Below are 116,567 nucleotides of genomic sequence, written 5' to 3' on the forward strand. Positions count from 1 at the left end.
CATCTACTATGTACCAGATGCCACGGTGACTTTATTTCATTACTCTTCATGATAATAATGTAGGGCATTTGAAGGGTGGAAGAATATGCCACTTTGGCATAAGGATTATTTTGAGCTAAAGGCACTTGAAAAACAGCAGATGCAAGAAGGGCATTCTAATTCCCTTCCCCCCTCTGCCCCTGAAAACAGGAGATAAAACTCCCATATGAAAAGATGCCAATCTTGTACCAGGAGAAAAGAAACACTCTTCAAAGGAAAGTCAAAGCCCAGATAAATCTGAAGAAACAGAGTTTCTTAATACAATCCTCTTCTGTTAGCCTCCCCATATATTTTAGTTACTTTTACACAATTGTGTCTCTTTGGTCAACCGAGTATAATAATGTTTATGTCTTATCATTTCTTTGGGTCTTCATCTCCTTATGAGAGCTCCCATGTCATGTAAAACTTATATCGAATAAATTTGTATGCTTTTCTCCTGTTAATTTGTTTTCTGCTAATTAAATTCTCAAAGACCCCAAGAGAATAAAGGTAAAGTTTTGCCTCCCTGACATATTCTGGTGGCGTGCTGGTACACCAGCAGGGGTGGGGGAGCCTTGATTTATAGAACTGCTGATTAACATGGTGTAAATACTTCCACCATGGCTGATTTCAAGCTACCACTGGTTTTAACAACTGGCTTGCAAAATTCCTGAATATTTAACAGTAGGCTCTCCCAAGTAGGTAGGAGCCAGCTTCGGCACACCATTGAACGGGCTCATTTTAAAATGAGGAAACTGAGGCTCAGAAAGGATGAGTAACTTGGATTCACTGCAGGGGCTGCAAGTCTGGCTTGTCAACTGAGTCTGCGCCTCCACGACCATGTACATTCTGTCACACATCTGCCCCTTCCCTAAGCAGCTGGTCCATACTATTTGACCTTAGATTTATTTATTGACTTATGCTTCTGCCATAACAGTGTGAACAACAATGTTTACCTCCTTGATTGTAAACATCCTGGCAGCAGGGACCGTGTCCCACAACCCATATCATGAGGGCCTGGCTCCATGCATGGCACACTGTGGCACTTTGTAAACATTCACTAAATAAAAAGAATCAGCCCCAGTTTTAGGGAAAAACAGAGACAGAATCAACTCTAATGTCATTCTTTTAATGGCACCCATTTTGAGAGTCATAATTCAATTGCAAAAAAAAAGGAAGCTAATAATTTTAGAGCACTTTCTGCATCCCGCGTGTTATACATGGATTATGTCATTTCATCCTTAAAATAAAACCATTCTTTTGTGTATGAAGGAGGTAGGGAGTACAGGGTGAAACAATTTACTCTATGTTATACGACCAGAAGGCAATGGAGTTGAGAGGTGAACTGTACAGCTGGGCTCCAGAGACACTTCAAAGAAGCACAATTCCCTGTTTAGTTTAACCAGACATGGTGGCCTTCAGTCATTTATTACTGGTGGTGCTCCATGGCAAAGATTGTCACCTGGAAAAGGCCTTGCCTGTGCTTAGATTGGGTTTCGAGGAACCAGGTGTGTTTGGGGGTGGGGTCCTCCTATTAACTGCTCCCCACCTCACTTCTCAGCCAGCTCTATAAGAAGATTCAACTTCTGCATAGATCGGTTTCAAGGTAAGGCAAGTGGATCAGGAACTACCTTGCTTCAATTTCTCTTGCTCAAATTACATAGAGTTGTTACTACAAACAAAAATTTGCTCTCCTAAATTTTCCACACAGGCCTTCAAGGAGTTGAAAAACAAAAATCATTTTCCAGCTTTTCTGGCTTCAAGCCTGATTCCAGGACATGATCCAACACTAATCACGATTCAAATGCCTGTCAGCCAGATGGTTGCTATGTACTCTGACATATAGTACTGAGGCAGTCTTGTGCAATGTTGTTAAAGCATTATGTTATAATTATACCCGGCCTTGTTTCCTGCACAGCTCACAGATGCTTATCCACTGGCAGGGTTAGCTGACAATCACTCGAAATAAGCCTGGATAAAAGAAATAATAGCGGTAACCCTGAGGAACTTCTGAAAGAATATATAGCCAATGGCCCAGAGTATTCAGCTAGTTCAATATTCTCTGACAGGCCAGTCAAGTATTAGGCAACATTTCCACCTTTTCCTATTCTGCCTTTGACCTCTCTTTGTGCTCTATTGTCCAGAACAATGTCACTCAACTCCTCTGTACCTTAAAACATGCAAACTTAAAACACGAAACACTGGGGGAAATTCCTACGACCCCTCGGTCCCCAACCACCCCACTTCCCAGAGGAGCAGAAATGCTCAAGGAGCAGTGTTTATTAGAACTGTTAAAGTCTACAGCCATGTCACCCTGAACAAGCCCAATCCCATCTGATCTCAGAAGCTAAGCAGGGTTGGACCTGGTTAGTACTTGGATGGGAGACCACCTAGGAAGACCAGGTGCTGTAGGTGTAAAAAATAAATAAAATATAAAATAAAAAATTAAGGAGTGTAAGCTGACAAGGTCCTTGCAGTCCGAGAGGTCAACCAAGGGTTGCCTCGCCCCCCCCCAAAAAAAACTGCTAAAGAGAAGCTGCCTACCCACTGTCCTATTGCTCCTCCCCAGGGATCAGAGTGAAGAGGAGCAGAGTTTGCCACCCCAAAATATGCATCTTTTGGATGTTGATTATTTTAAGCTGGTTATTTTTAAGAAACAGACTCAGGAAGAAACTTCGAACATCTCTCTAACTGCCTAAACAAATATAGATAGAGGACCTGTTTCAGGAAGGGAGCTATCATCCTAAATAATGATAGTGTAATATGAACTAGGTGTGATAGAGAGGAACCCTGCAAGGACCATTTGATCAAAGTCCATGTGTCCCATTGTTAAGATGGCCCAGCAAACATTTGTTTACCAAACATTTGCTTTTCCATCTCCAAGTGACTTGCCTTCCTGCCCTTTGAGGTCCCAAACCACCACCACCACCTCCCACCCTTCTCCTTAGCTCAAGATGGCACATAAGCCTTACGTGCCCAAATTTATCCTAGGGCACCATATTCTTATGGAGTCCTATATGTACATATGTAATTAAATTCAAGTATTGTCTGCTGTTAATCTGTCTTATGTCATCTCAATTATTTGACTAGTCAGAAGAACTAATAAGGGAAAGGGAAAATTTTTTCTCCTTAACAGGAGGAAAAGGGTTATGCCATGGTTATGGACCTCCATAGTCATAGACACGGTGGTCTCAGGCCAGACCAGATGGAACTCCAGGGAAATGTTCCCACCAAAATCCAAGGAAGTGGTGAAGAGAAAGCTCCTGAGGGAAAAATCTATGTGGTTGTATGTGTGGGTTACATTCCAGTTTGTGTTTTAAGAGGTTTCCAAACAGGTTTTAATTAACTTCCAGCTTAAACTTGCTAAACAAGTTTTGCAACCCAGGTTACTGTGTTAGTATTTTTCCGGTGTATTGTCCTAGGTTTGAATTTCATTAAGTTTATTACAGCTCAGTGGGGAAAAGCAAAGTGAACATGTTAAAACCTAGGTATTTCTGGGTAATGACCTGTAGAAGAGAAGTGAGATTTAGATCAAGAAAGGAAGTGAAAATTTTAAGTTGACATTTATAAGTGATAAAGTAAAACCAAAAGTATCTTTAAAAAAAAAAACATTCCTGTCTTCCCATGAAATATATACAGTCTTTTAGTACAAATGACAATTATTTGAAGCTTAGTTTTTAAAACAAACCCTTAGGTTTCAAAGGCTCCAACCCGTAGGGGACAAATTCAGAATAGTTTTTGTGTCTTTTTTATCACGGTCTGAATTTCAGATTAAAGCACTCCATGATCTTTCTGCAGTAATAACCACTGAATAATAATCACTCTGTCCTTGAAGGAACACCACTGAGAAGAGTGGGCTTTGAGGAAACTCAAAAAGATGTAGGATGCTGCCCAAAGGGCCTCCATCCCAGATCCCTTAGAATAACCTCTTGACATGACTTCTGATAAGTCACTCTCTATGGTCATTTGTATAAGCCTCTGCCCCAAGCATATAGGAGTCATGTAGCTTAAGGCCTTCAAACTGCAAAACATTTCCCACTTGAGGTATATGAGAACATTCCAGGGGACTGAGTTTTAGGAACTTGATTTCCAAACCTTGAATTCCAGATATACATTCTGGAGATAAATAATCTGCCTGACAATGCTCCTGAGGTGAAGAGGTCAGTCTCGGTTCCCTTTGTCCATTTCCCCTTTCATGATGATCCTTCTTTCCCACTTGCCTTAAAAAAAAAAAAAACATGTATGCCTTGTCCACCCTGAATCGTACCAGAGTGTGCTACTTTTAAAGTGTAAAAGTCTCTGAGTATCAAACCAAAGAATAATTCAGGAATGTACAGCTCCTGAGGGGCAGTTCCCAGAGAGACAGTCAGCATCCCGGAGGAGAAGTAATTTTCCCTCTACTCCTCTAGGTTCTTGGGTGATAACCCCCTGTAATTAAAGACAGATGAACAAGAGGAAAACAAACAGAAGTTTAGTAAGGTGTACATGGGAGAGACCCAGGAAAACTAAGTAACTCCCTGAAATGTCCCAAGCCAGCACCTTAAATACCATCTGTAGCTAAAGACAAAGATGCTGGAGTGAGGGGAGCCAGTAATGGGAGGCGAACACCAAGAGCACAGTAAACAAGGGTAAGGTTGTTATGCAGATTGAAGTCTTTGCCTTCTCCACTGATAAGAGTTTCTAGAGATTTAGAGTCATCTATCTCTTCCTGCTACAGAGGCGGAGACGTCCTTGCATAAGGAGATTTCTCTTATAAATAGAAATGTCTCTTACAAAAGGGTAATGTCTACTGTGTTTTTAGAGCTCCTGTATCTGCTGTTTCGTAAAAATAACCAGCTCAAGATAAGCCTTATGCCAAACAAGCATATTTTGGGGTGACATATTCTGCTCCCCTTGACCAGCTTCTCAGATTGCTAAGGAGCAAAAACCAAGGCTTTATTTCGAACTCCACTAAGAAAGAGGCTCCTGAGGGAGCCAATTCAAAGATCCTCTTTTGATAGAGATACAAGTGGTATAATAAAGGAACTACTGGTTAAGGAGTGTCAGCAGTCAGTCAGCTGGGAAGTAAACATACTTTTCACAAAGAGATTGCTCAAGTATTTTATCAGGATTGTTGATTATCTCCCAGAAGAGACTGTAAATTACATCATACATAAAAGTTCTATCCCAGACTAGATTTTTCTCTCTCAAGACCTGAAAAAAGAGGGCTTTGGTAAAATGAAATCTATTGATCTATCTATCTATCTATCTATCTATCTATCTATCTATCTAGATTAGATAGATAAGTTGCCATTTCTATATCTATCTATCCATCTATCTATCATCTATCTATCTATCTAGATATAGATAGAAATGGCAACTTACTTTATCCAGGTTACAAACTGCTTCACCTGAGCTTTAAAAGTAGAAGCGATATAATATTTCACATTTATTTGAATTGAAAAATGAAGTCAGATTTTCTTTGAAAAATTTCATTTTCCTTCTTTCGGCTCTTGGCTTAAATGTCACTTCCTCAGGAAAGCCCTCCCAGACTACCCATCCACCTCCTATTATACATTCCACTAACACCTTCTTTATTGTATTCTTCCCAGTTGTGATTTACTGTTTATTTGTGAAACACTTTAAGATTTGTCTCTCCCGTTAGAGCACAAGTGCCATGAGGGCAAGAATCATGTCAGTTTTAGGTCCACCCTTGTTTGGCGAGCAAGGAGAGAGCTAACATCGTGCACGATTCTTTAAAAGTTTGATTTGGCTGACTGACTTGATACAGAGGACTGGCTTTGCCTTTAGGTTATAGATCAGTCACTTTCCATTAACTGAATGAGCTAAATGAGCTGTGCCAAGATTTTGAAGCAATAGAACAGATTTAAAGTATGTGCCTAATGTACACAGTACTCTAGAAATCACATTCTTTGCAGCTTTTTATACTACGATTTCACAAATATATCAGTTTGAAATTAAAGGAAAATTTAAAAATTAAAAAATTTAGAAGCCAAAATAAAATGTGCAAGGGGGTACACAGTTGTTCAAAATTCTTTTAGGGCATATTTGAGCAAAAATATTTGAATGAAACATGTACAATCCCTACATGAATGCAGGACCCCCACTTCCAGTCTTCCTGGGTGGGCACCAGTCAGCATCTGCTTGAACACATTTGGGGATGGGGAAATTCCTACCTATGTGGTAGTTCAAATCATTGTCGGAAAGCTCCATTTATGAAAAAGTTCAGCTAGCTTCGAGTCCAAAGCTATCTCTTTGTTGTTCCCGTTCACCCAATGGCCTTAATTCTACATAGAAAAAGGTGGAAGGCAGAAAATAAAATACACAGACTGTCCTCATACAGCTTGGCCTCTTTTTTTTTTTAATTCTGAAGAAAGCCATCTCCAAGCACTTCTACCTAGACTCCATTGGCTAGGAGGTGTCACATGGCAACCCTCAGTGGTAAAGGAAGCTGTAAATTTTAGTATTTTGCTTTCCAGTTACTCTCATCGAGGAAGTCATGGGTGTAAAGTGAGGAAACTGATAAAGCATATATTGCAAGATTTACAAGCTATAATTTAAAAAGTAATTTGGAAGGTTTTAAGGTAAACTAAACAATCAGCCAACAAAGTAATTACTTAAACAAAACAAAACAAACTTCGACACTGTGTAAAGCTATGTAACTTTCCAGCTGGGTTAAAGCAAAAATATAAACAGTTCACCAAAAAAATGCAGACTCTTGAAATAAAAAAGGAATATATATGGCCTGACATTGCTTTGTTCTTAAAATTTTACAGTGACTTCTTCCCCGTCCAACCCCAACTACCCTAACCCATAATGTTAAATGCTTGTGACTTGTGTTTTCTAATCAGCACAGAAGTCATAAATTCTTAAAATATATTTTAAATTGTGGATCGTACCATTACATGACTCTGTCTATAAAGCAATTTGATTTTTTAAGACAACATAATTTTAAGAACATTTACACTCAGATGTTTAGTTGATTATGCTTCAGACTGTTTTCTTCTGGTGAATCAGCATCAAATTAGGTACTTTGTCTGCTTTGTGGAACATTGGTAGTTTCACTTCCTGTTAGGGAAACGACAGTATCTTTAGAACTTAGATAAACCTTTGTTCGCCTTTACTATTTGAGTACTAAAAATAAACAAAGAGAAATATAAAACACACTTATGTAAATTTGAGGCATAGTATATGAAATACATTTTCAGGATTATTTAAAGGTTTAGAAGATTATTTGTTCTTACTGAAAAAAATTATCTTTTAATATGAATACTTACACGGAAGATCTATTTTTGAAGCTGTTCTGGTTCATGCTGTTGGAATCATGCCTAAATTCTTTATTTTTGAAAAAGAGTCACATCATCATTACGATCTATACCCTCCACTCTCAGAGTGAAGTCTGGGGTGGTTCCAGGGGTAACCGACCCAATTTTCCCAGTACACGCTGCATATAACATCCTAACAACTTTTAGGAAAGTTTTCATTATTAGTGTTTTATTTTCGAAAAAGTCCAAAAGAGGATATGGTAAAAAGTCTAAAGGATAAGGATGATGAGGACAAAAAGAAAACATTTAAAAATAGAATCACATGATTTGCAAGCATGGAAGGGGGAAAGAGGAATTGGGAAGGGGGTTGTAAGAAAATCATAGAGAAAATTTGGGCGTGGCCGGGCGGAGAGGCAAGCAACATATTGAACATTTTCTGAAGTGTCCGTACTGTATAGGGGTCAGTATGACAATGACCTTAACATAGCGGCCTGTAGACAGTGCCGGGGAACTACATACAGGGTTGTTAGGTTTCTGGTTTTTTAATGGAATAGTCCAGATTTTGAGTTTTCTGTCTGGAAAGCAGAAAATCAGAATTCCAAAGACTATGACCTGTAGTGGCTACAGTCTCTGTCCAGCCCGCTCCCCATTCCCCCCCCTTTTTTTTTTTTTTTTGCTCATTTGCAAAATTCCCCTTCCACCTACTTGGTGCTGATGTCCTGGTAAGATTATCACTCATAATTCCTGCCGCAGGAGCTGGCTCAGGGCTGGGTGCAGAGAGTTCACAGGCTGGAGGTGGTAGCCCGGGACCCTCGGCTGGTCAATTCTTTGTCTGCAAGGATTACCTGCTACAAAGTGCAGCCAAAGCCTGTAGAAATCAGAGCTGAACATTGAGGTAACACCACAGTAGTTCAAGATATTTCTCCTTCCTGGATTTCTACTCATTCTTCATCCTTGAACTCCCAGCTCAAGCTCCATTCCAGCCCATGGGGACCAGGACCCCCACTAGAGCTCAAACCGTAGCCCCTACTTATAGACTGCCTCATAATATAGACTCTGTCATATACAGATAGCTCTTCTCCCCACCTAGTTCCTAAATGGTCTTTTTTTTCTGCCTTCCATCATGTACAGCATGAGCCTAGCATGTAGTAGGGTCACAGGTAAGACTTGTCAAATTCAATCTTTTTCTTGTGACAGAAAGTATACTAAAATCAGAATGTGTTTCTAATTAGTAATCACACTAGGTGGCTACTTAAGAAGCATTTACTGTGCATAACTTACGTTATCTCCTTTAATCTGCACAGCTAACTTATGAGGTGGATATTCAAATTTATGACCTTGGAATTTTTAACTGAGTTATAAACTGTGATGAAGGCAAGTACCACTGACTCGAAATTCTGCATAAGAAAAGGAACTGCCCAGAATGCCTCCTCCTCACCTCCTCCTGCCAAAATAAAGACAAACAAATTATATCATATTATTATTCCCAGTATCTCAGGGGTAGAGGGCGTTTAAAGACAAGGCCTTACACACTGCATACATATACTGGAACAAATTATCCACTTCAGTTTCATAAAATATATTTCCCAAGCAACAAAATATGTGATTCAGCATAGAAAAAACTAACCGCTCACATAGATAACACATTTTCTGAGAGACTTTGGCCAACCTTGGTAACTGCCTCCGCAGGAGAGGCCTTCATTTAGGGGAATGGATGGAGGACAAGCCAGTTGTTGCAATAGGACCTTCCAGAATCACAGTTATGACCCTTAACAAGTTAGCTGACCTGAGCTTTTCACTTGCTTTGACTTCATTTATGTGTTTAATTCTGAAGTTGCAAATAACAGGAAATGAACCACAAAGTTAGCCCGTTAACATCAAAGGTTGAAGGAGTCCAGCAGGCCAACTGTGAAAAAGAATTAAAAGGGGAAACATTCCGGTGAGAGTGAGTCACAAGCATTCAATACTCACTAGAATCACAAGAAGCAAAATGTGTGGGAACCCTCCACAGTGGACACCCCAAGTGAGACCTAGAGCTCTCTGAAAAGTGTCAAGTGCCACACAAATCTGAGAAATAACACATAAGCCAAAGTTAGATCAAATATTCATGAGATAGAAAAATGACTTCTAATAGAAATTAATTTTGAGGCATACCAGTTCACAGTACATACACTTACCCATCTGTTCCTTCTTATAGAGAGAATAATCTTTGAGGGACACTTGCTCTTATATTTATCAGACCATAAATGTCCCAGATGAATGCGCTTTCATTTTGAAATGAAAGTCTGCTATTTTTTAAAAAAAAATGCCGAGTGAAATAAGTCAGACGGAAAAGTACAAGAACCACGATTTCACTCATATGTGGGATATAAAACTGAAAGCAACAAACAAACAAGCAAAAAGACTCATAGACACAGACAACACTATGGTGGTTACTGGAGAGGAAGAGGCTTGGGTGAAGAGGGTAAAGGGGATCACACACATGGTGACAGAGGGAGACTACACTTTGGGCGGTGAACACACAATTCAATACACAGATGATGTATTATAGAATCGTATACTCGAGACTTATATGATGTTACTAACCAATGTCGCCCAAAAAATTTAATATAAAAATTTATAAATCATGCTGCTGGGGGGAAAGCAGTAGTAATCTGCTCTTTCTCTTTGGCACAGTGGTTCCCAGCCTTGGGGCGCTTTATAAAAATACAGATGCCCGGGTCCCACTAGGACAGAAAAAATGTTCAAAATTAGATTGTTTAAGAGATAGAATCTTCTGTGGGTGTGCATACAACAATCAGAATCACCTAGTATAAAGGTGCAACACAGCACATGTAACTTTAGCCATTAAAATGTGTATGTAACGATGCACATACTAGAGTTTTGGTTTCTGTCTGGTTTTACTTTATCTATCTATCTATCTATCTATCTATCTATCTATCTATCTATCTAGATATTTATTTTTTAGGCAAGGCAGCCCTTGGTTGACCTCACAGATTGCAAGGACCTTGTCAGCTTACACTCCTTAATTTTTTATTTTATCTTTTATTTATTTTTTACACCTACAGCACCTGGTCTTCCTAGGTGGTCTCCTACCCAAGTACTAACCAGGCCCGACCCTGCTTAGCTTCCGAGATCAGAGGGGATCAGATGGGATCAGGCATGGCCATAGATGGTTTCTATCTGGTTTTAACTCACCTGCTTAACAATTAAAGAGAGCGAGGAGAGAAAAAAAAGTGATTTCTAACTCCTCTTCATCTTTGAGAACTCATTCGAGTAAAGGAAAATGAGGTTTAATGAGAAGAGGCCAAAAATAGTAGATACAAATTCTGCTTCAACCTTTTTTTTCTCATTGTTAGCCAAAAACATTGGTGTTTCCCTGATATACATGTCTGAATCTGCAGAAATTAAGATTATATATTTCTGCATTAAAACTGAAAGAGGAAAAGAGTGTGAAGGTTCCTCAAAAAGTTAAAAGTAGAACCAACACATGATCCAGCCATCCCATTTCTGGATATTTATCCAAAAGAAACAAAAGCAGAGTCTCAAAGAATTATCTATGTTCCCAATGGTCACTGCAGCATTATTCATAACAGCCAAGATGTAAAAGCAACTCAAATGTCCATCGATAGGTGAATGGCTAAACAAAATGTGGTATATACATACAATGGAATATTATTCAGCCTTGAAAAGGAAGGAAATCCTATCATATGCTACATATGTGGATGAACTTTGAGGATATTATGCTAAGTGAAATAAGCCAGTCACAAAAGATAGACACTATATGATTTCATTTATATGAGGTATATAAAGTAGTCCACTTCATAGAAACAGAAAATAGGATAGTGGTTTCCAGGGCCTAGGGGAGGGGGAAATATGGAGTGGTCATTTAAGGGGTGTAGAGTTTTAGTTTTGCAAGGTGAAAAAGTTCTGGAGATCTTTTTCACATCAATGTGAATATATTTAATATTACTGAACTATACACTTAAAAATGGTTAAGTTTGTAAATTTCATGTTATGTATTTTTTACCAAAAAACAATCTTGGCTTCAAACATCAGAAACATAATCTGGGACACTTAAAGAAAGAAAATTTTGCAAGACTATTTGACCACTCATGGACCCTCTGGGAAGGCTGAAGATCCAGACTTCGCCTGTAGGAACAAGAAAGCCTGGGAATCAGGAAATTAGGTATTTGTTCCCTTGAAGTTTGAGAGTTTTGCGTGTTCCTTTGACTGGGAAGCATCCAGTAATAAATCTTAGGTTTGTAAATACCATAAAAAAAGAAAAACAAAAAACTAAGGAAGTGTGAGCTAAAGGAAGTCAAAGGGTTTAGATAGCAGGTGCACTCCATTCTAAATTAGGATGGGAACAGTCCTGCGATTGCAGACTCGGGGAAACAATGAATGGCAGAGGACCTGACCTTACTCCTAAAAGAAATTCCATTGTGATGTAAGTATTTTGATCTAAGTCTGGATCTGTTCTCACTGTAGTAAAAAAAAAAAAAAGTTTCTCCAAACACCATATGATTTCACTTATATGTGGAATCTAAAGAATAAAATAAATGAACAAACAAAACAGAAATAGGTTCATAGATACAGAGAACAAACTGATGGTTACCAGATAGGAGGGGGCTTGGGAGACTGGGTGAGGAAGGGGAAGGGATTAAGTAGTAGAGATTGGTAGTTATAAAACAGTCACAGGGATGTAAAGTACAGCATAGGGAATATAGTCAACAATATTATAATAACTAGACTAATCAGGGGGATCACTTTATAAATTATATACATGTCTAACCACTGTGCTGTTCACCTGAAACTAATATAAAATAAGACTGAATGTCAACTGTAACTGAAAAATTAAAAATAATTAAATAAATGAAAAGAAAAAAAAATAACTGGAGAAAAAAGTCTCTCTTTGGTGGGAACTAAAAACAAAATGTGATTCATAGTGAATTTTTTCCCAAAAGTTACACAAAGGGAAGTAATAGTGCCAACTGTGAGAACTGAAGTGGAAATCGGATCTCAGCCCAACCAGAAACACCAATGGGGACAATAGACAATAACTGTGACTCTGATGAAATTCATTTCTCAGCTGAAGGCACTGGGCCGATGTTTCTCTTGCTCTATTCTTAGTACGAAATCTCACGTTTTCTCTTTCAGGGAAATAGCTCTCTTCAGTTTGAAACAATAGATATTCACACTGCATTCCTTTTTTTCTGGGTTCTCGGCGTTGCCTAAAATTCCATGACCTCCTCTCTTCCCCCCACAAGATAGGACTGAGATTTCCCGTTCTGCAGGGGGTCACAGCTGTTTTCAGAACATGGGTGTGCAGTGTCGCGATAAGTGGCACAAATCCATGCAGCAGGAGCAGTGGTGATAAAGTGAGGGAAGGCTCAAAAGCTGTGTCCTACTCATCTTTTCATCTTCAGTGCTATGCTTGCCACTGACTGGCATTCAGTAAAGGTTTGCTGAATGAACAGGACAAACAAATTGGGTATCTTCATACACAGCACATCAAAAGGAGCTGGAAGTTTTCAAGTAAAAGTGGTTGTTATATTAGGACTGCTCAACAAATGCTATGGGCATGTGCGGTGGAATGAACTGGATTTCCTAGTGACCATACCCACTATTGTCTTTCAAGCTGCCTACCAAATATCTACTCTCCGATTCTCTCTCAGTGTTTCACTTAGCATATTGTTTCTAGACTAAAAGATTATATTTGTCAGATTCCACCACAGCTAGGTAAGTTAGATTACTTCAATAAGTAAGTTGAAGTAATGGGTGGAAGTTTTGGGAAGCCTATTCTGCTTCTCAGAAGTACGATGTGATGACTGGAGCTCCAGCAGCCATTTGACACCATAAGGATGAGAACCATATCCTAGGGATGGCAGAGTGGAAAGCTGGAGAGAGTCTGGGTCTCTTATGACTATGGTGTTGTCGTACCAGCCTTCGACTGCTCTCTTCTAAACTTATTTGAGAAATAAACTTCTGTCCTTCTAGCCACTAGTTTTAGGGCCTCTATTACAGCTGAACCCAAATCTAAATGATACAGTTCTGGTCTCAAAAAGTACAGAGTTATGTGAGAGGTCTCAACCTATACCCTCTCTCCCCATCCTCTACTTCATAAGGCATCCTGGCTAAGACTGTGCTCATGATATATTCCTGGATAACTGCAAATGTAGTTTAACTTGACTGGCAATTTCCTGGCTCCTGACTCCTCTCCCCTGCTCCTAGAAGCCAGCACAGTGCCGCTGTGCTTAGCAAAGACTCCCTTTGGCCTATCTGCTTCCCTCACTCCTGACTTCTTCTAGGCCTGCCTTCTCTGTATAGCAAAATTATCCAGCACCCCTTTGCAATCTGATGAAACTGATTCAGAGTAAGAGAACAAATGGCTAATACAGTAGTCCCACCTTGTCTGTGGGGGAAATGTTCCAAGACCCCCAGTAGATGACAGAAATTATGGGTAGTACTGAACCCTATTATATATGCAGACCTATGATAAAGTTTAATTTATAAATTAGGTAAAGAGATTAACAATAAAATAGAACAATTTTAACAATAGACTGCAATAAAAGTTATGGTCTCTCTCTCAAAGTATTTTATTATACTGTACTAACCCTTCTTGTGAAGTGAAATGATACAATGCCTACATGATATGAGATGAAGTGAGGTGAATGGCGTAGACATTGTAACATAGCCATCAGGCTACTAATGACCTTCTGATGATACATCAGAAGGAGGATTATCTGATGATCCTTGATCATCAAGCCATAACAATGTTGATGGCTGGGTGTCAGGAACAGATGATATGGATGGAAAAGGATTCTCAAAAGGTCAAGGTTTTGTGTTTTTTTTGCCAAAACCTTTTGGAAGAACATTGTAATCAACGGTCATTGTCTTTTTAACTTATTAAAATGTTGCTGCAAAGGTTGTAACCCTTTGGTGATCATACAGCTGATGTTAACACTGCGTTCTGAGGGTTATATTCCATAATTTTTGTAAAGTAAGGGTTACTTAAACACAAGCACTGATATCACGACAGTCAGTCTGATACCCGAGATGGCTACTAAGTGACAAATGGGCGGGGGCATACGCAGCATGGACACACTGGACAAAGGGATGATTCACGTCCCGGGCTGGACAGAGCAGATGGTATGAAATTTCATCATGAGGCTCAGAATGGTGTGCGATTTAAAACTTTTTTCATTTAGTATTTTTGAACTGTGATCGACTGCGTATAACTGAAAGCACAGAAAGAGAAATGGCAGATAAGGAGGGACTCTAACAGTCTTAAACTGGAGAGAAGGGTAGGAGGACACACAGATTGTATAATTCAGAATGCATTTGTAACAGATAGAGTGAAATATGGCTGTGAAACAACTTGCCCAGGTTACACAGACAGCGAGGCACACACCTGAGACAAGAATCCAGGCCTTCTAGCTCCTGGTTCAGCATTCTTTCCTTCAAGCCACGGGATCAGGCATCCTGGGAAGTCCAAAGTCTGATATTCAGATATAACAGGTTATACAGAAATCTATTTTTCAATTAACCATTTTAAGCACACAATTCTGTGTAATTAAATACATTCATATTGTTATGCAATCATCACCATTATCCATCCACAAAACTTTTTATCTTCCTGAACTGAAAGTCTCTCCCTATTAAAAAAATTCGCCATGCCCACTCCCTCAGCTCCTGGCAACTACCCTTCTACTTTCTGTCTCTATGAACTTGACTACTCTAGGCATCTCATATAAGTGGAATCATATGGTATTTGTCCTTTTGTGTCTGGTTTCTTTCAATTAACATAATGTCTTTAAGGTTCATCCATGCTGTAGCATGCGTCAGAGTTTCATTGGTTTTTAAGACTGAATGATGTTTCATCGTGTGGATGTATACAGGAATTGTTTTTAAAGAGAAAATACATACATACACACCTATGTACATATATCTATATGAGTAAAGATACTGAAGGTATCTGACACTGTACAAGGGGTTTGAATTTTGAGTCTACGGTTTATGCAGTGTAGACATAAGGAGCTATTAGCTTTGCACATATCAGGTACCAGTGAAGAGAGAGGATACCATGTGGGCCCATCTTCTAAAAGCTCACAGTTGACCTGGGAGGCAGACAAAAGTAGCTTTAATACAATATGATGAACATTAGGTCAAAAGAGGCAAAACAGATGACTTTTCTCTAGGAGGCAACAGAATGATTTCACAAAGGTTGACCTTTGACTGGGCCTTCAAAATCAATGAAGATGGGGATATCTGGACTGGTGACCTCAATAGCAGGGTTAAAACTCTCATGGGGGGAAGGGGAGGGGAGTAGGTATTCCAGTTGCGATGGCTGCAAAACAAATTATCTCAAAACTTGGAGACATAAAAATAACTACCTATTATGTTCATGGATTCCGTGAGTCGTCAATTTTGTCATGGCACAGCAGAGACAGAGTGTTGCTACTCCTTTCTCAACTGGAAGACTTGAAGGCTGGCTCAGTCACATGTGGCAGTTGATGCCGGCTGTCTGCTAGATAGTAGCTAGCACTGTCAGTGGAACACTTACATGTGGCCTTTCCATGTGACCTGGGCTTCCTCACAGCATGGTATCTGGATTCTGGGGGCGAGCACAGCGAGACAACCAGATGCAAGCCATGTTACCTTTTATGACTCAACCTCGGAAGTCACGCAGTGCTGCTTCTGCTGCATCCAATTCGATAGGACGAAGTCACTAATGTCAGCCCATATTCAGAGAGGAGAATCAGTCCCCACCTTTTGGTGGCCAGGGTGGCCAGAATCTACAAGAACATGTAGAATGAGAAATATTGCTGGGACTGTACCTGATCATAGCAGGTTTGGCAGTACATGCCTGAAGCTGAAACTACCTTGGCAATGAGGACCCTCTTTGGGACAATGGCTGAATCTATGAGTATAATCAGCTCTAGCAGTATAAAAAGTGGTAACCTTGGACCACCACTCCAGCCCTCTCAATGACTAATTTCAGTAGTGACTAGGTGGTAATGATCACATGTGTGTCCTTCATTTAGGACCGACCAATTCGGACCTTGTATTCCGCTGAGGTTCTTGAGTACAATTTGGTGGGGGGCACAGAGAGAGAGAGAGAGAGAGAATATATGAGAATACTGGACTGTCTACTAATTTGGGTATGGGGGTGTTTGAGCAAATAGATTACAGGAAAGTGACACTTGCAACTCCAAGATGATGAAGAGGTCATACCTGCTACAAGTTCCATATGCTAATTTGTGGGCCTGCCCTCTCCTCATTAGAAGCTCTTTTGAGGACTAAACTCATCTGGTCTCCCCAAAGGATTTAACAAATTTGGCCTTTGGAATAACACAACCATTGATTTAAATCTCAACTCTAGACTACGGCCATGCCACCCTGAACAAGCCCAATCCTGTCTGATCTCAGAAGCTAAGCAGGGTCAGGCCTGGTGAGTACTTGGATGGGAGACCACCTAGGAAGACCAGGTGCTGTTGGCATAAAAAATAAAAAATAAGGGATTGCAAGCTGACAAGGTCCTTGCAATCTGTGAGGTCAACCAAGGGTTGCCTCACCTAAAAAACCAAACAAACAAAAAGTAAGTAAATACATAAATCTCAACTCTACAACTTCCTAGCTGTGGGCCTTAGATACATGATTGTGCCAGACTTAAATGTCCTCGTCTCGGAATTATTAAAAGGATCAAATAAGATGATTTTGCCCTGCACCTAAAAGACACTCACTAAATGTTAGCTCCTTTCTCACTCAAAAATGTCGAATGGCCAGGCACTCTCGGACTCCTCCACCCTGCCCTCTCTTCATTTAGCTTTTTTATTTCCCATGAGTCCTTTCTCCCAGTCCTCTAATGGCCTATGCTCCAGAAACTTCCCCTGTGCCCTGCAGGCCAGGGGAAGGCCCTAGAAGTTTTATTCCTCCCCTGTTCCCATCACGGTATGAGGAGGAGCTGGGGAGGCAGGAAGGGGCCTGGGTTTCAGGACTGAGAGAGAAAGAGGAGCTGGCAAGCTGTGGGGTATCTGGACTGGTGACTTCAATGGCAGGGCCGAAACTGAGGAGGGATGGGTAGAGGTTGAATTATTAGAGCAAATTAAGTTCTTTTTACTCATCGATGAAACGAATATTGATTGCATCTCACTAGGTCCCAAAGACTATGTAAGAAGTTGAGGGTAGATACAACAGTGAGGAGGAACAAAATCTCTAATCTTTGCAGAGTTTGGAATTTATATTAGTCGTTAGTATGGTCTACATGGAGGATAGCTAGAAGGAAGATGATATATGGACAAAAAATATATAATATAGTGATAGCACAACAAAGAAATAAAACTACTTTATGTTGGGTGATCAGAACCCATCCAACCAAAGATCAATTTAGGTCAAGACCTGGATGATAGGGAACTAGACTTGCAAAGGTCCGGGACAGGGTGGCTCACTCCCAGCACGACTGTCATTTGGGGTCGGATCATTCTCTGTTGGGAGGCTGCCCTGTGCACTGGAAGTTTGGCAGCAGCATCCCTGGCCTCTGCTCACCAGATGCCAGTAGCACTCGTCCTCCCAAGTTGGGACAATCAAAAATGTCTCTAGACCTTGTCAAGTGTCACCTGAGAGATCAAATCACCTGATTGAGAACCACTGGGCTGAGGCAAGGGCATTCCTGGCAGAAGGAACAAGGACCCCAGCCTGCCTGGCCTCACCAGTTCCAGCTGTCCCTCCTTCTGAATGAATCTTGTCAACCGCGACAAGTGGCAATAGATCTTAGTCAGGAAAGGGGTAAACCAGAAAGTGGGACTACTTCCTGGTTCAGCATTTCAGCTGTGAGCTGCTCTTCTCTACTCAGCCTGAAACTGGGGCCAGTCTCAGAATATGATAGGACACATAGTCAGGCAGGTACCATGGGTCTGGGCTCTGTATCACTTCTCTGAAGAAGACTCCCCTCCTCTCCATCGAACTCAGAAAAGGGTTAAGCAGCCACATGTCTATCACTGAAGACCAGATTTTTAGTTGCTTTTAGCAGTCGTCTTAATTAGAAAAAATGTAAACAATTCTAATTGTTAATCCTGCAAACTGACCATCTTTAAATATCATCAGCTTCTTAGAAATAGGTTAATGAAATGAAATACGCCACAGCAAAGAAAAACAATTGAACCAATATCACTTAAACTTCCTAAGTACATTTTGATTACATTTTGAGAAATTCCCTGTCTCATTTCAGAGACTATATACAACACCATATGAGACCAAACGGGGTCAGGGCAGAGTTGATAACAGGGCAATGCAGGACAGAGTCTTTTATTTTTCCATTTTTTAATTGTAATAAAAAATACATAACAAAATTTATCATTTTAACCATTTCCAAGTATACAGTTCAATAGCATTAAGTATGTTTACATTGTTATGCAACAGACCTCCAGAACTTTTTCATTGTGCAAATGTGAAACTACCCATTAAACAAGAACTCCCCATTTCCCCTTCTCCCAGATCCCGGCAATCACCATTCTTTGTTTCTATGAATTTTACTAATTAGATACCTCATATCAGTGGATTCGCTGTGACTGGCTTATTTCACTTAGCATAATGTCCTCAAGGTTCATCCATATTGTAGTATGTGACAGAACTTCTTTTTTTAATTTTTGTTTTGGATTTCCTTCCTTTTTAAGGCTGAGTAATACTCCATTGTATAGATATATCACATTTTGTTTATCTATTCACCCCTCGATGGACATTTGGGTTGCTTCTACCTCCTGGCTAATGTGAATAATGCTGTTATGAACGTGGGCTTGCAAATAGTCTTTTAAAAAAACATCTTTATTGAGACATAATTCACAAACCATATAATTCACCCTTTTAAAGTATACAATTCAATAGTTTTCCATATATTCAGAGTTGTGCAATCATCACAATTTTAGAATATTTTCATCACCCCAAAAAGAAACGCATTAGTGGTCACTCACCCTCCATGCCCTGACTGGTGATGGTCAGTTCTTTGTGTCAACTTGCCTAGACTATAATTCCCGGTGCTCAAACTCTAATCCAGGTACAGCTGTGAAGGTTACTTTGAGATGTGATTAAAGTTCATAATCAGTTGACTTTAATGTAAGTGGGCCTGATTCAATGTTGAAAGGCCTAAGATCAGAACTGAAGTTTCCCTGAAGAAATCCTAGTTGTGGACAGCTTCAGCTCATGCTGGAGAGTCCCAGCCTGCTCTTCCTGACAGCCTGCCCTATAGATTTTGGACTTGCCTAGTTAACAATCGCCAAAGCCAATTCCTAGGAAAACCTCTCAATATATATCTTCTATTTATTCTATTTCTCCACTTGAACCCTGATCGATACACTCTACTCCACTCCCACCTGCCAAAGTCCTAAGCAACCCACTAACCTACTTTCTGTCTGTGTGGATTTGCCTATCCCGGACACTTCAAATAAATGTATGTGGTCTTACAATATAATATGTGACTGGCTTCTTTCACTTAGCATAATGTTTTCAAGTGTTATCACTTTAGCAAGTATCAGTACTTCATTCCTTCTTATGGTTGAATAATAGTTCACTGTATGAGAATACATTTTGCTTATCTATTCATCTATTGATGGACATTTAGTTGTCTCTTCTGTTTGGTTGTTACATAATGATGCAATGGACACTTGTGTACAAGTTTTAATGTAGATCATGTTTTCATTTCTCTTGGGTATACACCTAGGAGTGGAATTTCTGGGTTATATCATAATTCTATGCTTAACAAATTTGAGGAACTGATGGACTGTTTTCTCCACACCCACATCAACATTTGTTATTGTCTAGCTTTTTTACTATAGTCATCTTAGTAGATGTGAAGTGGTGTCTCATTGTGCTTTTCATTTGTATTGCTCGAATGACTCATCATGTTGAACATCTTTTTCATGTGTTTATTGGCCACTCGTATATCTTCCTTGGAAAAAAGGTCTGTTCAGATCCTTTGCCCAGTTTTAATTGGCTTATTCGTCTTTTTATTGTTGAGTTGTAAGTTCTTTATATATCTGAATATAGTCTCTTATCAGATATGACTTGTAAATATTTCCTGTACTCAATGGGTTGTCTTTTAACTTTCTTGATAGTATTGTTTATAGCACAAAAGTTTTAAAATTCTGAGGTAGTCTAACTTCTCTATTCTGTTGCTTGTGCTTTCGGTGCTGTATCTAAGAAACCATTGTCCAATCCAAGGTCACGATCTACTCCTATGTTGTCTTCTGAGAGTTCTAGTTTTAGCTCTTGTATTTAGTTTTCTGATCCCACACAGTCTTCTAAAAGTCTTACCTATTTGGTAGTGCTTTCCCAGGGAAATATTTATGGCACCATCAAAAAGAAACAAACAATCAGACTATTGTGTTTAAAACAAAATGTGCAATGTGTGCTCTTTAGCATTCTGATCTAGGCTGAGAACAATATCTGAAATGAGCCAGTGCTCTCTCTGTAGGACAAATAAATGCTTTCACAAGTATGTCACTTTTGAATGGAGTGCAGTTTATGACCTATTTACTTATAAACCAGCCCAAACAGCTTGCCTCCATAGCGTGAGGGAAGGAAGAAAGACTCTATTGTGAGAATCAGAAAAAAAAAATCCAATCACTAATTTGGTCTAAACAAGGGAGCTTAGAGTTTTCTGTGGCTTTCAAAAACTACTTTCTTTTTGCTTGAGGAAGACAAATAAAAACTGTTTTTTAATGTCTTGTGACCTGGAAATATTTAACGTAAATATAACCATCCTTGTACTTGTTTTTCCTCTAAAGCCAAGAAGAAAGATGGCACAACATAAATAAAACAAAAACCATCTCACTATGCTGTTTCCAGGGGGTCACCGACATTACCCACACATTCGGCAATTTGCTAAAATGTTTCATAGGACTTGGCATATAGTTGTAATCATGGCTTAGGTTTATTACAGCAAAGGGTACATGACAAGACCAGAAGGGGGAAAAGACACAGGTGGAGTCTGGAGAAACCCATGCATAGGCTTCAAAGGCTCTCTCCCTTCTGGCTTAGGAGGGGACACACTGAGCATGTGCTGTTCCCCAGTAGAAAAAATGCAGCCACGTATACAATGCTTCTGTGCAAGAAAGCCCATTAGAGACTGAGCACCCCAGCGTTTATTGGGGGCTGGTCACACAGGCGTCCCCTGTGTAGCAACTACCCAAAATCTGGATTCCCAGGAAGAAATCAGGTGTTTGCTGTAAATCACACCGTTTGCACAATCTTTGCAACCTGCTATGTTAACTCTCTTCTGCAGAGGCCACGGCACTCACTCAAGTTCTAATTTGAAGATGACTTAGGAAATGTTCAAATTCGATGTCTAGTGATATTCTGAATTCGTCATTCCAGTGGGTTGAAGCTTATGCTATCTATAAATAAAAAAACAAGTGTATTACAACAGTAAATATTATATGGTGGCATGTGTAAACTACAAAGAGATGTTTAAGGACAGTGGCATATCTTATTATGCAAACAGATATTAATTTTAATTTAAACGTATCTATTCATTAAAGCAGGACCTGCAGGATCTCAACCAGTACTTTTAGCCAGGCCTTTAAATTCCTATTCATACTGGGAATAAGACATTAAATCTTGTCCATATGCAATTAATTTAAGGAATGAGCTAGAGGAATACATCAAGGGGGCTCCAAAAGCCTGACCCTGGGCTCACTCTTGCCGGACTTGCTGGGGACAGAAGGTGTTCCAGTGATCACACAAAGAGAGCATGAGTTAGGTTCTAACTCAGTACAAGTAAAATCATCCATCCAAAGCCAATGTTCCCTGTTTTATCAGGTCTGTTTCCTTGGATTACTCTCCTTCCTTCTCTAAAAAAGTTAGCATAGGTCCCCTGCTCCGCTCCCAGACACAGATTCAAGAAAGTCTGTGTGGGTGAGTGCCAGCTGGGTGAGGAGGGCGCTCGGGAGTGCAGCTAGACCACGTGCCCTAGCCCACCCAGAGGGAACCACCCCGCCTCTCGGCCGCCATGGGCACAGCTGTCCAAGAGGCCGAGCGTGAGCTGCAGGCCTCTTGCTGCTGGGGACGCTGCTCCGTGGGCTGATGCCAGTAGCTACTCCCCGGTGCAGGAACCAGCAACAGGCATTTTGCAACGCAGATGTAGCGATTAGGACCAAAGTGGTCAGTTAGGAATTGGACTCTGGGAATGACATCTACAGGAACCCCATCAAGAGGATTTGGATGAGATCAAGCAAATAAAGATGTTCAAAGGACCTGACAAGGACACAGAGTTTATCTACACGGTCCCCTCCTCTGCCACATGCGGGGCCTCTCTGGACTCTGGAGGGAAAAAACAATATCTCATTGCAGGAAAGGCCGAGGGGAATGGCAAGATGTATATCACCCTCTGTGACTTCGCCGTGCCCCGGGACACCCTGAGCACCACCCAGAAGAGCCTGAACAGCAGGTACCAGATGGGCTGCAAGCGCAAGATCACATGCTACTCCAGGATCCCCTGCTACATCTCTCTGGGCCAGTGCCTTTGGGTTGACTGGGTCACGCAAAAGAATAGCAACAGGCACCAGGCCAAGTTCTTTGCCTATATCAAGAGAAGTGACCAGCTCTTGTTGGTACCACAGAGCCTGGCCCCCAAGCAAGACCTTCTTGCCATCGAGGGCCCATAAGCAGGCCAACAACAGCACCCACGTAGCCAACTGAAAAGCCTCCGAAAGTGAAGACTGGTCCAGCTCTGACATCCCTTCCTGGAAATAGCATGAATAAAATAGTCATCAAAAAAAGTATATATGCACAAAAAAAGGAAAACCACTGCCTAGGTACATTTGCTTTGTCTTCACATCTAAATTGTAAACTGTATTTCTCACCCCTGCCCACCATAACAGTATATCTATACCATAAACTTAATAAATCTAAGTGGGGGAAGTCAGAGCCCTACCTCCTCTGTTTTTAGATTTGAAAGTCAGAAACACAGGGACACAGGCTCTCAGGTTGGTGGCAATCGAACGAATCCAATGCCTAAGAGTATCCTCAAAGGCGCGACTGAACCAAACTGTAATGTAATTTTGCACTTTAAAGAATTCACTTGGCACACATTTTGCAATCTATACATTGGTGCATTAGGTCAGCACTGTGGGTACACTAAGACAATACCTCCCTGGCCTCGGGAGATTATAGTCTACTAGATACTAGGTGTGGACTAACAAGGATAGAACATATATGAGGCCATACGAAACCTAGAAAGTGATCCAAGAGTCCAGAGAGAAAACGTTTTCATGTCTGGAAATTCAATTCTTCAGAAACGTTAGAGTGATGGTGAATCTGACAGGAGTACAAACAAGGTAAAAAGGTTTTTCAAGGGTGCAAGCTTTTCCTAAATCTCACATCCTGCCTAGAAATGAGTAACAAGAACAGAAGTGTCCCAGGGGGAAAACAACAATCATTCAAAGAAATCTATTAGTAATGTTAAGCATCTTTAGGTCAACGGGAGCACAAAGAGCCAGAAACACCAAGTGAGGAGTGGAAAACAGTGCCACATGATAAGCTTGAGGGAAGGTACGGAAAGGACACATATTTCCTCACCAACAGAAGCAAGCAGGGAGCATGAAGCAGGGAAGGCCCTGGGAGCACCATGGCCACTTCCGGTTATGGCCACTTCCAGGTCTGAAGGGCCTCTGCAAGACTAACAATGCACTAAGCAAGTCTGCTTTTCTTCCCGGAAATAGCCAGACTTCTAATCCCAGGGCACATACCCCGAAACAGATCACGGCCTCCCTCTCTAGCAAAGTTGTGAGTGAGGGTTGACTTCCTGATGAAGCATTCAGAAAATGAATCAGAGGTATGACCTCCAAATGCCACAGATACAAAGATATACCATAACCTTCTAAAACTTTTAAAAATAGGGAGAAATGTATCATATTGCATTATAGGAAGGGCCCCGTTTGACATATAGAACTAAAGTTTACAAGGTAAAAGAGATTTTTATTTTTTAATTTTTTCCCAGGTTTTAAAACTTTTTATTTGCATATTTTTAAAAAATGGTGCGTTCTAATAATTAAAATCATTTGAACAAAAAAAAATGGCACTCTAATTAAACTGCATTTTACAGCCTGCAGGACACCTCGGACCAGCTTGATTTTTACTCTAGCTCCTGCCTTCGCCAACATGCAAGTTCTTCACCTTCACTGCCAGCCTGACAGGCGGGCGGGAGAGGCAAGTGCAGCTTTTGTTGTCAGTACTTGGATGAGAAAAGGGGGCAGGACAATCATTTAAACTTGATCCAACCTCTTTGCATCTTACAAAGCTAAACAGCTAAAAGAAGTGAAATAAGAAGGCAATCCTTGTGGAATGTACTCGGCATACTGGCGGTGAGTGCCTCATTACGATTTGCCTGCTTGCTTCTCATGTTCGGTCATTTCTTTTGATGGCAGTGGAGTTTTCTCTTGCATTTCTGTATTCTTCAGTTTCGACTTATCCAGAACAAGTGAGTCCGATCTGCTCAGTGGCTGTTGCGGAGTGCTCAAAGTAAAAGGGACTTTTAATATTAACTTCCTTGCTTCTCTTAGAATTTGTTTTTAAATGTTTGTTATTGTTATTTGTCAGTGTTAACTGGGCATAGGGTTTCAAAAGTCAAAGAGTTTCACTAAGTCTGCTGCAAAACACAGAGGGCTCTCATGTCTTCCTCTCGCCAGCCTTTCCTTGTATGCTAAAGCCATCTTCGAAATCCCCTCCCTCTCGTCTTCCTGGGGTTTCGGGAGAAAGTAATGTACATATTCTGACACTGTCATTACCTGAAGGCCATTTTCTCATAATTTAGAAGACATATGGGACATAATTAGACTGATATCTAAAAGGTGCTATTTTCCCCGTAGTAAACAAAACATTTAAAATCATTCCTCCAACGACACTCAAATTTGGGGTCACTAACAAAATCCCAGTATTGTGTCATTTAAGCATTGGAAGGACTCATTGTGACTTCACTTTTGAGTGTGGGGAGCAGTCTTTGAATCCTGTATTTTTCTCCATCTTTGTCTTTTACTTTTTCTTCCATCTGTCCTGTCCATTCCCAAGACAGGATGGCACCGAAGGGAGTCTTCCAAGATGTATCTGAGAGGAGGGAGTGTACAGACTGACTCTGCGAATACTGTCTGAAGACTATATCACAGATTGGAGGCAGACAGGGAGAAGAGTCACTTCCTTCCCTAATTTTCTTTAGGCCATTTGGATATATCATTGATCCGTTAGGGAAATGCTTTGATTACACGGGCCACTACTGGGCCGAGGTCCAGCATGGCACTTAAAGTGGACAAAACTGCTGACCAAGCGGCCTACACACCCGATTCTCCACTGCCCTGCACGTGGTCCTTCAGCTGCCCCCGGTTCTTCCACCTACTACTATGGTTTTGATTTTGTCCCAAGGAGTGACAAAGGTGATAAGATGGATAAAGATATTCTTTAGTGCTCCTAGTCCTTTTCCCCACTGAAGCAACTGCTTTCAGTTTTTTATATTTTTACTTTTATCAATTATAATTGACATACGCTGTATTAATTTCAGGTGTACAAAACGGTAATTAGATATTTCTATAAAAACTGCTTTTAAATCCTAATTTTTGACAAAGTAATCTTTCTTTGGACTCCAATTACAACCTTATCACAGAACAGACCAAAAATCACATTTGTCTTTGTCTCTTAAGAGGTACTGAAATCACTCTGCATTGTAGAGAACGTTCCCTCCATAGTCCCTAAGGTTGTTCATGTATAACTATGCTGATTAAGTTATAGACAAATTGGGTTGAGGCTCATAGTTTTATTATAAGGAGAAATGTTCATAAGAAACAATAAGAAGTGCAAATGTTAAGTAGAGAGCATTGCCTCAGGACAGAGAAAAACAATACAAGCACACTGAAGTCAGGAACAAGCCAAGGAAAGAAAGATATAAAATAGCACTTTAAAAAGGATAAACTACGGCCATGCCACCCTGAACAAGCCAGATCGTGTCTGATCTCAGAAGCTAAGCAGAGTCAGGCCTGGTGAGTACTTGGATGGGAGATCACCTAGGAAGACCAGGTGCTGTAGGTGTAAAAACTAAAAAAATGAGGGACTGTAACCTGACAAGGTCCTTGCAATCTGTGAGGTCAACCAAGGGCTGCCACGCTAAATACATACATACATACATATGTACATACATACATACATAAATAAAAAGATGAAGAGTTAGAGAAATGCAAGATATTATAATATGCAAATGTTATGTTCCCTACAGTTTGAGACTCATGGAATGCATGCAAAAAAGTGTTAAATATAAAAAGAAGGCAGCACTGGATACAACCAACCACAAAAGAAAAAGATCATAGTATAAAGGGCAACTGAGTCCCCTACTGTCCTAAATATGGGCCAGGTATCACTAGGAGCTGACTCTGTGGCCACCTTTCCCGCACTCCAACATCCTACTTGAAGGAGTTAAGAGGTTTTAAGGCAACAATTCAATATCAAATAAAGGGTTAAAAGGGGGAAGTGATACCTTATAGTCAGGAGGCAGTCAAATACCTTTTAATTAATGATTCCCAGAACATGCTTTGGTATGGGCTATTTCTTCATCTTCTCTAGATTATGCAACCTCAAGAATGAGGAAATTCATGGAACCTCTACTTTCTGGAAGTGATGTAGGAATCCAAGCCAATGAGAAAGGCCTGAAATAATAATAGCATATTTATAATAATATAATTTAGGTACAGCTTTAATATATTGAAATGATTGGTATAGTAACACAAAAGTCAGCATAAAAGGAAATAAAAGACTTCTGGGTCACTAATGGGATTATTCTAGGGAAATTTGCTCATTAATCTAGTAACAATGCTGACACTGTTCCTGCCATGTTGAATCTATCAAAGGCATTTAACATTAGCTTGTACATGTTCTATTTGTGAACTGCTATTTTACCAATCACTATCAATTCTGGAAGGTCAACAATGAAGAATTAAATTGATGCTATAAGAATACAAAGATGACTTCAATTTCCAAATCTGACTAAAATTTGGAAAGTCTCAATTCTGTTTTACATACTGTTCCCCCATCATCTTTCCTGGCTGGCTGACAAGTCAAAAGAGTCTCTTGCTGTTCCCGCCAACACTGGGAATATGGAGTTCAATGAACTGTGCATTCAGAGGCCACAAAGGTGAATACAAGGCCTACGTACAGAGAACGAACACACACAAGCACAAGCATGCCTCCACTGGCAGGGGACAGAGCCTACTTCATTATGCATCTCCCATTGGTATTCAAGAACCAAAGGCTCTGTACAAGCTGGCAGGCAACAGTACCCATGGGAGCCCGGTCACTATTTTCTTTTGTATGTCTTCTGATCATTGTCAGGTAGACTATTACTTACAGGTTTTGTTCCTTATGCTGGCTAGCACCTCCAGAGCCACTCTTCTAGACTCTCTAGATTGCCAGCTGATAGTGCCCTAAGAAGAGTCGATGGTTCACACACACACACGCACGCGCACACACGTACAGAGACGCACATACGTACACTCAGACACACACACACCACACACATGCATATACATGTACAGAGACATACCATATACATACCACACATACCCCACACAAATGTATACTCAGAGACACACACCACACATACACACACATACACTCTACAGGCACCAGATACCCTTAAAGTGTCACTTTATAATATCAGGGGAAAAAAAGCAGGGTAACTTTTTGTCAATTTGGAATTTTTATTAAGTATATAAATAGCAACATGAGAACAAGGAGTACTAAGGCTTGTACATTATCTCTAGGTGACAGGATTTCACATTAGTCCCCTTGTAGTTTGACATCACCCAAGATAACAAAGAGGCCTAGTATAGTTTTTCCTGAAGAAGAAAGCCATTTTACAACATTCAATACTGACTTCTCTGCCATTTTTCTGTAGAAATACTGGTTTGTTGTACGGTGTTTCCAATGTTTTCCTATAACTAAAAGAAAAAGAAAAACATAAGTAATCTGTGCCAGGAAAAAATAAAAATGACTAAAATTTTGCATTTTGAAAATTTTTTAGGTTTAAATAGAGAAACCATATCAAACATTTACATTATCATTATATGGCCCTGAGGATCATAAGGGGCCACAGAAAAGTATAATTATTCCCATTTTATAGATGGGTAACTAAACACCAGGAAGGTTTTGTGTTTCATCAATATTACATTCACATTCTCAACTGGCTCTGCATCTGAGAATAATTAAACAGATGGATGGATGAATAAATAAAAAACAAATGCCTAAATGGCACAGCACACATCACATCTCATCCCTTCTGAAAACGAAAGAACTACATTTCCATCCATCTGCTGGAGGAGAATACGATTATATCCTTGTCAGTCTGATGTATACCTTTCCTCACATCGCCCCATCATTCTTTTCTGGAATGGGACACAGCAATCTAAAGACACACTAAAGACAAATCAGCTCCTCTCCAGATTGATTTTTTTCCGAATATAAAATTAATCTACTTAGCAATTAGAGGTTTATAAATACTTTATGGACCAGTGACTGACTACTCATTTGATCTAAGATAAAACCAAAATTCTTAAACATTTAAACCAGTAACTTACCTTTTCTGTCTCAGCTTATTAATCTGCCTTGGACTTCTCTTAGAATTCAACAGATTTACTGCATTGTTAAAAGCTACAAACTGGAAACCTATATTAACTAGGATTCAATAGATCATGGTAGTCCATACTAGGAAATTATTATGCAAGCTAATGAGATAGATCTGTAAATACCAACAGGGAAAGATGTACACAACATATTAAGTGAAAAAAAAAAGCAAATTCATTCATTCATTCACTCAATATAGCTAAACACAGCACTGTCTATGAAGTTTCCTTACTAAAAAATTGAACCTAAATCTGATTAAGCCTTCAGATCCAACTATCAGCTTATGGGAAACGCAGAGAAGAGAAGAACCAAGAGATAAACAGAATGACACTAAATGGATGCACTCAGCCACACTCAAATTGGGAAATTCTAAAGGCCAAATAAGCCCAGGTTTTCAATAAATAAATGGTAAGAGAAAAATGAAGAAGGAACTATTATAGTTTAAAAGGGACTTAGGAGACCTGTCGGTCAAATGCAATAGGTAGATCTTATTTAGATCCTGATTCAAACAAATCAACTGTAAAAAGCTATTAATGAGACAATCAGGTAAATCTGCATACCGTCTTGATATTACATGATACTAAAAATTTCATGTTAATTTCTTTAGGTGTAGTTGCAAAATTTGCATTTACAATTACATGTGATTTCATGGAGCTTTCAGTGTACCTGCAAAATAATACAAGGAATATAGTCCTATTCTGTCAAAAAAACAGAAGCATGTATGGATACATATTTACAGACAGAAAATGTCTGGAATGATACAATCAACTACTAACAGATATTACCTCTGGGAAAGGAATAGAGGACAAGACAAGCTTTAAAAATATCTAAAAAATTTTTCTTCACAACAAATATGCATCACTTGCATAATTAAAAATACATCTCCAATAGTTAAAAAATAAAGAATGAAATCAAGATTGTATATACCATAAGTTGAAATATTTCTGAAAAATAAAATGAATATTTACATAGCTTCCCTTTATCCCATGTATCGTTATCCCTGTAGAGAAAGATAACCATATTCAATGAGCGTGAAGTCTCTGGAGGATATGTATGGCTTCCTTGCTGCTCACCCTCTAGTCTCTAATAGTGCACTGGATGCACATCTGGCCCCTCTTGCCAGAGATGCCGGTTCTTGGGTGGGGCTTAGGCCTCTGCCTTTTAACAAGATCCTACTGACTTGCCGTTACTATATGAAGGGGTAGAATGTGAAAGAGGATCTGGATTTGTTTTCTGTAACCCCTAACGCAGGATCAGGACCATTGTGTAGGACTTACGAAGAGACATATTTTTGCTTTAGTATAAGAAATAGCTTCCTAAAAATAAGAACTGTCCAAAGATGACTACCTTGTGGGGTGAGTTTTCTATCAATGAAGATGAAAAGTTGGAGCACAAAGGGCTACAGGGCATTTATGCTTGAGGCTGGGAGCTGAGCCAGATGACCCCTCTCAAATTCTAAGATTATATGACTCTCTGGATCTCCCGAAATATGAAGACAGCTTGAAAAAGAAAAACTTCAAACCCAGGGCTTTCATGAACTTTAAACAGAAGCTAAGATATACAATAAATGTAACATCGCTATAAAATTATTTTTATTATAAAATTTATATTCATTGTAAAAAATTAAAAATATAGAAAGTTATATTAAAAACCAAAAATTATCCATAATCCTATTATAAAAAGATGTATCCAAAAGTCCCTCTGATCTGCAGGGGATATGTTCCATGACCTGCGGTGGATGCCTGAAACCGTGAATAGTGCCAAACTCCATACACACTATGTTTTTTCCTAGACATGCATACCCGCAACAAAATTTATTTTATAAATTAGGCACAGTAAGAGAGTAGCAACAATAACTAATAATAAAATAGAAGAATTATCACAATATACTGTAATAAAAGTTATGCGACCTTGGTCTCTCAAAGTATCTTACTGTAGTATAGGTACATTGTAGATACGCTGGACAAAGGAATGATTCACATCCTGGGTGGGACAGAGCAGGATGGCACGAGATTTAGTCATGCTGCTCAGAACAGTGTACAATTTAAAACTTGTAAACTGTTTATTTCAGGAATTTTCCATTTAATATTTTTGGATCACGGCTGACCACAAGTAACTGAAACCATGGAAAAGTGAAACTGTGGATAAGGGGGTACTACTTATTTTGTTCCTTTTCCTGACCTTTATCTTCTCTAAAAATTTATCATACTACCCTTTTCCTCTTCCATTTAACAATAATTGTGCGCATGTTCCCATGCAATTAAATATTACTGGAACATAATAATATTCCTTTTATGGACATACCATAATTGAGTCATTTTCCTGCAGCCGAATATTTAGATTGTTTCCAAATTCAATTTACTCTATTTGCCAGGAAATCACAAGTGTTGCTAAACAATTTTTAATATATATTTAATAATATTAATATAACTAGTGTTTTTGTACTTAGCAGTTATTCAAGGAGTAAATGTTAAACAGAGTTCAAAACAGTGGTTATAAGGATGCTCAATGAACTTAGGGGAAGAGTAGTAGATAACTTCGTGAGAACTTTAATGAAGAGATACAAAACATAAAAATGGAGATACAAAACATAAAAAAGAACCAGCCAGAAATGAAGACTATAATAACTGAAATGAAGAATACATTATAGGGAATTGACAGATTAGATGAAGCAGAGGACTAAATCAGCGATTTAGAAGATAAGGCAGCATAAAACACCTAATCAGAACAGCAACAAAAAAAATCCAAAAAGGTGAGGATAGTTTAAGGGTCCTCTGGGACAATTTCAAGCAAACCAACATTTGCATCATAGGGATATGAGAAGGAGAAGAGAGAGAGCAAGAAAGTGAAAACCTGTTTGAAAAAATAATGACTGGTGAAAAATAGACATACAACACCAGGAAGAGCAGAGAGTCTAAACAAGATGAACCCAAAGAGCCCCACACCAAGACACAACATAATTAAAAGTGCCAAAGGTTAGAAACAAAGAGAGAGTCTTAACAGCATCAAGAGAAAAGCAGTTAGGAGCTCTCGTTTAAGACTGTCAGTCTATTTCTCAACAGAAGCTTTTTAGGCCAGAAGGTCTTGGCATGAAATGGTCAAAGTGATGAAAAGCAAGGACCTAAAACTAAGATTGCTCTACCCAGCAAAGCCATCATGTAGAATTGAAGGACAGGTAAAGAGCTTCCTAGATAAGAAAATCTAAAGAAATTCATCACCACCAAGCCAGTATCACAGGAAATGTTGGAAGGAGGACTTCTTTAAGAAGAAAAAAGGAGGGAAAAAAAGAGGGAAAAAAAGAAAAAATATGAATAAAATGGCAATAACTACATATCTATCAACTAGTATTTCAAATGTAAATGGATTAAATGCTCCCATCAAAAGACAGGGTGGCTGAATGGATAGAAAATCAACACCCTTACTTTTACTGCCTATAAGAGACTCACTTTGGATCGAAAGACACATAGAATGAAGTAAAGGGATGGAAAAAGAGGTTTCATGGAAACGGAAACACACAAAAAAGGCTGGGTACCCTTACTTATACCAGACAAAATAGACTTTAAAACAAAGGCTAGAACAAGAGACAAAGAAGGGCCCAGTTATCCCACTTCAGGGTATTTACCCAAAGAAACCCAAAACAATACTTTGAAAGGACATGTGCATCCATATGTTCATTGCAGCATAATTTACAACAGTCAAGATATGGAGGCAACCTGGGTGTCCATCAACGGATGAATGGTTAAAGAGGTGGCATATATATACGATGAGATATTACTCAGCCACAATAAAGAAATAAATAAATATTGCCATCTGCAACAACACGAATGGAGCTAGAGGGTGTTGAGCTGAGTGTAGTAAGTCAGAGAAAGACAAATGTCATATGAGTTCACTTAGATGTGGAACCTAGAGAACAAAATAAACGAACGAACAAAACAGAAACAGATTCATAGACACAGAGAACATTTTGATGGTTGCCAGATGGGAGGAGGATTGAGGCTAGGTGAAAAAGGAGAAGGGATTAAAAAGTACAAATGGTAGTTACAATATACTTATGGGAATGTAAAGTATAGCATAAGGAATATAGTCAATAATATTGTAATAACCATGTATGGTGTCAGGTGGGTACTAGATTTATCAGGGTGATCACTCTGTAAGTCATATAGATGTCTAATCACTATGTTGTATACCTGAAACTAATATAATATCATATGTCGACTGTAAGTAAAAATAAAAAATTTTTTTCAAAAGGATAATTACACCTATGAATCCCCTGACACGGTATCTCTATATAATCTTGAAAGTCATACATTCGACAAATGCTTACTGAATGACTATCAGATGAACATAAGTATGCTCGCTATACTGAAGTGTTCTTTAAAAATAATAAACCTAAGAAATAATTGCATTTTTAAATTGTTTGAAATGGTTTTGTAGACAAATAACAGCTGTCAGATTCTGGCTTGTCTAAAAGACCCAGGTACATCTCAGGAACAAACACAATTATGTAAGTCATGGCACCTGAGCCCAGAAATTAAAAATGGAATGAAATATCGCCCTGACTCTTATGCTTCCATATAAAGTTGAAACTGTTATAATTATTTTATAATTAATCTATAATTAAATTAAAGACAATGCATTTCAGCTGGTGCTAACAATGACAAAAAAACCACAGAGTTTTCCTTTTCTTTACCTGATTAAAATGGGCAGAGCATGGAGTATTCTACTTATTTCCGGGTGAATTCTTCACATTTCCTGGCTTATAAAACAAAAAGTAAGATTATTAATACAGTTTGAAAAGAAATAATTAAACATCTAAAGAAATAGTAGAACACCTCAAAGTGCCCGTCCTCAGTATTTGGCTGAATACAAACATTCAATATTATTAGGCAAAATGACATATTTCTAAGAAAACTTAAGGAATTACTAAGGTTCCCTGCTGTAGAGTGACTTATGCACAGAGGAGAGCAGGAAATAAAGCTCCAAGAATTCTCACTATACACATTCAGCCAAACAGGTGATTCTATTGAAAAATTTGAATCAATAGTGAAAAGATTTCTTTACTACTTCATGCCATGGTCATTGTTAAAGAATGCTTAACAGCTATGGAGATACTTCCTGTAGGTACTCTGCTCTGGGTATCATCCACCATAGGGGCCAAATGACAAAACATGTTTATTCTGAAAGAGGCTATAATCGAACCACACCCATTCTTCCTGGCAACCATCTGGGAATGTATAGTTAGGTCACGTCATCTACGAGAAGAGATGTAGGAAAGTTTCTAGTGGGGAAAGTCCATGTACTAAATCTTTAAGGCCTTTCTTTCTTTCCTTTATGTTTTTAAGACTTTAATTCTGAAAACATGTAAGTAAGACCTGATGTACATCAAAGATCTGGGTTCCTATGAGATAGCAATCTGAAAAACACAAGGCTGCAGTTAAGCAAGCAATGAGGCTGTGATTCTGCGGTCTAGACTTCGTTTAGGTTCTCCTGGTGGCCTTCTCTTAGCTATCCATGGGTGAAGGAGGGAAAAAGTGAGAAAGCAGGAACATGTGACTAACCCTGTAATCTCAGACCATGGTTTCTAGGCAACTTCAGGCTTACTGGAGTAGTTGAAAACTAGTCTCTAAGCATGGGAATCACACATCCTGGCTTGCCCAAATTATAATGGTTTATACCCAACGTCCCAACATAATTAATAGTGCCCTCTTTCACTTTCTCTAGAGTACCATAGTTTGGATGATAAGTTATATGGTCACCCTATTTACAGACCATATCCACTTAACGATGGAGTCCCAGAGAACAAGCCCATACATATTGCTTGATGGATCATCATACAATACCCAGGTCTACTTGTTACTCTGAACAGAGCTCTACAGGATCCGGTGCCTGTGTGTCTTACTCTATTCCTCCAGAGCAACTTTCACACATACGCACACACAGCTGCAGAGGCCTTCTTTCTGTTGCTTTTCCAGCTTGCCAAGCTCTTTCTTGGGATGAGACCTTTGCAAAATGTCTCCTTTGACCTAGACTGAACAATCCCAAGGTTTGCTTGGCTAAATGCTATTCACCCTTTAGATCAAGGCTTTCCACTGTCTGCCGCCCTTAGATTTAGATAAGAACATTTTATTCACATTCAAAGTACCCATGAGGTTCCTAATTTGTATAAATCTTTCATTCAGATTTGAATCCTTCATAATATAGAAGCTTCATGAGGACACAATATCCCCAGAACCTCCTAACATACAGTATTCAAACATTTGTTAAATAAATAAATGGAATGGGGTAGAACCTAGAGATCTGATGAGTATTAAAAAAGTCTAGAGATGTAATTAATGAAGAGCAAGAAGAGTTAAAAAAAAAGATTATTGGAAGTAAGTGAGAAAACCATGTCCAACAATTGGGTCTGTCATAAAAACGATGTGATTCTCTACCTAGTTAAATATACTTAGGTCTGAATTATCTTAACATAATATTTGCCAAGTACTTCTACTGATATCCTTATATATTCTCTCTATACTTCCCAGTATCTCAATCTCAAAAACATAAGATGCCAATTTATAAGCTCTTTTATCTTTTGGACATTAAGAAAATGAGCACATAAAAACATTTATCTGGTTGAGGAAAACAACTCTGTTGCTGAGGAAAACAACTCTGTTGCTCAGGAAATTTTCACTTACAGTATAACAAAGCATGACGGTCAACTATCTCACTAAAGAAATATTGAGCCCATCCACCCTATTCCAAATCAGATCTCTCTTGGCATAAAGCTCTGTGAGCTCAGAAAAAAGAACGTTCTGACTTCAAAAGACAGTTTGTGATTTAACACAAGCCAGAAATTAATTTTTTTGCATTTTCGAATAATCTTATTTAATATATTTTAAAACTCAATAATTCTCCTTATAATCTAATTTTAACACATATTGGGTTTCATTGTTTTTTACTAATCAATACATTTTATTTAACCCAACATATCTAAACTATTATTTCAACACATAATCAATATAAAAATGAGACAGTTTACATTCTTTTTATTTCTACTATGTCTTCCAGATTTGGTGTGAATATATCCTTACAGCATACCTCAAGTCAGACCAGCTATATATCAAGTACTCAATAGCTAGTGGCTATTGGACTACACATGGCTAGAGCAATAAGCTAAACAGCACCGTGATGCTTAGTTTTATGTGTCAACTTGGCTAGGCTGTAGTAGAAAATTTATTTTCTTGCCATGTCCACAAACATGAACAATAATTTCTGTTTGCACTACCAGGTGAAAGGGGCATTTCCAGCCAAACCTTTGGGGTATGGCAGCCCACTGAAAATCTGAGTCCCTCACCAGTAGAATCACTTTGATCAATTACTTAACTTCTTCAAAGTGTAGTTTCCTCATTTGTAAAATGGGAATGATAATAGAATCTGCCTCACAGACTCTTCTGAGCAAAGAATTCAGGGCCCAGGGATAAGCTCACAGCAAGTGCTCAATAAACATCACCTATCCTATGTGGCAGGTCACTTAACTTTTTGAATGAGGTAATAAAAGTTAATGATAAATGGTGTGTCAAACACCCCAGTGAAATTGCAGTTCACTACATGTGGCAGGCAGAATAATGGGCCCCACAAAGATGTCTGCATGCTAATCCTGGAACCTGGACTGTGTCACATTACGTGGCAGAGGTAAACTAAGGTGGCACTGGAATTAAGGACGCTAATCAGCTGGAGATAAACAAATAGAAAAGGGCAGAATCTAGAGATGAGTATTAAAAATGTTTGGGCATGTAATTAATGAAGAACAAGAAGAGTTGAAAAGAGGCTTATTGAAAGTAAGTGAGATTACTTTGAATTATCTGGGTGGGCCCAATCGAATCCCACGGGTTCCTATAGTCTCAGGAGGAGGCAGAAGACTGGGACAGAGAAATGGGAAGTAAAAAGGATTCAACCTGCAGTAGCTGGCTTTGAAGATGGAGGAAGAGGGTTATGAGCCAAGGAATGTTGAAGCCTCCAGCAGCTGGGAAGAGCCTTTGGTTGACAGCCAGCTAAAGAGACCTTGGTCCTGTAAGCACAAGGAACTGAATTCTGCCAACAACCTGAATGAGCAGAATTCTCCCCTGGAGCCTCCAGAAAGGACTGCAGCCCTGCTGACACCTTGATTTAGCACCAGACTTCTGACCTACGGAGTCTAAGGTAATAAATTTGTGTTACTTTAAGCCAGTAAATTGCGGCCATTTGTCATGGCAGCAATAAAAAACTAAAACACTGATAGGAGGATTCTGGACTAATGAGGTTAGGCCCTATGGCTCCCTTGTCCGTCAGATGTTATCTTCTCAGGCAGAAGTGAAAATGTGCAGGTGTTACATGACATCTATCATAGCTATTGTGCTAGAGTCTGTCCATTTTATGTGTTTCTAACATGGATAAATTCATTTAATCCTCAAAACTGCCCCCATGACCTACTACCCACATTTGCTAGAACTCTGAGCAATTTCTCGAAGTTTCCAAGATTCTAAGCAGTGGGGCAGGGCCAGAGCCTGATGCCCAACACCACCCCATCCCTGGCCGAAGTCCACTCTCTTGGCCACCAGGCCATACTACACCCTGACTGGTCCACCTTTTCTGACATCAAAAGGGTATGCTTTTCAAAAAAGGAGATGATCTTTTTTTTTTCAGGATTTCTAACTTTTTATTTTGCTAAGTAATGATGTTTTTTAAAAAAGAAAAAACATTCATTGTCTACTGCCTTTTTTTTCTTAAGAATTTTAAACAATGAAAATTACAAAGGGTACAAATTCAGAACGAATTTAGCTTTATGGAAAACCCACCACATTGTCCTTACTTTTATTTTATTGTGGTAAGAACACTTAACATGAAATCTACCCTCCTCACAAATTTTTGAGTGCACAGTACGGTCAACTACAGACACAACGTTGTCAAGCAGATCTCTATAACTTACTCATTTCACGTAACTGAAACTTTATGCCCATTGAACAACTCCCCGTTTCCCCTTCCTACCCCACAACCCCTGGCAACCACCACTCTCTCTCTCTGCTTCTTTGAATTTGACTATTATAGATACTTCACATAAGTGGAATCATGATGCGGTATTTCTCCGTTTGTGACTAGCTTATTTCAAAGATGATCATTTGTAAATCATTTAAATCACATAGCTTACAGCTAAACTGGACTGATTGTGTGTTTAGAAAGCTAAGGAATTTCAGATGGAGGAAGAGAAAACAGGGCATATTTACTCAGGGTGGTAGCTGCTGCTTCCCTTTCATTGTCCTGCTGAGCCAGCAAGGGTCTGAATACAACTACTAGGAGCTCAGCTTCAGAAGTTCTGCTCAGTTTTCATGTTAGTAATAGATTTTATAGTTCCTTATGTATTTTCCTGCTCTTTGAAGAATGAAGATTTTTCTTTTCAGCTACTGCTGGCCTCTAACACTTATTCTACAATTCTTTGATAGTAACCTGTCACATTATTTTAAAACCTAGTGAAAACTGAACACGACATTTACTGAGACATACTGCTGTGTTTGGCTGATTACAGAACAACTCCAAAAGAGCCATCTGTGACCCTGGGGCCTGACACCCACAAATGGCCTCCACTTCTGATACTCAGACCTTGGGCTGGGACTATTCTGAAAGGGTTTCAAATTAGCAATGGACAATCAATAAATAGCCCCATGGTTTTATTAAGCAACTACAATTAAGGAGTGAAAACTATAATGGGAAAAAAATCAATAAATCAACTACATAAGAACTTCTGGGGACATGGTTCCATAGTGTAGCGGTTAGCACATCTGCTTTACATGCAGAAGGTCCTGGATTCACACCCCAGTGGAGCCACGGTTCATGGTCTACGGCCATGCCACCCTGAACAAGCCCGATGTCTGATCTTGGAAGCTAAGCAGAGTTGGGCCTGATTAGTTACTTGGATGGGAAACCACCTAGGAAGACCAGGTGCTGTAGGCATAAATAATAATAAATAATAAAAAAAACCCTTCTGATCATCATTATTTAGCCATTAAAAAAAAAATCTTACTATTTGCAATGACATAGATGGACCTAGAGGGTATTATGCTGAATGAAATAAGTCAGACCGAGAAAGAAAAATACCATATTATTTCACTTGCACGTGGACTCTAAAGAACAAAATAAACAAATGAAATAAAAACACAGACTCATAGATACAGAAAACAAACTGGTGATTACCAGATGAGAGAGGGTTGGGGGGCTGGGTGACAAAGGAGAAGAGATTAAGTACAAATTGGTAGTTACGAAATAGTCATGGGTATGTGAAGTACAGCACAGGGAACAAAGTCGAGAATATTGTAATAACTATATATAGTGCCAGGTGGGTACTAGGCTTGCTGGGGGGGAATCGTTTCGTAAATTATATAAATGTCTAACCGCTATGCTGTACACTGAAATTAATATATCAAATGTCAACTCTAATTGAAAAATTAAAATTTAAAAATTAAAAAAAAAAACACTTATTATCAAAAGACACCAAAACTGAAAAGACAAGCCTCAAATTGGGAGAAGACGTCTACAAACATGTGACCAAAAATATTAGTATCCAGGAAAAAAATAAAGACCCCTTATAAATCTTTAAGAAAAGAACAAATGACCTATACAAAAAGTGGCCAAAAGACATTAAAAGTCACTTTAAGAAGAAGAAACCAATAAACATGTGAAAAGATGCTCAACCTCATTAGTAATCAAGGAAACATACATTATAAAAACAGTGGGAAATTCTGGGACCATTTCGATAGCAAGGAAAGTATCATAGACTACTTGGGTCATGTCAAAAGTACTCAGAGCCAACTACTAGTAGCCAAAATGGGACCATTTGAACTTCAATAAGGATAAGAATTAGAAAGCATTCAAACTCAAATATGTTTAAATCTACAAATTCAGCATGATATTAAAAAAAACTAATTGGTGACCTTCTGAAGATGAAAGGGAACCAATTCAATAAAACTGGATAAATAGGAAAAAATCAAGCATTCATCGTCTCTTTCTTATAACTGGATAACTAAATAGTAGATGAGGGAATGTGGTTCCTTATTAGACTATTCCAGCTAATATGTGAAAATGAAATGACAGAAGTAGAAAAACACCATTTTCTACTCCTCAGTGAACCAATGGGTTTAGGCATTGAGCATCAACAGCCACTAACACCAAAAGAGTAAAGTAAAAACTAGATTTATGTGCCTACACAGGTCTATAGCCTTGCCAACGGGATAAGACATGAAACCTGATTAAGCAGCCTCTGGATCCAGCCACCAATGGAAATGCAGAGAAGACAGGAACTTGTTCAACTGAATGTGTCCAAAGTGTACAATCAGCAAAACCCAAACTGTTGGAAACTTTACAGGTCCAACGTGCCAAGTTCTTTTAACAGATGCATGGTAAGGAAAATAAACAGATGGAAAGAGAGAGCCTGTAGATTAAAAATGACTTAAAAGACAAAAAAGAAAAAAATGACTTAAAAGGCATGTGAAGTCAGAAATAATAACAGGCAAGACTAAGGTGATGGAGATAAATAAAGCCATAAAGATAGACAAGTTATTACTATATTCAGGAGCTTCTGGGGTGACTGGCGAAGTTCTATTTTTTCTGTTTTCTTTTTTTTTTGGTCCTAGATGATGATTACAAGGGTGTTTTCCTTATAATAATTTCCTTGGCTATAAAAAGAAATAAAAAGTTGTTGAAGGAAAGTACATAATTGGGCAACTAGGGAAATCAGAAGACGGAATGTATATTAGGTAATGTTTATGTAAACAGTGAAATGTCACCTTTCCTGAGTACAATAATGGTATGTGATTATATTAGTGAATGTCCATGTTCTTTAGACATACATGCTAAATTAGATATGGGTGGAAAGCACAATATCTACAACTCACTCTCAAATGGTTCTGAAAAATAAAATACCATGAGTATGTAAGCATCCACTTGTGTGTAAAAAGTGAATGTGGCAAAGTGTTAATCGGTGCATCTACGTGAAAGGCATATTCATTGCAGCATGCCTGCAACTGTTCTGTGGTTTTAAAATTTTTTCCAAAAAAATTGGAGAATAAAGTAAACCCACACCCCAACATGCACACACTTCACAATGAAAAACTACTTTAAAGCCAGCAGACTGGCAAAAATAGAAATAACCACTTTGGAAACCTACTTGGCATCATCTAGCAAAAGTGATGTGCAGACCCCAAGAACCAGAAATTCCAAGCTAGAAAAACTCTTAATAAACCAGGACACAGGCATTAAAATGCTCACAGCTCTGTGTGCAACAACAATACACTTATAACCACCCAACCAGCCATTAACATAAGTATTTTCCCCAAGAAATACTTTACAGCAGTGAAAATGAATAAACCACAGCCATACATGGCCCCTAAATATGGTAAGGGATCAAAATCAGTTACAAAATAATATGTATAGTAAGATTCCATCTAGATAAACTCTATATATGTGTTTTTGATATATTTATATTAGAAAGGCAAAAAACAGGTAAGTTCAACTACAGTGTTTTAGAATACATACATCTGTGGTTAAACTAAAAGAAAAGTTTAAAGAAAAACAATGGAATGAAAAACACAAAATGCTGGATAATGGTTCCCTCTGGAAAGATAAAAGGGCCCATGGAGAACTTGGAAGGCATTGATAACTTCCTATTTTAAAAGGTGGATGTGTGATTGGCATTATGTATGGCCAATTCACAGTATACCAACAGTATATCAATTCAACAGTATTGGTATACTGTTGAATTTTAAACTGTATATATAAAGTTGATCCTTGAGCAACATGGGTTTGAACCATGTGGGTCCACTCATACATGACTTTTTTCAATAAATATCTGTACTGTTTTCAATCTACAGTTGGGAGTCCACATATGTGGAGGGCTGACTGTATGCATTGATCTATGCTATTGTATACAGGGGACTTGAGCATCCTCAGATTTTGGTATCCATCGGGGTCCTAGAACCAATCCCCCAAGGATACCAAGGGACAACTAAATTTTGGGGGAGTCAAAAGTTAACCGTGGATTTTCAACTACGTGGGGGTTGGCACCCCTAACACCTGTGTTGTTCAAGGGTCAACTGTATGTTATATGTTCTTTCATCTCAAACAAAAATGATCCCTAGACCACTTTACAATCAGTATTTCTGGACACATCCAACTTTGCTTCACAGTTCTGACAAAGAGCTCACTTTAGCTGAAGCAGATAAATTTCTTTTAACTGACCAATGACAATGACTGAACTGAAAGACCACCTCATCTAAACTTTATTGGTAGAAGATTTAGTGCAAACATTTAGAATTAATTCCCAAAAGAGGAAAGGGATTGGCAGAGCAAGAAAATGCCATACTTATTTAGAGTCTTTGAGAGTAATATAGCTTCATGAAAAATAATGTAATTGAGAAGTGAGCCATCCATCATTCATACCACTTAAAATTTCAAGGCCTTGTTTTAAATAGTGCCCACAAATTTCTTTATTTACAACCAAAAGCATGTACATCTGTCACATCATTATAGTACAAATAATTATGAATTAGATTACACCCAATTGAGACTAATTGAGATTGTAACTGAAGCCTGACTTGAAAACCAATCTCCAAACAGGCAAAGAAACAAAAACCTCTTTCATGAGGTGTCCCCCAATTCCCTTCAGAAAGACAGTTCCTGGGCCCTGAAAGATTCCCATTCCAGCGTAGCTTACATCTTTGTTCTCATTAATAAAACCAAATCAAACAAAACAAAAACACTGAAACTCACAAAATCCAACAAGAGGAGGGCAGGGAAATCAATGAAAAACAATTGCATTCCACTATCAAATCATTCTTGAACTCTAAATATATTCAATCTTAAATTAATGGAACCTTCTGCTGTTTTTCATTTAAGCCTTGCGCTAAATGTTTAAGTAGTTAACATTGATTTTATTACCTTCTACTGAGAACAGACAGCTGTCAGGAAAATTATGCTTTGAGAGTAAACGAATGGAAGAACACTAAGTTCTCAATGACTCGGAAGAGAGCAAGGGCACAGCCAACTACAGAAAGAAATGCAGAGTAACCACGAGTTCATTAGACATCTTTACTCTCTCACCCCCCCAAACGCTCTCATATAAACTTTAGTAGCTTTAATATTTAACGTTTTTAAATGGCCATAAAGTGCTGGCCTGCTCAACCTGCATTCCAACCACAGTCCTGTTGCTTCCGGACTGGGCTGAATCAGAGCAGAGAAAGCTAATTCTGAGCAGGAGGCTGGGGCGGGGACCCCCCTTGGCTTTGGTGCTCAGAACTGAGGCTGAGTTTCACTTTCCACATTTCTTTCTAGGGCTGTGTAGAGCTTCCCCGACATTCTAGTATTTTCTTTCCCATATAAAACTCAATGCAGACTTAAGGAACTTTTTCAACAGGAAAGGAAGCTTCCAAAGAAAATGTCGAGAAATGAAAATAAAATGAGTATTCTTTAAAAAGGGATTGCCAAAGGTCAGTTGATAGTAATACAGAACTTCCTACTTCAGAGCTAGTTTAAACAGGCTCCATGAGACTAATTCCTTTAGAAACCATCGATAAGAAATTTAGTCAAGATTTCACTGGAAGATTGTTGATGTATACAATGAGGAGGGCTCATAATTTATTCTATAATGTCACTTTCAAATTCCAATTCCAAATTCTGGATTTTAATTTTGAGACAGTTTGTAATTTTTAAAAGAGTCTTCTGATTTGGGATGACAAGAGTCAAACTGAATTTCCTTCAATTTACGCTGAAGAAGGTATGTTAATATAAGAACTTTAATTCTTCCTCAGAGAGTGCCTCTGAGTGTTTGGAAGAAACATGATGCCTTTTTCTGTACTCATTCTTCCTCATCAGTGGAAAGGGAAAATGCCAGCAAATATGGGCAATATCCAATCAGCAATGTGGCTGTGAGAGAAATGAAAGATGACACCTCCTTACAGTTAGTTACACAACCTCCTCCCCCTGCCGCTTGCCTGCCAGTCAGCACAGAGAACGTGGTCTGTAGCTGGTGGTGGCTAGTCGCCAGTATGCCAAGGCTCACGCCCTTGAACTGAGCCAAGAAGGGGATGAACAGTATTGCTAAAGGAAAGAACAGAGCTTATAATACACGAAATAGCAAGAGGAGTCTTGGTTATCTGTCTTTTTCCTGGGAGCACAGTATGTTCTCTTTGAACCAAGTTTCCACAAAACTTTCAGATAAAATGCTGCACTTTGAGCAAATTATAAATACAATACCTTTAAAATTATGGTCTAAGACTGCAGTAGAATGCATCGTATAGTCACCACTTATTCAGCCCTGCTGCTAACAAGCAAAAGCAAGTTCTATTGCTCATCCAGTAAAGGCCTACGACCATAGAAATCGGACGTAGAGGTACAACAAATAACAAACAGAAAAGGCAAGATTGAGCAACAGGGTTATCGAAAATTTTACGAAACCCTAGAGAAAGCATACATTTAAACCTAAAGGAAGATAATGAAAAAGATCTTTCTCACCTTTTGAAAGTTCTCCTTCCACAAATCTTCTATGACTATGTATCCTCGTAAACCCCAGTCATATAATTTCTCCCCACTGACCTTGAAATAAACAAACAAAAAGATCCATTGTTAGTCCATATATGACTGGTAAGGCAGAGAATTTTCCATTTTCCTTTTTTTGGTTTCCAATAGAGCTGTGTTTAAGCATATAACGAATACAGAAGTCTTGGGACATGTGTATGTACACATTAAAACTGTGCATAGTGAGCAAATAAAAATAGAATGCAAAATAAAAAGAAAAATAGTTTGGCTGTGTACAGTTATTTAAAACAGTACGCCATCAGTCAGGTATATATTTCAAACTTTCACAATCTCAAGGGGAAAAAAATGTAGGAGATCATTCTTGATATAAGAAATTCCTGAAAATCATACACAGAAAAAAGGCTTCTACCTATCGCATTAACAACCAACCAAGTCACATTTGCCAAGCTGAAAATCATTTATTTTAGGGGCTTAGGTGAAATATCAGTGAACCCAATGAAGATGCTCGCAGTTTTCCCAGGTCCCCCAAAACATAAAATCTTTGAGTTTCTACAGGGATTTGCCTCCTGATCCAAATTCCTTTCTATAACACCCCAAGAGGTAGGCCCATGGTCAGAGAATATTTTGGGGCCAGGGGGTTCACTACCTTAAAAGGCACTTGTCTACCTTTGGCTAGCTGGCTTTAATGGTTGGAAACATTTTTTAAAGTATTGAGCTGACTTTGAAAAAAATGCTTCCACCTAGAGGTTATTATGCTGAGTGAAATACGTCAGATAGGAAAAGATAAATACCATATGATTTCACTTATATGCAGAATCTAAGGAACAAAAAGAACAAACTAATCAAAAACAGACTCGCAGATACAGTGGACAATTTGGTGACGAGAGAGGGGCTGGGGGACTGGGAGAATGGGGTGAAGGGTTAAAGAAGTACAAATTAGTAGTTGATAGCTGAGCACAGGAATGGGGAGCATGGCAGAGGGAATGCAGTTAGCATTAATATGTTGACTAGGTGGAGGGCCAGGGGAGGGAGGAAGCAATTGGAAGGATCGTTTTATGAACTATATAGATGTCTAACCAATGTATTGTATACCTGAAACTAATTAAATGAATAAATTTTAAATTAAAAAAAAACTCTTCCAGTAACTTGCATATATTGGTTCTACTTGTAAAACAAAGAATGTCAACTGGTCTTTCACGTGACAGTACTTCCAAGTTGTGAAAGCAGTTATTATTCTCTTCCTAACTTTTATAATTTATCCATATAGAACATTTTAGTTTACAAAGCACATTCACATGAATTATCTTTATTCTAATCTAACAACCATGTGTGGCAAGTAGGCAAAGATTATAAGGAAATATTCAGAAGCCAAGTGACTTGTCTAAGGTCATGGTGCTAGTAAATCCAGTGGTCGTTGCAACATGCTGGTTTCTTCTTACAAATTTTATTCTTTCAGTTGCTCTGTTCTTAAATTATGACATTATATGATTCTTGGACCCATAGGTAGACATTTTGACCCTTTACCATGTAAATGGCATTGTTTTCAGTGTTATAAATTTCTGAGAGGAAGACAACATTTGCCATCATTTTAAGGGTTTTCTTATGGTATTTTTATACAAACACTACTGAACACAAAACAGAACAGTGAATTCAGAAAGAAAAAAAAGCACAACAATTGAAACTATGAATTAGGAACTAAATGACACTAAAACAATACCAGAAAATCTTTTTCAATCACTGATTTTTGTTTATTGTGGCAATATACACACAAGTTTCATAACATTTTATGAAACTTATTAGATTTCATTAATCAATGTCGCCCCAATAATTTCAATAATAAAAATTTACCATTTTAACCGTTTTTAGGTGTACAATTCCGTGGTACCAAGTATATTCGCAATGTTACGTAACCATCACCACTCCCCATTTTTGGAACTTCTTTGTCATCCCAAACAGATCGCTAATGTTTTATATCTAGTGAAAGTAAAGTTAATTGTTTTTTCTGGCTTACTCTACAAAATAAAAGATAAAACTCCTTCCCACTGACTACTGACTTAAAATAAGTTAGAATACAACTCAGATTTGCATCCTACTATTTTGGTTGTGAATACAAAAGATCTTTTTTGCTTCTCAACCAGCAGCCAGGCCCGCCCTCCCCACCCTATCCATTTACTGTTTAAACCATAACAAACTGATATGATGTTCAATTATTTTTATGCTCTAGAGCAGGTAGACGTGATTCACTCACTATTCCTGAGCTGGGGCTGACTGTGGAGAGATAAGAGATTAAAATGTAAACTGTCTGTCTCTAGGACTGGTATAAACAATGTCAAGCCCATGTGAGAAAGACCTTACTGGCATTTGCCACCCAAGTCACCAATTATCCACAGCTGGAGCCACTGGACTCCCACCTATAATTGCAGAACGACTGAGGACTCTAGATTCTACTCTGTCAGGAGGACTCTATGGGGCTAGTGTCACATCACTCTGGCTCAGAGCTCAATTCTGGTGACAGCACAGCTGCTCCTCCTGGGACTTAGTCTCCGTGTGATATGGCAGTTCTGGCAATTGGGTCCATGTCTATAAGCTGTCCAGGGACTCAAAACCCAGAGTCTTCCTTGCTCTTTTCAGTTTTCCAAGGGACTCTATATGTACAGTCTCACTAAGTCCAGAAAACACTGCCCTGAAGGAATCTAGTCCATATCAGTGGCTCTCAAACATCCCGGGCACCAAAACCCCATGGAGGGCTTGCTAAAACAGACTGCCAGCCCTAACCCTCAGAGCATCTGAGTCAGTAGATCCAGGTTGGGGCCTGAGAATGTGCATTTCTGATTTACAAATTAAAAAAAAAAGTTATTTATTTTTATTCAAAAGAATTTGTTTCCCTATCACAAAAATTAGATAACCACACCAAACAGCAACAAAGTCTGTAGAGTTATATTGATGATGTAATGTTCACTGGGTATTCTCAATATCCCAAAGGTTATAAAGGAGGGAAAAAAGTAAAAGAAAAAATACTCAAAACAAATCCGAAACCCATGAGGACTTTGGGGAGAGACAAGACATGACACTTTGTTCTCTCTCATTATCAGCTGCAGATGTATTTCAACAAGATCAAGTGCAATTTAACTTGAGTAAACCCTTCAGACAAATTCTAGCACCTTAACTGTTAGAAGCAATCAGTATATTTGACTCCCATTTTCAAAAACCATAAGAACTCAAAAATCAGTAGAGATGGATGCAGAAGTAACCTCACTTGGTTGTTTATTAATAATCCAGTACACTTAATCAGCGGGGATATTAAGTAAAATGGCATGAAAGCAGTACCTGGAGTGGTTTTAAAGGTTGTATGGAAGGGAATGATCAGACTTAGCCAGCTGTCCTAAGCCAGATAGAGACTTCCATGTTTATGTAGGACTACTGCAATTTGTAGACAAAAGGCATTTTTCTTTTGCCCACATGGTTGGGTCCTGCAGGTTTCATGAGAATTAGCATTTCTAATAAGCTCCCCAGTGATCCTGATGCTGCTGGTCCAGGGACCACACTTTGAGACCTAATGGTCCAGCTCTTATGGACTGAACTGTGTCTCCCAAAATTCCTATGTTGAAGCCCTAACCCACAATGTGACTATATTTGGAGACAGGGCCTTTTAATATTAAATGAGGTGACAAGGGTAGAGTTCTAATCCAATATGACTGGTGTCCCTGCAAAATGAGGATGAGACACCAGCGATGTGCACAGACATTGAAAAGGCCATGTGAAGACACAGTGAGAAGGCAGCCATCTGCAAGCCAAGATGAGAGGCCTCAAGAGAAACCAACCTTGCTGACACTTTGATCTTAGACTCTTAGCCTCCAGAACTGTGCGAAAATAAATTTCTGTTGTTCAAGCCCTACAGTCTGTCATGTTTCGTTATGGTGGCTCGAGCTGACTAAGACATCAGCTTTAAGCCATGCTGCCTACCACTGTGTACTACTTGCCAGGATGTCATCGAGCTGAGGCCTGAAGGGTAAAAAAGGAACCGCCAACTGAGAGGCCTGAGAAGGGTGTTCCCAGGAGAGGAGACTACATTCCCTGAAGTCCCCAGCAAGGAAAGCGAGGCTGCTGCCAGGACTGAGAGAAGTCACAGAGAGCCAAGCACAGGCCTGTGCCTGCAACTCCAAGAAGGGTTGTGAGTAGATACGCCGTACTGAGAATGACCTGTAACTGCCAGCTTTGGAATTTGAGTCCCTAAACTTCCACATCGATATGGAAAAAAGGTATCTTAAGTTTTCTTTTATTAATATTCAAATTAGTGTGCATTCTCTGAATACTAGCATGATTGGAAGGAGGCCAGAACTTAAGTACATAGTGAAGAAAAAATTTAAATTTGCTGTATTCATTTATATGTGCAAAAAAGTCTGGTGTTATAAAAGTTACAAAATGAAATAAAATTAAGCATTAAAACATAAGCAAGAACAAGGGACATCCCAGCTTACTGGGTGTAACTTACCTGGGCAAATATGATGGCTTGTTGTGGATAATAAAGAGAGGCAGCTAATCCCATGAAACTAGGTGGATACACCAACTTCTTTATTTTCGAACCTATTAAATAAAAGGTTGCAAATCACCAGATGATTCCATCTTTACCACTACAATTTGCCTATACATCTAACACTGAATAAGATTTCTTTGGTCTTAGGCTGACAGAGAATGTGCCTAATAGTATCAAAGGAATCAAAAAAGTCTGCGATGTTTTCAAAGCTTCAGTGAGACAGAATTCACACAACCTATTTAAAGTGTACAATTCAATGGCTTTTATTGTATTCACAGAGGTTTGTAACTATCACCACAATCAATTTTAGAATATTTTCTTCACTCCCAAAAGAAACCCTATATCCGATAGCAGTTGTCCCCCAATTCCCCCATCGCACCCAGGCCTAGGGAACCACTAATCCACTTTTCGTCTCTAAGAACCTGCCTACTGTGGACATTACATATAAATGGAATTATATAATATGCAGTCTTTGTGTCTGGCTTCTTTCATCAGCACAATGTTTTTAAGAGAACCACCATTTCTAATGAAGCAGGAAAAAAAGATCTTTTTGAAAAGAAAACCATACATTATGTTAATTTCTAAGGTTTACATTGTTTTATAGTAAACTGGCTTCCTAGTTAAATACTGAACACAAATATTCCTCTAATACGCCATGATAATAACAGTAAAAGAATAAAATACAGATAATAAACCCACGACAACAAGAAAATGTGTAATGGGGTCATTGACAGATAAGGAATATCAACCAATTTTCAGAAAATGGAGAGTGGACAGGAGCAAAGAAGACACATAGATAGCCTGATAGTCCCAAAAGGGGCTGCAGCAGAGGAGGAAGCAGAATGGCCCTGGTAGCCCAGAGATGGCAGGTATTGTGAGGGTGGAGAGGGCAACCAGAGTTCAAGACAGGGACAAATGCAAGTCCTGTGTGTGGACCAAGTGACCTTCTCTTTCCCCCATGCCATCCCAGTGCAAAACTGCTTGTGGCCAGGCATCTTTCCAGGCAAATTTAAAAAGTGGACAGGATATCTCTAAAGAAATGCCATGGATTTTCTGTTGAGAACCAAGATGGTCAGGGGGTGTGCACATACCTGTAAGTACCTGAGAGTAGGACCTTCCTCACATGGGCACTGGATGTTGGTGTCCCCCCTTGGTAAGGTCAGTTCCCGAACGACTCACCCTGAGGTGGAACTTGCCTGCTAGCAAGCCCCATCTATGCACAAAAAATTCTTACTGGCATTTAGATCAATTTATTCTTAAACGTGATTGTACAACCAAGGATCACCAGTCATTTGAGGAAAGCCAGCAACATAAAAGAGAAGATTGCAATAAGCAAGAATGAAAAAAACGACCCCATAGGAAACAGAAGAACTTAAAAAACAAAACTAAATCCATAATTAAATATCACTGAATAAATTCAAGAAGCTACTATATTAAAAGAAAAAAGAGTTCTAAGAAAAAGAATATTCAGAGAACAAGAAAGAGCTCTTGGAAATGACCAAGTAAAAAAATCAAAAGGAATAAAATAAAATAACCAAGAAACTATAAGAGACACATAAGGTCAGTTTAAACAGCTCAATTGCTAATACAAGATCAGGAAGGAAAAAGAACCAGAGTACACTTTCAAAGAAATACAAGATAGATATCTTCCTACAACTGAAGGCTACAAGCCACCAAAATGTCCAACCAGGAAGGAAACAACTGCATGTAGTCACAGCACCATGGAAGTTCAGAACACTGAAAACTAAGAAAAGACCCTCAAAGCTTCTGGGAAAAAAATTAATCACTTCAAAAGGAACAAGCCTCCAGACTAGCTGCTAGAACATGGGATACTAGAAGATGTGGCCTTCGAAGTTTTGACGGAAAACGAACTACACCCAACCAAACTATCACTTGGTATAAAGGCAGAAAGTAAGTTTCAGACTTGCAAGGACTTGGAAAGTTTACTTCTGATGCAGGCTCTTTTGAAAGTGACTTAAATAGGTAGTTCAAGAACATGGCAGAGCAAACCAAGCAGATGATGACATAGAACCTGGAAAAGGAAGGTGGGGGGCGTTAACCCCAAGGGAGTGTGGAGACAGGTCCTAAAACAACAGCTGTGTTGAGTCCCAGTCCAGACTGGGAGATGATGTGCAGTCCTGGGGAAAGGAGAACTGACAGAATAGAGAGCAAGATGGAGAGCTGGGGGAAACTTGAGAATGAGGTTAATAAAATGGGTAGAGGGTGAAACAGGAGAATACACTTGAAATGCACTTGACACAAGAAACAGTCTCATTGAAAGGCACAGGGTTTTTACATGGGATGCAGACAGATGCTTGCACAATGTACATTACTAACGTAGTCAGGATAATGTAAGTGCTGCTTTATTAGTTTTAAACTTTAAACAGACGAATCCCCAAAGATGGGACTAGGGTTACAGAGAACACAGACTATTAATAAATCTGTTTCTGTCCCTATCCTATTGCCTTCATTGAAAGGATATAATTACTCCAGATGAGAAAAGCCCTTTACACCCATGAGATCTCACCCGTATAGTTGAAGCTTTAAGCAGCTAGACAGCTCACAGAGGCGAAGACCAGGTCAAGGGCAGCAAACCTGCCAACCAGTCACTTTTTACTCCTCTAGAGAAAGCTGATAAGCAGCAGATCGTGGACCTCCAGCTCCTACTGGTTCACACAGTGAGCTGGGGGCCCCAGAACTTCAGGAAGGAAGTATAACCTCCCACCTCCACCGTCTCCATGCCCACACCTCCCAATAGGCCAGTGGTCTGGGCTGTAACTATCAGCATTGCCAGAGGGGAACCACTGGCTGCCAGAGCTGGGGGTAGCCATCAGAGGCCAGCAATAGTGGGCAATAACCACCTGCCATCTTTGAGTGGCCTAGCTGGGCCCACTTCCTCAGAATGGTCATCCTCTCACCTCAGTCGTGGCCATCCTCATCAACTGAGGCAGACTACCTTAGCAGATATGCTCGAAGGACCCTATCATATGATCCATCAAACCTTCTTCTAGGTATATACCCAAAGGAAATGAAATCAGTATCTCGAAGAGATATCTGAACTCCCATGTTCACTGAAGCCCTATTCACAATAGTCAAGATATAGAAAAAACCTAAGTGTGAGACAATGGATGAATGGATAAAGAAATAGTAGTATCTGTATATAATGGAATACTATACAGCCTTAAAAAAGGAGAGCCTGCCATTTGCAAGAACATGGATGAACCTAGAGGACATTATGCTAAGTGAAATAAGCCAGACAGAGAAAGAAAAAAACTGTATGAGCTCACTGATATGATCTAAAAGAGTCATATATGTAGAAGCAGAGAGTAGAAGGGTGGTTACCAGGGGCGGGGAGGTATGAGATGGGGAGATGTGGGTCACAGGGCACAAAGTTGCAGTTACGCAGCATGAATCAGTCTAGAGATCTAATGTGTCTATAGTTAATATGGAATCCTGGAAATTTACTATGATAGGAGATTGCAGGTGCTCTCATCACAAAAAAAGGTAATTATGTGGGAAGATATGTTAATCAGCTTGACTGTAGCAATGACTTCACTATGCATATACATATCGAAATATGTTGTACACCTTAAATATATACAATGTCTATTTTAAAAACTAAAAAATAAATGAATTAAATGTTAGACTGAAAAAAAAAAGAAAGAAACCCTACCAGGAGGGACCTTTTGAGCCCATCCTGCTGCCGCTGACACAGGGGAACATCTACCAGGAGGGGCCTGAAAACTACTCAGGCCACCCCAAAACACACCTACCTACCATCCACTTGTTCTGCTGAGTGACCCCTCTGTTCACTTCAGGCCCTTCTACCCCAGCAGCCATAGAAAAAGGCCTGTTGTTGAGTATACATGTGTGGGTGTATACACATGTGCATACTTTTTTGAAAAAGGTTTTATATTCTTTTAATACTACCAACCCCTCACAGTAAAAGGAAAATGAGAAAAGAACAAATAAACAAACAAGCAAACAAAAAAAAAAAAGGAATAGGACCCTCGGTAGTGTGTGTCGTTATGCTGCTGTTCTGTCCAGAAGAGCACAGTCCCCAATCGTCCTCAGGATGGTCACCCCAGTGGATGTGCAGGGGATAAACACTCAAAAGTGCAGGAACATATAAACGCGTGGCGCAGCAAGCTTTCTTTAGGGCTGCAAGACTCCCCCACATGCTCTAACCATGGAGAGGGAGGGGAAAGCTCATCTCGCCTGATTCCCTAACGATGGCCAAGATTCCAATACCTGGCCCTGGGACCTTCATAAATTCCGAACACTCAAACACTACCTAAATAAGATGGGAATGTTTTTTCTGGACAGTTTTACAGAAAGCAGGGAGGAAAGAAGTTTGGGGGGAAAAGCTGGTTCAACTATTTCACAAGTCGATTAGTAGAAATGAATTCTAAATTTAATTCTTATATATTCTGCACAAGATAGGAGGAGGGCACAGAAACCCCCACACGCATTCACCGTACAGGTTGGGGAAGTAGCACCAGCACAGCATTTCTCCAGAATCTATACATGGTTAAGGCATGTATAGCAAAGGGTTTTAAAACCAGAGGAATGAGTTCCAAACAAGTCTGTATAGTTATCTATACTGGAGGTCTGATTACAGGATTCATAACGTTCTATTTTAGAAATGTTTGTAAAGTCTGAATTTTACAATCAGTGAAACTTCATTATAGTGAAGTATTTTATCATCCTTCATTTCCTATGAATGTAACAGGGTAGTGTTTTCGAGTTGACATTTGTTAGTTTTTAATTTCAAGTGTTTTAAAGCTTTTTATATCATCACTATTGGAGTTCCGACACATCAAAAAATTAATAAAATCTCTATGAAATCACTGTTTTACCTACTGTGATTAATAACCTAATCTTAATCTTGGGAACAGAGTCTCAGGTATGACAGACTTTGGTTAACAAAAGTTAACTATTTCCCCAAGAGCAACAGTAATTTGATCAAGTAAATGTGGCTATAAATAATAACTAACATCTTTTTTCGACTAAGAGTATACAATTTCATTTTATTTTTTTTACAATTTCTATATATGCTTAAAATCGAATATACTGGAGATAACAACCATAACAATTATATTATCTTAAGAAGACTATACTCAGGATCCAATTCGTTATTCTGAAAACTGGTAAATGAAAAGAACCAAATACATGTCTTCTCTCCCCCTTATGAACTGTTTAAAAAACACACATACAAAATTGTACCTACCTCTGGCCAAAAGGAGCCCAACAACACCAGCAAAACCAATAACACCAAGTCTTGGAAGAAATCCAGGAGGTGCGTTTTGGAGATATTCATAGCTGTCTACAATAGAGTCAGACCAGAAAACAGTTCCATAAATTGTTCATTAAAAAAATCTCATATACAACTAGTATACATTGTATCAAATGCTTTTCGAATAAAGTATTCTTAGCTTTCTGCTAATATGCATCTTTTCAACACATTCTTTTTGTGTGATATATAAACATTTACTACTCACACAGCAAGTATTCAACTTTCAAACAATTTTGGTCCGACAACCTACTAACAATACAGAAATGTTAAATTACTTTCATATTCCTAAAGGCAATAGATCTGAATCAACTATTCACATGAGGGGAAATACGAATACAGGGCTATCCAAACTCTTGTTACCCGAATACACAAACACAGAATACCTTGAAGAGATTGAGGGTTTGGTTTCAGACCACCACCATAAAATGAATCACATGAATTTTTTGGTCTCCCAGGACATGAAATTTATGTTTACAATGCTGTGTAGTGTATTAAGTAAGTGTGCAATAGCACTGTGTGTAAAAAACGATGTACATGCCTTAACTGCAAAAATACTTATTACTAAAAAACGCTATCATCTGAACCCGTTGGAAAAATGGTGCCAACAGACTTGCGCAACGCGGGGTTGCCACAAACCTTCAATTTGTAGAAAAATGTAATAACTGCAAAGTGAAATAAAATGAAGCAAAATGAAATTGGGTATGCCTGCAGATCTGGATAAATCTATTGCTCTCTGAAGCTTTGCTGCTTGTTCTCTGAAACTCAGGAACCAAATACATTAGAGTCAGAGAAGAAATATCCTTTGCCATCTGAACTCATTATTCGAACTGAAGAACAAAATAAATTTGGATAATGAAAGAAACTTGTAATACAAGTATATGTGGGAAACAGTCTCTGTTGATGGTGATATATAAAAATAAACGCAGCACATGAGCCTATTTGCCACTCCCGAACATGCCTTATACCTCATTCGCATGACGCCATCTCTCCTCTCTTCTCCAATGGGCTAATCCCACCAAATAACAGGCAGCTCTTAAGTCCTACCTCCTCAGAAAAGCCTTTCCTATGCTCATCAGCCCACACCCTCTAAAGTCCCATCACATTTATTCTCCACACCATTATTTGGTGTGGAGAATAATCCTACAGCACCTTGTGTTTAATTAATCAGGGGTGTATTTTATATCTCAAGGAGAACACCCACTCCTCAATGGCGGATCCCTTAGACTTATATATTACTTTCTTCAGTGAAAATAGTGGATGTTCATTCAACAGATAATTTATTAAAAACGCTGCTAGGAGATGAAGGATACTGAAAGAATTAATGAATACATTTCGGCTTTAGGTCAAGACTTAAAAAGCCTTCGCATCTCTTTCTCAACCTCATTTTCAGCACTGCCCATCTGCTTCCAGCTCCCGGCACATGGAACCTTGAGTCACGCCTCCCAGCCTTGATCATGCTGTGCCCTCTGTGGAGTGCTGCCCAAGTCCCGCCCCCACATTTTGGTGTGGTTAACTCTGTTCCTTCAAGATTCATCTCAGAAATCCTTCCCTGAGTGCTCCTGTCTCCCCAATCTCTATTAAGCTAGTCTCCTTCCTTTGTACCTTTGATAGTGGTCTGTGACAGTCTCTGTGTTTACACTAATATTGAATAATTTATTATACTCAGTGCTCGGGACCACTGTCTTAATCAGCCTCGATCTTCAACACCTGCTATGATGGTGACTTAACAAATGTATGTGGAACTGAACTAATTGGAATACTCAGTAATTCTCTCCCTTCAGATAAAACCAGACACATGCCAGTTTTCCTTTTCCTTGGTTCTTTGGGAAATGTGGTTATCATTTTAAATACTACTATAGGGCTTGTGTTATTGGTACTAATTCCTTACTGGCCTCTTACTTATTTTGCCTTTAACCTAGTTTTAACTTTCCATCTTCCTGTCTGGGTCATTTGAGACAATTTTCTACTTCCCTTTATTTTTGCCTACCAGCACGTTGTTTTCAATTTTAGGCATGCACACGGGATAGCCGCTAAGACAACAGATGGCCTTGGTGAGCTGAGCCAAAGTGGGTAAATCACAAAGAAATGGGAAAGAAAATATGCTACACGACTGCACTGAAGCCGAAGTCCAACTTCTGGTAACAAGTCTTGGCTGTGACTGCTGGGAAATGAACTGACTGTCTGAGCAAACAACCATACAACTAACTCACACAGGAACGTTTCTTTTAAAGAGCCTGCGCCGTAACTTTGAGTCCAAGATAACTCTGCAAATAACGCCTACTGCTATGAATCGATGAGAAATGACAAGTGACAATGAAGAGAACTCCTCAGTCACAAATGTACAGATAAAAGATCAGGAGTTCTTTAGTTATCTCAGCTAAAAAATGAAGGTAATAAAGTACCTGTCAGAGTTGTTATGAGGATTATGTATAAATTAATATTTTTAAAGCACTTAGCCTAGTTCTGGCACATAATAAGCACTAAGAAAGTGTTTGTAAAATTAACAAAATGAAGATGTTACTTATTAACATACATGAATAATTTAAAGAAATGGTAGCCTATTAATGTGTGTCTTCGAATGAAAAATTTACTTATCTGGTAGTTTCAGGGATATCAGCACACGAACACTCTATGATGATCTTTGCAAAGAAATAAACTATACTCGTGTTTATTTTATTCCATCATGGAAACAGATACTTGTGAAAACAAGAGTTTGATTTGCTAAGATGCCCAATCAGGGGAATGAAATATATTACCAGTTCCCGACTGAGATTAGTCAAAACATAGACTGTGAACCTAGTTTATGAGTATATGTGTTAAGTGGATGTGCAAAATAAGAGCAATAAAAATCAATGAAAAAATGTAAGAGCACTACTGATTATGCAATAAGGCCTTTCCTAGGCACACCAAGCTAGTTCCTTCCTGCTTCTAAACCTCTATAAAATTTATTAATAGCTGTGCAAAAGAGCTCTCCTGACTCTGAAAAGCTATTATTGAGTTAGTGTGGGTTAGTGTGAGTTAGGGACTTGATTTAAAAGAAAAAATCTAGTGTATCTGCACTTGCCAGCCCAACAATCCTAATGGTCTTGAAGAAATTTACCTGAGTGTGTGAGGACACTAATTCTCTGAAATCTGATGAAAAGGTTATCTTTCCAGCAAAATTAACCCAGCTCTAAAATTCTGTATACAATTTTAAGGAGTTCACAGATCTCCTGGAGCCCATCCATGGAACCCCGATTAAATAGCCCGATGTTAAAAGAAACTGATTATACCTTATTAAAAATCAACTTACCTAATCCCCACTGAACCAAACTTTGCATCTTGGGCTCAGTTTGGGAATATGTTTCCTTAAAAGGCAAAAAAAAAATATGAATGAGTAGGCTTTGCTGATTAGAAAGTAGCAATAAATGTATTTGTCTTCACTGAATAAATTATCATAAATTATCATGCTATCAACACTTTTTGAACAAAGATATACTGTCTATCTGGTTTTTTTTTAATCTTTTTTCTTTTGTCACTTCCCCTTCACCACAAATTGCTCAGCAGAATGGTTTCTGATTGCCACAAGAAGCAAAGATTTCATGTAGAGTGGTTTCAAAAACCCATCCTTCTCATTCTCTATTAAAATTGAAGAGAATGCACAAAAATCTTCCTGATAATTAAAGTGGCGATCCTTTCCCTGTGAGAATAAATCTGTCTTTCATATTAAAGCCTGTTTCCTGATTTGCCACCAATTTAGAGCCTGTATCTGAAAACTGCCCATTTGAAATAGGAATGACCAGATCTAAGGGGACAAAGGAGTCTATACCTAAGTTTGGAAAGACACTTGCCCAATCCTGAAGCAAATGAAGTGTTAATATTCTTTTAACAACAGCAAAAGGGCTTTGTGTATAAACATCAGATGATTCTAAAGAAAACAAGGGGACTAGCTAGAAAGTACCCACCTTCAAGAAGTCTACAATGAAGATGAGAAAGAGATATATGGGTATCAGAAGTTATCGGAACCAGCTGCCGCTTGGAAAAGGATCAGTTTTATTTAATTTAGTTCAAGACAGGACAAGTTATCCTGAAACTGAAAAATGGGCTTAAATAATAAAGGCTAAATCTGGGGAAGGACATAAAGAACATAAAAAAAATCAAATGTTGCTTCATTAAAATCCATTATTAGTTTTTTCTGCCCATAAAAAATTTTTTTTAAAAACTGCAGATCAAGGTCTAGAGCGAATGCCCATTTCTTTTGCTAGCACAATCTTTTTACTATGAAGAAAAATTAAATTCGTTCTTGAAGAAAGGGGCTAGAAATTGTTGGCCTACAAAAAGAGCCAAGAATTAGAAATATTTCTATGCATGAAGACTTTATTCTACAGGAAAATAAAACCATTACAGTTGCAAAATCTTTTTATGCAGAAGTAATGCAAATAAACATGTTGATAAGTATTCGATCATCTAGAGAGGCATTTTGCTACGCTGAGTATCATGCAGAGACAAAAAGATAAAAAACAAAAGGCTACCTTAGGTTGAAAACTAAAGAGACAAAGTATTTTTATAACCAAAAGGGGAGGAAGGGAGGAAGGGAGAGAAATAACAGTAGTCACGCCTACATGATAAAAAAAATATTTGCACAAATTTGCCGACCTTATCTTAACTGCCAGGAGATGGTTTAACAATCTTCTAGAACAAGAGAATAAAGTCTAAGAGTTTCATAACATATTATAAAGTCTTTAGGTATTTCATAACTCCATAATATGTTAAGATTCTTAAGTATAATGGCCTAATTTATGCTGTTGATAGTCTATGCTTCTTTCTTAATTGGTTTAGCACCAACATAGTGGAAATTAAAAGTTTTTAAATAAGTTCTGGATGAAAATTGAGTTGTAAATCTCAAGCAAAGTAAATCTAGACCATGTCATATACATCTACATACTTTTTACAAATTTTTCATCAATTTTCAAAATCAAGATCAAGTATAGCAAATATATGTATCAAAGCCGGCAAGAGCATCCTGTGAATTGTAAACTTTGGTTTTAGTGTTTAAAATCACAGAACTGCTTTCACAAAAATGACAAATGCCTGATCTAAAACCTAAGCAGTGAAAGAAGCCAATCTGTATCGCAGTTCTTTGATTACTGGGACAAGTATTCAGTACTCGAATATGTTATTTCACCCTTTTTAGTTATTTACATTCCTATTATAGCATTCGAAATGCTCTGTAATCATTTCTGTTTAAAGTGATACTGACTTGGCAACCGGAATTGAAAAATAAAAATAATTTTAAAAAATAAAAATAAAGTGATACTTATTTGTAGAACCTTGGGGGTAGGGGGTGGACAGGACATCCCAATTTTGATATAATGTTTATACTGTGTCCTTTTCCTTCTATTAGAGTTCCAGCCCCATATCCTCTCCTAGTAGACAATAAAGTTTTCATAGTTGTGATCAACAAGATATTTACCAGCCCTCCACTCTATAGTCAAGGGGCCACATGCTACCCAGTGGGAGTGAAATTCTCTGTGTAGCTATGGCAACAGCCCCCACCAGGAAGTTAGGGCTCTCTACTTCCCCCCCACCCCCGCCCCAGATGACACTGATGAATATTTGTAAGTTTGGCACTCTTAAGTTAGGGCCCTTTATCATGCCTTTTTCTGAAAACATGCAGCCGATGCAGACTTTTCACTATTGACTCTAAACAGAAATGCGTTCACTCTATTTTCGGAAGAGCTGTACCTGACACCAACTTGTATATGGCTCACAATACTGTCTGAGATGTGAGATGCTTTCTTCAAGCTGGGTCCTTGGCTCCTCCACATATTTAGATTGACCCTCGGGAACGGAGTAGAGTGAAAGCTACATACATTAAAAAAAAAAAGAAAGAAAGAAATGTAGACAGTAATGAGATAATGATCAATTATCAAATTTGTAAGCACCATATTTTTAATAATCCATGAACTGCAAGGACTCTAAGGGTTACGTGCACCCTGAATCTCGCTTCAGAGGCTCTCTGCACCTTACTATTTCCTTCATCAATAAGGTCAAGGCCAAGAGGGCTGGGCTATGTCCTACCTTCCCCCTGCCCTACTGGTTGCAGACAAAGCAGCTCTCCCCTTATATGTTTTATATACTGGAATTTGGTATTCCACCTTAGATTTAGTTTGGAAAAAATATAATACTAATCTAAAGTGTGGGTTTGGAAGGGGGTAAAAAAAGAAAAGCTTGAGAGTAACTGAAGAGCATGTTACGTAGTTCAAATGATCAGTCTAGAGCTAAAAAAAAAAAGGCAGAATAGCAAGTTTATTTTTGATCCCCACCCAGAGGAGAAAATTTTCACAGCCACCATTGGCTACCTCCTTCACCCTCAAAAATGCCACTGTCCCAAGGCTTGAGGAGAGAACAAAAGGCAGAAAGAAGATAGCTAGTTAGCGTTACGTAAACACAGTTCAATTAACTCTACTCATCACTGAAGGTACATCTTTATGTCGCTTTACTCAAAGTCAATAGAAACCAAATACCCCAAATAAGCAGTGGAAGTATAGACAAAAAATGTAAACAATGGAGAGAAGATTTGTTTTATTTATTTAGTATTTATTAAGCATCTATTTATAAGCCTCTAATTCAGCCAAGAATCAGAATGAAGCCAAGTCTTTAATTTTTTAGAGAGGAAAAGTACAAATGTTTTCTTGTCTTGATCTAGACAGTCTAGAATGAGGCAGATCATTTAGAAGGGAGCTGTGCTTACAATCTACTGGGACATAACAGATTCCCCACTAAAAATCTAGGAAATATTGTGTCCTAAGCTAAGTACCATCAATTAAAGTTTATCTGTTGAAAAAGCCACTTTAGTAGCTTCCCACATAAAAACAAACTATAAAGAAATATACTTCCTCCTAATAAAGATCCTCTAAAATGTCATATCTTCCTGATATATAATTTGTGTACTTTCTACAGTAAGTAAATCAGACATTCAAAATATGTCACAACATGAACAGCATGTTACCTCATTAACCTTCAAGGAAGTTTTGTGAGGTGACTCCTTTTTCTGTGATGCATACACTTTGAAGGTGAGCAGACTCAGGCTGGCCGGCCTCACGGACCTCTGAATTACCTGAAACACAGAAGCAATCTTAAGCTGTCTCTCAATACTATGAACTGAATGTATTTAACATGAGTACATTCGTAACCTCAGCCACTCCTGCCCTGAAAGGCTTACTGTGTTTTATGAGAAATAAGGGTCTTCCTGAAGTTTTATGTAAGTCAGAACCTAAAAAACATGTTCTCATGGGCTTAAAATTTCAGGTCACCTTGAATTTCTGAAAGACAGTAGTTTCTAAGTTTTTCTACTTAGTCTTTCAAGTAAAATAAAAGATATGTACATACATACACATATGTACTTTTAGAAATAATATGGAACAAACTTAAAATTATAAGTCTCAACTCCCTCCTCCCCCGACACACACATGCACACACATGCCAATACAAGGGAAGACATTTTTAATGATTTTACCTAGTAATTCACTGAACAGAGTGGAGATTATTTCTGTAATTGTAATAATCAAACTTTCAGGTTTCCCTTTCTGTTCCTATCCAGAGCTGGTCTCCCCTGATCTCGGTTCCTGAACACAGTCTCTCTGTGTCCTGCTGTCCGACTGGGTCACTCATGCCCATGGCTTCGACACAAAGCCAGCGACTCCCAGATACAAAGCTCCAGACCAGAGCTCTCTCCTGAGCTCCCAACTCAGTTATGCTAGTACTTCTAGACACTTCCACTTAGAAGGGACACCAGCTCCCTAGACCAAGCATGTCTAATAAAATCAACTCATCAAGATCTTGTCTGTGCCTCCAAGTCCACACCAGGCCTCATGGGTGGATGTGTGCTGTGGAGTCAAGTCAGAAAGCTTCTTCTCAATAATCCCCTCCATCTACGCAGCACCTGACCATCAAGCATCTTTCCCCCAGGCCTACCTCTCTTCCTCTGCTTCCTCTCAGGAATGGTGCCACCACCCAACTAGACGACCTGATCAGGAACTCTGAGGTCATCTTCACCATCACCCCCCATCCTATTGGTAACTAAGTCCTGTAAATTCTGCCTACTAAATGATCTCAATTCACTCTCTCTGTCCCCTCCTGTATAATCTTCCCTTGAGCCCTCATTTCTTTCCTGAATTGTTTTAGCAGCAATCTAACTGTTCACCTGGCCCTCTGATGACTTGAATCACCACCCTGCAAAAGAATGATCTTTCTAAACTGCACACCTAATTATCTTCTACCTTTATTTGTGATCCTTCAGTGTTTACTACCTAGGACTTTTATGTGGGTCAAACAAGGTCCATTATGATCTGACCCCAATCACCTCCTCTAACCTCATCTGTCATTCTGCCTTCTCCCACAAAACCTGAACTCCCTATTTCTCCCAAATTGTTTTCCAGCATCATGGGTTTGCACATATTGATTCCTATGCCTAGAATAGTCTATATTTACTTTGTCTTTCTGTATAACTGCCTAAGAGCAGGGAAGATTCATTGCTTTTCTTTTCTTTTATCCATTTATTTATGTCTATCAAGTTCTCCCTTAAAGATTGGAAGCCCTTTCAGGATGAGGCTGTGTCTTACTCTGTATTCCTCAAGCCCATGACTGTGCCTAGCATATAAATGCTCAACAACTGTTTACTGCCTGCATGAAGGAATGGAAGTGAGGTGAAAAATTAATGAGCAGGTAACTTGCTCTAATTACACAGGCATGATTAGGCATTACAGAAATCATATCGCTGGGGTTTACAGTGCCTGTAATGTGAAAGACTAGGCTATTCTGTAATACTCACAAAATATAATCCCAGATAAAACATAACAAAAATGGTGAAATGTATGCCTGGAGTCACACAAATAAAGGAAATTCCCATATTTTAGAAGCAAGTAGTTATTACTTTAACTGCTTTAAAAATAATTAACACACCCCAAAGTATTAAGTATTCACCTTGAAAGGTCTTAATTTCAAGGCAACATTGCTACATATTTCTTTTGCTTCTAGGGTAAAAGTTAGCCAGCTACTGCTGACTTAATCAGTATGGTCCCTCCCCACACCCCAGGAGAGGGCCAGTTAGGCTGCTGGTATCTGGAGGTGGAAAGTCAGTGCCCTCTGCCCTCTGTATCCTTCTGTGACCTACTAACAACACTGCTTGAACTGGGGACTTTCCACTGAGCCAGCTGGCCCAGCCCCAGGCTTTGTTTCCCTTCCCCATGACCAGTGGCTGGTCTCCGCCCCAGTCTACTCCCCATCCAGTACCTGAGCCTCCAAGCATCTTGGGTTTATATTGTCCCTTATCTTCATGCTCATTTGATATAATGCCTTATGTTGACCTTTTTAATTCTCAATCCTTGCTTCAATCCTTAATCCTACTTTTCATATATTTTATTTTTCATCTCATGGCCTTCTATTGCTTTTTTTGTTCTTAATTATTGTGTCAACTTATTTACTTCTAAAATGTTAACATTTTATTGAACTCTTGACCATCGATTTCTACCTTATTTTTTCCTCTTATCCATTTTTGTTTTAATTTTATGTTAACCCTGCCAATTGTATCGCCCAAGTTGTCTTCTTCCCTTTCTCCTATTCATCTTCCCTACTAGCCCACCCTCACTCCCGTGCTATGGCAAGAACTGTGGCCAGAGGGTGGTAGCACATAAGAAAGCCGCCTCCTGCAGCTGCCCTTTCAGCTTCCTGGGGGCTCTCAACAAATAACAAAGTTAAGAAAAAGCAAACATCATCCCAGGAGATTTGGGAGATCCACAGATTAACACTCCCCAGGGCCCCAATTCTCTTTGCAGAGAGGACAATTTAGTCAGGGTTTCTCGACCTTGGCACTATTGCCATTTGGGGCTGGGCCGTTCTTTGCTGTGAGGTCATCCTGTGCACTGTAGGAGGCTTAGCGGTGTCCCTGGCCTCTGCCCACCAGATGCCAATAGCACCCCCTCCCAGTCATGAATCAAAAATGTCTCCAGACACTGTCAAAAGACTCCAGGGGGACATCCCCCTGCACTGAGGAACAATGATTTACTTGAATAAATATTATTGGTGACATCTCTCACCATCCAGACTTTAAGAAAATATGTGTTTAAAAAAATATATGTGTTTTAAAATCCATAGCCTCAAATCTAGAAATCAGAACAGTCGAAGCCTGGGAGTGAAGTGTGGAGGAGGTAGACCTACTGAGAAGGGGCACAAGGGAACTTTCTGGGGTGATACAAATGATCTATATTTTGATTGGGGTATGGGCTTACAGAAGGTGTATACATTTGCCAAAACTCAAATTGTTGTAAGATCTGTACAACTTAAAAAAATTGTACAACTTAAAACAATTGAGATATATGTAAACTGTATCTTAAAAAGAATGCATGCATACCTAAACTGTGCCAAATTCATGTCAAAATATGGGTGGGAACGGCAGGCCAAGGGTCATTCCCAGGAATGAGTCAGCCATACACCTGACTGTGGTAAGAAACGGGAGGCACTGCCTGTACGACGAAAAACCCACAGGAGGAGCCTGGGTAAAAGGTCCACAGGCAGGCAGCGCTGACACTGATGTGCTGCCCAACATCGTAGGTGGGTCCCTTTCCGTTCTGCCATCAAACGGGGCTCCTTTTGGTGAGAGACTATCCCACCTCGGCCAGATCAGATGTTATCACGAATGGGAACTGTGGACATTGAATCCCTGCTAGGTGGCTATCATTTGTTAGGGTTCAGGACAACTCATCCAAATCAGAATTTCAGAAAGGAAAGCCTGTTAAAATAGGTAGAGATCACCCCCAGGTAAGTGTGAGGGCAAAACAGGGGGCAAAGAAATACTCTCTTTAATCTTTTGCCTCCCCAAGGAAGAAAAAGAATACCCATCTGGAAAAGAGATGTTCTGAAAAGACATCTGACCAGTTTCCAGGGTCTGGGTCATGAATCACTAAAGCTCTGGCTCTGTCACCTTTTCTCCCATGGGCACTCCTGTTGAGGTTGCCTTGTGAGACAAACAAAGGTGTTCTCTCTCCATGAGGGGTTCTGAAAATACCTCCGTTACTGTATAACCAGACTGAAAATACCTCCTGGAAAGTAAGGTATTTTCAGATAAAGGGCTGGAACCTCTAGTCTGTGTATACCTATGGCCTGCACACTCACTGTCCCAAGTGATGGTCCCTGAGAATCCTTGTTTGCCAAGCTCGCTCTCTGCCCAGCGCAGATGGCTTGGTGCAGAAAGTTGGGTACATGTGCATCTTCCAAGAGTTCATTAGACATGCTCAACTTTGGATCACCTGAGATTGGCTTGCTAGATCAAAGTCAAGTTCACTCTTTTAAGAGCTGCATCTTCAGTGGGTGCTAAGCTAAAGCTACAGACTAACTAGATCCAAAGGCTGGGTTGCTTTAGATCCAGCCTTTCCTCTGGAGTGTATCCTTCAGTTACTAGATGCCACTCCTGGAATTCAGCTAGTTGGGGGTCTCAAAGTAAGGACCTCAAAATGTTGGCTTGTCTGAGGTTTTTATTATAGCTGTAAGAGACTCATAGTCATAGGGGAAACTAAAATTTGGCTCAAACAAAGGTGAGTGGGAGACCCTTAGCTTTGCAAACTGGGGGTGAGGTGGGGGTTATCAAGTTCTCTGGCTCATGTAGCTAAGTCTCTTTCTTTCTGTCTGATTCTATTCCCCAGAAAATTCTTGTACCCCTATCAAGGTATATTCTCCATCTTAGACCTTTGGACTCTCTCACTTTGTCTTTCAACTTCTATTTTACATAACTCACAGGGGGTTTAATCATCAATGGAAACTGAGCACCAGGATCTGCAGTTGGTTGCATAGGGCCCTAACAAGAAGTGTTGTGGTACGGGGTAGGCCACCACTATGACTATGAGTCTCTTACAGCTATAATAAAAACCTCAGACAAGCCAACATTTCGAGATCCTTACTTTGAGACCCCCAACTAGCTGAATTCCAGGAGAGGCATCTAGTAACTGAAGGATACACTCCAGAGGAAAGGCTGGATCTAAAGCAACCCAGCCTTTGGATCTAGTTAGTCTGTAGCTTTAGCTTAGCACCCACTGAAGATGCAGCTCTTAAAAGAGCTTCTTACTCTCTCCACTGAACCTCATAAAAGGACCAATAAGAACAAAACAAATCTGGCAAGGAAACCAGAGTTATATATAACAATTAAAAGAGGTCAACCAGAAATTGATTGCAAAAAATATATATATATTTATTGTATAATTACTCCATATCTGGCACAGTGCTAAATAGGACACACACTTAAGGTCCCTGCCTTTACAGGGTTTCCAGGGAAGTTTCTGGGTCTACTGAAAAGACTCAGGTCACAATTTTAAAAATAATCTTTTTAAAAAGACTGAAGCATAAGCTTGAATTTAGCCTTCAGCTCCAACAGATTCTTGGGCACAGTTAACCAACATATGAATCTGGTGACGTCATATGCACTCAGATCATAAAGGGTACCCAGAAGGCTAAACTGTCCTTGTTTACTGCCCATAATTCTAGCTCCAAGACCACTTTCTGATTGTGTCCCAGTAAAACTGCTCAAAAGGCAAAAAAGCCTCCAGCTAAATAAGCCACCTTCAGAAATATTCAAGGATGCTCAATAATGCTGGGTCTCAAAACCCTGACAACTAGCTTTCTTTTTCACCCTTTATTCTCCCACAGTTACAGATCTATTACCTTATTGGACCTTCCACTTAAAATATATACCAGTTTCCTTTTTAATAAAATGTAAGCCTCGCTTTGCAGACCTGTGTACAAGAGGTTTCAGAATCATCTGGGGGAGTTTTTTAGAAGCACAGATGCCCAGAGTGTCTCATCCAGTAAATCTAAGAGGTACCTAAGAAAATATTCCCATGATCAGCCACATTTAGAAAATCACTACTGCACAAGCAGAAGCTCGAGGAACAGTTATTCAACTTAGTTTGTATAAACACTCAGACATACTTTAAAAAAACATCTGAAAAGAATGAAATGAAAATTGTCCTAGACATAAAAAGAAACAGTGACTGGCCACCAGCTAGAGAACTTATGGAATTTATTTACATTCAAGAAAATCTTACTCATCTTAAACAAAACACAAGCATTACCCTCCACCCCTAATTCCCTAACTACCACTCTATCCTTTTATCTCCCTCCATTGGCAAATTTATTTTCAAAATAGACTATGGTTAGAAGGCAGAATAGCAGATACCTTTAGCAAGCAAGGGAATGTCCAGAAGGGCCAGGAGAGCTTCTAGAGTACTAGATATACTAGTATGGTCAGTTTGTAAAAATTCACTTGTGATCTGTGCACTTCTCTGTATGTATATTATATTTCAACACCAAGTTAGAAAGAAAGACTGTTTGCTTTCTCTACTTTATTCTCTCCTCCCTTCACTACTCAAAGTACCTAAAAACTGTTCTCCTCAAGGCCACCGATGGTCTCCAAGCTACTAAACTCCAATGAACATCTGGTATCTTGGTTGCGCCCTGAAACTGGTGACTACTCCACCATGTTCAAACTCTCTCTTCGTTTGTTTCCAAGATTCTACTCTGGCTCCATTCTATATGCTCTGTAGGGTACTCTTTGGCTCTTCTTTTGGGCCTTCTCTTCCTCTGCCCATCTCTCCAAGGTTGATGAGGCTTTAACCCTCCTCTCTTCTCACTCTAGAGCAATTTCATTTAAATCTAAGTCTTTAACTCCCACCCTATGTTACCGATGCCCAAATGAGCAATCCCAGTCACGGCCTCTCCCTAAACCTCAGCATTGTATGTCTAACTCCTCACAACATCTTCACCAGGTTTTTCCATCGCTACCTCATAATGAATTCTTTCTCCAGACCTTGTTTTTCTCGAAGTTTCCCCACCTCAAAGGACAACATCAAAGCAATTCTTTAATGAAACAATAACAGACTTCGAAAACATAAGATGTGGTCGCTGTCTTCACAATCTAATAAAGTGGATAAACAAATAATTACACCACCTGGGATAAGTGCACTGAGAGACAAGGGACAGGAGTAACGCGGAAAAGGGAATAATGTACCACAACTTGAAATTCTGGGAAACAATTGAAGAGAGAAGGCAGAATAAACAATCAGAAAGTTTATGGCTGGCTGCCTGCCTGCCTGGCACCCACTTGCCCTCCCTCTCTCTTTTTAGCGAGCTTACCCAACAGATAGGAACAGCCTCAGTAAAGAGCAGTAATGAAAGAAACCAAAGGTTTAGAAAATGAGGATGATTTGTGACACATCACAATCTTTTCAGCTATACTCATAAGTAGATAAGATCTCCATATGGAGCAAATGCAGGCGACCATAAACCATGGCTGCTACTTTAATAGCAAAAACAATCCCAATCAAAAAGTTCCTTTTTACTATCAAGGTCAGATGGGGTTTTGATGATAATCTACTCAAAATAATTTTGTATCAAAAATTGCATAAATAAATCTAATGCTTTAATTATTACATTTTAGCTGTGTCGTATAACCTGTACATTAAAATGTGCAGCTGTTTCCAAAGTTATTGCACAAGATCATTTTTATATCTATTACTACAAAAAATAAATGTATTTGGGAACATTTTAAAGTAAATGCCAGTTAAAATTAGATATTTCCCTATTTACAGGAAATGAGGCACAATTATATATTATTCCCCCAAATGTTACACCATTTTTTGATCTTTAATCAACCTTTTCTGCAACAATTTCCACCTGAAAGCATTTTTTCATTTAAAAACAAAATACTTTTAATCTGATTCTTTTCAGTTATTTAAGAGGTAAAAATCTGAAACGGATTTTTTTAAAAAAGGTCTACGAAAACTGACAATGCTTTTGAGGTATTCTTGTTCTAAAAAAAGAACATCAAACAAAAAATACACTATGTAAAAGAATTCAGGGTAAAGCAAAATAATGAAAACAATCAACGGTTTTGCCCAAATCAGGCCACATTGCTGTCTTTAGTATTGTCATGAATTGAATTAAAAACACAGAGAAACTAATTGAGTTCATGTTCTTAATACAGTAAAAGAATATGTCCTCCCCACAGAATGAGCGTCCAGTTTGCTATCTACATTTTATACAGCAATCCTTTCTAATCTGGAGGCAACACACCAAACTGGCAACACAGAGACTTTCTCTGAGAAGGCGCTTAGAGGGAAAGAGACAATGGAAACCTGATAATTATCTTAACTATTCTGTTTTGACTGTTACAAGGAAAAGTTATTTTGGTATTACTTATATAATTTTTAAATAGTTATTTTCTCACCTCCTACCCTTTAGGACGGCCACTATAAAAAGACAGAGAAAATAACAAGTGTTGGTGAGGATGTAGAGAAACTGGAACCCTTGTGCCCTGGTGGTGGGATTGTAAAATGGTGCAACCGTTAAGGAAACAGTATGAAGAGTCCGCAAAAAAATTAAAAATATGATCCGGCAATCTCACTTCTAGGTATATATCCAAAACAATTGAAAGCAGGGTCTTGGGGATATATTTGCAAACCCATGTTCACAGCAGCATTATTCTCAATAGCCAAAAAGTGGAAATAACCCAAGTGTCCATAGAAAATTAGAGGGGAAAGAAAATGTGGTACATACATAACAATGGAATATTGGAAGCTTGAGTACATTATGCTAAGTGAAAAGATCAGTCACAATAGACAAATATTGTATAAATGGTGGTTACTGGGAGCTGGAAGAAGGAGGAAATGGGGAATTATTTAATGGGCATAAAGTTTTAGTTTTGCAAAATAAAAAAATTTTGTAGATCTTTTCCACATCAATGTGAATACAGTTACTACTACTGAACTGTACACTTAAAAAGGATTAAGATGGTAAATTTTGTTGCGTGACTTTTTACAACAAAAAATATATGAAATTAAAAAAATTGTTAATACAGTAAAAAAGAAAAACTCATTGCAGCCAGAAAGAAAAATAAACTACACCTCCTCAAAAAAAGAAAAATATTTTTTCTTCAAAGTAGTAGCCTTGATAAATTATATACTGAGTCAGAATTTACTACAACTATTTATATAACAAATTAGTAAAGGACATTTACTTTTAATATGTGATCATTGGTTTCCATTTCTAAATGACTTCAGATCAAATTTCAAGCTTATAAGAAAATCAGTCTCAATATATTTGAAATGAATGAGAAAAACTGATAAGAAAATGGCCTTTGTTTGAAAAGGGGGGGTTGTGAGCTTTTTTTAAAAATGTCAAACTGACGGAATATATAAGTATGCCCAGAAATGAATCTGAAAAGATGTTAACAGTGGTTATCTATAGATCGTGGGATTAAAGGTGATTCTTTAGTATTATTCGCATTTCCTGAAGCTTTTACAATGAATATTATTTTGTGTTATAATATACAAAGAACAAAAATGGCTGGCTCCTGAGGATATTCTAAAGAATTTGCCACCAAGAAGATAACTCCAAATAAAGAGGGACAAAATGTTTTTATCAGTGATGATATATTTGGCATAAGTATTTTGATCAGTGACAGCATGTTTGATAACTGTCCTCTCAAAAAGACTGTTTCGATGGGCACTCATTTCAATGTATGCATTTGAGAGCACTTGTACTTCAACAACAATAGAAACCACAATTATTTCGATCTGTATCATAGTGAAGGAATTAGGTAGCCAATATTTTAAGAGTTCAGACTTTAACCAACAAAAAGAAAAACTGTCTACCAACTACGACAAGCAGAACTATTTTATGACAAGCTTTCAATTCTATAATTTTGTACTGGATAACTGATATCTCCTTGTTCTTCCTTAACCACTACAGACAGTGATCTAAAGAGATGACTGCAGGAAAAAAAAATGAGTCTGTTTTCAAGAATTACATTATCATTTTCTTATAGAAAACCAACTTCTTTTTTTATCTTTGGAGGGCAGAGTTCACCACAAAATTAGGTCAGCAAAGCAAAGAAACTAGCTTCAACTGTAATTGTTTCATTTCTTACTCTTTAAAAACAATTATCAAATTTTGTTAAATTCATACACACAAAAAAATGATAAACTTTCTGATAAACAGGAAGGAAACCTCGGGGCCAAAGAGTGAGATAATTGTTCCTTCAGGCAGGTTTTGAGTCATCTTGTTGAGCTGCACTGGTTTCACGGACTTGGAACACTGACGACATACAATTTATCATATTTCAAATTTATCTTGAACTTCCTCATTCAAACAGAAACTTATGACTGCTTACCTAAAACGCCTATATATGTGTGTATATATACGTATGTATATGTATATATATGTACATATTTTCCCTCTCTCCCTCCACTTTCCCTCCTCCCCCTCCCCCTCTCTCTCCCCCTCTCTCTCCCCCTCTCCCTCCTCCTCCCCCTTCTCTCTTTCTCTCTCTCTCTCTCTCTCTCTCTCTCTCTCTCCTCTCCCTCCTCTCTCTCTTCTCTCTCTTCTCTCTCAGAATGGCATCCCAAGATCCATCCATTCTTTTCTGAGTTAAGGGAACATAGGTAGGAAAAAAAATCACGGGGGAACATTTACTTCAAGACTTGCCTTTCAAATGTTTTCGCATTTCCAAGAAACTAAAAAAAAATCTATCTTCTAAGAGGAAGAGCTATTCTGTCAAAGTAAAGTTTATCCAGCCTTCATTTCCTAATAGATCACTGTGTGCAAACAGAACATTTCCTAATAGGTTTCGTTTCCTAACAGACCACTGCGCATACAGAGAATGCCAAATTCATGGATGACAACTGGCTTCAACCTTGTCTGTTAGTCACGGGCTTTTTCTTCTTTAAGGAAAGCAAAACTGCAAAATTCTTTTGGAAAAAAATCACGTGCAAGGCTCAATTCAGCTCAATTTTCTTCCTGTTTATCAGACAAGTTTAGTATTTTTCTGTGTGAATTTAACATAATCTGGACTCATAATGAAAATTTCCACGAAAACAAGGAACAAGTCAATAGACTATACCTAACAACTTTTAACAGTGCTCCCAAATGAGGTGACTCCATCAGCAAGCTCAGAGTCAATATATGCCAAGTTAGGTAAGCGATCATCAGAGTTAGGTAAACTTGTCAAAGTACTCCCTATCACCAGGTGCTTGCTTACTCACAGGTTTATCCCACATCATAATGCCACACTTGAATCGGCGCCTCTAATGGAAGAGGAGATTCATTTCAACAAGCACAAAGGAAAAACAGGCTGTTATTTCAAAAGGACTGACATTGGTGAGATGAGGAAAAAAGAAAAACCTTTATTATTTTCACACATCCTATTTAAAAGACCATTCAAAGGAATGAATAGACATAGCTAGAAAAAAGAGAGAGAGAGAGAGACCACTGGGTATCCCTCTCAACTAAAGCAAGGAACGTGCACTTGTGAATTTATTTCTAGCTCCATAGAGGGCTCCTCATCTTCACTGAACCAAACAAAGACATACTTAAGTTGGAGCCAGTGTGGACTTTGAATAAAACACACTGCTTGCTTCAGAGTTGGAAAGAAGTAGGAAAACAAAGAGTGACTTATTTAAAGTGCCTTTAAAACAATATTCATTCAAAACACAACTGTACTATCTATAATACTATTATCATGAAAATACAGCTTACTATTCAAAGTTATAGGCTCTCAGCATACTGAAAACTTTACAACCTTTGCTCTAAATTCTTGCTTCTACAAGTTTTAGCACACAATGAACACAAGTTTTAAAGCCCTTTACATTAAAAAACTGACACTGTTCAAGCTTTCTAACAACACTGGCATGAGGCCATATCAAAATTAAGAAAAATTAGCAAATGTAAAAAACAACTTCCAAATTCTAAAATATATCTTTCCACTGAGATTTTTTTCCACCCCCGAAAACATCTACATAACTTTCATGCTGTGTGCACTAATCATAAATTCCACTTAGGCATTATTGCAGAAAATCAACTGATACAAAATCTTTTAATTCCTTCATTTTAAAAATGTTGGTACTTCCCTGTCATACTATTAGTAACTCCCAAGTTTTTGAAACAGCTACATACCTTTGCTATAGAGATTTCTTATGCATCTTATTAGGTGCAATAATTTTAAATGTACAATACAAATAACAAAGTTCACTTCTTAGCCTCTAAGAAGTTCTAGTTTAGTCTAGAACATGGGTGTGAAGTACACGTACATACAGATTATAAGTTAAACCTTTATATCGATATCATAAAACTCTAAAATATGCATAGGCTTCATGGAGTAATAAATTCACTTATCATAAATGCCTAGTTCTCCATTTTGCCTCTGTCCCCATTCTTTTAAGGTATAATTCATCTACTTTCTTCTCTTCCAGTGTTAGCTGCACATGAGAGGCTATTGGCATTTTAGAAGTAGATGGAAGAGTGTTACAGTGGCCTAAGCAGAATTCAGTTCCAAATGATAAGTGAATTTATCCAAGTCTAATCTATTTTATAGTCCTAAATCCACAGTGCTAACCTGAATTCTACATTACTTCGGTGGACAGATGTGATACAGAAGGGGCTGAAACACTTTACATTCATATAGTGCTTTGTAGTTTACTGTGTTTTTCACATATGTTATCGCATTTGAACCTCCCAGCAATACTGTGCGATGTGGAGGGGCATATTACTGTCCCCACAATACCTCGATAAGGGGATGCCAAGAGATTAAGAAACCTCACTGAGGTCACTCTGCCAGAAACCAAAAACACCATAACTAGAAGTAGAGCCTGTGCTTTCTGACTGCGTCCAGTGGTACAAGGTAGTTTTTTCTTCCTCTTTGGGACCACCCACCCAACATCTTGGAAGGATAAGAAAGAGGGAAAAAAGCCAAGTAACCAAATAATTCTGCACATAAACATGTATTTCTGTGAGTAATAATGTATTCACTGTAATTCCTCAAGAATTCCCTCAGAAATGCTTAAGTTGTTAGGAAAAAAAAAATCTTTATTTCCTTTCAAAATATGAGACACTTAAAATAATATTCAAGTAAAATAAAGTTATAGTACTTTTCCAATTTACAGATTTTTCTTTTCCATTTAGCAGTGTAATTTTCCCCTCAGTTTGTACTAATAACATACTACTCATGATAAGAAAATTAATTTCAATACTGTTGATTGTACACCTGAAACTTACTGGATTTCGTTAACCAATGTCACCATGATTTAAAAAAAAAAAGAAAATTAATTTCAAAAAGTAAGAAGAGGCAATAAAGCCATTACAAGACTAAACAACCACAAAGAATATGTGAGATAAAAATGCCTATAGTCAAGAATACCGTCACCTCAGGCTCCTCTGTGCAGTGAGCTCTGGGTACAGGTCACATCTCTGTCCTTCAAGAAGGGATTGATAAAGACCAGCTTTCACTAGGCCACCTTCTCGTCATCGAGGCATCTGATGATTCTCCTATCTCCAGCCCACAGTGCTCTCATGAAAACTCCATACCCTTGGGTTCCATATCAACTTATTATCATCTTGTAATGTCCACAGATATTCCAACAAGCCCAACCTCTTAAAAAATCAAATCATCATCTCCCCACAAATCAAACTCGGCCTTCTCCCACTTTCTCATCTCTATGAATGGTTCTAAAAGCTACTAAATTTTCAAAGCCAAAAGCCTGGGCGACATCCCTGAATTCTCCTTCCCCCTCCTCTGCCACATCCAGCCAACTACCAAGTTTTGGGGAAAAAAAGAAAAAAAACTTTCAGAAAGCCCCAAGAATGTGCACCACCATAACTACCGTAGCAGCCTCTTACAGCAGGCCAACTAAAAGTTACTATTATTAGGTCAAATTTACTGGGACCCACTCTGTGCTAAACCTTAGATCTGAGTTAATTTAATCTACACAACAATTCGAGGTTGTCGCTAGTCTTATCCTTGTTTCATAGTTGAGGACACAACTATAGAGAACTTTCTATCTTGCCCACGGTGGCATGGTGAAGCCCAAGGTCTTAAAGTCACACTGAACTCTGTCACTTCTGTGTCCTACGTGTGCTCTTCTGCTCTACTTGAAAGGCCCTTTTGACCTTGTCTGCCCAGCTTCAAAGGTCAGTGCAAGCATGGTCCCCTCTACATGTCTCCTGATGCCCCCTGCTGGTGCTCGTCCCTCTAAATCAGAGGCTCTCAAGGTTGGCTGAAAGTTCTCAAAACTGGATGCCTAGATCCCAGCCCGAGATTCTGATGGCATTGGTCTGGGTGCAGCCTGGCCATCAGGACTTATAAAAGTTCCCCTGGTAATTCTAATGTGCAAGGTGAGGTTGAGATCCACTGCTCTATATTTCTGCAACCCTTTTACATGAGAGCACTTATCCTACTGCATCAGAACGAGCTGTTTATGTCTGTGCTAACAGCATTGTGAGCTCCTGCAATGGAAGTTTCATAGTCACCTCAGGGGCTTTTTCAAAACTAAAGATTCGTGGACCTCACTTATAAACTAAATCTTATCTATGGTCAGAGCCCTGGAAACCATTTGTCTCTTGAATAATTCTGATGTGTAGCCAAATCTGGGACTCTCTTCTAAGTAAGAACTGTTGTTTTTTTTTTCATTTGTACCCTCCAGGTTACAGCACGATGCCCAGCCCATGACAAACATTTGTGTAATAAATGAAATCTAGTGATGTGAATCGGGACTGGGTGTATGTATTCAATATTCAAGCTCTCTGAAGCAGCACCCAGAAAAGCTGCTTCAGAGAGCTTGAATATTGAATGCATTGAATACTGTGCAGCTTTTCAAATGTGTTTTGTAATCCACTAGTGCCATCTACTGGCCTGAAAATGAATAGCTAAGACAATGGTTACAGTTTAAATATTTTAATTGTATATGCACATAACTAGGCAGGCACTATACTTTTTCAACCAACACTTATAGTATCAGCTCCTTTGCCCTCCAGTCCTAGGTGATTCAAGCTGATAACTCCCAAACCAAGATCAATCCTACCATTTGCTCTGTCCCTACTCCCGGACTGCAATCATGATAGACCTGCCTTAGCAGCTCTCAGCAAAGCCCTCGAAGCCTCTCTTTTTTGTTCCTTGGTCAGTGCCTCTTCCAAATTCCACTATGCTCATAAAATCACTCACCCTTGAAAACACAAGAAACCATTCATCTACCAATTTGCCTCAGTTATTGCTATTCAAAGTATGATGGGTGACCGGCAGCATCTATATCATCCAGGAGGTTGTTTAAAAAAAAAGGGAGAGAATCTCAAGTCCCACCCTAGTTCTAATGAAGCAGAATCTGAATTTAAACAAGAGTCACACGCATATTAAAATTTGAGCAGCACTGGGTCTCAACTAAACCTAACACTGACAATTTATGACAAAAATTTTTGAGTAACTATTTGCTATCTTGAAAGAAAATTCATCACCCACTTATACACATTAAGTCCAAAACAAAGAGACCAGTAGATCAGTACTGACAGTAACATAATGGACAACAAAAAAGGAAAGATGTGTAAGAACAGCATTTCTGTACATAAATGTTTAACACAACTAAATTAAAGATGTGAGACTAACCCGAGTTTCCCAAAGGTACTCAAAGGGGGTGGTACCATCCAGATGAGAATGACTGGTCTACAATCGCTCCTATCCTTCTTCCATCTCACAGGAGGAAGAAGTCCTCTCTCGTAAAAGCTCCCTCCCTACATTCCTCCCTAGGCCATAAACATTGCCAAATCTTGACTACTGCAACAAAACAATTCTAGAATCTTGACCCAACATGTCCCCCTAGTTAGCATATTCTCTCCTTCCCTTGACAGTCAAGCTTATTATTGTGTGGATTTATACATCTCAGTCGCCAACCATATTAATTTAGCTTTCACGTCCATCAAAAAAACTACATGTATCATGAAAACTTTCCAAATTGCCCAAATCAATTGACACTTCTCCAAACCTAACTAACTCATCTTTCTGTAATGGACATGGATGGTTGCTGCACATCCAGTCTCCACTCCTCTGCTTTGTTCAAGAATTCATTTCTCTCTCATATGATTAGGGTAAAGTGACCCTACCCAGATTGATCCCGTGTCTAAGGCAATCAGAGCATGGCATTCCCCTAGCAATCGCTATTGGGTCAGGAGCAGACACCTAATCTAAGTTGGTCCAATCAGACTGAAGAGCATAATCCAAGCACGAGTTTTATCCTCTCTTTCTCTTGCTCTAGTGAATGGGAAAACATGTGTTATAGGCAGTTATCTTGCAACCATATGGGAACCAATCTTACTATTGAAAAGTCAAGAAAAGAGATGGGTCCTTGATGACACTGTTGACCCACAGGAGTCCACCCTTCCTCTGCACTTTCTGAGATCATTTTCCTTATTATTTAAGCAATTGGGTTTCCCAGCTGAAAGCATTCTAACACAACCTGTCCTTGAAACTTTCCTCCAGTGATTTTCTAAACATCACTCTTTTGTGCTTTTACTTCTCAAAAGTTGCGTCTCAAACATCTCTGGCCTCCTCTTCCTCTACCTACCTCCTTATACTTTGCTGTTCTCCAAGGTTTTTTGCAATCTTTTCCATTTAAATTACGTGTTTGAATCATTTCAGCTCACTCTACCTTTCCCTTGACACAGCGGAACTGTTACTGGCACTTCCCCCCACCCAATGGAGTACCAGTGCTGAAGTTCTCCAGCCCGGGTACCTCAGGAATTCCAACTTGTCTTTCAAAACTAAATTTAAATGTCTGCTCTGTGAAGCCTCCCTTGAAGTCCATAGGGGTGCCCAGACTTTTTTCGTGCCGCGGACCTCTTTGGCAGTCTGGTGAGCCCTGTGGACCTTCTCAAAATAATGCTTCTAATTGCCGAAAATACCAATTACATTGCAATAGTTATAAAAATATCTTTAAAACTCAAAATCTGGTATAGTAATACGTGCTTCTTTATTAGATTAAATCAAAAGATCTAACAGTGAATCCTATTACTACTGTAATTTTGTAGTGATGAGCATAAATGACATTTTGAGATCTGCAACGTCTGTAATGAGATATGAAAACGTCTGTGACTTGCATTGGTCCTGTGACTTCTATTGGTGACAGGTACTCCTAATAATACTGATTTGTTGCCATAGTAACTTAATGGTTCCCAGTGAACCACATTCCTCATATTCATGTTCTTGTGTAGTCCCCTACCATATTGACTCTGAGCTTATCTATGTGACTTGTTTTGACATCAGCAAATGTGATGCAAGCAGATAAGTTTGCACACTGGAATTTGCCCTCTTAGAACCAGGTAATCATGTGAGGAAGCCCAAGCTAAGCATAATGAGAAGTACCCAGCCCCCACACATGAGAGTAAGACCATCTCCTACTGTTGCCACCAGCTGAATTGAGCCACTGGGGGATGCCAGCAGTACTGTCTAGCCAACCCACGGATGATGAGCATAAATCATTGTTGTTTTAAGGCTCTGGCTTGCAATGGTTCATTCTCCAGCAACAGTTGCCTATATTCACAACTGAAGGAATTGCTAGATTTCAGTTGGAGATTGGTGAAAACAAAGATATTTTTTTCCATCAGAGTTCAGGGACTCCCTGGATTCTACAAACACTTTGATTGAGAGGCTGAGGACCACAGGTTAAGAACCCCTGGTTAGGCAGAGTAGATCCTGCTCTCCTTTTACTACCACAGTGTACTGTTGATACCCATGGCAACTGATCACAGCATAGCCTCTGTCATTGCAACCCTAAAACTGACCCAAGCTCCTAGCACATAATAGGTGTTCAACACAAATTAATCAAACGAATGCAAGTTGCTTATGGAATGTCGTCCTAATAAAACTGTGAGCTGCCTGAAAACAAAATGAAAGCAAATGCTTAGATGGTATTTCTGTGCGAAAGCCCCTTTCAAATGCTTACACATACTTATTTATTCCTTATAACAACCCTATAAGGTAGATGCTAGTCTCCTAATTTCACCAATGGGAAAACAGGCACAGAGAGGTTAAGTGACTTACCCAAGGTCACACAGCTAGAAGATTGGCAATGCCATGATTGGAAGACAAAATCCATCTTCTGATTTTATAGCCTGTACTAATGTACCCAAAGCACATTGCAGGAGCTCAATACAACTTTTTAGTACAAATTTCAATTTCATTAGCATTATTTTATAAGTGCTATGCTTCTTGAAAACAATTTGTAGATTAATTTCTGGCGGCTTGTGATTTGTTTTTCACGATAGAAACTACCATTTACTTTTTTTCAAACAAACTCTTCACTGCACAATTTCAAAGAACATATTTCATAAAATACAAAGGAGGTCTACTTGTCCATACTAAATAATGTTCACTGAGGAGGGGAGCAAAGTTCCAGCATCCCCCCTCACCCAGCCACTCCCCAGCCACCCCCACATCCTACAGCAGCTCTCAGAGTGACCCTCCCCCATTCACAGACTACGTTCTGAAACCTGACCCTGCCAGGCAGCCAAAGCCTAAGCCTGCAGCGCTCGAAGCTGGCCTCACCCTACCATCAAAAGCAAGCAAGAGGGTACCAGCAGAGGAGGGGGTGGATACTTTGGGGGGGGGGGGGTACTTTAGTTTTTCGAAGTGTTTTATTCACGAGAGCACGACCCAAATGGCCCCACCCACCCAACCCGGAGTCTCACGCCTCCGCCCGGCAGCCGCTGATTTCAAGCGGACAGGTGAATGAACCGCAGAGCCGGGATGCAGCCAGCCCGGAGGGAGAAAAAACCTCCGGGCAAGCCGGGCCTGGCCCCCAAGGAGGCCCAGGAGAGCGTGGGGAGGGTTCCGGGAGGTCGGGAGGGGGCGGTGACAGCTGTGACCCGGCTCCACGTTCTCACCTTGAACATGTCGCTGGCATCGGTGGCTCTGGCAGGGTCACCGCAGCCTAGGCCCCGCCTACTACAGAGAGGCCGCTACGGCGGCCGGATGGGGCCTGATTCCTCCGCGTACAAGTGGGCCGCGGGGCGGATCCCGCGAGGACTTAGTTCCGAAGCCTGGGGCTGGGAACTACGTCACTAAGCCGCAGCGCGTAGCGCCTCACGCCTCGGATGAACTCAAGCCCCGCCTCCCAGAAGCTCCGCCCCTGCGCCGGTGGTTGCTAGGCGGCCAAAAAGCGCCAGCTCAGTGTAGGAGGCACATGCGGGCGCGAATAGGGAGGCTCCCAGCGCCGCCAGGCGCTGAGAATCGCCCTTCGCTGCGGTGATTGGGCGTCCAGCGGCGTGGGCTGGGAATCCTGTGCGCGGAGGCTGCCGGACGGGGGCGCTCGGTGGGACTCAGGCGGCTTCGAAAGCCTCGCAGGCGGAAACCGCCGACCTCGGGGGCCTGGATTTACTTCACAAAAGGTTTTCAGATTTTTTTTTTACCGTGGGCTGGACGGTTTTAAATTTAAACTGATTTGCCACGTCTTTTAGTCTCGAAAGACACTGACCTTTCCCCCCCCCCCTTGCCGGGAATCAAATGTTTGTCCCTTAATACTGGTAGAAATAAGTAATAATGACAATAATTATCTTATTAACAAGAATAACAAGCTCTAACACAGCGTTTGCGATGTGCCTAGCTCTGCTCTAACCTCCTTACACATATCTAATCTTTCCAATAACCTAAGTAAGTGGACGGAATTATAACTCCCAAATAGTTGAGGAAATTGAGGCACAGAAAAGTAATTTGTACAAGGCCACACAGATGGGAAGTAGGAAGCTAGGATTCAAACCTAGGTAGTCCACCTTTAAAGCCTGTGACTCGCGTAATCAATTGTTCTAATGCCTCCGAATGGCAATGTGTTTCGTACTTTATTCTGTATTTCGCGTCCTAACCCCATGGAAAGTACAACCCCATCCAGGGGGGCATCCAGAAGGATGGGGGTTTGTGTGGTGGTGTGTCACTGCCCTCCAGCCAAAGACTGGTAGGAGCATCGCTGTAGTGGAATAAATTGAATTTATTTCTCATTGCTGCAGGGGAAATGCACACCTTGGTAAACATGGGGCTTCTTATAAGAGGGTGTTAGAAAGCTTTATTATAGGATTTGGGCTTTGGTCGGGTGATTTGGGAGCGAGTTCAAGGAAGCGTGGCTTTGCCGTTAGGAAACCAGGGTAACACCAAAGCCCAGCTGTGAGTGCCAGATGGACACCGGGATGCTAAGGGCTACTTTTCTCCTTCGCAAGTGAATCATGTATTCCAAACCATCCGTATCCACATCCTTAAGGAAAAATATTGCAAAGACTCTGAAGTCTCTGCATTAGTAATGGAACATCATATGCATATAAAAATGTGAAGTATTCCAATAAACTAAGGCAGGAGTTCTTAATTCAGGAGGCATGTGAACTTGGATGGAGAAAAAATGATTTTCACTAACCGCTAACTGAACTTTAGCATTTCCATTATAGTGTAGGAAATAAACCACAGTGATATCAGCAGTACCTATGACTTTGTCATCAATAGAAAACACAGATATTTTCATATCATGTTACAGTCATGGCAGATTTCTTGCAATAGTTCTCATTACTACACAAATACAGTAGTTATTAGAGCTCTCATTTAATGCATAAAGAAGGCACCTATTTCTATAATTTTGTTTTTGTAAATACTGTGACAGTGATTTCTATATAATTGAAGTTCTTTGTAATCCTATATTATTTTACATTATCCATTTTTAAAACATAGTTCTTGGGAGGAGTCTGTCCATAGGGGTCCATGGCACCAAAAAAAAAAAAAAAGATAAAGAGCTCCTGGTTTAGTACAGGAAACTAAGTAATAACTAAGAATTTGGTAACTGCATTTAAATTGAAGTCATGCATCAAAGGATAGAAAATCAGAGATGGAATCAGATCATTTAGTACGCACCCTTTCACTTTACAAAGGTGGGAAGTGAGCTATTGAGAGGTTAAGGGATTTGTCCAAAAGCTCATGGCTATTCCATGGTAAAACCAGGGTGGAAAATCTTTAGACAAGCATGTAAAAACCCTCCATTCTGCTAGGCATTTGGGGATTCCGTAGTTAGTAAGATGCCTCCTGTCCTTAGTGAGCTTGTTGTGACAGCCAAGAGAACAAATTATGATGTAATATGAGAAGTACTGTAAAAGAAAAACATATACAGTATTATGGGACCTTGAAGACAGGAGTGAGCAGTTCTGTGAAAAAAAGGTGGAAAGCTTCAGAGAAGAAGCATCAATTAGCTGGGGTCTTCAAGGATGAATTGATGTTCGCTGGTGGCTGGAAAGTCATTCCAGTAGAGGACATGGCATGATCAGAGGCCCAGAGTTGTAAAATATTGATTTTAGCAAGAAATTCTTGTTCTCACAGAGTGTAGAAAGAAATGCTGATGAAAGTTGGTATTTTGAGATTTGAAAGAGAATGGAACTAGATGCGAAAAGACTTGAATGCCATTCTAAGGAGTCTGGACTTCACCTTGGAAGAAGGGAGGTGCCCCTGAAAGATTTTAAGTTGGGGAGTGATAAGATTGGATTATTGGTCTAAAAAGTTAACTCCAGCTGCAGTTTGGAGGATGAATGGGACAACGAAGAGCCTAGAGTCAGGGAGACCAGTTAGAAGGCTATGGATAGATCCACTTGTCTTTCCTATATTCCTTATAATGTTTTTAGTACACAAAGACTGCAAACATTAGGAGATCCACAAGGCCTTCCTTTTTTAGGGGTTCTGGAATTAGTGCAACAATCATGACACTTGACTCTCATCTAAACAGTGTGACAATATAGATTATGACCTCAAATACTTAACTTATATACTTTCAGAGTACATAATTGTAAGGAAAATGAGTCGTTCTTCAAAGCCACCAGTTACTGGTGTTCGAAAATCAGATAATCCAAGCGTGGGAAAAGGCCGCAAAGCACCTTTGTCAAATACTGGAAAGACAAAAGTACAACCGCCGTAAGTAGCCATCTATCACATCGTATCACTTTCCACACTGAACCATTTCTGTACAGTACTGAGCCAGCGAACATCAACCACTTATTCTGTAAAGTGGAGGAGTTTTTTGTGTGTGTTTTAAAATTATTTTTGTATTGAATAATTATTATAATTACAGCATTTCATAATTTGCAAAGCATATTAACACACATCTCTTTGATCTTGACATAACCCTGTGAAGCAGACTTATTACATTTTATAAGTGAGGAAGCAGCAACTGGGTGAGGTAAGTGGTTTTCAGAAGGTTAAACAACTAATAAATGTCATCGGTGCAGATTCAAAGGTTTGTTTCCATACTGCAGGGCTTTTCTACTCTCCATCTTGTAGTCTGCATTTTGCCAACCAACAGTGACATTATACAGGACTACTTCTCTTTGCATATAGCCCCATGAGGAATGATGACAGGTTGAGGGGTTTGGGAGAGGGGGAGCCCTACAATCTGCCAGTGCTGGGACATGATCAAAAGTAAAAATAATTTTCTAGCCTGACTGAGATGAACCTGTTTCAAGCAAAGACCAGAGAAGGGAGTTTCTTTTTCTAAGGCATGGTCATCTGCTCTGAGAAAAGAATTGGGTGTGCTGTAACTTCGACGATTCCACATTCTGTTTTCTTAGCCCTTGAACTGGTTGGTCAGTGTTTTTAAGAACTAACTACAACAAAATCATTTTAGGTCATGGATGTTTTAAGAAAGCAAGTTTATCCTGACATTTTATTTATAATATGTATGTGCCTTTCGATGATAAGGTTTTAGCCAGGATGGTTTTTTAATCTCAAGGGAAATATTCTCAAGTATTTCATATCTTCATCCTAACTAGATTCTGCAAATGACCAGTTCCAATGACCACATCCAAATGTTCCTCATTATGTCAGTCTTGGGGGTGGGGAGGTTCAGGAGGAGGAAGCATAAATTCAGAGTTCCCCAAGATTTTAGGAAAATGAAAACAACTTCACAAATTTTAACCTTTTTTTTCTCTCTCAGCACTCATAAAGATATTTCAGCTCTAACAATACAGAGAGCTTGGCTGTCTCATATGGACAAAACAGTATTTCAACTCCTAAAGCACACAATTTGTGCAGTGGTATGTATTTTGCTTTTCGTTTTTTTTCCTACAGATTTAATAACTTATCAAGCTAAAAGATTTGCTAAGTAAAGACTATATGTAACCTTTTTCCCTCTTTTATCTTAATCTAATATTAGTGCACGGGGTTCTGAGATTGCTTCTTTGATTAGCCTTAAATGAATATTTCTGGATTTATTTTTAACATGGTAACTATTATTTCTTTTTTTGAAGCTGATATGATCTTTTTAAAAATTCAGTTTCTTATCTGAAGATGTGAGGCAGTAATCTTCCAACAATAAAAATCTCTGAATTAAAAATACCCTTACCTTCCACCCAGCAATTTCACTTCTAGGAATCTATTCTATAATATCTACAAAATTTCATTGCAGTATTGTTTGTAACAGCAAAGAAAGTAAACCATATAATGTGCATCAGTAGGATGCTGCTTAAATAAGTGTTGGTGCTTTCATAATGTTAAATCCTGAAGCCCTGCATATGATCCTGCAGAAGATAGCTGAGATATTGTGTTAGTGAAAGAGACAAGTGCAGAACGGTATGAATAGTATAGTCCTATTTGATTAAAAAGAAAAACGCTTGTCTCCAATTCCCCCAAAAAAGCAACTCTGGCAACCCTGGCAGACTATTCATTCTTCCTTCATATACTACCAAATATTCTCCTAATAAAACCATCCCTGATTATAGTTGTGTATAATTAGTAATAGTCCCATTAAGGGAATTTTAGCAGCTCAGAAAAATCATAAAGTCTAAGCAATGTGTATACTTCTTCACCATCTGACCCACAAAACCATTTCCGATGTTACCAAAAGCAGACTACCTCAGAGAAAACCCACCCAGGTAAGCCTGTGACATTGCAGGTCCATTGTCCATTGTCCATTGTCCATTGTCTTCACATATGGAACTTGTGTTCAAGTATCATAATATTGGTTTTGCCATAATTTTAGATTATTTTAGTAAGAGAAAGAAGAAAATTCTTTTTTCATCTGTTACCCTAAATGCTGTCATTTTAAAAGCCCTTTGGCTTACATTTTTATGTGATTATGACAGTTATAAAGGTTGGGCAGGTCCATGGCAGGGAAAGTGGGACCTTTAGAATCAAACAAATCTAAGTTTGAATCCTGGCTTCCCTAGTTACTACGTGTATGCCTTTGAATAACCTCAGCCTGCTCATTTGTAAAATGGGAATGATAATATTCAAATAATATTGCTGAGTTGTAAGGATTAGATGAGGTTATGTGTATGAGGCACCTAAGGTATATAAAAGGTGCTTAAAAGGTGGCATCAGTACTCCTATCATTTTACATTGATTCATTCAGCATCAAATACTTGTTAAGCACCTGCTGTGTTCCAGGCACTGTACTAGTTGCTAGGAATGCAGTAGTAAAGAAAAAAGACACTGCCCCTATCTTCATGAAGCTTACAGTCTAGTTGAAGACACGAACAAGTTTATAGTTAATTACAATATATTGTGAAAAGTCTTGTCATAGGGAAAGAATAGTGCCTGGGACTGTGAGGAGGAATACATACCCATACTTGGAGGCCAAAGGGATGAAGTAACTAACTCAAGGCTACACACGATAAGTAGAGAAGCCAAGACTAGAACCCAGGTCTTCAGAACTCCAAATCTGGTATATTGTTCACTTTATCATGGCACCTCTGTTATTTTCAGTAAATTGTGTCTGGACAGGGTACCACCTTCTATTTATAGCACTATCGTCTATTTCAGGAAGATTTTGGGACACATGAAATACTGAAGAAATTGAGCCCCTTAGAAGCTAAGCTTGTTAACGATCCTAGCATGAACTGTAAAGTTAGATTCAGGTAATCTTTTTATGTTGATTAATTCCAAGATGTACTTGGTTAATATGAAGAAATCTTAGAAATTTATTTTCTTAAGTTCTCATAACCTCTCAGGATATAATTCCAAAGTAAACACATTGTTCTTGTTTACATTCGTTATGTGAAGAAACTGAGGCATGACTCTTGGGCCAAAATTTGCCTTGAGCATGCCTCTCATCTCCCACTAACACAAATATGGGAATAGTTGTGAGCACACATGCCAAAGTGTGGCTCTTCCATCTTTCATAATCCGTTTCATTACCAGTCATTTCTATGCTCTGGCATAGCCCTTACCCTGCATGCAAGAAACTATGTGAACTATCTTAAGTACAAGGGGAAGAAGTAACTGAGCCCCAAACCTGATGCCAAATGACTAATTTTTGGTCTTTATATCAGATTTAGTGGAGAAACATTTCCACCGTGCATCGTGTTTAAAATTTTTCTTCATAACCAAGGCCATGGTTACAAGTATTTCAGCGGAAAAAATATACTAAAGCCATCAAGTAAGGTAATGCTTCACGACGGACATTTTATATTAATTTACCTTCTTAACATCTTACACATCTGAACATCTTGACATAGACATGTAGTATCTGAATTGCATTTAAGTATACAGACGAAGTTATTTCACCATTTAACAGCTAAGCGGCAGATTGTTTTGTTTTTTTTAAGCATCATGTTTCGAAGTGTCTCTAAAAAATATTTGGGACAATTACTTATATAAGGCCTTAGAAAATACCCACCAGTATCCTTTGCATTAAAAATTTTGGTTTGTTAATAATGGACTAAAGTGGCCTGTTGGTCAGGGCTTTAAAATTATGTAGAACATCCTATGCCATTTTTTAAAGGCATTTTATCATTGTTTCTATAATTTTAGTAGCAAATTTAGAAAAACCATGCTGGACTATTGGAAGTGAACTTTTAAAATATTTATCCTTTCTTATGAGTTTTAATACTTTTAAGTTTAAGGATTATTCACCAAAATTGTGTCTACAGCATAAGAATCCCCTGAGGATCTTGTTAAAAATGCAGTTTTTGACTCAGTAGATCTGGGATGGGGCCTGAGATTGTTCATTTTCAATCAGCTTCCAGGTGCTGCTGCTGCTGCTGGTCCATAGACCACACTTTTAGTAGCAAGGATCTACGGCATAGGTTTTTGTCCTTTGACCCTTACATATGACTATAATTGAGTTTTTAAAAATGTGTACCTTTTATAAACCATACATCAAAGGTTATTTTCCTGTAGTCTTCTGGAAATATTTTGCAAGAAAAGTATGGCTCATCCAAAATCATCAGTACTGGCATGAATTCAGGATAGAAGACCACACAGCTTGGTAGTTTCTGATCAGATCCAGCGTGTGCAGTATTTATTTTCTGAGAATATTAGAAAAGGAAAAGAGACTGCTTTTCTCTCTGTTTTCAGGCAATGCCAGAGAAAAATTTAACTCCATTTCAGAAATGTATCAAATGGATTATGTGTTTTCATATGGAATATGGTGTTTCAAAAACATTAATATTTGTTCATTTATATAGAATGACTTCAAATGTGAAAGTAGCTATTTATCTTGCATTCATGCCATATTTATCTACAGAGTAAGCTTATAGTTGGCCCTATAAAATATCATCAATTGTTGCTTTTCTGAGGTTATATAATGGGGCTTTTCCAGGAACTGAAATTCTCCTGGGTCTGCTCCTGGAGGCCCCTGCTGTCCCCAGGCTGGAGCAAACAAGAACTTTAGAGGCCGTGACTAGAAAGCACAGCGTGTACATTAAAATTCATGAAAATGCTGTATGATAGCTTAAATTTTTGTTTAAGTTACAAAGTAACTGTTGAAAAAAAGGAAATAGCACAGAGAATATTTTCAAAAGGAAACTATGCCTTTATGCCTTTCTTCTCTGCACTGCAGCTTTCACTCGGCTGGGGTGATCACGGTTAGTAGTTTGCTATACAAACTTCATGTTTCCTATGAAAATATACATTCAGATGTGTTTTTAAAATTTTTTGTTCTTATGGTAAAAATGTGATCATATCACTCAGCTTGATTTTTTCACTAAACGTCATAAGGGTGACGTTTACATGATGAGAACATACCCAACGTGGAGAGAACAGTTTAGGGTTCCTTGTTCTCTTTAGTTCAGCTTCAGAGCAAACTCTGGTAACACTTGGATTCATGATTGATAGAAAACCTGTAGACATGGAATTTTTCTCACTGTAAGTTTACTCAGTTCCTTTGTTCTTTGAATGTAGAAATTGTATCTTTAGCAAACTGATTCAACTTTCCTAAGTTTACTTATTTCTTAATATGAAAGAAGTCAGTTTTAGTCCATTCAGATATTTAATCTAAATTCACTTATGAAGGAGGGGAGTTTCATAGATTTTTGTTGTTTCAGCTTTTCCCTTGTTCTTATTTCCATTTCTAGTTTCATTTACTTATCATTTTCCGATGGCGTTTCTAATGTATTCTCACATACACACACACACACACACACACAGAGCAAAAACAAATGAAAGGATGTAGAATAGCCTAATGAACTTTGGAGAAGAGCAAAGTTAGAAAATTTACACTGCCTGATTTCAAGACTTAAAAAGCCACAGTAATCTCAACAGTGTAGTGATTACATAAAGATAGACATGTAGATCAATGAGATAGAATAAAAAATTCAGAAACAGACTCATACATAGATGATCAATTGATTTTCATCCAAGGTGCCAAAGCAGTTCAAATGATACTAGAACAATCGGATAGCCATGTGTAAAAAAAAAAAAGAGATCTCGTTTCAGTTACCTACTTCGATGATCTATTTTCAGAGCAATGCTTATTTAAAGAGGGTTGTCACTGTAGTTTGTTTACTGACTATATTTAGAATATTCTAAAGCCTTGCTACTCATAGTGTGGTCTACAGGCCTACAGCCTGGCAATCTGGGAAATTATTAAAAATGCAGACTGTCAGGCCCCACCCCAGACCCACTGAATCAGCATCTTCTTTTTAACAATACCCCCAGGTGATCCCAGGCACCACACAGTTTGATGAGCACTGTCCTAGAGGCCTCCCCCCACCCCAACATGGCCTGGGACACCTCTGGGTAATTGACAGTTTTTAAACATTAGCATTTAGCAACTGCTATTTTAAATTGAAGGTCTCATTCTTTCTGAGGATTGGGCATTTATGTAAAAAGGAAAAACACTAATATTAATAATAGCTGCCCTTATTGAGCACTATCAAGTACAATGTTAAACATTTTATGTGCATTATTATTTAATTCTCATAAACTCTAGAATGCAGATTGTTATCATCTTCATTTTGAAAAGACTAAGTAACTTGCCCGAAGTCTCATAACGAGAAAGTGAAGGAACTGACATTAAAACCCAGTGAGCCTGACTCCAGAGCCCATGCTCTTAACCACTCCTGACTCAGGAACCCCACTAAGCACATTCTCTTCTCTGCCCCCCCGATAACGTTATTCCCATTTTGCCTATGAGGAAGCTGAAACTTGGAGGCTTATCAGGGGCAGAACTGAGACTTGAACACTTCTCCATGTTTCCACTGTACTGTGCACATTTTGAGGTTGAAACAACACCTGCAATTATAGTGGTTTTATAAATTCTGAGCCTGTATAGAATTGAACTGTTCCAGACCAAGAAACTATTCCCATGCAGGGATGCCAGTTACTACTACCTTCGTGACTGAGCATTCCCAACTGTGCGGGCAAGTAGCTTGAGATGTTAGAGTCACTTGATAAACCCAAATATGGATCTAGACCAGCAAGTAAGCACAGGACTGTGGGGGCTTCTGGGCCACATTGATGCCAGGTATCAGGGGAGGTGTCAAATTTAGAAATTCTTCCTCTGGCCCTTTGAATCACCCACTGAGAATGGAACCTGCCCCTTGAATCCTAGTCTGATTGGCTCCTATCCTGCAATCCTTGTCTAGTTTTCATCCTCTCCTTTCTTTTAGGGCTGGGCTCTTCTCGCCCATCCCTTCCTATCCAAAAGGACTTTCCCTAATCTGGCCATACATGGCAGATGTATGGGAAAGAACATCTTTGCCATTGGAGGGCAAACTTTTTTCAAGCCCCTGTCACAAGTGGGCAGCAAGCCTGCCCTGTGCTGCCAGGCATAGGGTTTTTTGGCTGAGAGACTGGGATGAGCCTCACACAGCTGAGCCACATAACTGAGGCACTGTACAGGTAAACCGGGGTCTTGGGAGATTGGTGGTCGTGGCTGAGTGGAGTAGAGTAGGGAGGAACTGATGAGAAATACCTTTTTAAGTAACTAGGGCTAAAATAAAATTTAATTATAGCTAAAGAAATTCTCAAAGCAGAAATTAAATGGTTTTCAGACCTACTCAGTATACAGCGATTTGCTTTACCTTTAGCGTTGCTGTGGGGATGGTTAATTAGAACCCACAGAAAATTAATTGCAAAAAAGCATAATGGAACTATGTGTCAGTACTGCCTTTCCTTTAGATGCATGGTGTATAAAGAAACTAATGAAACAGAAAACCAAAATAATCTGCCTGAAAGGAAGTTCCAACACATTTTTAGTAAATTATTTCTGTCCCTTTAGTACATTATAAATTAAACTACAACCAATTGAATATTTTCTTTCATTTTCCACATGTCTGTGTTCTAAGCTTTGGAATTAAAAAAAGTAAAAGAGTAATATTTTGGATAACAAAAGTGAGAATTAGAATAGAACTATGTTAAGGCTCAGTGTTGTATTATTAGATAAAAAGAACAGATTCCAAGTTTTGATCCAGTGTCTCAACCACTCCTCTATGGCCTTATATCAGCATTATATAACATAGAGTTCCCTTACTTTTACAAATATCACATTCTGAAATACGAAAGAAAAGAGAAACTGATCTAGACTCAAAAGATATTTGAATTTCCATCTATGCCAGTCTCTCTTCACATAAGCATACCCTTTGTGGACAGAAGCACAGATACATAATACAAATATGTGTTAGAAGAGGCAGCACATACTCGTGAGGAGTGGGAAGGAGGGTGAGGACTGCTTAAAGCTCTGCTCAAGTCTCTGTGTAGCTCTTAGCACAAGGAGAGATGTGTGTGGAAGGCTTGGTGCAAATAGGGCCAGGTGGGATTCGAGCCTCAATATTTTCAGTGATTCTTCTATCTCTGCCTTCTCAGGTGCTTTCTTTGACTATAAAAGGTAAAAAAAAAAAAAGAAAGAAAAGAAAAAAACCTTTGTTTGCCGATCTTTGGCTGCTGAGAATAAAGTCTGAAGGAGAGGGAGGTCTGAGCAATCTGAAATGTACTTGGTTCCATGCGGGGTCATATATTAACTAACATAAAAGAGAGTTGGCCCCATCACACCTTTCATCCCTGTTCCTAGGGCAACTTATTTAATAACCAGATAAGCTCTCTGCATTGACAGCATGAACGGTGTTATAGATTTTTTGAAGAGAAAAGAATGCTTTTTAAAGGAGAAAAAACATCTTTGAAAAACTAGTCCTCTGAGAATTGTAGACTCAGATACTCCTCTAGCTACATTTAAAAACTGTGGCCATGGTTATGGAAATAATTTTTAAGTTGTTTTAAAAATCCCTATGTAACATTTTCTTTGTAAATACAGCCTATTTGTTGAATAGCAAGCTGCTAGAAGAAAGGAACAATATTTGATGTATTTGTCAGAAAAATATGTAAAGTGTGTGCTGATAATTATTGCTATTATACTACTATTTTAAAAGTCTGTTTTCTATTCTCTTTATAGGAACCAGTTGATGCTTACAAAATAATGGGAAGAAAGACATTTCATGCTCAAATTATGGAAGACGTGCATTTTTCCCAGAAGTTCAGAGTAGCTGATGAAATAGATATCGTCACCCTGAAAGATTACATACAAGTAAGAAATTTAGATTTAGATATTGAAAGCAAATAACAACAACAAAATCCCTGTGACCCTATCCTCCAAGAATCATACATTTTTATTGTGATAAAATATACACAATATAAAATTTACCATTTTAAAGTATACAATTCAGTGGCATTAAGTACATTCATAGTGTTGTGCAAACATCGCCATCTAGTTCCAGAACCTTTTTGTCACCCCAGAAAGAAACTTCACACCCCTTAAGGAGTCACTCCCCATTCCTCCATCACTACAGCCCCTTTTAACCACTAATCTGCTTTTTGACTCTGAATTTGCCTATTCTGGATATTTCATATTAACGGAATTATATATGTGGCTTTTTGCGTCTGGAGAGTGATAGCTGAGGAATGTGGGTTTCTTTTTGGTGTGATGGAAAAGTTTTAGAATTAGATAGTGGTGAAATATAGGATGAATTTACTAAAAGACACCGAATTGCACATTTCAAAAAGGTTAAAATGGTAAACTTTATTATTATGTAAATTTTATCTCAATAAAAATAAAAAATAAGTACATGGTGCTAGGAGAGTGCACAGGGATTTTTTAATTTTATTTTGCAATTACAGTTGACATTCAGTATTATTTTATATTAGAGAGTACACGGGGATTTGACCTAGTAAGGAAGGGTGCTGTTATTGTTTGGTTGCTTTCAGCTACATGTAACAGGATATTCCCAACTACAAGAGGCTTAAACAATAAAGGATATTTATTGTGCCATGTATGAAGTCCCTAGATAGAAGGGTCCTGGAGTAGCTAACGCAGCAGTTCAGGGACATCAGGGTTCTGGGTCCGCTTCTCTACAGCTCTCTTGGCTTCCTTCACATGGTAACAGGATGACTATCACATTCTCAACTATATTCAAAAGCAGGAAGAAGGGGACTCCTAGAATCTTTTTCTCTTTATCTGAAGAAAAAAGTCTTTCCCAGAAGCCCCCATAGACTTCCTCTCAGGTCCTATGGGTCAGAGCTGGATCACATGCTCCCCCTAAACCAATCACTCATAAAGAAAAATGAGATCATTCCCTATGATTGACTTTGAAGGATCATGGTTCATGTGCTGGGGCTCTCCTTCCTAGAGTATATTGCTGTTCTATACCTGAAAGAAAAAAAATCAGGGCTCCACAAGCAAGGGAGAAGCGGGAAATGGTTGATGGGCAGGCAATCAACAATGTGTCATAGCCTCAGTCTGGGGCTGAGCAGGTGGCTCCCCCGAGGCAAAGGGTCTGGCAGGAGGAGCCGCAGGGCCTGAAAACAAGTCTGTGGGGCTGGAGGAGAGACGCCAGTGGAGGGTGTGGTATGTAGTCAGCCTGGAGGGCTGATAAGAGATCATTATGCAGGCTTTTGAGCAAACTAAGGTGTTCACTTTTTTCCCTTGATTCTGTGTGCAACAAGAAGCTGGCGCAATGTTTCAAGAAATCAGGTGATTGAATCTAATGGGTGAAGAGATCCGTGTGGCTGCAATGTAGAGAATGGATTAGAAGACAGCAAAAGCCTTCTAGTATGGAGGTTCCTGCGGTGTTTTAGGAGAGATAATGGTATCTTGTTTAGGGCTATGAGGCCAGAGATCAAAAGATAATGAGAGAATGAAAACAGTGGGCCTTGGTGACAGACAAGGAGGAAAGCTAAAGGAAGGTCCCCACCCTGGCTCTCAGGTTTCTGGTTTGCATAACTGATAGGACAGCAGTGCTGAATCAGGGAACTTAAACTAGATGTAATAATAATAATAATAACAACAACAACAACAACAACCGGCAAATGCTGATGTAGTCATGCTCCACTTAATGATGGGAATACAGTCTGAGAAATGTGTCCTTAGGCGATCTCGTCATGCAAACATCATAGAGTGCACTTACACAAACCTAGATGATATAGCTTACTACTAAAATTGTATGTGCTATGCTTTTATACGACTGGCAGTGCAGTAGATTTGTTTACACCGGCATCACCACAAACATGTGAGTAATAATACATTGAGCTACGATGTTATAATGGCTACGATGTCACTAGGTGATAGGAACTTTTCAGCTTCATTATAATCTTATGGGACCACTGTCTTTTATGAGATCCGTCGTTGACCAAAACATCATTAGGAGGTGCATGACTATAATACCAACTCCTTTTATTCTCATAACAACCCTAAGAGGTGGGTACTATTATTACCCCATTTTACAAGTTCTAAAGAACAAGGCATCCCAAAATTCTAGCTCATAATAATAATATATGGCCTTAACTGTTCACTCAGGTTTGCATCAATGTGAAACATAAAATTAATACAGTGCCTTAGAGGCTCACAGTTCTGTTTTCTTTCCTTTAGAACCTTAATCTAGAATATTAGGGAACAGGACAAGGAAGTAAGTAGAGCTTGTGGATGCCAACTATGCAGATCATGTCTGGTCAAGAATTGATGTCATAGAAAGAAGTCCCCAGATTGAGATATTGGAAGACAGAGATATAATTGCTGATATTTATTGAGCCCTTTATGGACACAGCACAGTTTTAAGCTCTTTATGTACACATTATCTCTTTTAATCATCATGTTTATAAATTGTGACCCTTTAACAGATGAGAAAATTAAGTTTAATGAGATTTTTAAAAACTTGCCCAAGGTCACATAGCTAATAAGTGCAGAGCAGATCATTGATAGTTCTGAGATGTTTACCCATTTTACTACTTTACTCTTGGGAAATAAAATACACAGGTAGTCCTCACTTTGCAAAGTAGCGCAGGGCCACAAAAAGGACTGTGCAAGTTGAAACTCTGCAAAGCATACTTAATAATCAGTGGGAAAATTTTTATTGTTCCGTGCCTTTAAAAAACCTTGTCAAAACATTAAAAACTTTCCTATTGTCTGATATATGTGTGTGTGTGTATATGTATATATATATGAGTATGAAAAACAAAACATTTATTTAGTTTACTATAAAACATTGGAAACATTGAGAACTGAAGTTTTTTATTTCTTAGTTAAAAAATTGATCAACTGTATTAAAAACTGTATGTATTAAAAACCATTGAATTATACACTTTAAATGGATGAATCGTATGGGATGTGAATCTCTATAAAGCTATAAAAAACAGTTTTACTAGAGTAGTTTAAAAAGTGCTTGCCTTCTTGTTCTCATATAACTTACAATATAGAGTGGGCATCTTCTCTATGCCTTGGTGAATTGTCATAGACCTTTCTAAGTTTGGATCACCCACCAACATTTTATCCTTTTCACTTGAAATGTTGTGATATATCTCTAAGTTCCATTAATGTGAAGTGCCTTTTTTGCCAGCTTTACTTCCTCTGGGACAGCTTCATCCTTTTCGCTGCAGCCACTTTCCCCATTTCTGTTGATGTGTTCACCTTCACCTCTAACTCCCTATCTGTAGTCTGTTGAATGATGGCAGTAGCAACATCCCCACAGTCACCTATTTCTTTTAAAACTCTATTTGTATTTGATACGAATTTCTCTTCCAACATTACCACTTTTTGTCTCTTTTGTTGGCCTATTCCCTCTTTTGATTATCTTTTTTCTCAGTGGGAGACAAGCATCATAACAACATGCTTAGCTAACTCTGTGTGAACTGAATAGCAGATCCACAGTGACCAATAACTGACACACTTTGAAAGAAGTAACATGATTTGTCACTAATCACCGTACACATCTGTTATTTATGTAGTGATCTGTGGACTGAAGAGCTAGCAGCAGAGTGTGTACTTTATGCAATTACTCAATTATACTATGGTAACTGAAATTTGAACCATGTTGTTGGAGGACTGGGCTTATTCGACTCAATCGTGGCAATTAAAATTCATGCTTGCCTAAATGATTCAAAAAGGAAAACTGCCTCTGTACGTGCGTGTTTGCATGTGTGTGCGATGTACTCTAACTGCCTAGCTGTTATTCCATTTCCTAGCATCCTAGCTCCTCCTGCCCTATTCCAATTTCTTAAATGAACATTTATAAGGTTAAATTGATTGTATATTTGCATGTTTAAAACTCCTAATTTGAAATTTTAAATTTTTAAGAAAGCAGAGTGGGATTTCTACAAATATTCCAAATGAATAGTGATACTCACCACTTAACACCAGAGAGGAACTCATTATATCTAAAAAGATTTATGCAAATATCCTCTCAACCCAAGTATGTCATGAACAAGCACTATCAGGTATGCAGATCACACAGCTATTATCAGTTTTTAAGCTCATTCTGAGTTTATCAGAGTTATATTTGCCATTAAAATGCTTATGCATTAAAGAACTATTTACTGAGTGTGGTACTGTGTACATGGTACTGTGTACATGATACTGTGTGACAAGGATCCTGCCTTCCAGCAGGGTAGCTGAAATGTACACAGATAGCTAAACCATCAAGTAGTCAGTAATGAGAGTCAGAGAAGAGAGATGCCAGTAAAATTCAGAAATGGATCAAGGAATGCTTTTTTGGATGAAGTGACATTTGAGTGGAACCTTGGGAAATGTGTCTAAAAATATTGTAGAGCATGCACAACCAATCATTCTTAATTGTTTTTTTAAATATAGTATTCCAGTCTTCTGGATGAGACCCCTGCGTCTTCTGGTGGCAGAAATAACTGTTGGAGAAGATTAAACCTCAAAAACATTCCCAAGACAACACTAATGTATGATATAGTTGATTATGCAGAGTCTGGAGTAATCTCGAACCGTCTACACAAAGAAATGAAATATCTATCACAGAAACCAAAAACAGAAGAGATGCGGCAGGACCAGCTACGGGTTGTTTCTAAAGTTAGGTAAGAGTGATCCTTTACTGGGATTACAATATTAGGAACATTTCTGAAAATGTTCGCATTCTGCCAAATAGCTCACAAGCGTTAATAATAGGGCATATGGGGAAAATAGGGCTGGGGAAGATCGCTCAAAACTTATGCAACTTTGTAAACAAAGCACTAACAAAAAGGACAGTTGGTACATTGGGGGATAACTTGTACCACCAGACAGGCAGTTTAGGATGACTGGAAGCCCCCACAGCAAATATAAAAAATATACAACAGTAAAGTCGAATTGCTGGCTCTAACTCTTTGATTAGAGCCGGTAGTGGGCACCAAGGTAGTACAGATAGAAGTGGAGCCCTGGGCCAGTGTGGTTGCCTTTTAAGTGGATATGAGAGGCAGTGCAACCTGTCAGAAACCAAGAGCCACCCAAGCAAGGTAGGGAGTAGGGATAGGGAATTAGACCAAGAAGACAGTAAGGGTAGATTGTGAGGGCAGGGTACCTCTCTGGGGAGAGAACCCTAGGCTCCCACTGCCCATGCTGCACAGAGCTTTTTTCTTTTCTGCTGAAGGTTATAATTCTGCTCTTGCTATTCTAGCTCCCCCTGCCAAGGACAAATTGCATATAAATTTCAATGACATTATACCTTTCTTTACCAATAGCATGTGAGCCAATTCACATTATAGAAACACATGTTGTAGCAAAACAGACTGTATTATGATCTGAAACAACATGGACAGAATATGATAGCTCCAATTATATATTTTTTCTTTCCATTACCAAGTCTACCTAGCCCATCTTATTTACAGATTTAGTTTTCTTGCTTAAGAAAAACAAAGAGATAATAAATCTGAACAGGACCTATTGGTAGCCTGTTTTCACAGTCATATTTGAAATGAAAAATACTCCTTTAGTACATGAAGAAGACGCTGGTTACCCATTGTCACACAAACATGCTAGATTTTTTTTCAGGACTAGAGATGAGCATTGCTGACCCAATAACATAATTTAGCCCATTTATTTTTATGAACAAGGCTATACATTTGCCAGACAGGTGGGTGTAGGGTGCAGTCTGTCATCATGAAACAGATTTCTCCAACTCATCCACATAAGCACTGAATATAGTACTTTATTACCACCAAGGTCTAATAAATGATGTGATTTTCTCTGCCAACACATATAACCCTAGCCTCCTTGCTATTTGGACTCATGCTACTGATTGATTATCCAAGAATGAGTCTCTTTAAAAAGCCAAATAAGTAGCCAAATTCTAAATCAATTGAAGAGGGAAATATACTTTCTTAAAGACTTCTTTGAATGTAATCTTAGTTTGGGATGTCCCAGAATTAAACCCTGAGACAAGGATTTGAATACAAGTAGTTCATACTTGCAAGGTGATCCCAGGAACCACTCATAAGGCCTGGGTAAAGAAATGAAATGAGAGAAGAGCAGGCAGCCAAACCAGTGTGTGTTAGCAAGCAAGTTACCAACGTGGATAACTGGATCTTCATCCCCCCTGGGAATGTCCAAGCCAGTATAGAACATGCAACTCAAGTTATCCAACTGGGGACAGGGGAGTTGGAATGTTTATATATCAATGCCCAGTAGTTACTGGTTAAGGGTTGCTTAGGAGGGAGGGGGCATTAATTCTCAGACACTTTCCCTGCACATGGCCTTTTTTTTATTTTTATTTTTCAATTAGAGTTGACCTTCAGTATTATATAAGTTCCAGGTGTACGGCATAGTGGTTAGACACTTATATAATGTACAAAGTGATCCCCCTGATTAGTCTAGTACCCACCTGGCACTATACATGGTTATTACAATATCATTGACTGTATTCCCTATGCCGTACTTTACATCTCCTTGACTGTTTTGTAACTACCAATTTGTACTTCTTAATCTCTTCACTTTTTCTCACAGTCCCCCCAAACTCACTCCCATCTGGCAATCACTAGTTTGTTTTCTGTATCTATGAGTCTGTTTTCTTTTTGTTTGTTCATTTATTTGTTCTTTAGATTCCACATATAAATGAAATCACATGGTATTTGTCTTTCTTTGTCTGACTTATTTCACTTAGCATAATACTCTCTAGATCCATCCGTGTTGTTACAAATGGTAAGATTTCATTTTTTATGCTGAGTAATATTCCTTTATATATATGTGCCACCACCACTTTATCCAGTCATCTATTGATGGGCACTTAGGTTGCTTCCATACCTTGGCTAATTGTAAATAGCACTGCATAGGATTGCATATATCTTTTCCTATTAATATTTTGTTTTTCTTCAGATAAATACCCAGAAGTGGAATTTCTGGGTCATAAGGTAATTCTGTTTTTAAGTTTTGGAGGAACCTCCAAACTGTTTTTCATAGTGGCTGTGCCAATTTGCAACCCCACATGGGCTCTTGTTTTCACAAGAAAGCTCTCAGGCTGAGTAAGGTTGATGCTAGCAGTTGGAAGTTGGACCTGTGTGCTCTGCAGTGGTAAGGCCAAGAAGACTAAGGGCATAGCACCAGCTGTCTGAGCCTAACACTGATCAAAATATCTTGTTTTTCAGCCATTATGAAATTTAATACTTTTTCGTTAGTATATGATTTTTTAAAAAGATTCAAATGACTACTACACAGTATTTTCCAGGAAAACTAATTTTAAATTGATACCACATTTTATAATTTTCATCATTATAATCAATATCATCTATATTCCTTTATAAATGGCAGATAAAGAACTGTGCTATGTAACTCAAGCAAAAAATGACAATTTTGGCTTAAAAATATACATGCAATATTGCTTCAAGTACTGAGATCTATAGTACATTTGCTAGAGAACGCTTTAATAAAATTTGGAAATTGCTTTACATTTAAATTTTATTTTGTGCAGTTTTTCTGTCTATAACACAAATATTTCCTAGGCACTCTTCATCACTTCCAAGTAAGCAAACTTTGTGTCAGCCCTGCCAACAGCAATATCAAATGAAGCATCTAGGTCGTCGATCCAAGCAAGCTCTAATGAAAGCTGAAAGAATGAAAAAAGCTTATAAGATTGGAAAAGCTAAAGAAATGGAGACTGTAAGTTTAACTTGTACTGAATCCATTGTTTTGGACACAATATGCAAACTAGAAGTAATTCTACTTCCATAAGTAGAATTTTCTTAATCTACAAGTTCAAGGCTGAAACACCTTTAATATGTAACTTGGGTAGTATAAAGCTGCTTTCCTCTTGGTATCACAAATCTGTTAAATTCTTTTTTTGTTAAAAGTTATTGGGGTGACATTGATTAATAAAATCAAACAACCTTCAAGTGTACAATTCAACAGCATGTTATATATATATATATATTGCATTGTGTCTTCACCATCTGAAGTTAGATTTCCTTCTGTTGCCAAATATTTGACCTCTTACTCCTATATACTTCCCTCCTCCCCCATTCCCTCTGGTAACTACTAATCCACTGTCTCTGTTTATCATGTTTGTTAATTGCTTTCAGTTTTATATCCCACATATGAGTGAAATCATATGGTTTTTTCATCTTTTTCTATCTGACTTTTTTCATTTAGCATGATTATCTCAGGATCCATCCACGTTGTTGCAAATGGCAGTATTTCATCTCTTCTTATGGTTGAGTAATCTTCCATTGTATACATGTACCACTGCTTCTTTAGCCAATCACCTATCATAGAACACTTTGGTTGCTTCCATGTCCTGGCCACCGTGAATAATGCTGTGAATATCAAGGTGCATATATCTTTGCATATAAATTTTTTCAGGTTTTTTGGTAAATACCCAAAAGAAGGATTGCTGGATCATATGATAATTCAATTCTTAGTTTTTTGAGGAACCTCCGTACTGTTTTCCATAGTGGCTGTACCAATTTACATTCCCAGCAGCAGTGTCTGAGGGTTCCTTTTTCTCCACATCCTCTCCAGCCACTTGTTATTACTTGTCCTGTTGATTAGAGTCATTCTAACAGGTGTGAGGTAGTATCTCATTGTGGTTTTGATTTGCATTTCCCTAATAGCTAGTGAAGATGAGCATCTTTTCATATGTCTGTTGGCCATTTGTATGTCTTCTTGAGAGAAGTGTCTATTCAGGTCCTCTGCCTATTTTTTAATTGAATTTTGTTGTTGTTGTTGTTGTTGAGTTGTATGAGTTCTTTGTATATTTTGGAAATTAGCCCCTTACCGGAGGTGTTGTTTGCAGATATATTTTCCCATTCAGATGGTTGCCTCTTTGCCTTGCTGATGGTTTCTTTTGCTGGGCGGAGCTTTTTAGTTTGATATAGTCCCATTCATTTATTTTTGTTTTTACTTCCCTTGCCTTTGAGGTCAAATTTATAAAATCCTTTCTAAGTCCAAGGTCTGTGAGTTTAGTGCCTATGTTTTCTTCTATGCAATTTATTGTTTCAGGTCTTATATTCAGGTCCTTGATCCATTTTGAGTTAATTTTAGTGTGTGGTGATAGACGGAAATCTAGTTTCATTCTTTTGCAGGTGGCTTTCCAGTTTTCCCAGCACCATTTATTGAAGAGGTTTTCCTTTCTCCACTGTATGTCTTTTGCTTTTTTGTCAAAAATTATTTGCCCATATAAATATGGTCTTACTTCTGGACTCTCGATTCTGTTCCACTAGTCCATGTGTCTGTTTTTCTGCCAATACCATACTGTTTTGATTATTGTCGTTTTGCAGGATAATTTGCATATGGGTAGAGTGATACTTCTGATCTTGTTCTTTATTTTTCAGGATGACTTTAGCTATTCAAGGTCTTTCATGCTTCCATACAAATCTGATGGTTTTTTTGTTCTATTTCTTTAAGAAGTGCCATTGGGATTTTGATGGGGATTGCATTAAATCTGTATAATGCTTAAGGTAATAAGGTCATTTTAACTATGTTGATTCTTCCAATCCAAGAACACAGAATATCTTTCCACTTCTTTGTCTTCTTTAATTCCTTTTAATAATGTCTTATAGTTTTCAGTATATAGGTCCTTCACATGCTTTGTTTGTTCGGTTTTTTCCTAGGTATTCTTTTTTTGTTGCAATTGCAAAAGGAAATGTTTTTTCATTTCTTGACTGAAAACTCATTGTTAGAGTATAGAAACACTATGGATTTTTGAACATTGATTTTGTATCCTGAAACTTTACTGTATTTGTTTATTATTTCTGATACTTTTTTAGTGGAGTATTTAGGGTTTTCTATATAGAGTCATGTCGTCTGTTAAAAGTGACAATTTGACTTTTTCATTCCCTATTTGGATGCTTTTTGTTTCTTTCTCTTTCCTGACTGCTCTAGCTCGGATTTCCAATACTATATTGAATAATAGTGGTAATAGTGGACAGCCTCGTCTTGTTTATCTTTTACATTCTTAAACCTGATAAATACCAGCTGTTTTAGCTCCACATCAGCATGAGCTGGCAAAAAAAAAAAAAAAACACCCTATTGTCTCTAAATGTTGACACTATTGATTCAGCACATCTCTAATGGTGCTTTTCTTAAAGTGGAAGTCATTTCTATTTGAACTTATTAAAAGCTATACTGTGTAAAGTCTGCCTCAGTACACTCCTACGTTGTAAGAATATTTACAATGAATGTGTATTCGTGTACTACTTTGTAATTTTTTAAAAAATGTGCTATAAAATTTTTTGAGATGAGGCTAGCTATAAACAGTCAAATATAAAAACATAAAGTAGTAAAAAACAAATATAAAACACTATCTGCTTTTATTTCTCATTCTACCTAGGAACCACAAACAGATGCACAAGGTGCAAAGCCACAAAAGACGGTTGTCTTCTCCACCTCATCTTTTGAAATTGTGAAAATTAAAGAACTCAAGTCAAGTGACAAATTAGGGAAAAAGAAAAAGGGATTATTTACCTGGTGTCAAGACTTGCGTGTTCATCATTCTTCATCGTGTTAATGCACAGCTAATTGACAGAAAACCAAGTTATTTAACAATTTGCTTGGCTGTCTTTAGATGATGAATATGAGTACTAAAGGAAAACAAAATATAAATAAGACCTCAGTGTGCTCTTTTAACCAAATGCGTCACAGACTTTTAAGCCTTTTATATTACCATAGGTACAAATATTTTTTACTGATAGAATTTTAATCTGAATAAATTATTTCAACTAGATGCCCTCCAACTAGCCATATACAGTTGTGTTCAAAAAATGATGAGCAAATTAGTCCCTAGAACTTTAATTCAATTTCAATTTTCCTTCATTTTTAAAAATATTTGAGCAGGCCATGCTTAGCATAAATATTAGAATTTGCAAAATAAAAGGCTGCTGTCAAGTCAGACTCCAGTATCTTTCTTTTAGCAGCATGTTGTTTTTATAGAACAGCTTGTGATTGACCTATTCTGAATTATAATAAAAATAATAATGAATTTGTTGCTACAGTCAGCGTGACATAGCATACCTAATCATTATTGAGCCTTGTAAGCACTTGGGACAGAATGTTGCATCTGCTTTCATGTTGTACTTTGGATATTTATCAAGTATGAAGACTGTTTTGAGTAATATTTATCTATTTTCTTTTGAATTGATAAATTCTCATTCCTGATATAATACACATTATTGATAATTTTTGTGAACCAGGCTATTGGATTATATCAAACCTTACCAGAGGTTGTGATAATTAAACAAAATGCATTATTTAACTTTTAAAATATAATTTTTAATTTTATTCAACATTCAAAATGTGGAGATTGATTACTGATTTAAGTCAGGCAGAGCAGCTTATAAATGGATCTCATCTTCTGCTAAAACATTCTCTTAAATGATAAAGAATATTGAAGTAAATGTGTATGATTCCCACTAGAATATATTTAACATTAACATGTACTCTTCAATATTAATATATCATTTGCTATCCAAAACTAGGATGCATAATCCCCTTGTTTTCAGAGCTTGTACTAGACATTGGTTGAATAGAAAACACGTATTTATAGCACGAGTCACACATATTCTCATTTGTTAAATTGAGAAGCAGTCCCTATTTTAATCAAGTGCATATCAGATTCAGCCCACCCATAGTATGTGCAATAACAAAACTAAGGGAGATTTCAGGTAACAAGATGAAGAAAAAGACAAAAGAAGGACAGACTTTACATTTAAGGGCAGCCACTTCTCATATTTCATTAGCTATGACCTTGTCTCATCATAATGCCTAGCCACAAGGGAGGCTGGGAAATGTACTCTTCTTTTGGGTGGTTATGTACCAAACTAAAATTCTATTGTTATAAAAGAAAGGGATAATTGCTATTAAGGCATAACTAGCATCAGTTGCCAGAGATCATGTCTTCTATTGATTCTTTTAATGCATATCAAACATGCATATAATGCATATAACTATATCAGAAAATCCTTTTAAAAGTAGAATTATATATAATCTCATCACTATAACAACTGCTTTCATTTGATTATACCTTTCTAATCTGTCAAATGTACACATTTTCACGTAATCATGAGTAATATATAGATTTAAATTTTTCACTTAATACTGTATCTTCAACATAGTTCACTTAAAAATAATTTTTAATGGCCACATAATAGAGTATTGGGTTGATGAGGCATAATTTACTTAACCATACCCATGTCATTGGATATTTCAGTGATTCTAATTTTTCACTATTGTAAGTAATTAATGCTAGAGTGAACTTCTTCTTACATGTTTTTTTTCTTTTGACTATCTTTTATTTATTTTTAACTTAATTGCAGTGTAATTAGAAAACATGATTTATATGATGCTGATTCTTGGAAATTTGTTGAGACTGGCTTTATAGACAAGTATAGGGTCAGTTTGGATAGATGTTTTTTGTACTCTCAAGGAAGAAAAGAAAGCATCCAATACAGGGGAAGAAAAATGTACATTCTCTGTAGGTGGATACAAGATTCTATACTTGCCCTTTGTCTTCAGCTTTGCACAGTGGCAGTATCGTAGCCAATGAGGTTTATCCACGGCACAATTATTGCTGATTGAAAACTTTTTCCTATACATGTTCTTTTGATCAAGCTTGTTAATTGTATTATATTTTCTACATGCTACTAATTTTTGGTCTGTGTGCTATCAATTACTGAGAAGGGTATATGTTAAAATCTATGATGGTGGACTTGTCAGTTTCTCATAATTCTATCAATGTTTGCTTTATGTTATTCAAAGGTATCACTATATACACATATAATTTCAGAATCAGTGTCTCTTCCTGGTGACTTGAATCTGTTTATGTAATTATGTAAAAATGCATTTTGCCTTGAAGACTATTTTGTCCAATTTAAGCAGAGCTTCTGTAGCTTCTGGTTAGCATCTGCCTGGCATATCCTTTTGCATCTTTTCTTATTTTCAACTTTTGTATATGTCAGAGATTGACTAGATGCTCACTAATTCCATTTCCTCTCCCTGGGAACACAAGACTACATTTCCCAGCTCATTTTGCAGTTAGGTTGGGACCACCGGAGGAACGTGGGCAGTAGTGATGTATGCCACTTCTAGGCTTGGCCCCTCAAATGTCATGCATGGCTTTCTATGTACTCTCTCCCCTGTTCACATGGCTTGAGGCAAAGAACTACCAGATGATAGAACTAGGATTGAAGGATCACAGATTCCTTTGTTGCTGATTGAAGGAGTGACAGCCTGAGCAGCAACCTGACCTGAAGAACTGCGATGTGAGTAAGAAATAAAGTTTGCTTTGTTAAGCCCTGGTAATCTTAGAGATTGTTCATTATAGCAGCTAACATCAATTATTCTGATATACCATGTCTTTGTATTTTAGGTTTTCTCTAGGATACAGCAAATATCTGGATTGTTTTGTTTTGATCCAATTTGAGGATATCATTCTTTTAACTGGTAAATTTAGACCATTTACACTTTATTATGATTTTAATTGTTGATATATGAAATTATCTTTACCGTTTTATTTTGTTATTTGTCCTACTTTTTTCTATGTCTTTTCCCCACTTTCCTGTTTTCTTTCAGATTGTTCTTTTGATTCCACACTTCCCCCTTTATTATTTTGGAAGTTATACACTCTACTTCTATTCTTAGTGGTTACTCTTAAATTTTAGCATGTGTACTTAAAGTCTAAATCAAAATAGCTCTACCCCCCCAACCCCCCCCCCAAAAAAAAATCCATCCAAGGGCATTAGAATGCTAGTCACCATCCTCTTGTCTTAAAAGTTATTGTTATCCACTATTTTAGCACCATTTTGTTTTTAACCTCCAAATTAGACGTTATTGTTGTTTTATAAATCTCAAACTTTCCTTCTGGGATCATTTTTCTTTATCCTGATGTATACTCTTAGAAGTGCCTTTAATGAGCGTCTTTCAGTGATAACTCTTTCAGTTTGGGGTTTTCTGCAAATGTCTTCACCCCTATTCTTAAATGCATAATTTAAGTAGATACCAAATTCTGCATAGACAGTGGTTTTCTCTCAGCAATCTGAAGTTATCGTTCCACTATTACTGCCAGTCTAGTTGTTGTTCCTTTTAGATGATCTCTTTTTCTCTCTGGCAAATTTAAAGATTTTCTCTTTGTATTTTGCGTTCTCCAGTTATACCGAAGAAAGTTGATTTTCCCACATTCTCTCTCTCCTATCTTCCATTTTGTTTTCCCTTACTGTCCTTTGTAAGTCCGTGTTTATGCAGAGGTCTCAGTTCCAATTTCCTACCTTATCTGAGGCCAAGATCATGTCTCCCACATACATGACATCACGAGGTCATTAAAACCCGAGACTTTAGGTTCCTGGGAGTGATGAATGTGCTCAGGGTCATCAGTCACTTACAATGCTAATTTGTAGCTCTCTCATTATTTTTCACTCCTGAGGGTTTTCCTTCTTTTATAAGCTCAACTATACCTTTTAAAATATGGGAGTTTTTGTTTTGTTTTTGTATTTTAGCTAGGGCGTCTATGTTTTTGCAGTGGGATGGTTTTTCAGAATATTTAGTGTCCCATTTTCTCACAAGTGAAAGTCCATGTGGTCACCTCATTCTGTTGAATTATATCCTTAAGATAAAATCTTGAAAGCAGCACTACTTAACTTCATCAGAGATTTTAAACATTTTGTATGCATTGTCAGATTGCTTTCCAGCCATTCTCTTGTCGAGTGGTGAGTACTACATTGATGTTTGTTTGTTCACTTCATGGAGACAGAGTGGTATCATAGAGTTTGGGCTTTCAATCAGCCAAATCTGACTCTCTCTCTTCCTATCCTCTCTCTCTCTCTATCCCTCCACTAGTTACATATATAGGAATTAGAGAAATTCTTACCCTTAAGAGTTTTGATGTGGTTTGAGATGCAGGAGAATTAATAAAGAAGGTACCACTTGAGAAGGAGAGAATGAAGATACATGTAGAACTTCTGGCTAAAAATGCTGGCTTGAATATTTATCTTAGTCTCTGCTCCCCCTTCAAACCTCACTGAAATAACAGTAAAGAGATTTTTTAAGGCAGAAAGCTTCAATGATAAAAGAGATCAGAGAAAAGAGCAGCAAAATTTTGTAAGTTGGAAAATTTATGAATGGTAGTTGATGTAGCAGATCTGAGAAAACAGTGTCTTAAACTGGCCTCGAGGAAAGCTAAGAAGGAAGCCCGTTCACACCATGGGTCCGTCAGAAGACTCAGGAATTGACAACAGCAAAGAGATTATCTTTGGAAGTGAGGGGTGAAGAGGAAGGAATTGGCTGAATATTTGTTTAAGAAGTAATTAGAACACCAAGTCCCTTCCCCTCTCCTCTGGAAAAGATAAGTTGAAGCCCTAACCCCTAGAACCTCAGAATGTGACCTTATTTGGAAACAGAGTTGTTGCAGATGTAGTTAAGATGAGGTCATGCTGGAGCAGGGTGGGCCCCTAATCCAGTAGGACTGGTGTCTTTATAAGAAGACAGCTGTGTAAAGACAGAATCCATTAAAAGAATTGAAATGGGTGCCTCTAAGGATCAGAATATGGGGTAAAGAGGAGCAGAGTCTAGTGGATTTTATAACAGTTATTGTAGAATCGTTTGACTTTTAAAACTCCATGCAAGTATGCATTTGACTTTAAAAACAATTTTTTTTAAATACAAGAAAGCAAGAGAATTGTTGGGATGCATGTAGGAGCATGCTGGAACAAGTCATCCATAGCTCGTTCAAGCTGCTTGTTGAATTTCCAGGAATTTTGTGAGCCAGTTGTTAAATATGGCCATTACTAAAAATTAAATTGTATAAACTTACAATTAAGTAAGCTATTATATTTAAAGCACAGTTACTCAAAATTCATCACTTCCTAATCATTTTACTACATTTTACATGATCTATGATCTTGATGTTTTTTGTATCTATTATATCTGTCTGTTGTGATATGTTGGTAACTTGAAAACATATGCAGTTCTTGCTTATTTCTTAAACTTTTTTAGTAAGTATAACTCATCTAAATAGAAAAACCGTATAAAGCAAATATGGAGTTTAATGAATTATTATAAGGCAAGAGACCTACGTAAATACCATCCATATAAGAAAAAGGACCGTGGCTGCCCACCCCAGCAGCTCTCCATCTACTCCTCCTCTCCTAAGAGTAACCGTACCTCTGACTTTTACGGTAATCACTTTAGTACTTTATAGTTTCATCGCCTAAGTATGCATCCATAAAGACTATGGTTTAATTTCACCCATTATTTTTATATGGCTTTTACCTCTTTTTAATCTGTAGGTTCCCTGTCTACCTCATTTTTCCCCCTTTTTACAATTAGTGGACAAAACTGGATTGTTTTTCTGCAGCATCTCCCGTGATCTGGACTTTGCTGATTGAATCCCTCTGGGGTAGCTTAACATGTTTTTCTGGCCTCTATTTCCTGTACATTGGTATGTGGATCTAGAGACTCATTCTTTATTATGAACAACAACGACCACAACAAAAACACAGATTCAGCAAATATATGTTGAACATTTATTGCATGCCTGAAGGGATGCTATAAGAATACAAAATAATTTTTAAGGACTTTCATTATTTCAGGCAACTGACAGAATCTTCTTGAGGGACACACTGTTATAGTTCACTTCTATAACCTTAACTTGGTCACCAACTCAGAAGGCATCTCCAAAAGTGTTATGCCTTATGTGTGAAATATATATTAACTGACAAAGGGACTCCCGATAATAACATAGAAGTAGTGCAGCGATGCCTTCCTGAGGAAATTATTAATTGCATAACCATTTGTACAGAAACCTGGTTTTCAGGGCTGGTTTTAATAATGGTACATTTACCAAGCACCACTGACAATGATTGCAAATTTCATAGGAATGGTTTGTAGGAACTCAGCAATAAAGGATTTTTTTAAAAAAGAGGAGAAAGTTTTATTACATGTTTCTAAATAATCAGAACCCTAAATTTAAAAAAGAACACAGAATATGATGATTCTATAACTTGATGCTCACTACAACTTTTTCCTATGATGAACCAATAATATAGTCTCCCTAACTAATGTTAATTATTCCTAGAATAATATTGGCAACTTGGAGAAATGTTAATTTGCTTAAAATCAAACATCAAGGCTTCCTGTTCATGAATAGAACTTGGCTAAATTATTGAAAGTGTAGTTTAATTTAAAATAGTTTTGTGGCTTATTCTCATAGTGTACTATTGAACATTTTATGTTATATGTATTATGTTTATAAAATTAAGGAAGTTTTAATAATGAGAACTTTCTTCACCTTTATTACTAATTCTTTGCTTAGAAGTAAGGCGAGATGCTCAAATCTGTGGACCAGGAAGATATGAAAGAATGAAGATTGCCCAAAAACTAAAAATTTTCAGCCCTACTCTATAAATTTACAGTATTTTATTCAGCTGTGACTCATAGAAATGACATTAAGTTTAAAATATTCATATGTGTCATTTTTAAAGTTCTCCAAAAGTAAGTCATTTCCTTCTGTATTTTTGGAAAAGTGAATATTCATTTCTTCCTGGTAATATTAAATTATGACAGTCTTTGGCATTAAAATTAACCTGTCAAATTGTATTCTCCAAAATTCTCCAACATTCGCAGAGATATGAGAAACTTGTAAATGAGAAATAATCAAGATAATGATGGTTATGGACCAGACTAAAAAAAAATAAATACCAAAAATTATACCATTCCATCACGGAATATTATGAAAGAATCAAACACAACCCAAGCTTATTTTGGATCAATAATTGCTATGTGTTTCTATAAATAGCCTCCAGTGTTAAAAGTTGTTGGATCAGCATTTCTGGAACTCTATGGCTAAGAACCATTATACTATGTGTTCCAGGGAGTTTTATTATGACATCATCTCTTGAGAAACTTTTAAATATTTAATTCATAGGTTATTTTCAGCATGCAATCCATTACTTTATTTCTCATTCAGAATACTTTCTCATTTAACACAAATAAGTTAATATCATTTTTTTAACATGCCAAAGAAAATAGAATCAGATAATAATATTCAGGTTTGCATTAATTTAAAACGAATGAAAATGCTCTGTACAAAGACCTATGCATCACCAATCCCTTTTTGCCTTCACAGATTATTTCTGAAGGCACAGCATCAAAGGAATATTATTTTTGACAAAAATTTTACAGTGTCACCCCCAGGAATATATTTCTATAGTTTGAGTAATTCTGGAATAAATTAAATCATGATATTCATATCTCCTTTCTAAAATCATACACATCTTTTTCTGGAAGGTTCTGGAAGGTAGCTTCTCTGTCTCCAAAATGTAGTTCCTCTCCCCAGCTGTGGAAGGTGCTATAGATACACCACACATATCACCTCACCTTTACCACTTTATTGTGTACAACCTTACTTCCAACTTACTAGCCCCTGACCACTGTTTATTTTCTTACCCGTAAAATTCTGTATTCGTATTCAATGGCATTATTAGGAAGATCACTGGAATGTACTAATGGCAAACTACTTTTTAAATTGAAACCTGGGAAAATGTGATTTTGTAAATTGTCAACATAGAGAGATAGGGAAGTACAAAAAACAGAGAAGAGTAAATTAAGAGACAAATACAAAACCTAGAAAAGGAATAAATATTGAGACCAACTGGTAAAACTATTGTTTTTTGTTTTTGTTTTTGGTAAGCAGACTTACTTTTGTTTAGGGCTTTCTACCGTGGAGCGCTCTACACAGCAAGCCGGAAGTGCCAGGAATTTATGCCCCTCAGAAGCAGCTCTGAGTCAGTGCCTGAGAGAAGTTGATGTACAGATATCCCAGCTCCTTCAGTCATTTGTGGAGTAACTGAGACATATATGTGTGTTTTATCCTGGTTCTCAGACTTTCCCCAGCACGAGTAAATTCCAGTCACCAAAAGTGGTAATGGCCTTATGATGCTCTCTATTGGCTGCCTTGCCTTCCTTGTCTTACTTCCCCAGTAACTAACACACTTTTTTTGTTTGTTTGTTTGTTTGTTTGTTTGTTTTAGTACCTTCTATTGTATGGATGTACCACATTTTATTTATCCATCAGTCGATGGACAACCAGAACAGTTTTCACTGTTTGACTGTTAAGAATAATGCTCTTATGGATATTTCTGTACAGCCTTTACCCCCTGCCTCTGGAAATCACTGATCCCTACTTATTCTGTCTTTGTAGTTTGTCTTTTCCCAGAATGTCATATGAGCCACACAGGTGTGTAGATTTTTGAGCCTAGCTTCTTTCACTTACCATAATGCATTTGAGATCCTTCCACGTTATTACATGTATCAGTAGCTCATTCTTTTTAATGCGGAATATTATTCCATTTTGTTGATGTACCGCAGTTTATTTATCCACCCACTAGTTGAAGGATATCTGGGTTCTGTCCAGTTTTTCACAATTATGAATAAAGCTACCATACACATTTGCATGCAGGGTTTTGTCTAAACACTCATTCTCTTGGGTAAATATCTAAAAGTGAGATTGCTGAGTGGTCTGGAAAGTTGTATGAGTTTCCCGTTGCTGCTATAACAATTTACCACAAAAGTAGTGGCTTAAAACAACACGAATTTATTCTCTTGCAGTTATGGAGGTCAGAAGTCCAAAACGAGTCATCAGTGGCTAAAATCAAAGTGTCAGTAGGGCTGATTCCTTCTGGAGGCTCTGAGGAGAGAACTTTTTTCCTTGCCTTTTTCAGCTTCTAGTGGCCACTTGAATTACTTCTTCAAGTGGAATATGGGAGGATGAATGGAGGCCCCTTCTTCCATCTTCAAAGTTCATCACTCCAATCTCTGCTTCCATCATCATATCACCTTCTCTTACTCTGACTCCTCTTATGTCCCTCTTATAGGGACCATTGTGATTACTTCAGGCCCATGAAGATAATCCAGGATAATCTCATTCCAATAGCCTTAACTCAATCACATCTGCAATTTGTTCCTTTTATCATGTAAAGGAACTTTCACAAATGCCAGGGATTAAAATGTGGGCATATTTAGGAGGCCATTATTCAGCATATGTATGTTTAACTTTGTAAGGAACTGTCAAACTTTTTCCAAAATGGCTACAACATTTAGCATTCCCACCAGCAACCTATGAGAGTTCTAGTTGCTCACATCCTTGCTTTTCACTTGATATTATCAGTCTTTTTAATCTTAGCTGTTCTAGAGGGAGTGGAGTGGTATTTCATATTGTTTTAATTTGCATTCCCTAATGACTAATGATGTTGAGCACCTTTTCTTATGCTTTCTGTCATCCATACATCTTCTTTAGTAAAGTGTCTGTTCAAGTATTTTGACCATTTTTTAGCTGAGTATTTGTGTTCTTATTGAATTTTGAGAGTTCGTTGTGTATTCTGCTTACAATTCCTTGATCAGATACGTGTTTTGAAAATATTTTTCTCAGACCGTGGTTTGCCTTTTTCTTTTTCATAACAGTGTTTCTCAAAAGCAGAATTTTGGTGAAGTCCAATTTATCAGTTTTTTATGGATTGTTCTTTTATCGTCAGAGATAAAAATCTTTGTCTAACCTAGGCTACAAGAATTTCCTTCCTTTTTTCTTCTAGAAGTTTTATTGTTTTCGGTTTTACATCTAGGTCTATGACCTATGCTTAGTTTATTTGTGTGCATGATATGAAGTATACAGTGAGGTTCTTTTGTTTGTTTTGCATATGTTCAGTGGTTTCAGCAACATTTGTTGAAGAGATTATTTTTCTAAAAATTGTCTTTGTACCTTTGTCAAAAATCAATTGACCATATATATGTGGGTTTACTTCTAGACTCTCCATTCTATTCCGTGGATCTGTGGGTTTATCTTTTTGCCAATACCACACTCTCTTGTTTACTCTAGCCATTACATCTTGAAATTAGGCACTGTGAGTCCTCTAGCTTTGTTGTTCTTTGTCAAAACTGGTTTGTTTGTTTGTTTTTTTGGACTGTTTAAGCTCCTTTGCTTTACCATGTTAATTTTAAAGTCAGCTCGACCACTTCTACAATATAGTCTTTCTGGAATTTTGCTTGGGATTACATAGAATTTATCCATCTATTTGGCAAGCGTTACTATTGTATTATCTATTACTGCGAAAACAAATTAGCCCAAAATTAAGCAGTTGCAATATCAAATATTTATTATCTCACAGATTCTGTGGGTCAGGAATCTGGGTACAGCATAGCTGGGTGCCTCTGCCTTAAGGCCTTTCACTAGGTTACAATCAAGTTATCATCCAGGGCTGTATCGAAGGCTCAAGTGGGGGATGTTCTGCTTCCAAACTCATTCATGTGGCTGTTGGAAAAATTCAGTTCCCTGAAGGCTGCTGGCTGGAAGTCTCCCTCAGCTTCTTGACCTGTGGGCCTCTCTGTAGAGCACCACACATCATGGCAGCTAGCTTTCCTCAGAGCAAGAGAGTGAGAGAGTGCTCAAGATAAAAACTACAGACTATTTGCAACCTAACCTGAGAAGTGACATCATTTTTGCTATATCCTGTTCATTAGAAATACATGACTAGGTGTAGCCTACACTCAAGGGGTGAGAGTTATACAAGGGTGTGAATACCAGAAAGCAGGGATCATTAGGGGCCATGTTAAAGGCTGCCTACCACACGCATCTTAACAGTGAGTCTTCCAATTTATGAAGACAGTGCATCATTATGTATTTAGGTCTTCTTTGATTTCTTTCATCGATGTTTTATAATTTTCAGCATACATATCTTGTACATATTTTGTTAGGATCATACCTAAGGATTTCATGTTTCTGGTGCTCTTGTAAACAGTGTTATTTTACATTTTAAATTTCCAATTGTTTATTGCTAGTATACAGAAATACAATGGATTTTTGTATATTGACCTCGTGTCCTATGACCTGGATAAACTCACTTACTGGTTCTAGTAGTTTTTTGGTTGACTCTGGGTTTTTCTACGTGGACAGGTTATTTGCCAATAGAAACTGTTTTATTTCTTCTTTTTTGATATCTGTTACCTTTACTTCTTTTTCTTGCCTCTTTTTTCACTGGCCAGGACTTTCAGTACAATGTCGAATATTGCTCACTATTCCTTTTTATGTCCTAGATATTTCTTCTAGATTCCTTCTGGGATGTGTTCTTTAAAAATTATTTTAATGATGTCTGAAAATATTTTTATTTCACTCACATTCATAAAAGTGTATTTGCTGGGTAAAATTCTAGGTTGATAGTTATTTTTCTTGCCACTTCAAAGATATTATTTCATTGTCTTCTGTCTACTGTTACTGGAAAGTCTTCTGCTTATCTTTTGTATTCTAAAGTTTTATTACTATGTGTTTATGTGTGGATTTATTTTAATTATCCTAGTTGGAATTCTTGGGTTTCTGCATCTGAAGATTTGTGTCTTTTGTACTTTCTGAAACATTATCTCTTTGTTATTGCCTTTTCCTCTGTTATCATTCTTTTCTACTTCTAGAACTCCAGTTAGAACATATATTGGACCTTCCCTATGATCTATTTCTCTTAACCTATAATTAATATTTTTTATCATTTTGTATTTTTGTCATATATTGGTAATTTATTCAGAGAATCTTCTTTTTTTCTTTTTAGGCGAGGCAACCCTTGGTTGACCTCATAGATTGCAAGGACCTTTTCAGCTTACAATCCCTTATTTTTTTATCATTTTTTTTTATGCCTACAACACCTGGTCTTCCTAGGTGGTCTCCCATCCAAGTACTAACCAGACCCAACTCTGCTTAGGTTCTGAGATCAGATAATCTTATAACTCTATAATTTTCTTTTTAGTTTTATCTGGATGTTTATAATATCCTTCGCATTTCCAATTTAAATGATCACTTTTTTATTATATAAACTCTGGTTGAATTTTCTTTCGAACCTACCCATCAGTTTTGATAGCCTCAGCACTCTTATTCTCTCAATCCTATCTTTAATTCTTTATACAAAATAAACATTATTATTTTATATTCTGTATCTGAATACCTCACTATCCATAGTTTTGTGTATGTGAAAGTGTGTGCCTAATTCTGAAGGGCGATGTTTTGCTGACCCTCATGGATTTAGTGATTTCTTTTTCTGAATTTATAACTTTATGGTAGTTCTTTGAACTCTGTAAATGTATTACTCCAAAGAAAAATTTTTGTTCCCTTCTGGCAGTGTTCTGTGGGCACTACCAAGGGCCACTTTGAACTCTATCTTTGGCATAGAGTTCTGTCTTTGGGGCCACAGAGATTCTGGTTCAGATCTGGTCCACACCCATGTGAACTTGCTTGTGCCTGGCTGTTCTGTGGAGTTGACACCCCCGGCACCATCTGCAGGGTGGGCTTTTCCAGTCAAACTTCTTGAAGCTGTTGCTCTTTGGATCTCCTGCCTTGAAGCGAAGGTCTCCATCCTGACTTTTGGCACACTACTCAGGCTTGACGCTTTGTCTCTCATGCCCCGCAGCAATGGCTCATGAAAACCTGGTTTCAGGCCCTCAGGAATCAGCAGCTACCTCCAGAGTAATTTGTGTTTTTCTCTCATTTCTATGCTCCCGCCCCACCCTTGAAATTCCCTTACTTTCTCACCACTACTCTAAGGATTAGAATATTAAAACATTTTTTTTGGTATTAATATGTTCTGAACTAGAAGGAGTTGTCTCTAAACATCTAGTCCAGCATATTGCTGGAAACACAAGTCCTGGTGTTAAAATATTAGCGTTTTCCTTTGCAGATATTTTAACTATGCAGATATATAATCTGTATAATAAAAACACACCATGCATACTGCTTTATAGCCTGTTGTTGTGTCACTTAGCAATGTATTTTGAACATCTTTTTACGTAAGTAAATATGTCAGTGGTGCTATGGGCGGGGGAGGGGATTACCCAGGAAACAGACCTTGAGATAAGAGATTTAAGTGCAGGAAGTTTATTAGGGAGTGCTCTTAAGATCAACACCATTGGGAAAGGGAATAAAGTAGGATTAAGCAGAAGGGGAAGTTAGGCAATGGTACAATAGTCACAAGGGGTCCAGCTCTGGAGCTGGGAGGGTCCTGCAGAATTGTCCCAAAATGAAGAAAGAAGGATGCATCCCAGGAAGGGGATGTGACATTGGGCAGCCAACTTCGATGAGTGCCATTCCTGGAGATAGCTGGCAAATGAAAACTGTCAGCCTGTAGCACTCCCAGTATTTGGGAATCCTGAAGGGGGAATCTGGGGAAGCACATCACAGTACCCACCACGCTTAGGGACTTTTGGGCTCCAGTTAACAGAAAATCCAACCAACTCTTGCTTAACAAATAGCTCATTTTTCTCACTTAATACAAGGTTTGAGTAGAAGATTGCTGGCATCAACAGCACCATTCTCATTTATTAAGAAAGCAAAAAACTTTCTCAAAGCCCTCAGTAGACTTCTTTTTCCTTCTATCAGAACTAGATCGCATGGCTGCCCCAAGGTACAAGGGAAACTGGGAAAATGGGAACTGGACTGTCATGATTTCATGCCTGGGGCAGTGACCATTTTGGCCCTGAACAGG

General features: G+C 38.3%; 2 protein-coding genes, 1 non-coding gene and 7 pseudogenes across 9 annotated transcripts; 7 read left to right on the plus strand and 3 right to left on the minus strand.

The window, feature by feature from the left end:
* The first annotated feature begins 2,314 nt into the window (after window positions 1-2,314).
* Window positions 2,315-2,433, plus strand: LOC118608172 (annotated as a pseudogene).
* A 7,909-nt stretch (window positions 2,434-10,342) lies between these two features.
* Window positions 10,343-10,457, minus strand: LOC118607971 (annotated as a pseudogene).
* A 6,210-nt stretch (window positions 10,458-16,667) lies between these two features.
* LOC118608490 lies at window positions 16,668-16,786 on the plus strand (annotated as a pseudogene).
* A 5,183-nt stretch (window positions 16,787-21,969) lies between these two features.
* LOC118607864 lies at window positions 21,970-22,942 on the plus strand (annotated as a pseudogene).
* A 3,290-nt stretch (window positions 22,943-26,232) lies between these two features.
* On the plus strand, window positions 26,233-26,351 carry LOC118607895 (annotated as a pseudogene).
* Window positions 26,352-27,988: 1,637 nt separating this feature from the next.
* APOO (apolipoprotein O) lies at window positions 27,989-80,154 on the minus strand. Of its 2 annotated transcripts, XM_016165709.2 has the most exons (9): window positions 80,030-80,154; window positions 61,296-61,403; window positions 60,029-60,148; window positions 57,597-57,651; window positions 54,239-54,334; window positions 48,967-49,058; window positions 44,451-44,531; window positions 33,625-33,690; window positions 27,989-28,252 (listed from the first exon to the last, which is right to left on the minus strand). In XM_016165709.2, exons 1-8 carry the CDS (start codon window positions 80,036-80,038, stop codon window positions 33,655-33,657), a joined length of 597 nt encoding a protein of 198 aa, XP_016021195.2. In that variant the 5' UTR covers window positions 80,039-80,154; the 3' UTR covers window positions 27,989-28,252; window positions 33,625-33,654. The 2 variants fall into 2 exon arrangements, with proteins under 2 accessions (XP_016021195.2, XP_016021202.2); XM_016165716.2 differs by lacking the exon at window positions 33,625-33,690.
* On the plus strand, window positions 38,784-38,900 carry LOC118608020 (annotated as a pseudogene).
* LOC118608167 lies at window positions 47,819-47,958 on the minus strand. The gene has a single exon (XR_004952959.1).
* A 174-nt stretch (window positions 80,155-80,328) lies between the features above and the next one.
* Window positions 80,329-114,616, plus strand: CUNHXorf58 (chromosome unknown CXorf58 homolog). 6 transcript variants are annotated; one of them, XM_036227134.1, is made up of 10 exons: window positions 80,329-80,533; window positions 82,940-83,075; window positions 84,094-84,193; window positions 85,920-86,014; window positions 86,429-86,540; window positions 91,768-91,899; window positions 96,451-96,680; window positions 99,576-99,732; window positions 102,401-105,507; window positions 110,750-114,616. In XM_036227134.1, exons 2-9 carry the CDS (start codon window positions 82,960-82,962, stop codon window positions 102,575-102,577), a joined length of 1,119 nt encoding a protein of 372 aa, XP_036083027.1. In that variant the 5' UTR covers window positions 80,329-80,533; window positions 82,940-82,959; the 3' UTR covers window positions 102,578-105,507; window positions 110,750-114,616. The 6 variants fall into 6 exon arrangements, with proteins under 6 accessions (XP_036083027.1, XP_016021234.1, XP_016021217.1 ...); XM_016165748.2 differs by lacking the exon at window positions 80,329-80,533 and having other exon boundaries at window positions 82,961-84,193; window positions 102,401-105,326; window positions 105,434-105,507; XM_016165731.2 differs by lacking the exon at window positions 80,329-80,533 and having other exon boundaries at window positions 82,961-84,193; window positions 102,401-105,326; window positions 105,434-105,507; window positions 110,766-114,616.
* LOC118608111 lies at window positions 104,579-104,734 on the plus strand (annotated as a pseudogene).
* Window positions 114,617-116,567: the final 1,951 nt, after the last annotated feature.

This window comes from Rousettus aegyptiacus, unplaced genomic scaffold, assembly GCF_014176215.1.
Source record: "Rousettus aegyptiacus isolate mRouAeg1 unplaced genomic scaffold, mRouAeg1.p scaffold_m13_p_9, whole genome shotgun sequence".
Taxonomy (NCBI): Eukaryota; Metazoa; Chordata; class Mammalia; order Chiroptera; family Pteropodidae; genus Rousettus; species Rousettus aegyptiacus.

What these genes read in the sequence shown, in the direction of transcription:
- CUNHXorf58 (XM_036227132.1), top strand. Translation starts at nt 83,939, where the DNA reads ATGACCAGTTCCAATGACCACATCCAAATGTTCCTCATTATGTCAGTC. An exon ending in AACTGTAAAGTTAGATTCAG is followed by an intron (nt 86,015 to 86,428) that starts GTAATCTTTTTA and finishes TCTTTATATCAG; the next exon opens with ATTTAGTGGAGAAACATTTC. An exon ending in CGGGTTGTTTCTAAAGTTAG is followed by an intron (nt 96,681 to 99,575) that starts GTAAGAGTGATC and finishes AATATTTCCTAG; the next exon opens with GCACTCTTCATCACTTCCAA.
- APOO (XM_016165709.2), bottom strand. An exon ending in CTTCCTTGAAGGTTAATGAG is followed by an intron (nt 60,149 to 61,295) that starts GTAACATGCTGT and finishes TAATGTATGTAG; the next exon opens with CTTTCACTCTACTCCGTTCC. An exon ending in TGGGCTCCTTTTGGCCAGAG is followed by an intron (nt 49,059 to 54,238) that starts GTAGGTACAATT and finishes TTTATTTAATAG; the next exon opens with GTTCGAAAATAAAGAAGTTG.